This window comes from Denticeps clupeoides, chromosome 11 (assembly GCF_900700375.1).
Source record: "Denticeps clupeoides chromosome 11, fDenClu1.1, whole genome shotgun sequence".
Taxonomy (NCBI): Eukaryota; Metazoa; Chordata; class Actinopteri; order Clupeiformes; family Denticipitidae; genus Denticeps; species Denticeps clupeoides.
In genome coordinates, this window is record NC_041717.1 from 20975978 (window position 1) to 21084418 (window position 108441).

Consider the following 108441-nt stretch of genomic DNA (forward strand, 5'->3'; position numbering starts at 1 on the left):
CCATGACAGGCGCCCGGGGAGCAGCATGTACCTGCTAGGCCACCACCGCCCCTATGTAAACCGGGGTTTGCTATTAGGTGTGGAGTTGCATGCATCCATCAGCATTTTACTTTAATATTGGACAGGGAACATTGCCCCCGGGTTGATACTCCAGTTCTGACTGTGCCAATTGCAGATGCCATATATTTATTTAACTTGAGATTGGTGCTAAAGATGTATTTTAAAATGCATTCCATTTTGACCGTACATCTGTTAGTATTGTATCTCTGGTTTATAACTCTGTACCTTGCAACTAAATCTAATCTAATTTAATCTCATATGGGTGATGCTCAATTGGGGCATTTTCAATTATGCATGCTAAAGTGTTTTTTGCACAGTTTGGGGCTGAAACACTGAAGTGACTGGCCACAGGAACAACGCAGTGAGTGCAGCACTGATAAAACCTTTTATACTGCAGCTGTTAAAAGAAATAAATACTGACACAACATTAGCATGTGTGTAACCGGCACTGTTTTTAACACACGGCCTGAGCGGTGAATGTTATCTGGCTGATCGGTCTAATCCCGCATCGCACATTACAGGTCCAGCGAGTCAAGGTCTCCAGGAAACCGGGAGGAAAAGCTGGAGCAAAACAAACAGTGGCGTACCAGGATATTTTCATTATTGTAACTGGGCCATGAAGGAAATTTTCAAACTGAAAGTAGAGAGTCACTAGAGTTCCCTATTTTCTTCCAGAAAAAGATCATCCTAATGGTATTTGGGTGCACCAAACTCTACTTTTTAAAAATAATTACATATTATTTAGTCATATTTACACCAGTGAATAAACCTTTATTTATGGTGAGTAATTAAAAGTGATATGCATCAAAACATGAAATGCACACCTCAGACTTGGCTGCTCTGGTTGCTGTTGCTGAGACGTGAACACTATTTGGACCACAAAGTCACAGTTCCTCACTGCCACTGCAATACTCTCTGGCTCATTAATGCTGCCAGGAACATGCTCAACAAAACCAAGATTTCACCTTCACAGTTGACAGATTGGGCACAAACATGGCACAGAATAAGACTGGACAAACACCCCTCATCACATAAGCAGTCGTCTGCAGAACAGGCAAGATTTGTCCCCGGGCAGCATCGACATGCACACGAACCTGAAACCCAAGCATTTCTCCCATTTCTGTACATGTGTCCACTTACAAATGTCCACTTACAAAGGTTTGGCCTGGCAGGTAAGGAAGCAGACTCATAATCAAAGGGTTGCAGGTTCAAATCCTGAACTGCCAAGGTGCCACTGAGGTGCCAGTGAGCAAAGCACCGTCCCCACACACTGCTCCCCGGGCTCCTGTCATGGTGCCTACTGCTCACTGGGGGTGATGGTTAAAAGCAGAGGACACATTTCACTGTGGCAATCACTTCACTTTCACCTACACTGCCTGTATTTGACACATGAACTGTTTCTGCTGTCCCATCTTTAAAAGAGCACAAATTGCACATATCATACACATACATACATGTAAACACGCAGTCTAAGCATTTGTTTCCTAACCCATCAATGGAAGTACACTTCAGTACACTGTGCAGAGTGCAAATTCATTTACATTTAGAGCATTTACCAGTCTACTGGATGTAAAATGATGTTTGTAAAAAGTGTAATTCTACATTATGTTATGTTATAACCAGCTTATCGCTTCATACAGGATCCCACACATTTGATAACAAACAAGACTAGATTTGTTTGGAACTTTTATTAAAAGTACAGTAATGAAGTCCTTGACAGTGGAAAGAGTCTGCAGCAATTTTGCATAGAATAACAGTGAACTAAAAGTTCATTTAATAATATTTGCAAGTGATTCCATAAAACAGCCTTTCAAAGCAATCCATTGCAATCATTAAGGCAGCACACCTTTTCAGGCATTTTATTGGCTTTCTTGAAAATATTGTGATATAATAATATATATTATGTTGAATAATAGTTCAAAAGATCATTAGCCCTTATTAAAAATGAGCTGACAGATCACGGACAGATTCAATGCCAGGAGCAGCAGAACTGTGGAGAAAAAAAAGTTATGTTCAAACAGAACTATTGTTATTAGGATTATGAAAAATAATGATGTTGGTAAATTGTATATATATTGTACCATTCTATTGGGTTAATGGTGATGCAAATGTGTTATTACACTAGGTAGACACTAGGTAGAGTCTGCTGGAGACCTGGTTTCATTGTCATGGTGCATGTTTCCCAAATGCACCGTTCACATCATGTAAATGTTCCCCAAAACTGAGATATGATACTACAGTAAAGATGTACTGGCTGCTCGCTGTGTGGTTAATATATTATATTGCAATTGTTAGTTTCCAGGTTATGGGACCACTAATGCGCTGTGACCACTTAGACCATAAGAAATTAAAATGTTACGATTGTTTTGCGTAGAAGTGAAAAAAGGAGCACAGTCCTAACATATCTGTCATGCTCATCTCACCATACAACAATTAATATTTGGGAATATATAAGTACAAAGTCCCTTGAAGCGCTGTGGGATCAGCACTCCGTTCAGACGTAATGTCTTGAGAACCTGCCCCTGCCACCCACTTCCTCTCTCAGTGACTCGTCCTGCCCGTCACCCGTCTCACGGTCACATGGGCAGGCTCTCGGGGTCACAGCTTTCAAAGTTCAGCACCCGTGTCCTGGACAGCATCAACCACATGGCCAGGGGGCTCTGGAAGTTTGATGTGCCTGTTTCCACCCAAGATCAGTTCCCCTCAGCAGTCGTCAGGAAAAAACCCCGTTCCATACTGATTAAAAACGGGACACAACTATAATATTTAGCATTTAATATTAAACGTTTGAATATGGTTGAATATATATTATGCTTATTTTTATACCTTTGTATTTAATGCTATTGTTGTATTTAATGCTACTATTTGTATTTGAATGTTACTTGTATGCACCATGAGTCTTCAATTCTCTGTATGTCCTGTACATGTGGCAGAATTGACATTAAAGTTGACTTTGACTTTGACGGTTTCGAGTTTTTGATATTTTAAGGGACTTGTGGCAATCCTAGTTTTACAATGGGGCAAAAAATGTTTGGCAGCCACTGAATGTGCAAGTTGTCCCACTTAAAAAGATAAGAGAGGTCTGTAATAGTCAAAGGTACACTTTAACTGTGAGTGACAGAATGCAAAGAAATTCCAGAAAATCACACTGTATGCTTAGAATTTTTCTCTATATGGTATCCGCTCACTCCATAAGCTAATTCATTTCAAAAGGGAGAATCAAAACATAAATTCTGACCTGACATGTTAGTGCATCTGGTGCTGTTGGATGTGATGGTAAAATCTGCCAAATGATGTAGAAGAATTCAGTCAGTAGTCAACAGATTTTGAAGAATTAACAGTTTTGTTTATGACTTGTGTTGCAGGGCGACAGTTAAACTATTCAAACTTGATCAAAGCTACAAAAGTGGGGTCATCAGGTCTCATAGAGGCCCAAAATAAAGATGAATGTACTCTGGCATGCTGCTTAAAAAGTGGCTGTCTCTACAGAAAATACAATCACATAGAAGACTGACCTGTGGTGGTGGAAGTGAATAAAGAGCTGGATTCAGTGGTGCTGTTTATGGAACTGCTGCTGGTGGCTAGAGGACCTAGAGGAATGCAGCCAATTATTAAAAAAAAAAAAAGCACACAAAAAATATCTGTTTTATAACATCTGTTATATATATGACTGACTTGTAGTGGTGGACGTGGGCAAGGAGCCGGTGCTGGATACAGCGTCAAGGTTCGTGGAATTGCTGCTGGTGGCTGACCTTGACTGTGCATTTGTTAAAGGACCTGGAGGAAAAAAAACACTGATCAGTGACCTTGTAATGTGTTTTAATGTTTTAAAAAAATTTTTTTTAATGTCTTTTAAACGACAGCCAATCAGTCAGTTTTATGCAGAGCCAACACTGCTGTAGAGTTACTAGATGCTGCATTCGATATGTTGACCTAGTGCCACATCTACACATATTTACTTAACTAATACATGATATGTGTGGTTTGGGTTCAATGGATAAATGTTTTGTTCGTTTGTATACATAAATATGTTACAAAATAATTCAACTTGTAAATGTCTAATTATTAAATCAAAACACTAATTGATTGAATTTTAGTAACATGCTGAAATGAATAAAAATTGCAGTAATCACAGTAACCGTTATTTGTCATAAAATGATTGTAATATCAAGAATCAAGGTATTTCTTTTTCAGCATTCATATAAAAAGACTGGCATCTGGTTTGGAGCGCATACCCTCAATATGCACAAAAATTAGGCACCTTTGTCTCTTACTGTACTGACTGTAACTTGCCTTTCCTCATACAAGCCACACGCTTATGGTGGCAGCGTCAATGTACGCTGCTGGTGATGGGTTTATCTCTGTCCATCTGGTCCACATTCTACATAAAATTATTCATTTATTGGATGCAGGACATGAGGACTCACCTGAGGTGGTGGACGTGGGTGAAGATGTGGTAGTGGTGCTGCTACTGGTGGTTGCAGTGGTCTGAGGTGCTGGTGCTGATGTTAGTGCTCGTACAGCTGCAGGAGGAATGGAATGCAGGAGTAATAATTTGGAATTATAATTTATTTATGTGTGAAATATTATAGACATGCTACAGGATGAATTTACATCTCAACTGAAATTTTAAAAGAATACCTAAACCACCACAGGTGTCCACAAAATCAGGGCAGCAGTCGCCTCTGTATGAACACCCCTTGTCACATAAACAGTCGTCTGCAGAACAGGCAGCATTTGTTCCCGGGCAGCAGTTCCCATAACACGAACCTGAAACTCCAGCAAATAAATACATTAAATGTGTTGATATTCCAACAGAAGAAGTAAGTAAGACATTTAATAATTCTTGATTGTGTAGCTCTGTACCTCTAGTCCCTGGGGCGTGTTTATTACAAGATTAAATTAGCTGTTATTTAAAATCATCTCATAGAAAAACCACTCTCATTAAAATTCCTATTGCATCAAAATTCAAAGTGTAGTGCTAAAGTCGTCAATATATGTCTTATTTTGTAAGTATATTTATATTTCAGTATTGTGGTTGACCTATGTATAATAATAAGAAAAAAACATTTTATTATTATTATTATTATTTATTGCTGGAAATTAGGCATGTAAGTGTAATTACCTGTAAACTGTGCTTTTGCTGTATGTAAGAGAACCGTGGTGATGAGGACAGTCCAGAACATCATCGCCTTCATGGTTATGAGCCCGTGTCTGCAAGGAATTAAATTTTTCTGTGAACATTTATACATAGAACAACTTTCTTACAAAGACACACCTAAATAAGCCACGCCTCCTGTTTAGGCAATGATGCAGTACCTCATTTTTTTTTACTTTATTATTACATGTCTGAGGATTCTACATCTTCAGTGGTAGTAGCCTAGCGGGTAACACACTCGCCTATGAACCAGAAGACCCAGGTTCAAACCCCACTTACTACCATCGTGTCCCTGAACAAGACACTTAACACTGAGTGTCTCCAGGGGGGGGGACTGTCCCTGTAACTACTGATTGAAAGTTGCTCTGGATAAGGGCGTCTGGTAAATGCTGTAAATGTAAATATAAATGTATGTCTTACATTTACAGCAGTTGGTTCATATGTAAATTTACAAAGTAAATGGTTACTTAAAGGCTACTTAAAGAAAAATTCAATATACAAGTAACACCCCAAAGATCATAATAAATATTATACATGTTTTGAGTGAGATTACAGTCTTTATACTTTTTTTAACAAATTTTAAGATTGTGGTGAACTGCTTATGCACAATTTTGAGAACTGAGCTCATATTTTCAAAACTGTTCACTCACCACAACACTGCAGTCAAGTAGCAGAACATCTCAGAATTTTAGCAAAATTAAACACTATTGTAAAACCATTTTAAATATAAACACAGTATTGTTACCATATTGAACACTTATGAAATATTATCTGTTAAATCACATTTATCATTTTTAGATTCCTAATGAAAAAAGTACACAAAATATGTTAATAAAAAAAAAGACGGTTATTTACTGCACCCACGTAAAGAATGTAGTGAAACATTTGGCCACAGAGCTTCAACAGCAATACAGGCCATGTTGTCATATGAAATTCATCGTGGGAAAAATCGTCTAAAATATCAGATCCACCCTTGAATAGATTTTCAGCATCTGAGGAATGAAATCAGACTGATCAACATCAGCCTGGTTACGTATCTTCTCCACTGCTTGGATGAGAGCTTCATAAACATTTGGCTGTACGTATGCTGAGAAAAACTGTTATCTTGGGTCGGTGGAAAATAAAGTAAATTAAATTGTGGATCGTCTTGAAATCCATTTCAGAGGAGAGGAGATCAGCGGAATGATATGTTGTCCCGGACTATTTTGCAGCAATGACATCATGAACGTGGTGTAAAAATGCTGCACCTGTTAAAAAGTGTACAAACGGCTCTTTTTTTCCTCTGTTTCTGAGCAGTGAATGTTATATTCCAGGTCAATCTAATCCCACGTCACATATTGCAGGTCCTTCAAGTCAACATCTTCAGAAGGAAGAGAATCATCGGTTTAAATGTTTTGGTAATTGTTACTTCTTTCCAGACTGAAAGCAGAGCTTCAGTTCAAACAATACATAAATATTCCAAATAATATATATTTGTGCTTTTTTCTGATTACCATTTAACTAACTAGTTTTTAAACTGCTTAAATGTATTAAACATATGAGGTGACCTATGTGGAAAGACCCCTTCCACAAAGTGTGGCAGCAGGCAGGTGTGAGTGCATCATCACGCACAGTGAGGAGAAGACTTTTGGAGGATGCCACTTCTCTCCAAGAAAAACGTCAAGGACCGACTGATCTTCTGCAAAAAGGGGACTGGGGTAGTCATTTTCTTTCCGATTGTTTGGGGCATCTGGAAAAGTGGTCGTCTGGAGAACAATCATTTTCAGTTTCCTAATGAAAAAAGTAGATAAAATATGTACGTCACAAAAAATCTGTATTTACTGCACCCACATAAAAGAAGGTACCTGGTCACAGAGATTCATCTACATCACAGGCCATGTTGTCATAGGCAAGGCATCGTGGGAAAAATCATCTAAAATATCAGACCCATCCTTGAATAGATTTTCAGCATCTGAGGAATGTAATCAGCCTGGTTACATATCTTCTCCTCTGCTTGGATGAGAGCTTCATAAACATTTGACTGTGGGTCATGCTGAGAAAACCTGCTATCTTGGGTCGGTTGAAGATAAAGACGTGTAAATTGTGGATGATCATGAAACCAGTTTCATACCAGGGGATCCCAGATTATTTAGTAGAAATGACAACATGGACTTGGTGTAAAAATGCCAGACTGAGAGATGTACTGTAAGGATCTAAGGTGGACGACTCCATTCTGTCTGATCACTGCGTTGCTCTGTGACCAAATATATTTCTTGCACATCTTTATTGTGCCGAACCCTGACTGGTGTGTCTATAATTTGTTCACCTACTGGTTGTGTGTTAAGTCTTCAGCAGTTTTGAGTGCATTATGGTGAATTTTTGGACAATTTAGGCCTGAAAGTATCAGGTATCTGGCAACGCAGCTACAGGGGCAAATCTCTTTACTTTACTTTACTTTGCAGACGCTTTTATCCAAAGGAAGACACCAGCAATTCTCATTCGGTTTCTATAGATTTTGAGTTTATAAAACTAAGAGCCCTGATGAGGCTGAACTTGTCAGAAAAAGAACATGCTCGGAAACTGTTAAGTGCTAGACGAGGAAAACGTTTTAATTTTGTGCAGTGTGTGTATGAGGTAGCTCTGCGTCAGCCATTCATACTGCTCCTGTTAAAAAGCAGAAAACATACAAATATTACCAACGGGTCATCCTGGGCGACATCAGAGGCAAACACTCATGAAGAAATGAGGAACCCTGGTAACAGAAACCACTATGGCCTTCATGTGCAAAGATCAGGAACAGTGCACACATGCAGGCAGGCATGATGTGACGGTGGGAAGGTTTATTATTCAGGGTGGGAGAAAGATGCACAGAAGAATTCTTCCAGGCAATTCCATCAATGACAATAAATCGTCCCAGATTATTTGCTCAAAATACTGAGTTTTACATAAAAAAGAGTCAAACAATGAGAAAGTAAAAAGCAGAAATCACATCACTCCTCCATTTCAATTGATCATATATCATACAGTAACTAAGATGTTTGTCATCTTCTACATTGTGCCACTACAGTCATATGGAAGAGCAACATTTTCTTTATTCCTCCGATAATGCGGCAAAATTTCAAGACATTCCTAAGACATTCTGAAAAAGTAAACATTCATATGTCATAATATTACAGATCATGTCACCATACCACCAATCTGGCAAAAAAAAAATAGGCTCGAAGCAGCAGAAGATTTGACCTAAATATGTCAAATGCAAATGACATCTACATTTGTCAAATATAGTTGAGGAAATTAACAAAATTGAGCATGAATACAAATTTCATATGTCCATCGTATATTTCATTTAATCTTTTTGATCTTTTTAATCTTCAAGGAGATGAGGCCAGTCAAGTTGGGTATTATGCGATTCAGGAGGCCCTAGAGAGAGAAGAGATGACATGACAATTTTACTCCACATTTAGGTTCAACTGTTCAGTTAAACGAAAGGGAAAAATAGACAATCTTATGAAATATCACAGACTAATGCTTCATAATCAGAATCATAACCATACAACTTGGAGGAAATTACTCATGTAATATGTGCAGTCGTAGCCAAAAGTTTTGAGAATGACACAAGCTAAGATAAGATAAGATAAGATAAAATAAGATAAGATGAACCTTTATTAGTCCCACAAGTGGTAATTTGCATATACTCCAGATTGAGTGATCCAGAAGAGTGATCAGATGAATTGCAAAGTCCTTCTTTGCCATGAAAATGAAATGAAAAAAAAAACATTACTACTGCATTTCAGCCCTGCCCCCCTGCAAAAGGACCCTGCTGAGATCATTTCGGTGATCCTCTTGTTAGGTGGTAGTAGCCTAGTGGGTAAGACACTCGTCTGTGAACCAGAAGACCCGGGTTCAAATCCCACTTACTACCATTGTGTCCCTGAGCAAGACACTTAACCTTAAGTTGCTCCAGGGAGACTGTCCCTGTAAATACTGATTGTAAATCGCTCTGGATAAGGGCGTCTGATAAATGCTGTAAATGTAAATGTAAATTAACACAAGTGAGTGTGTTGAAGAGCACAAGGCTGGCGATCATTCTGGAGATCATTCTGTCATGCTGACTGAGTTAGAATAGCAGACTGGAATGGGTCGCCATCAGTCAGGATTTGGGCCAGAAGTTGATTGACAGCCTGTCAGGGCGAATTGCAGAGGTCTTGCATAAAATTGATGTAATTGTCAGTAAAAGCCTTTGTATCTTATAAAAGGCCTGTAGTTGTACTTCAATACACCACAGAAGCAACTGACAAAAACATCTGAAAACGTAAAGAAGCAAACTTTGTGAAAACCCTTTTTTTCATTCTCAAAACCTCTGGGCACGACTGTAATGAAATGCTTCACTCACCGTTTGTGCTGCTTCAATCGCAGCATCTGTTGCGTTTGGTGGCGCGATCAATTTCACTCTCAGTTGTGCAACTATTTTGATGACATCTATAGATAAAATGCAAGGAAGATTAATCATCCAACTCAGAATGTTTCTGCAGGTTTTTTATACTCTTGACATGTTCTCTAATCTTCTCTAAATGCCTTTCATATGTCCTGCCTTTGTTCATCAGCAACCACCTGCCTGAATGCACACAGGATTTTCCACAAAAAAAGTTTTAAAGTTTTGTTGCTGAAATAATTAATCTATGTGAGGCTTTTAACCAGATTAAAACAACTGTCCTTGGACTTCCGAAGACAGGAAGTGAAGTCATCTGTGCTACTGGGAGACACAGGATAGTTTTTACTTTGGTAAACTTTGTAAATATTTAGTTGTGTCTTTTTCCACCAATAATATACATGATATATTTCATTATAGTTATCGGACACAAGAAGACTGACCTGCCAGGAGGGATTCAGCCAATCGGAGGAATAGGAGGAAATGACAGCTTTGTTTATAATTCGTAATACTTTGTGAAGCTGCTTAGACCCTACAGGCAAATTTCAGTTGTGTGTTATTTATTTGAAGTAGGCAGTGGATTTACACCAATATATCATGTCTTCGAAATACAATGATCCAGGGTGCCTTGCGATCAGTAGTTACAGGGACTGTCCACCTGGAGACAAGCAGGGTTCAGTGTCTTGCTCAGGGATAGAATGGTTTGAACCTGGGTCTTCTGGTTCATAGTCAAGTGTCTTACTCACCATCCTTATTGGATGCAGGACTTCAAAAGGACTGACCTGAGGTTGTGGACCTGGGTGAAGACGTGGTAGTGGAGACACTGTCGCTGGTGGTGGACACACTCGAGCTGGTGGAGACGCTGTCACTGATGGTGGACACACTCGAGCTGGTGGTGGAGACACTGTCTTTGGTGGTGGACACACTTGAGCTGGTGGTGGAGACACTATAGCTGGTGGTGGAGACACTGTCCTTGGTGGTGGACACACTTGAGCTGGTGGTGGAGACACTGTACCTGGTGGGGGAACTACTGCTGGTGGCTGCAGTGGGCTGAGTTGCTGGTGCAGGAGTTAGAAATTTATGCTTATTTCTGAATTTCAATAGTTTAAAAATTACTTTCTGTAATTGTAGACATGTTGCCAGATGAATTTGCATTCAAATTTAACAGAATACCTGGAGCGGCACAGGTATCCGCAAAATCTGGACAGCAGTCGTGTCTGGACGAACACCCCTCATCACATGAGCAGTCGTCTGCAGAGCAGGCGAGATTTATTCCTGGGCAGCATCGACCAGAACACGAACCTGAATATGTAAAGAAATAAAAAAATCATCCTTCATTTACACCTGGCTCTGTGGGTCCTCTCATCAGACGACTTCCTCCAAACAAGCATAACAGGGAATTTTCTATCAGTCAGTGTAGCCGTAGAACTGAATGGTGAAGAATAATACACTTACAGCATTTAGCAGACGCCTTTATCCAGAGCGACTTACAACCAGTAGTTACAGGGACAGTCCCCCCTGGAGCAACTTAGGGTTAAGTGTCTTGCTCAGGGACACGATGGTAGTAAGTGGGATTTGAACCTGGGTCTTCTGGTTCATAGGCGAGTGTGTTACCCACTAGGCTACTACCACCCACATAATACACTGTGATGCACTGGGGGTGGGTTTCCTGGGGGTCTGTGGGGCTCTGCCGGCTCTTGGAGGGGGTGGGGGGGTTGCATGCAGCGCTCCTGGGGGTGTATGTTACTGGCCTGGCTGATGGGCTGATCTGGGATGGCTTTGGGGGCCTGGGGCTCTGGGGGTGCTCTGCTTCCGGACCAGGGTCCTGGCCAGGTCTGGGGAACAGTGTGTTGCGTGATGGTGTATACCTCCATCAGAGGTGGAGGATGGACTCAACCTGGGCGTCTACTGGCTTATGTAGTCTGGGAGATGACTGAAGGTTGGGGTGAGGTTTTTCCTCTGTGGTGGGGCCACACGTTGCCCCGCGGGGCATGGTGGTACTGCTTTCAGGGACCCCAGTCGGGATGGGCCTGATCTCCCTGCCCTCTCCCTCCTATCCCCTTTTTTCCTATCCACCGGTCATAATTGAAACAAGTTAATTAAGAAAAATAAAAATATCATAATTTTATTAAAGAAATAAAAAGGCATTGAATGATGACAGCACAGATACACATACACACTGTCATGTGTTACTGACAGGCAGGAAAAAAATGGCTGTAAAGTTTTCGGGGGGCGGGGGGGACAAGCTGCTTTAAAACATGCTTTTTTTACACTCATGCTGCATCAAAATGATCCGAATCCAAAGCATAGGAGTAAAAAATTGTTTGAAATGTATAGAAGCCTTTGTATGTACATGGAGAGACGAGAACATTTGCTACATAAACATTTTTACGGGAGGACAGAAACGAAAATTCTGGTTGTAGCTACAAATGCTCATAATATGAATTATTGCCTATTGCTGGAAATGATGTGAATTGTTGCCATGTAAGTGTAACTAGTTACCTGTAAACGGTGCTTTTGCTGCGTGTAAGAGAAGCGTGGTGATGAGGACAGTCCAGAACATCGTCTCCTTCATGGTTATGAGAGGAATCGAACCTTTTACTCGTACCACTACTTCCTCCTGATTCGGTAAATGATCCCGGGATTTGAATAAGAGTAGAACGGCCGGTGTCCACCGTCCAAAGCAAGTTGTTCCTACACGTGCAGCATTCCCGTCGCTTTAATACGAGGAAAGGCCCCAACCGTGCATTCAGTTGTGCCTGTGAATCGAGGAACTGAAGTAACGTAAAATTCCAGTCTTTACACACCCACAACAGTGCAGCTGCATGGCACAAACACAGACGACGAGTTGCCAAAACACACCGTCATCCTTCCTCTGCAAAATTCGACCCTAGTCAGTCTGCGCGCTCTCCCAGACACATAAAATCGTGAAGTCGTTTTTAATGCAGGTTAAAACAGGTTTTCTCCGTCTGCATGTGTCACTGAACTCACAACTAATTGAAGTAAAAGGCGATGCAAACTGGGTCCTGCCATTGGACAGAAGGGACCGTCCTGCCGTGAGAACTGGCTCACGACGCTGACCCATGGCAGTCCACAGTTTCGAGCGGATTGTGGTGACCCTCTGACCCACTGCCTGTGGTGCAGCACTGATAAAATCTTTTATCCTAAAATCATTACAGTTAAATGAAATAAATACCGACAGAGTGCGACTTTGTTTTTAACACCCGGCCTGAGCGGTGGACGTTATCTGGCTGATCGGTCTGGTCCCGCATCACACATTACAGGTCCAGCGAGTCAAGGTCTCCAGGGATCAAAACAAACAGTGGCGTACCAGGGCCCACTTGTTCAAACCATTTAATCTGGATGAAGAATAATCTGGATCTCGGAATCCCAGGATCTGGTAATTCAGTTTACTTCTATGATGGTTTTTCAAAGCAAACACTGGATTTGATCACTGCTGTCTATCAAATGCAGAAATAATACTATTTCAAAATCCGGTTTAGTAGTGTTTAAAACGGATCCCACAGTGTAGCCTACTGGCTATATAAAGGACAACAGGCAAAGTATCACAAAACAGCCGGATTCTCGCATTGAAACAGAATAAAATTTCACTGCCACTGTACAAAATCCGAAAACACGTGTAAATCATCAGCAATCATGCCTTTTCTCGTCAATTTTACTTTATTTGTGCTGAGATTGGGATTTTCCTGAGTTTTCTGGACCAAATGTGTCCAATTTCACACACAAACATTTGAACAACAAAGTGGAGGTTTGATCCAGAATAAAAGAGAGATTGGATTAGGTGATCTGATCTGTTTTCAGAATCCCTCTTTTTCCTTTGTACAACCCATTTTCAAGATTAAGAGTTAAACTGTATTCGTTCAGAAAATAAATACTCAAATTTTAGGACGTCCTTTTCATATTTCATTTAATCAATCAAGTAATTTTATTTCTAAACCACCAAAGTGCTGTACAGAGTTCAATTCAAGGCATAGTTAAAATGACCCAGGATATAATTACAGTTAATAAACTACGTAAAACAGGACATAAATATCTAAAGAAATTATAAAAATGTTAATAGTTAAAAAGCCAAGGAAAAAAAAGATGAGTTTTAAGAGAACTCTGCCTAACTTGCAATGGCAATGCATTCCATGATCTCGGGCCTGCGGTGGCTAAAGCGCGGCCACCCCTCAGCTTTCTCCTTGTTTCAGGAACAAGTAGGACTGAATGATCAGTAAAGTAAAGTGAAGTGATTGTCACATGTGATACAGCACACGGTGCACACAGTGAAATTTGTCCTCTGCATTTAACCCATCACCCTGAGTGAGCAGTGGGCAGCCATGACAGGTGCCCGGGGAGCAGTGTGTGGGGACGGTGCTTTGCTCAGTGGCACCTCAGTGGTACCTTGACGGATCGGGATTCGAACCGTCAACCTTCTGATTACGAGGCCGCTTCCTTAACCGCTAGGCCACCACTGCCCCAGATCAGATGACCTAAGGGCGCGTGAAGGAGTGTAGGGCTGGATCAAATCAGATAGATACTGATGATCAAGGCCATTCAGACATTTAAAAGTTAACAGAAGTGGATTGGGTCCCAGTGCAAGGAAGTTAAGACCGGGGTGATGTGCTCATATTTCTTGGTGCTGGTTAAATTTTCGACCAGTTGTAGTCGATCTAGAGATCTCTGATTTACCCCAGCATTGCAGTGGTCTAAATGAGATGGGATAAAAGCATGGATTCAAATTTCAAAGTGGAAATGGGAGCAGAGCTGTTTAACTTTGATAGCTGTCTCTATTGGAAGAAGCTAGCTTTTAGTACTGAGCTGATCTGTGCTTCGAATTTCAACTCGGAGTCGAATTTTACTCCCAAATGTTTGGCAGAGTCTGCTAAGTATGGGTTCAGGAAACAAGGTCAGCAGTTCGAACATCACTTCAGTTCGAACATCACTACCTCTGTCTTTTTTCATTGAAATGTAAACAATTCTAGGGCACGTCCCTGAATACCCAGCAACATAAGCGAGACAAAAGAAACTGATGGTCCACAGTGTCGAAGGCAGCCATTAGGCCCAACAGTTCCAATGTGACACAGTGGCCAGAGTCACATTTCACCGTGTCACCGGTGTATCACACCAGTCATGTGTATCACAATGACAATCACTTTTCATTTTAAAGCCTGATTGTAACTCCTCAAGAGTGTTATGATCATTCAAAAATGCTTTCACTTGATAATACGTCTCCGTAATTGAGAAGGACAAGACTGAACACTGTTACATGAAGAGATGAGATCAAATAAAGTAGGAGTGTTGTTGGTCGGAAAAACTATCCCCTTTTTCCATAGTGTGCATATAAGGTGCCTCATATAAATTTCTCATGAAATATATATTTCTCATATATATTTACATTTACATTTACATTTACAGCATTTATCAGACGCCCTTATCCAGAGCGACTTACAATCAGTAGTTACAGGGGACAGTCTCCCTGGAGCAATTTAGGGTTAAGTGTCTTGCTCAGGGACACAATGGTAGTAAGTGGGATTTGAACCCGGGTCTTCTGGTTCATAGGCGAGTGTGTTACCCACTAGGCTACCACCACCCTATTTCTCATATAAAATAGAGATGTCAACCATTTAAAACATAAAAAGACTCTAACATAATTTTTTTTTTAAATACAATATCTGTTTGTTTTAATAGTTAATAGTTAAAAATTAAATATCTATTCTGAATCATCCACACATCGTTACATCTGTAAATAAACATTTGGAGTGGAGTTATTAAAAGTGATATGCATCAAACCATGAAATCACTTCCATTCTCCTCTTTCACCCTGATCTGTTCACTGGCAGCTCTGGTGGCTCTAAACCATGAACCAAGTCACAGAGCTCATCCACATGCAACACATTTTTGGGCATTTTGGTGGGCTTTTATTAAAATTGTATTTCAGTGAGGCTAAGAACCTAAACTGTGAGTGGCACATGTTCAGTTCATCCCCAGTAGAGGGTGAACATCCCCTTATTTTGATCCAATGACACTCCCTGGCACCTTAAACATTATTTCACATTTTCAATTCAGCCACTTATTTTGGTTTAACTTATTCTATTTTTAAATGTATGGGAACATGGCCAAAGAGCCGCTGGATGGCGCCATTTCCCCCTCCTGTCCTGTTAATTGCAAGCCCAGTGTGTGTCATTTTGGCCACCCTGTCGTTTTGCAGTCTTGGTCGATCCAATGTCCTGTGATGAACTGTACTGTTGTGTGCGACCTGTCATTTCTACCTGCTACTTTCTGTTGGCCATCATGCAGTTTTGTTTCAGTTACTTCAACAATAAAAGAAAGTTGTCATGCACCTGCATCTCCAGTTTTTCATAGAGTGACAACTATATTAACATTAAATACATATAAATTGTTAAAATCGTTCTATTTATGTAAATGATTCTTTTAAATCACTTACAGAATTGACATTTTCCAATGTAAAGGGAAAAAAAACAAGCAAGAATTATGGCAGATCTTACAGTGCACATTATTTCTCATATTGAACACACAATAGTGAAATATTAAAGGAATTATTAAATCACACATATTATGAAATATTTAATTTTTAATTATCTGCTTACATACAGTTGTGGCCAAACATTTTGTGAATGACACAAATACTGGTTTTCACAAATTTTGCTGCTTCCGATGGCCTGCAGTGGTGGCCTAGTGGTTAAGGAAGCGGCCCTGTAATCAGAAGGTTGCTGGTTTGAATCCCGATCTGCCAAGGTACCACTGAGGTGCCACTGAGCAAAGCACCGTCCCCACACACTGCTCCCCGGGCGCCTGTCATGGAGTGCATCTGCACATACAGTGAGGTGAAGGATTTTGGTTTGGAGGATGTCCTGGTGTCAAGAAGGGCAGCAAAGAAAATATCCAGGACAGACTGATATTCTGCAAAAAGTGCAGGGATTGGACTGCTGAGGACTGGGATACATTTATACTAATAATCAAAGGTGCACACAATCAGGTAATCAGGAGCCAAAAATACAGAGAACACAAACTCCAGACCAGGAACAGGGAACACTTCTCAGGAAATGTCAGGAAACTGTGACAAAAGCACAAAAATAAGGCATCTTTCAATTCTCTGTACTTCAGACAAGCCACTCACAAAACGGTAGAGAGTAGAGTTGAGTGGAGTTTTTCATTCACAAATGCACAGGCAAAAGTAAATCATATTGTAAACCTACTCTAAGAAGTAAATGTAACCAAATAAAAGTATCTTGTTATTACCCACCTCTGCATAAATGATAATAAAAGAGAAATACTCGCCACTAATTTACGCACGAAGTAGCTCAACACTACGTAACATAAAAAAGAACACAGAACCAAAGGTGTGCCGTGACGGCAGCGACATTGGACCGCTTTGTTCTCAGAACACGCAAAAGCTTTGACAATTATTGTTGTGAAGAAGGTAAAGCAAACATACAGAAACCGGTTTTGTCAGAACTTATCTCATGCGAATTCTAAAAATGGAGCCGCGTGCATGCTGCATGTTACGTTCGTATACACAATGGTGGAATCACAGTTATGTAACTGGGCGACACCCAGGCACCGACTCGACTGCAACTGCATGAGAATAAAGAACCTTCACATCACACATAATGGATCCTGGACCTCATAAAAAAGGAGGAACTAATGTGTGGCATAACAGACCAGGGTCATGGTGACTGACGATGGAGAAGAACTGGAAACGTGATGCAGGCAACAACACCAGGCAGAGGGGAAAAGCTGGACACAGCACCAAAATCCGAGTTGCTGAAGCACCACCTGGTCTGGAATGTTTCATCTTTGTATCTTCCAACATACACCATGACCTCTCACCTTTCCCTCATTCCTCATGTGTCTAAGGGGGAAAATGTAGTATTTTTTTAAACAAATGCTACTATTTTATTTATAGAGTATAATCAGAGTAATTCTATGAAATGCAATTTTTGAATTATGTTAGAAGCTGAACTAGACATGCCCTAAAACGTCATGATTAATGATAATCTTGCAGTGATACCTAGTCTAGTCATAAAGACATTCACAATAACATCGTATAATATTTTATTTGAGTGGTGACTAACATTAGTAACAGTTAAATTCCTGTTCATATCTTATTGTAGTAAAAGATCTAAAAAGTGTTGCTTATAATCACCAACCTATATAATTGTGAAGCTATATGTAAATAATTAAGATTAAATGGCAAACTCATTTATAGAATTTGGACATTTTCCATGTGAATGTAACCAAAAAACCACCAGACAGAATTATAGCGGTTCTTACTGAGCACTTTATTTCTCATGTTGTACACACATTGTACAGTGAAATAAGGACATTATTTGTGCAAGTATTTATTTTTATTTATAATTATCTGCTTACATATATAGCGGAAATACAACTGTAGAGACGAGAGGGAGATCAGGCACCCCACCCAGGCTCCAACCCGGTAAAAGCAGGGACCCCAGGGCAGGGGGACCCCTGTGTGAAGGACCCTTGTGCCGGGTGCAGCAGTGGTTTCCAGGATGGGTGGGGTTACCGCTCTCTCCCTAATCTCACCAGGTACAGCTGGGTTGGGTAGAACAGTGAGGAGCGAGAGGCTAAAAACACCACAGCCTCAGTAAATCAGGCCCCAGAGAGGATTAAAGATACAACATCCAGGCAAATCCCTTCATTTTCTCGTTCGTATGAATACAGTATATCACGATTAACCATGGAAACGGGACCATTTGCCAGAAATCAGCGCATGCAGAGAAGCCGGTCAATGAGCAAAGATGAGCTGCTGCAGGACAGACAGGCTCAACGAGGCAACCAGCAGCATTGTGGAGAAAGCCATGGAGGGACCGGCCGCGAAGATGCTATCATATCTGCAACAAAACATTTCAGGACAGGAATAAATTATTGCATATTACATTTGTACTGAATAACAGAGGTGAAAAATATATCTTTTACCTAAAAATATATTTTTTACCTATTACCTTATTTTGTTCAAGCATAATATTCTATAATTGGTCGATAGACCTGATTGTTTGCAAGTGTACATCACTACATTTTACGTCTTCAGGATATGTACAAATTAACAATTTGAAACTGAATGTGGCTGCTTGCTGATTAAAGTGAAGTGAGCACAGCACATGATGCACAATTTGTCCTCTGCATTTAACCATCACCCTTTGTGAGCAGTGGGCAGCCATGACAGGCGCCCGGGGAGCAGTGTGTGGGGACGGTACTTTGCTCAGTGGCACCTCAGTGGCACTTTGGCAGATTGGGATTTAAATCGGCAACCTTCTGATTACGGGGCCGCTTCCTTAACCGCTAGGCCTCCACTGCCCCATGATCTAACTACCCATCCAGCCCTTTTTATATGGAACGCAATTAACCAGAATTTGTTTTATCAAAGTTTAAAAAGGGGAGGAGTCTGTAGGTATGATTAACACCTCACACTCGGCGTCCTCATTCTGGATTATTTAAACCCCCTCAGGTCAATACGTCTTGTTCTCTACACTAATAAATACCAAACCCACTCCCAACAACACCAACATGCAGGTTATTAGCATTTTAATACAAACGTTCTCATGAACATGACATTAACAAGTGAACTGATTGTCATTGTGATACACAGCACAGAACCCAGTGACACGATGCTTTTTACCATCATGCCACCACTGCCCCAGGTAACACATGAAAATATCTCCCTAGGTGTGATTTTTGTATTGCTTTTGGAAACATTACCTGTATTCATATGGCACATTCACTGAAAAAAAAAGAGTTATATAGTAAAGATTAAGACATTTGTAAATTGTGAAGTGTTAGTGTTTAGGCAGGCAATGCATTCTCAGCATCATGGGAAAATAAGTGAGACATGTACCATCAAAGAGGGGCTCATTCGTGGTGTTAAAAAGACCTGGAAGCTCGGACACATTTTGCAGGTATTCTTCTGGATTCATGCTACCTGTGAATTTTATATAATAATAATCATTTCATAAAAATAATCTTTAAAGAGAGTTTAAAATTATGCATTAGTGCTTGGTCAAGTTTTCCCACAGTAACATTTACACACTACCATTAAAGTAGGCGACATCCATGATGTTCAAAAATTCTGGAGGACTGACATTAAGTTCTGGGACAGGGGCAGTTTGCTGACTTTGTCCTAGATAAAAAAAAAAAAAAAAAAACAAACAGTAAACATTTTTTTATGCGAAAAATCAAGTAATCACACCAACAGTAAACAGTTCATAATGCCCAGAGACCCTGAATCCAGAGTCCAGAGACAATTTGTGCGAAGTAAAGCAAAACCCAAGTTCACCCAAGCGCCGGCAGCGTTGGCCACAGAATCCTCACCTGGGCCCGGAATTCCTTGTCCACTCGCCGCGTGGAGAAGAGCAGCCACAACGAGAGCAGCCCGGAGCGCCATCCTTCCGACTGAACGCAACCTGGAATTCCGATTCTTTATAACCTGTCTGTGTGGGTATTGTATGTGTGTACAAAGGTACAGACACACCCAGAGACTCCCACCAACACAGGTTCTCAGCACGGAGCCAGAAAAACCTCAAGGTCAAGGATGAGTGGCAGGGAAAGAAAATGCACGTCTCACAAACAGTGGGTTTAAATAAGATTAAACAGGGCACAGGTGACCCTCACACCAACACTACATATGAAACCAGGGAAAAATTACAGCATGAAGGTGGGACACAGCAAGGATACATTTATACTATGAAATGACAGATGCACACAATCCGGTAATCAGGAGCCAAAAAAAAAAACACAACTCCAGACCGGGAACATGGAGGCGGAGGACCTGGGATCTGGTTTGGACCACACCGCCTCAACAAACACAAAACTGAGGCATCTTTGTCTTCTCTAGTTAACCTCTGTACTTGACTCTTTCCTCAGAAAAGCTACTCAAAAGCTACGCTGTCACGACATACTTTAATAAGTATGGTGGACGCAAGGGTGATTAGATGTCCTGTCGGGCTCGAGCCCATTGCACCTGACTGCCTGAAATAAAGGGGGTGGGACTTGTCAACTGGATTCTTTCCAGTCCACCTTCATTCAAAAGCATAAGCGTAGCTTTCTCAGGTATTAGAAATGCATTCATCTGCACTTCTGTATGCTTCCTTTAAAAATATTGTTTCTGTTGTCAACGCAGCCTGCACCTATTCAGCTGTTCTGAATGGTGAAGAATAATATGATATAGAAAAAGAAATCTGCTTTGAAGGCAAACAATGTAAAGAGAAAAATGGGCATTGTGTTAAGATGTGAGTTGGATTCCTTTAAAATTTGCTATTTAAAATTAACTCTAAGTGGACGGGAGTATTTATAACTAAATATGAATTATTTATTTATTTATTTATTTTTCTTTAAAAACAAGCATTTAAATAGAAAAAAATTACATTTGGCGATTGGAGAAATATATTAAAGGTGAAATATAAATTGGAATGTAACTTGGAATGGAATTCTTTTTTATTTAAGATGATTTTTCAAATTTCTAAAGATCTCTTCACACCTATAACATTAAGATTTTTTGGGATAGAACAAACAAGTAATTTGTTTTAAAAAATTCAAATGTATCAAATTTGGGTCAAAAATGTTCATCACTGCTACTTATTCTATGTATTAAAATGTAGAAATGTATGCTGCCTGCCTTTATTGTCAGGTGTACTGATTGATGCCTTTGTGTATAACCTTGATCATTATAATTGCACAAAAATGAGCCATATGTCGCATAAAAAAAAAATCTAAATCAAAATAAATAGCAAATTTATGTAAACTACCCTTTGTACGTACATGGAGAAGAAGAAAAATGTAAAACTGGAACATCAGGAACTAAACGTGGACATGATTTCCACATAGAATTTCCACATGAATGTCACAGATTTTAATGTTGTTATTGATTTTTGTATAATTCCAAATCGTTAATTATGTCCTTGATTGACATTTTGGGGTGCTCCAGTCACGTGGTCCGGACCGGAGTTTAGTGTTGACGCCCTGAATTGTGTGTGCACCTGATGTAAATGTATGAAGGTAGTCCTATCTAGTCTATGCTGGGACATTGCATGGATGTCTATGCGTGTACCTTGCCTTGTATCATGTGTTTAAATCCCCTGTCTTGAGTAGAGTCGTTCGATGCGTCCTCTGTTCTTCCTGCTGTGTCTTGCCGCCATGACAAATTATCATTATTGCCCATTGCTGGAAATAATGCATGTAAGTGTAATCACTTGCTCGTGGTGATGAGGACAGTCCAGAACATCGTTTTCTTCATGGTTGAGAGCCAGTGTCTATTGGGAATTCTTAATTGAACATTTACACGTGGAAATACTTCCTCATGAAGACACCCCTAAACAATGGTGTCAAGAACAAAGAAAGACAAACTGTCAGTCATGTTTAGGAATGTGTTTCACTGTGCATCTAAAATCTGAAAATGTTTAACTTTATTGGGATGATATCTGCCCATAACCTCCTACATTCAGCACAATATGAAAGTAACAAGTTATCTTATGTTATGAATGTTCACTTGTTCGTTTTGGTGTTATCTGCTGACAGGTCGGTTTGAAACGAGGATTTCTGTAATAAAAGGGGAGGAGTGTTATGCATGTGCATTAGTTTAATGTGTTCTATCGACCCCTACTGGTGGAGGTGTGTACTCTGTAGGAAATTTTAATCAGGGGTCACAATGATGCTCTGTGCCTTATGCTGCCTTATGGACCTACATGCCGTCTTAGTATTTAGTACACTTGCATATTGAAGGCAAACGTACTAAATGCAGATAATTCATGGGGGCAGTGGTGGCCTAGTGAGTAAGGAAATGGACCAGTAACTGATTCTGGATTATCGACCTGCCCCCGACCCCCTGTCTCCCAAATCGCCGGATTGAACCTTGCCTGCATAACCATGCATCATTCATCTTGATCATTCGTACGGACTGCTTCTTCGAATCTGGTGAAATTACTCCTTCAAGACTGTTGGAGAAGCATTTCAGGTGACGACCTCTTGAAGCCAATCGAGAGAATTCCAAGAGTGTGCAAAGCAGTAATCAGAGCAAAGAAACTAGAATATAAAACATGTTTTCACTTATTTCACCTTTTTTTGTGAAGTACATATGTCAGGATTGCCTGCAGCTGGGCTCCACACCGGAACCCAATCCTGACGCCCCATAAATGCCGGAAGTTTCCGCCCATTCGGGGTCGCTGGCATTTTCGTGAACTCGCTGCACGAACTTGACCTAGTTTTGTTTCATGCGTTTTGAGTTCTGGCAATCGCCACACGCCTACGGGTTAGTTTCAGTTCGTTATTTAAGTTAAATCGTTTTCGGCCACCGCGCCGCTGTTTATTTGTATTTCTTTATTGTTTGTATTAATAAAACCCCGTTCCCAGCATGTCAAACCTCTGCGCTTCCTTCCCCCGTAAGTCCGTAGTCGTGACAGAATGCCAGCGACCCCCCCAAAAGCGCAGAGGTGGAAAACAGAGGAGAAGAAACGCCGCGAAGGACTCAGCGCGGCGCGGCGAACGCGGACGCCAGGGGAGAGACGCGCCGCCCGTTCTGGTGGAGCGTTTTCTCCCCGAGAAGCCGTGGTACGCGGCGCCGCGTGATGACGTCACCCCCGGGAAACTCCGCGAAACCCGGAAGCGACAACGTCGGCGGGTGAGTGGGCGGAGCGAGGACGTTGGCGTCGGCAGCAGCGAGGAAGTGACGTGGGCAGCGAGCGCAGTAGAGGCGACCCCCACGATCTTCGGCATGTCGAGCCAAGAACTCTGCGCTCTGCTGGCAAGGCTCCCCGTGGACTGGGACGACACGGACGACGACGAGAGCACGGGAGACGAGAGTTGGGCTCCGCCCATCGCGCCAGTCTGCGATCGTCGCAAGGTCCGTGGGGACCCACGTCACTTCCAGGGGGGTGAGAAGCGGCAACAGCAACGGCGGCGTTCCTCCAGCGAGGAGGTGGGCAGCCTCCAGCCCGAATGGCCAGAGTACTGCCCATGGGAGCTTATCGCGCCATGGGTCCAGGATGTCCGCAGGGTGGACGACCCTTGGAGTCAACAGTGGGAGGACACGGATGACGAAAGCGATGATGACGTGGATTTGCGGTGGGCGGTCGGTGCCGGGATGGCTCCGCCCAGCGTGCGCGTCCGAGATCATCGCGGCGTCCGTGATGACCCATGTGACTTCCGGGGGTACGAGGTTGACACGGACGACGACCAGGATGACGCCGTTTGGGCAGTCGGTGCCGGGATGGCTCCGCCCATCGCGCCCATCCAGGATCGTCACGAGGTCCGTGGAGACCCACGTCCCTCCCAGCAGTGTGAGGAAAGCTGGTGGAAGAGGGCGACGGGAGGTCGCCAGCCAGCAACTGCGCTGCCGGGACTGCCTCGCAGGGAATCCTCCATTCCTGCTCCAGTCGCCGACCCGCCTTCCCTCTGCCCAGACGTTCCCCAGCGAAATGGCAGCGCAGCACCAGCGCCCACACCTGCTGGAGAAGACGTCCACCCCCCTCCACACCACACACCTACCACCATCTCCAGCGACGTGCCCAGCCCCGTGTGGGACAGCCCAATTGTCCCGGGACCCTTCAGTGGGGCAGCAGACACTGATAAGACCACCACCATCCTATCGTGTCTGCTTGGGTCAGCATGGGGCTGGAGCGCAGCCCTCTGGCAGCAGGGAGAGACAGACAGCAGTTTTCGGGACTTCCAGCAGAGACTGAGGGCGGAGTTTGATCGGCCAGAGCCTGAGCCAGGGATCGAACTCTGCCCCTCCACCACATCCAGCGCCAGTCAGGATCCGGGGCAAGAAGACCAAGCACTGGCGGGCGACGAGAAGGTCGCGCCTCCCGAGATCCTGGCTGTGCCCCCTGAGGAGGTCCCGGAGTGCTCAGAGAGGGAACTAGACGACCCTCTCTTCTGTCTGTCTCTGTCTGTGTGTGTGTGCGTGGCATATGTGTCCGTATGTCGCCCCCACTTCCCCTCTTTGTGTCCACCAGATGGTGACCCAGCAGCAGAGCCGAACCCCAGGGAGGGAGTTCCCAACCTGACTGCACCGGTCCAAGGCGAGGTGGACGAGCCCCAAGGTACCCCTAAGTCCAGCCGGGGGGGGTGCTCCCCCAAAGAATTTTTTGGGGGGGTGCAGTTCGGGTTGGGGACTCCTCCTGAGGGGAGGGGAGGTGGGGAAGCGATGGAGCTGGGTCCTCCGGTAGCCAGTGAGGAGGGCGGGCCAGGCATGGGCCTGTGTCTGCCTCCAGAGGGGTGGAGCGCCATAGAGCCCCCGGGTAGGCATGAGGACCCAGCTGGGACAGACAGGAAGAGGGCCTGCTTGTCCCAACGGACGCAGAAGGGGCTAGCCGGATGGTCTGGCAATGCCCCCCCCTTGGCACCAGGGCCGTGCAGCGAGAGGGGCTGCATAGTCCCAGAAGGCACCAGCCTGGGGTGCCTGGAACAGTCGCCGGAGGCTCTGGGACAATCTCCCTGCGCGGTGCAGGGGGTGACACAAGACGTGTCAGAGGGGACATGTGGAGACAGGGCCCACACGTACCCAGATGGATCGGCCCTGATTATTGTGTGCAGGTACGGGAGTCCGGGGCCGCCAAGCGGGACCACGCCGGGGAGCCAGGCCGAGGGTCCGGGGCCGCCAAGCGGGACCACGCCGGGGAGCCAGCCCGAGGCACCGGGGCCGCCACGCCTGACCACGCCGGGGAGCCAGCCCGAGGGACCGGGGCCGCCACGCCTGACCACGCCGGGGAGCCAGCCCGAGGGACCGGGGCCGCCACGCCTGACCACGCCGGGGAGCCAGCCCGAGGGACCGGGGCCGCCACGCCTGACCACGCCGGGGAGCCAGCCCGAGGGACCGGGGCCGCCACGCCTGACCACGCCGGGGAGCCAGCCCGAGGGACCGGGTCCTCCAAGGGGAGGATACAGCAGGGCAGGAGCCCTGTGGTTGCCGCCGTCCGCCCCGCCGCCTCCACTGATGGTACTGTTGGGGCTCCGAGGACGTAGCCCTTGGAGGGGGGGCTCTGTCAGGATTGCCTGCAGCTGGGCTCCACACCGGAACCCAATCCTGACGCCCCATAAATGCCGGAAGTTTCCGCCCATTCGGGGTCGCTGGCATTTTCGTGAACTCGCTGCACGAACTTGACCTAGTTTTGTTTCATGCGTTTTGAGTTCTGGCAATCGCCACACGCCTACGGGTTAGTTTCAGTTCGTTATTTAAGTTAAATCGTTTTCGGCCACCGCGCCGCTGTTTATTTGTATTTCTTTATTGTTTGTATTAATAAAACCCCGTTCCCAGCATGTCAAACCTCTGCGCTTCCTTCCCCCGTAAGTCCGTAGTCGTGACAACATAACTCCACATGTGTTCATTCATAGTTTTGATGCCTTCAGTGAGAATCTACCAACGTAAATGGTCATGAAAATGAAGAAAACACGTTGAATGAGAAGGTGTCCAAACTTTTGGCCTGCACTGTATGTGTAGGTGAAGGGTGTGTTCGCACAGTGTGAGTGTTTGTGTGGTCCCCGAGTGAGTGTAACTTTTCCTTTGCCCGTCTCCATATCCATTTGCCCCAAGTGGGCAATATGTTTGTTTGTCCTTCATTTAAACAAACTGGTTTTTGTTTAAGCACCTGCGCCTGGGTCCTCCCCTTTCTTGTGGACATGTGACCTGTCCGTGACAGTAAGACACAGAACACTGAACTCTATGCATCATATACAAAAAAAACTAAATAACATCAAGTTTTAAGATAATCAAGTATTAGGTTTAGATGCCGCAGAGGGTATGGGAATCTCCAATATAACACTGATCAGTTAGATGATCCATGGATGAAATGGACACTTAAGATATGGAAATGGTCATAAAGGAAAATAAACTTGAGGATGATATTGCAGTTCTTAAATGGTGTGCTTATGATTTAGACTTCACACTAAATAAATCAGATTCAATGTTTAGGGACTGTACAGCAAAAGGAATAACAGCTCTGTGTAATATAATGAAAGAGGGAAAACTGCTGAGTTTGGAAAAGCTGGAACAACAGGATTTTTACAGAAACCTACAAATGCAACAATTTGTTAATGTGAAGAAGAAAAGCTCATTACTCAAAAAGGCATACAAATCAGATTATAGTGGAAATGTTATTTCAAACCTATATATGGGCTTGCTATCTCTTAAAGCAAATTCAACATGGTGCATGAGAAGAGAAAGAGGAATTGTTGTATCTGATGACGAGTGGACAACAATCTATGAATTTCATTGGAAATGTACCAGTTCATATAAGTGGAGAGTGAAAGTGAAGTGATCGTGATACAAAGCACACCTGGTCTGGAGTGTGACACCATGAGTTCATCTTCAAGTTGAAAAGCAGCTTTCATCGTGCACCATGATTTCTCACCTTTCCCTCGTTCCTCGAATTATGTCATCATCATGAATTGGACATGACACAAAACATTTTCTGAAGAAATTAAATGTAGTGATGCCTTGACATTATTCACAGTAACCACGTATAGTATTTTATTTGAGAAGTGTACGACTAAAGTTTATTAACATTTATATTCATGAGCATATCTCATTGTAGTCAAAGTGTTGCTTATGATTGCCACGACATGATGGTAGACATAGGGCAAAGACGAGGGTTCGGATCCAGGCTCAGAGGTTGCTCAGATTTTTATTTGGAATTATCTGCTTACATATATAGCGGAAATACAACTGTAGAGACGAGAGGGAGATCAGGCACCCCATCCAGGCTCCATCCCGGTAAAAGCAGGGACCCCAGGGCAGGGGGACCCCTGTGTGAAGGACCCTTGTGCCGGGGGGGCCTTCACACTTTCTCAAGCCTCCCTGCGTTCGTATGAATACAGTATATCACGATTAACCATGGAAACAGGACCATTTGCCAGAAATCAGCGCATGCAGAGAAGCCGGTCAATGAGCAAAGACGAGCTGCTGCAGGACAGACAGGCTCAACGAGGCGACCAGCAGCATTGTGGAGAAAGCCATGGAGGGACCGGCCGCGAAGATGCTTTCATATCTGCAACAAAACATTTCAGGAAAGGAATAAATTATACAGCATAGTACAGGGTGGGCCATTTATATGGATACACCTTAATAAAATGGGAATGGTTGGTGAGATGAACGTCCTGTTTGTGCCACATTAGTATATGTGAGGGGCAAACTTTTCAAGATGGGTGGTGACCATAGTGGCCATTTTGTAGTAGGCCATTGGATCCAACTTTTGTTTTTTCAATAGGAAGACGGTCATGTGACGCTTGGTTTTAATGTAACTTTATTCTTTCATGAGTTATTAAGTTTCTGACCACTTATAAAATGTGTTCAATGTCACCTACCATTACCCTTTCATTAAGGTGTATCCATATAAATGGCCCACCCTGTACATTTGCACTCCTTAACGTGGAAAATGTAAATGAAAAAATACGTCATTTTGTTCAAGCTATCCAGCGAACATCACTGCATTTTTTTCTTCAGGATCTGTAGTAATTAACCAATTGAAACAGGAAGTGGCTGCTTGCTGGCCATCTGTATGTAAGAGAGGAAATAACTACTCACTCAGTCCTTTTTAACCAGACTAAATTTTAATCGTCAAAGCTTAAAAGGGGGCGGAGTCTGTTTGCATGATTGACAGCACTCACACACCCTGCTTCCTCATTGTGGAGGATTTAAACCCCCTCCTGTCACACGCCCAGGTGTAGCCCAGAATTCCTCTCCTCCCTTTCCTGCCAATCTACACAGGCTGAAACGTGACCCCGCCCACTACCAACACCAACATGCAGATTATCTTTAAATCAAGCCTCTTGATGGGTCAACTGGTAAACGTGTGGGTTTTATAATGTTGCACATATGTGATGGCAGTACAGATAAATGGTTTGAGCCATTAAATTTGAACCATTGAAGAGATTTATAAGTAAAATTTCACATCTTACCCGGTGTACACAGTTTCAATTATGCTGGGGACAAGGAAAAATGAAAGAGTTTCAGAAGGACAGAAGCCACGGGAAGCATTGGACAAGATTATCTGGACAAACATTACCTGCTGTTGAATGGCAGATCCACTAAAAAACAAAATCGAGAAAATTAAGGCCGGTTATACCATGTGGAATAGAGCGTTAAAAGTGTCATGACCCTGAGTATCATGCGTTAGTGATTGATAAGTGACGCATTAACACATTTTCTCAGAAACAGTTTGAGATTTACACACGTACCATCAGTGATGAGGCGCTCTGTGAAATTGAAAAAATCTGGAACACAAATGAAAACAATTACTAACTATGACCCAGCGGGAAGGTGGACACATCTGAATTTGAGACTCCTCACTGATTTCAAGAGGAACTGTGACATGAAAGTAATACATCTCAAAGCCTGAGATCCAATAAAAGGGTTCATTTGCCGACATATAAATAATACCAATTTCTGCATCCACATCATTAGCCATCAGTTCATAACGCATGAATCCAGAGACATGATGTGCCAAGTAAAGCAATGCCCAGCATTGTCCACAGCCTCCTCACCTAGCAGCAGGATTCCTTGTCCACTCACGGCGTGGAAGAGGGCAGCCACCACGAGAGCAGCCCGGAGCGCCATCCTTCCGACAGAAAGTGACCTGGAATTCCTCCTCTTTATAGCCTGTCTGTGTGGAGGTTGTGAATGTGCACAAAGGTCCAGACACACCCAGAGAATCCCACCCACACACCTCTGCAGGTTCTCAGCAGGCCGCCAGGAATGCCCCAAGCATCCGGAGCTGCACCTGACTTGTGTGGGTTTTGGCACTAAAACCACTGACCATGTCTCCATTAGAGCACACGTTCACATATATTCATATTTTAATACTATTCTAAATATTACGATAAATATATGCATGTAAAATTACAAGTGACTGTGGTTCAGTTTTTATTAATTAAATGTGCATTTTCTGTTCAAATTAGAGACGTTTGTTCACTGACATGAAAATTTGACCACAAAACAAGTTAGACCAGACAGCCTGGTTCACAAACAGATGGATTTGACCAGATCTTTTAAACATAAATATAATATGAAATATATGTTAATATGTCATGTTAATATGTGACTTTGGATATGACACTTTGTATGCACAGTAATAATATGGAGTAAATAGTAATGAAGGACTAAGGAATTACTTATTTATTAGAAATATTTATTGAGTATTATGGAGCTAGGTTGTATTCTGTTGTTTTTAGGTTGCTGTGTAATGTCTGAATATTTAGTTATGCCTTTATTGTCATTGACATACTGACATAAAGTTATGGGGTATGGACAACAATGTCGCACAGTTTACAGGTCAGTTTTGAAACATTTTTGGGGTATATGAACAAATAAATAAATGTGTGTGTGTATGTATATTTGTATGTATATATACATAAATACTGAAAAAACACATATTTATTTTGTTTCCTTTCAAATAATTCAAATAAATGCATGTCTGAATTTTTTTTTTTTTTTTACTTTATTTCAAGTAAATCCATTAATCTTTTCAAACCTGCAAAGGTGTAAATCCAGACATAATCACTTAAACAGCAGGGTGTGGCACTGGTACTGGTCTGGCCTACCAGGTCCATTTTTGCTTGGACCTCCAAAGTGAATTTGTCCTGCTCTGGGCTCATTGGTTTCCTCCCACAGTACAACGAAAAATTCACACAGTTTAACCAAATGTAAAATCCCCAAAACCACCTCTCAGTTTAATGTAATATATCCTGCATCTCTTCATCTAAATTATTCATGTTGTATCTAGGGGATAAAAATATCACATAACAGCGGGACACCTGATGTGGCAATAAAATAAAAAAATAAAATAAAAAGGGCTTGAATTTCAGAGACTTGCAGAACCAGCACTGCTGCATGTCTACAGAAATTGTCACTATTCCGGGGTGACTGCCCGGGAACGCAGCTGAAGGGGTGACTATGTTTTCATAGAGCTCATTCAAACACATGGATGACTGAATATACCCTGAATATATTTTACTCAAAAACATTTTTCAACTTCAAACTTTTGGCAGCAACTGCTTTTTTTTTTTTACTTTATAATTATTACATATTTATTCAGATCATTTTGCCAGGAGAAAGAGACGATCAAGAGCTTTTATTTTGACAGGTATATCTCAATTTTGCCAAAAGTGTCACTTATATTTTATATGTTGTTCTCACCCCTCGATTTTAGCAGGCATTGGGTTTTATGTTAAAAAATTGTAATATTAAATATCTGAGTGATAGTGAAATGGCGAGAGAGTAAAACATTTGTCTATTTTAAAGATTGTGTTTGGTGTCTAGGTCATGTTGTGTGTGTGTGTGTGTGTGTGTGTGTGTGTGTGTGTGTGTGTGTGTGTGTTGTACAGGTTAATCAAGTTGACAATATTCAGCCGGAATGCTGTTGGAACGCCGGGGAATTTGGAATTCTTCACACATCACCAGACCACGTGTGGCTCGGAGGAGCTTCTCTGAAGATGCCTGAGATGCTCCACACCCAACTCAAACCGGAGTAAAGGCCACGCAAATACAAACCACACTCGTTCTGCACATGTCAGCATATATTTTACACCGTGACAGAACAATATCACTCATTCGATTTTTTTTTTTTTTTACAAAAGCAGCGATAAGGTCTTTTTTTTTTTTTTTTTTTTTTAATAATTCGACTCGTGTGGAAATTGAAATCCCCTCTTCACCACCTGATGTCAGTGTTTCGGGAACGTCGTGTCGGGAACCTTCGTTTGCAATGCAAATGACGCGACAGCGACGAAGGCGCCGAGGTCTTCCTCACTTATAAAAAAAAATACCGTGCAAGCATGATAAAACATTATCATCCTAAATAAATACCAGCTGGACCGAACGTGTTATAGCCAGAAGTGCCATGTTCGAAGCCCGCCGTCGCGTTGGGTTGAGGTGACTGGCCGGTCCCTCCGGGGACGCGGGGACAGATAACGGGGTGGCGAGGAGGGGCGCAGGCGGCCCGGGATTTGCATCTCTGCGGCGGCGGCGGCGACGGCGGCAGCAGCGCGATTTCCCGACGAGGAACAATGACCATGGTAAAACATTTATACACATTTTTACGCTTTTCCTTTTAAATCCACAAGAGGTTAAATTAAAGCCGGGAAGGCTCGTAAAGTGTTATTCGTTTTAAAGTCTCCTCGGTCCAGATCGAACGATCTTAGTTATCGAAGGCTGTCCTGCCAGAGACTATATTTCTACTTTCAGTATCGAACGTTTCCACTTCTGGTTTAAGAAACAGCCCTGATTTGTGGGTAATTCATTAAAACCTGATTAAAACCTGTAAAAAAAAATAAATGAAGTTAATAACCTTATGAATGAAGAGGTTGATTATATTTAATTTCAGCAGTTTCTATTCCAAAAGATCAGCATTTATTTCAAAATGTTTTTTTTTTTTTTTAGACTTCTTATCCATTTTGATTGTAATATTTCTCTGGATGTCATGTCATGGTTGAAGCCAGACGCTTTTCTGTTGTAAGATGGGGAAGGTGTTAAAACCGTGACGTCAGATAAGTCAGCACATGTTTCAGAGGGACACTGGAGTGCCAGCAAGTTCCCCCTTTTCCTGCGGTGTCTCCGGTTGCCCACGGCGACCTGCGTTTATGGGACGGGAATCTCGTTTTGGTGCGTGTGTTGCAGAGCGATGCTCACCCCAGATCTCACCGGGCTTAAAGGTCCCGCTACCGAAGGCCCAGAAAGTAGATCTCCGACGAGGCGCTTCCTCTTCAACGGGGTGACCAGATGTGGGGCAAATGTTGCCTTCCATATGATTCCACGGCGGGTGCGGCCTACAGCGGGTCCTGTATAAACGATATAGGCGGGACTTTTAGAGCATCTGGGCCACCTGAAATGTGCAGGAAGGTGTGAACATGGGACACGGGCTTGGTGGTCCTGGACAACTTGTAGCACAGTTTAGATGCAGGTCATTCTCCTTTTTGTTTTTTTAGAAAGGAGAAGGCCACCAGTTGTAAATAAACCGCCGGGTCGGTGGCGAGGGGAAATGGGAGGTCTGTATTTAGGTCCCGTGGGCCGCCACCCTCAGCATGTCAGCGACGGTCTAATGGACTGCGCTCCACGTGAGCTGCTAACAGCGTCTTTCCACTTTCTTCCCCACAGAGCTTTTTTAAGGTGAAGAGCCGGTAAGAGGATTTTCATTTCTTCACTTTTATATTCGGGCGCTATTGTCTCAGTCCTATCTATTTATTCAGAGGTATGTCTTGAAAATAAAACTCAGTAAGTTCAGAAAACACTGACAGTGCACCCCATTTCATAAAAAAAACTTGTATTGCAAGGATCACCTTAAAATCACCTCAAATCAGTGAAATAAGGCCCAGAGACTTGTATTTCCACCTCTCCCCATCCGGCACTTTTCTGTCTTGAAAAGGGGAGGAGCCTGAGGGCATGATTGACGGCTGGATGATTTAAAGGCCCCTCCTGTCAATATGTGACGCGCCCCGTTCGTGAAAAAGTATGGCCCAGAGCGTCACAAGACCAGGCCAAAACACATGAAATTTCTAAATTTCTTTATTTCTCCTTTTAGTTTGGGATGTTCTTATGTATTTCAAAGTGTTAGATGTTTAAAATTGATGTGAAAAGGTTTTATCAAAAGATACTTTTTCAAGGTCAAACGTGTTTTTGCACAAAACACATGAGACATGCTGAATTCTCCAACTTTCTGTGTTGGAAATGAAGTTTCTATGTTGTAAGAGAGAAAAAGTATTAAAAAGATTAGAATGCGCTGTCCGGAATCAGCTTTTTTACCTTACACGCGCTGAAAATCACTTTAAAGCACTCCGTTCAAGGTCAAACATAGTTTTACAGAAACAAAGCTAAAAACACATGAAAGTTCAAATTTTCTATAAGGATACTACATGTTAGACATGTACATTTTTGATGGGAAAGTATAGTTCCAGGAGAAAGTGTGTTTTTCAAGGTCAAACATAGTTTTACAGAAAAAATGTAATACGTTTTCAGGGCCACGTCTGTCTGTGTTGTCAGTAAACATGATTAAAAATCTGCTCATTTCTGCAGACATAACGCGCCCCCTGCTCCTCCCAAGAGATCAGGTGAGTTGTGAGAGAAGCGGTGCGGTTTTCTTAATAGGAGGAGAAGAAACGGTTCGGATTGGATTCAAACGCTTTTTCGCCGCTGACTCCTCAAACCATAAAGCCATTTGTTAGTCAAACCAGTCTGGAAAAGGCGCTCCTGTGTGTATAATGTGGAACATCATGATCCACACGGAAGTTGGCTTTTTATATATGAAGCCTCCAATTCACCCCAAAGGAAGTGAATATTTTCATATTTTGCTTTATGGTGGGGTTTGGTTGTTAAGCAGCTCATCATGCGGTATTTTATGCAGAATACGTAAAAGGAAGTTGCATGTCACTTTTATTTCTGCTCTATTTCAGACAACACTACTTATGGGTGGCCTGACAATGAATTTGTAAGTTCTTCCTCTATCTTTACTGAGAACACACTCATGCCGAGTCATGTGCTATTTCTACCTCGGTCTTAGTTCAGGAAAACACAAAATGTTGTGTTTTGACTGGCAAATGAATATTAGGAAGAAAATAAAGAAGTAGATGTTGATTCATCCAGTTAAACACACACACACACACACACACACACACTAGATCTGTGTGTTGCTATAATCCCCATCAGGCGAGTATTAGACTTCCTGTTGCCTGTGGAGATGGTTCTGCTGTCACTTCCTCTTTCCTTATTGGGAACAGATAATGATAATTTGTGTGTGTGTGTGTGTGTGTGTGAATGTTTCTCAGTTCCTTTCAGGTAAAAGGTAATGAAATAAATAATTTGGAATCTTTCATCACGCCGCTTTTACTTACAAAAGTAAATCGGTGATATTAAACTGCAGTCGAACGGCAGAAAGGACGACTTTCTGATTTGTGTGTGTGTGTGTTCAGGACGAGGAGGACAGTGACACATACGAGGCTCCGCCCTGTGAGATTCCCATAAGGCCAATGACTTCTAAACCAGTGGAAGAGAACGTCTACCTGGGTAAAAAAATTAAATTTTTGGGTTTCCTCTCTCAACCCTGAACTACGAATTGCCGTTTCTATTTTGGAGGGTTGGGTGTGTCCAGGCATTTTTCAACATCAGGCACATGATCAGATTTTAGGAAAACCAGCAAAATATTGGTCTGCTGTGATAATGGTACTTCTAACAAGTCTTTTAACTATATATAACAATTAAAAATACATATATCATTTATTATATAGTTATAAAATAGTGCAATTAAGTAACCAAATCCACTTTCTTATAATTGAATTGGACCCTGTAGGGGAAGCGATTCATCACGCCAGCAGCTAAAGAATCCTTCCCCCTGCACCAGGTACCTACTGTCTGTAAACGGTGCTATGAGTCCATCGTCCGAAGCTGATACTGTAACAGAAATCGTTACTGAAAGCGTTAATGCAGCATATTCAGTATTCTGCCGCGATTATTTTAAGAGCGACATAAAGACGACGTGTGAAAGCTCAGAGCAAACGAACGGCCCAAAGCAGGAAGAGGAATATCAGCCTATGATGCAGAACGTAAGACAAGGAAACGCTGCGTAAAAAGGCCTTTTATACCAGGGAGAACAAAGGGGAATTTATCCCGACCAGAACAGGAAGAGGAAGCCCGTGTAACTGTTATAGTTACAAAGTTATAATATTAAAATCAGGGCTGCCAAAATGAAGGCATGAAGGCAGGGAGCACAAGAGCAGCAACCAATGTGCCATGTCCCCAAAGAAAAAAAACATTTTATTTAAAGTGGACCAACAAACATATTGGGGTCTACTTGGGGCAACTCGTGCACACACACACACACACACACACTCCACCTACACTCACCATTATCAGTACAGTAGGGTGGTAGTAGCCTAGTGGGTAACATACTCGCCTATGAAACAGAAGACCCAGGTTCAAATCCTAAGTTGCTCCAGGGGGGAAACTGTCCCTGTAACTATTGAAGTCACTGTGGATAAGGGCGTCTGATAAGTGCTGTAAATGTAAATATACACACACCATAGTCACCATAGTCACCTAAGTTGAATAAATGTATTTCATTGCCTTAAAAATATAGAAAAAGTTGTGTCATTTTATGATGGCAGGTGTCATTATTCTGCTTTTCTGTTGCAACCTGGTAACATTTGACCCCTCCAAGCAACACAGATAAGATGATTTTTAGCATGAAAGCAGATATAGCAAATGGCACCTCGTAGCTGACGTCTTGCGCGTGTCTTTTTTTGACACCACAAGACCCTGTTGCTCTGCATTCAGTTGACCATGAAGTACTATTTATGCCACAACACCTTAGAGACAAATGTGCCCACTGGTCTGTGCCCACTGGTTTAGAGCTGTCTGTGTGCTAGTAGCCAAGCGGGTAACACACTCGCCTGCGAACCAGAAGACCCGGGTTCAAACATTTACATTTACATTTACAGCATTTACCAGACGCCCTTATCCAGAGCGACTTACAATCAGTAGTTACAGGGACAGTCCCCCTGGAGCAACATAGGGTTAAGTGTCTTGCTCAGGGACACAATGGTAGTAAGTGGGATTCGAACCCGGGTCTTCTGGTTCATAGGCGAGTGTGTTACCCACTGGGCTACTACCAAACCCCGCTTACTACCATCGTCTCCCCTGAGTGTCTCCAGGGGGGGGCTGTCCCTGTAACTACTGATTGTAAGTCGCTCTGGATAAGGGCATCTGGTAAATGCTGTAAATGTAAATGTCTCATTGTTTTTTGGTGCGCTGCCTGCGTCCCCTGTTTGCACCTCATGTACCCCAGTTTGTCGGTGTCGCACACGTGCACTTTATGTCAGTATGTAACTTTGTCTAATCGTTCAAATGTTACATGTAGCACCGTGTTCACTATGTAGCGTCTAACACGTATATAGCTGAAATGACAATAAGACTGTACAACAAGGCGCAGAGCCAATAAACAGAGCGAAATGAAGATGAAGGAGGACAGAAGGTAGATGAAGCAGGTTTCAGAGTCGTGCTTATTTTAGGACCCGCTGGAGGCCGGATGGGGGCCCGATAAATGAGACCATAGAGCCGTTTTTATACCATTGTAAAGACCCTGGTCATGGTGTCAGGTGAGCGCGGCGGACTGAACGCCGACACTTTTTTTTCGAAGTGTCGACATGCGCGTGTTCTGTTGGTGTCCAATAAACGCTGAATGCAATGTTCGAAATCCCGACTGATGTTAAACAGGGTCAGTTGAATGCAGCAAAAACGCGTATGCTGTTCGGATTGTGGTCATTTTGAACGACTGGAACTTTTTTTAACTCAAATTTTAGTACCGCCGCCAGAGAATCAACAAGTATTGTCAATGCGTAAATCGTCCACGTCTGCACCGCGATGCATCGATTATGAGATTCATTTCAACAGCCCTAGAGACTACAGCGTTTTCTCAGCATGTTCCACAGTCTTGTTTGTGTTTGTTAGTGGATGGAGTGGTTAAGGATTGATCCGTATTAATGTTTCGCAGACCGGAGTTCGAGCCCTGCTGTTAATAACAGGCAGGCCATGCCACCCCCCCCGGCCAGCCAAGAACACAGTAGGCCTTTCTCTCTCTCTACCTCTCTCTCTCTATGCCCACGTTTTTCCTCATTCTTCCTCCTCTGTGTCATCATTTCTTCTCAACGTCCCTCCTTCTGGCCCACAGAGAGCTGAGCTCCTTCCACACGTGGATCCCACCTGCAAGCGTAAGCGTTCACACAGGCCACCACCAGAGGGGGGACACATCTTCAGTTTCCCACAATGCTCTTCTCTCCCTTCAGCTCCTGAGGTGGATCGTAAGGAGAAGCCTGGAAAAAAGGCCTCCAAGCAGCCCCCTGCCATACCGCCCCCTCCAGCCAATCAGGAGGAAGGTAATGAGGCTGCACCTACTTCTGTACGGCATGCTGCATTAGAACTCACAGCAGCTATGAACATGATCAATAATCTGAATAATCTATATAATCAAGATTTATTCGAAAAAATATTTATATATTTATATACTTTTAATTGTCAGTTGATTACAAGAGGCAAATAAAAAATGTATATAAGGTTTTATATATACCCACATGTGTGTATATATAATATAAACCCGTACACATCGGCTGTTTTAACCTTCTATGCTTCCCTTCTTAAATCCCAGATGTGTATTTGGACCCAAACGAAGACCAGGTCGGTTTTTTAGCAGAGCCGCTGCTTGTGTCATAGACGCTGTGCAGTGACACCACGTTTATTCCCCTCTCTAGGACGAACGCGATGAGCTGTACCTGGAGCCAACGGCAGGTTCGATCACGCACGCCCTGACTGGGCTTTTTAAACATATGTTGTTCTGACGATGTATTATTTATTCAGTAAATTGTTATAAAAGTCAGAAGTTTCCGATCGCTCGGTTGCTGGATGACCTTCGATGACCTGGACGACCTTCAGTGTTCATGCTGCGTTCATGCCAAGCTTTACATGGCTCTTTGTTCTCCTCGTTCCTTGGACTTACTGGTTTCTACCGGGAATCTACCGATTTTCAGTTTATTGATATATTTCCACTCGTGAACATGAATGCCGGTTTTGTTCTCTGTTGTGTCTCAGCAAGCCTCCCCACGAACCGTGGGCCCATGCCACTGCCCCCATCTCCAAAAGCCATGATGCCTCTACCTACTCTGTACGTATTCTGTGTTGTATTCACTTTTGAACATTAGAAATTGTGTGAATTTTATGAATAATTGCGTTTCACTGCAGAATGAAGCCTCCAATACCAAGATCGGTGAGTTCTTTACAAAACTTGCTGTGTGTGTGTGTGTGTGTGTGTGTGTGTGTGTGTGTGCGTGTAATACCTTAACTGATCCAGACTGCTGTGGGGTTTTTTTCAGAGCACGCTGCCTGTAATGGAGGGGAGGACAGGTTTGCATTCCTTCTCACGCTTGCATCTTCAGCACTGATCCAGCCATCACAAGCACAGTCTTCATACACACGTGCACACATACGCTAAACCAGACGGGCTTTCACCCACGCTCGCTGTCAGCCTGAGGAACAGGCTTGTTTCATGCACTGAATATCCCCCGCGCTTAGTTGGAAAAACTATGACGGACTATTAATATTAAATTCATTGAGACGAGTAGACGTAAAGCTCCTGCACGAGAATATTTTAATTCTGTTCGTTTATTTAACATGCATCTCCAGTCGTCCCAGCCGAGTCTCGAAGATCCTCCTTTCCTACAAAACTGCCTCCGCCCACCCCCATGATGAAGCCCCCGCTGCCATGCACCGTAAAAGAGCCAAAGCCTGGGTAGGTCACGTTCTCTTTTCCTTCCCGAGGACGGTGACACGTCCCCACTAAGAGTAGAAGCTGTCCTGACCTTGTGACCCTTGTGTTCCAGTTTGCCTCTTCCGGTCTCTGTGGATGGTGGTTCAGGTGAGGGAGCCCTTTTCTGCGCCAGCGTCTCCGTGTCCTATACGGCGCAGTGCTGGGGTTTGGCCCATTTTCTGGTTCCCTCGCTTGACTTCTCTTGGTTTATGGACCTGATCTCGTAGATGAAGTGTGGACTTCCACCCCTCAGTCAGCGGCCTGGTGGATATTTCATACAGGTTCTGTACAAACTGTGCGCCTCGGACCTGTGATGTTGCCTGGGTTGTTCTGAGGGGTGGAAGTTTATTTCTCCTGTCCAACTCAGCAACTTCTCAGCTATTCCTGCTCCTGTAAATCACTCTCAAGAACTCAGTACTTCTCACTGCCTAATTTGTCATTTAAATTTATTTTACAGCAATAAAGAAAGCTTTTGTTATTCATTTTCTTTCATTTTTGTATAAGTCATGTAATGAATGTCTGGAGCGTCAATCATGTTTCTTTTTCTTTTTGTCTAGTGCCCCCTTGTGGTCCAAAGATGACTGGACAAAAAGGAAGTGAGGTACAACAAACTTTTTTGTGTGACTGTGTGTGTGTTATTGCTAGTGAATGAATGTTATTACTGAGCTGTGATTGGTCAGATGATGTGCTGATTTCCTCCATAGGAAGGAAATTGTGTGTGAGTGTGTGTGTGTGTGTGTTGTTGATACATAATTATTTGTTCCCTCTTTAGTGTTTAGTCAGAATTTAGTTTGAAAGAATAACTGCGGATGAATGTTATTGCTGAGCTGTGATTGGTCGGATGATGTGCTGATTTCCTCCATAGGAAGGAAATTGTGTGTGTGTGTGTGTGTGTGTGTGTGTGTGTGTGTTGTTGATACATAATTATTTGTTCCCTCTTTAGTATTTAGTCAGAATTTAGTTTGAAAGAATGACTGCGGATGAATGTTATTGCTGAGCTGTGATTGGTCGGATGATGTGCTGATTTCCTCCATAGGAAGGAAATTGTGTGTGTGTGTGAGTGTGTGTGTGTGTGTTGCTGATACAGAATAGTTTGTTCCCTCTTTATTATTTAGTCAGAATTTAGTTTGAAAGAATGACTGCGGATGAATGTTATTGCTGAGCTGTGATTGGTCGGATGATGTGCTGATTTCCTCCATAGGAAGGAAATTGTGTGTGAGTGTGTGTGTGTGTGTGAGTGTGTGTGTGTGTGTGTTGTTGATACATAATTATTTGTTCCCTCTTTATTATTTAGTCAGAATTTAGTTTGAAAGAATGACTGCGGATGAATGTTATTGCTGAGCTGTGATTGGTCGGATGATGTGCTGATTTCCTCCATAGGAAGGAAATTGTGTGTGAGTGTGTGTGTGTGTGTGTGTGTGTGAGTGTGTGTGTGTGTGTGTTGCTGATACAGAATAGTTTGTTCCCTCTTTATTATTTAGTCAGAATTTAGTTTGAAAGAATGACTGCGGATGAATGTTATTGCTGAGCTGTGATTGGTCGGCTGATGTGCTGATTGCCGTTTCCCAGGAGGTCGGACTGGAGGGAAGGGAGTGGTTCGCTGGAAAGTGTGACCGCAGAGCAGCAGAGGAGCTTCTACTGAGGATCAGCAAAGTCAGTGAGCGCCGTGGCCTTGTGTAAAAGAGAAGTAGTGCTGACTCCGGCTGAGTAACGTCACCAGCAGCGAGTGTGATGGCGAGAACGCGCCCCAGCTTTCAGCTTTCTTATCATTCATTTACATTTACAGCATTTACCAGACGCCCTTATCCAGAGCGTCTTACAATCAGTATGTACAGGGACAGTCCCCCCCTGGAGACACTCAGGGTTAAGTGTCCTGCTCAGGGACACGATGGTAGTAAGTGGGGTTTGAACCTGGGTCTTCTGGTTCACAGGCGAGTGTGTTACCCACTAGGCTACTATTCACTCATGTTAATGAGCATCATCAAGTGGCTTTTGATGATGCCGATGATTATAGTGAACAAAGCAAATACCTTCAAAAGGCATTCAATTTTGTATTTGGAAACTACGGCCTTGAGAAGTTATTGACCGGGTGTGACCGGGGTGTCACCCTGAAAATGCCTGTGAAATGTGAGGATGTTTGGTTAATGTTTACTGCACTAAAAAAAATTTATTCACGGACAAAAAATAGATTTTGTTCATATGCCAGGAAAGATGTGACGTTGGTCTTAAATTTCATTTAAAGGGGTCTTAAAAAGAAAAAATGGCTCCATCTTGGCCTCCGAAAAAAGGGGCGTCCAGGCGTTTTGTAGACGTTGCTGAAGTGGGTGTGGGCAGAGACGTACTAGAGCCGGACGTTTGATTGACCCGGCTGTGTGACACGAACCCGTCCGCAGGACGGCGCCTTTCTGGTGCGCCGCAGCTCGTCCAGCGACGCCCGACAGCCGTACACCCTGGTGGTCCTCTACAGGCAGAAGGTCTACAACATACCCGTGCGCTACATCGAGGCGACAAAGAGCTACGCGCTCGGGAAGGAGGGGAAGAAGAATGAAGAGGTGAGAGGGGGTTATGACAAGATAACAGGGTGACATACACAGCCAGTCAAACGTCTGGACACATGGACCTTTCTACGTCCTGCATTTTTTACATTGGAAACAACACACAAGCGCTTATGTAATACGCAAATTATGGGCCTTTTCGTGTCTCCAAAGCAGAGAGCTTTTACTACAGTGTAGCCAGACGTACAATAATCATCATATTTGTACCCTCTGTACAATATATGATCAATAATTTCCGAAAGTCCCACAATGTACGATAAGTTATTTCGTTAGAGTGTACCGGGCAGAGATCTCTATTTTCATACTTGGCTTGTTTATGTGCAGTCGTCTCACGTAAACTCTACAGCCAGTCAAAATCAATTATAATGGCCCGTCGATATGAAGCACGGATATGGCACACACTACAGATCCCATAATGTGGTGCTTCAGCTGCTTTGGTACAAGTTGCATTATACACTATAATGTGCACAGCTTATTATAATATATGTTATTAAAGCAGATTTTCTGAGCAAACGTCAGAATGGAAGTTGCGTGTGTGCAATCATGTTAATTTGCTGGCACCGTACTTCAACATGTAGGATCTGGCAACACTGTTCTGCTGCGATGGCAGCATTTCACGCTCTCGTCTTCTCTCCACCACCTTAAATTGGACAATCAGAATCGTGTTTATTGGCCAAGTATGTGGAAGCACATTCAAGGAATTTGATTCCGGTTGATGGTTTGTCTCGAGTACAGAGTAGAAGACAACAACATCAACAACAACAACCACAATGTGCAAGGATGTGTGTAAGTGTTATTGTACAAGTTGTAGAATATGTTTATACTGTTATAAATATATGTACGAATGTACATATGTCTATAAGTGTCTAGGTGAACACTGTGCAGTACAATAAATAGACAAAAAATCTAAATCTTATAAACAGAGTGTACATAAAGTGCAGTGCAATGTTAAGGCTAAGGTGAGGCGCCATCTTGGTTCCAACAGTTTTCCAACAGTCCTGAAGGTTTTATACTGAACACTTTCTCATCATCTACTCATGTTAATCAGCGTCTCATCAGGCGGCTTTTGATGATGACGACAGTTCTCCTCATACAACAAATACGAAATATGTTTCTTCAAAATGGCTCCATGACCACCGCAGAGTAGGGGGCGTCCAGACTTTTGACTGATAATGTAAGTCAATAAAAATATTATCTCAGATGGGACAGGCGGGTGTGTAGCGGGAATATATACCTGAAGATGCAGCCCTGCGTATGGACAGGTATGCGGTCATATATGAGTAATCAGTAGCAGCACCTTGGCAGCGAAAAACATCTGTGTGTGTGTGTGTGTGTGTGTGTGTGTATATATGACCGCCACAACTTCTCTCCATTCTCCTCCCAGCTGTTCTCCAGCCTCCAGGAGATCATCTCCCACCACGAGGACAACCCCATTCTGCTGATCGACAGCAAGACCCAAGCCAAGCACACGGCCCACCTCACCCAGGCGGCTCGGCCCTGACCGCCTGCCCCTGCATCACGCCCTGTACACACACACACACACACACACATATTCACTGTCAGGATCTGGAGGCGTGCTTCTTGTTTTCTGTAAACATTTGAAATAAAAAAATGATAAAAAAAATCCCCGCTGATGTCTGTGCGAGCAAGGATCTGCAGTGGGCCGGGTCACGTGATGCGGTGCCGGGGTGCAGGGGGACGGAGGGGTACGACAGTGAACCACATCCGGGTGATCGGGTAGTCGGGGTCTACTTCTCCGAGCGGAAGTGTGTGTGAAAGTGTGTGTGTGTGAAAGAGAGAGAGAGAGAGAGGGAGAAAAGGGGGAGGGGCCGAGCGATAGAGGAGTGGGCAGCGGCGCGCTCCCGGCCGCACTTATTAATTGCCGCTCCCGGGGAATAATTTTTTTTTTAATTACCGTCGTGACCGTCATTGTTCCCTTTAATCGACACCGCATCGCTGGAAGAAGCTCCTCCGCGTACCCCACCTCCCCTGCCCCGTCCCCGCAGCGGCGCACCGCGCTCCACGATGGCCCAGATCCTGCCGATACGCTTTCAGGAACATCTGCAGGTAATGACGGGCGTAATAAACAGTTATTAGTCCCCATTTCACATCCGGGTGCCGAACTTTGCAGACAGCTGCGCAGCCGGGCGACCAAAACGCGGCGAGCGAAGTTGCTCTAACGCCGGAGGGTCGCGACGCATGCTGCGGGGAGCGTCGCCAAAGTGCGCCGATTGCGACACCGGCCGCCGCGGGTGATTCATGGACCCCCCACGGATTCTTCTGGAGGCGGCTGCGGCGAGGGGCTCTCGGGGACGCTCGGCGAAACGTGCCGCTCGCTCCGCGACGAGGGGATGGCAGGTTCCGCCCAACCGACGACACGTCTGTTGCGCGACGGTCCCTTAACGTCCCCGAAAACCGCATGAAACTTGGGAGACGTCGATAAACTGTCTAGAACCGCCTAAAACGTCGATAAAACGGCCCGACCGCTCCGGAGTAGTTACGTGAACGGGACATGTCTCCGTTTTTTTCCATTTTAACACCTCTGACGCAGTGAACACGGCCAATATCAAATCGCTCCAGGCAGGACCAGGTTCAACTGGCACACAGTTTCCACACCAAAACATTCTGCCATTATCTACTGTGACTTTATTCATTTACTAGAACTGTGCCCAAGTCAGTAATGCAGTAAAGGTACCTGTATTTCTAACATGGCAATATTACAGTTTTATTCACGTGTGTTCGATGTATTTTCATTGCAAGCAGCAATGCACGTGGATTTTTATTATTAAGAGAGCTCTTCTTTTGATAATGTTTAGTTCCTGACGACGTCGTGACATCACACGGTCTCGAAAACAGCAGCCCTCGCAATTAATCGTGGTCTAATTAACGCTCAGAATGAAGAAGCGTGAACCCGCGTCGGTCACGTGACTTCAGTCCGATGACGTCATGCCCGTCGCGTCGGGACGTCAACGTTTAATGCTGAGGGCGGAAATCTACGTGAATGTGTAAATATGACTATGGTTTGGATGCATAACGAATTTGAATTGAAACAGCGATTCTAGCTGCTAATGTGGCCCTCTCGTAGCTGGAAGGTTGCGGGTTCAAGTCCTGAACCGTCCCCGCACACTTCATGGCTGCCCACTGCTCACCAAGGGTGATGGTTAAATGCAGAGGACACATTTCGTTGTGTCACCGTATGCTGTGCTGCAGTGTTTCACATGACAAAAACAAAAACGATCACTTTTGCGTAAAAGTAGAATCCTGAGATTTTTATAGCGTTCGTCGACTACTGTGGTGAGGTTTTCCGGGGGTTTAAGGCGGGGTCATATTTACAGTAGCGAGGCTGGCCTGAGGCCTGGTGCTGTTCCCACAACAGGCCTTCGTTGTTCCTCTGCGGCTTTGTTTTGGTAAAAGCAGTAAAATCCCCACGTCCTCCCTGTGCGTTGCAGTTTGTTAACCGGTGACGGCCCGATCGGTCAGAAAAGCCGCGCTGTCAGCGTGAAAAGAAATGAGAGTGTGTGTGTCTGTGTGTGCGTGTGCAGATGGGGTCCGCGTGAAGGCGTTAAGAGTGTTTTATGTAAACTCCACACGCCACGTCCTGCGCCCGGATCACATGCAGCGACGGTGTGCGAGGTGGCCCGTTGCCAAGACGACCATTCGCTTGCGCGACTGCCGCCGAAACCCCGAGAGACGGGGTACCGTCGCCCTGAGCATCCGGCGGAGTGCAAGGCCGCTGCGCTTCGGGTTTCAAATGACAGTCTGAATTTCGGCCAGAGTAACCCGTGAGGGGGGGTTTCTTCTGAAGGGTCACCCGTAAAAGTAAAAAGTAGGGGTGGTAGTAATCTAGGGGTACCAGAAGACACAGGTTCAAACCCCACTTACCTTTAACCCCGAGTTTCTCCAGGGGGGGGACTGTCCCTGTAACAACTGGTAATATGTCACTCTGGATGCAGACATCTGGTAAATGCAAATCATGAAAAATGCATTAAAAACGTCTTTATTTCCCGTTTCCTCCTCCTCTGACTTGGTCCCGTTACAGCTGGGAGGAATTTGACCTCTGACACCCCAGTCTGAGGATCGCGCCGGATTTCATCGGGCCTGGTTCTGGTCCCACAGCAGCAACAAACCGAGCTTTTACCTCCAATTGTTGGAGGTGAAGTCACAACTCGGCGCAGAGCGATCGAAAGCATGACGCGGGATTCGAACCCGCAACCCGATGAGCGCCTCTTTTTGGGCGTTCCAGCGTAACACTCGGTGCCCGTCTCAGTCTGGCAGGGATCAGGGCCGACTGCGGAGAAGGCAGGAATTCCTGGAATCTGCCAACGCGTGGACTCCCCCCCCTCACAACTATATCTGTGTGTGTGTGTGTGTGTGTGTGTGTGTGCAGGCACATTCCCCCTCGTACTCTTTAAAGGATTTACCGTGAGAAAATTGAAGAAATATTTCAAGACGAATGTAAGCCAGCTGAATGCAGGCCCCGCCCCTTGCGTCATTTAAAGGAGAAAGTGCTCCGGTGTTCCGTCTCTGGTTCTTCTGTCCGTCACCGTGTGTGAGTTTGTTACGGAGTCGGCGTGACTCCGGTGTTGATGGAGTGTGTGTGTGTGTGTGTGTGTGTGTGTGTGTGACCTTCGCCCCAGTTTAGAGCCCTATGTGTTTGCTCGTCCAGCACCTGCGCCTGGCTCCTCCCCTTCTTTGGTGTCATGACAGAAGGTTTCATCACAGCAGATTCACTCATTCATGTGTAGAAAAACACACATGTGATGTAATAAATAATGTGTTACTACAGACAGCACACGGTGCACACAGTGAAATGTGTCCTCTGCTTTTAACCATCACCCTTGGTGAGCACTGGGCGGCCATGACAGGCGCCCGGGGAGCAGCGTGTGGGGACGGTGTAATGTATGTGATGTAAATAAATGTAATAACATGTTAAAAGTGGACCAGGCCCCATTATGATGGTGTATTTTTACAGTGTGTGTGTGCGATCTGGCCAGCACGACCTCGCTCCGATCTCGTCTCCTCTTCCGAGTTACCGGAACTGACCACCAACGTCCCGCTGCCAGTCGCTGTTCAGCCATTACCGGCCAGACGCTGAACAGATGCACTTATTCGATATGAACATCATCATCATACGTAATGCTGCCGGGTTGGCATGTCAGACGGGAGATTTCGGATCTGCTCCCGGCCTCCTGACACGACCCTCCGGCCAGAACGACAGTGGCAAATCACATGACGAATTGCCCGCAAATTTTTTTTGTGCCTCCCGGCGGCGTCTGTATTGTCCCGCCCCTGATGCTGGTATCAGCGGGAAGGGGAAGCGCAGATAAATGCATTACGGCGCTGCGTTTGCCGGCATCGTCCAGGCGGACTGATTACTCAGCACGCTGCGGTACCGATCTAGCCCTCGCCCTGGAGACGGAGGCTCCTTCATTCATTTCTTGGCGTGGATGTTTACCGCAGCGCGGCGAGTAAGAGGTTAGACCTCCTGTATTACGCCATGGGCACGCCGACTGTAACTGGGTCTGTATTGGAATAAGATAAGATATTTGGAATAAATCAGAGAAGAGGTTAGGAAAGGTGCACACATAGACATTTTCTTCGGTGATCTTTGTGAGGACATAGTGTAATAACGGTGTAAGAACCTCCATATAACAAGACTAGACCAAATAGTGAGAGTAGTCAAGTTTTCTTTCCAGACGCCCTTATCTAGAGCAACTTACAATCAGTAGTGACAGGGACAGTCCCCCCCTGGAGACACTCAGGGTTAAGTGTCTTGTTCAGGGACACGATGGTAGTAAGTGGGATTTGAACCTGGGTCTTCTGGTTCATAGGTGTGTGTGTTACCCCACTAGGCTACTAACACCCATATTTATGGAGACATTTGGTCCCAACTATGAACAAACACGCGGTGTAGGTTAGACAGACTGTAACAAATGTTGTTTAGATCGTAAAGAAGAGTAGACATGATGCATCAGTAGACATTAATACATAACAGGTTACAAACAGAATACACTGCACAAATACACCACAGGTACATACAATGACTGGGGAAAAAGAATGTCCACTTGTCTTGGGCGGAACAAGTGAAAAGACTTGTTAATCAGGAAGACACATACAAATACTGCAAAACTCCGGTCCGAAACATGGAAACAGAGCACCTCCCACAGTCCGAATCCTAAACGACGCCCTCATGCCGACCGCCAATCAGAAGTGACAGGGACAGTCCCCCTGGAGTCTGAACCTGGGACTTTGTGGTCGTTTGGTTTATAGGTGGGTGTGGTACATGCTAGGCTGCTATCACCCGGCTATGAAGCCGCTGGTCCCTGATGAGGTCCCACAATGTCTGATTGGCCGATAAGAAATGTCAGCTTGCACCGACTCTCCGTCGCCATGACAACAGGATCTGGTCTGGAGGGATGATGGAAATTGGTTACTGGGGTATCGTTTGGGGCTAGAATGTCTAGAAAATCGGAAAGATACCCACTTATTTATAATCCATGCGTAACACGGTTATTACACTAGGTCCTCACAAAGATACACAATCCAGCGTGTGTGTGTGTGTGAGAGAGAGAGAATGAATGGGGGTTCTGTATTTGGTTAATAACAGCTACGCTCTGCTGCTCTTTGGGCACTTCTGGGTTCTTATGCTCTACTAAACACACACACACACACACACACATGCTGGAGCGGCAGCACTCCGATCCCAGTGCTCAGAGCGATCCTTTTTTAACAGACTTTTTCACACTTCACGCACTGCAAACAGGGCCGCCCGTCATCTGTCCCGCGTACGTCGGAATTATGTTTCCGCATTACACTCACGGAGCGCGATTCGACAAGAGGGATGACTTGGAAAACGACGTTGATCGTATCATCACAAGTTGTGATAGAGTTATATTGCATCGTTGTGCGGCGTGGTTCATTTACATTTACATTTACGGCATTTACCAGACGCCCTTATCCAGAGTGACTTACAATCAGTAGTTACAGGGACAGTCCCCCCCTGGAGACACTCAGGGTTAAGTGTCTTGCTCAGGGACACGATGGTAGTGAGTGGGATTTGAACCTGGGTCTTCTGGTTCATAGGCGAGTGTCTTACCCACTAGGCTACTACCAGGCTATTGAGCCACACTTCCCGGCGGGGCGTTACACAGCGTCGGAAAAGATTAACGAATTGCCTCTAAAAAACAATATTTAATTTTGAGAAAGGTCGTTAACCATTTTGTTCTAAGGTTTGTTCGCAATGTATTTTTATTCATTTGATATTTTGCACTCATACAGGATTAAATGCTACATTGGGGGTAAAAATATCCTTTTTTTATTGGATTCCCAGTATAACAGAGTGAAGATGTAATTGTAAGCGGTTTGAATTGTTTCGCAAGTTTTCGGTTCTATTTCTTTTTTTTTTTTTGTGGTTCTCAGCATTTTTCCTTCACTTCCTCAGTGTTTAGGAAATTGACTCATGAGGTGTGTTCACGTGTTGTAGTATTTGCGCCTAATGCTTGCTCAGATCCTTACACTCATGAGAACATTTCAGAAGCGTGACCAACAGTTGCATCACGTGTCCCTGGGTGGGGCACAAAATTACTGCACAAATTTAAATGTACATTTACAGCATTTACCAGACGCCCTTATCCAGAGCGACTTACAATCAGTAGTTACAGGGACAGCCCCCCCCTGGAGACACTCAGAGTTAAGTGTCTTGCTCAGGGACACAATGTTAGTAAGTGGGATTTGAACCCGGGTCATTTTTTTCAGGCTTTTATATAGAAAATAACTCCTTCGGGCCGGAAATGAACCAGCGACCTAACGATTACAGGCAGTACAACTACAGTACAATGTACATTTAAGAATATAGAAGTTATGATGCATATGAATAAAACAGAAATAACTTGCTGCAGCTGCAGAATGTGGGCGTCAATCCGGCCAACATTGGCTTCAGTTACCTGACCATGGAGTCGGACAAGTTCATCTGCATCCGGGAGAAGGTGGGCGAACAGAACCAGGTGGTCATCATCGACCTGAGCGACCCCACCAACCCCATCCGGCGCCCCATCACTGCAGACAGCGCCATCATGAACCCCGCCAGCAAGGTCATCGCCCTCAAAGGTCAGTTCCATGGCTGAAAAAATGAAATGAATCTGTCACACCTGACATATGGCTGTAATGTGAATAAACCAGTCAACCCTGCTGCAACCTGTTTATTTACATTAATAAATTATAAATATTTAATAAATAACATTAAATATATTTTTTAAGTTGAGCCAGTGTTCACTTTTATCAGTGTGTGAGCATGACTCCTGTCTGGCGTATAATTGGGCAACATGATCTGTAATTTGCCATGATGAATCTTAATCATATTCTTATTGATTCTGAACTGCCCATACAAGCACAACAGTTTACTTTTATGCTAGTATTGTACTAAAACTTTACTATCAACAAGTTTATTATCTATTTTATTATTTAACACAAATCTCAACTTCATCAAAATCATACACTGTAAAAAGAAAAAAAAACTTTCAAATTTTAAACTGGAAGGCAACCAGCTGCAAAGCATTTTTAGTTTAGTTTAGCAGTGTAGTTCTTACCCCTCAATAGAATCAGTAGTAAACTAGTTATAATTTGCAAGTAACCCTGTGCTGTATAATTGCTATGATTCGGTAATCGTGTTTTTTTATCTCCTAAAGAAGAATAACATAAGTAGAAATATCACCCGAAATATGTTTCTTGTACAGATAATGTCTCACACAAGAAGGAGTATTAGAAAGACACGGATTGTGGAGCGTTCTTCATACACAGCCGAGATCTAGGCATGGGATAGATGTGCACCAAAAAAGCAGTAACAAATATCTAGTAACAATCACTGGATTTTTGGATAAATAGACATGGTTTTAATCATCTTGCAGTGTCATATAGGCAGCAAATAGGCTGCTTGATGAAGGATTTTATCAGATTTGATCAGCTGTGAAACCATTGAAAACCATGAAACTGAAAGTCAAGTGATTGTCATTGTGATACACAGCAGCACAGCACACCGTGACACAACGAAACGTGTCTTCTGTATTTAACCATCACCCTTAGTGAGCAGTGGGCAGCCATGACAGGCGCTCGGGGAGCAGCGTGTGGGGATGGTGCTTCGCTCAGTCGCTAGGCCACCACTGCCCCTTCCAAAAAAATGAAAAGATTTGTATGTGATGAAGAGAAGTGAAAAAAATGTTATTTTATCATAAACATGATGATGTGTGGAGAACGTGAAGGTCAGGATCGTAGCGATTTCATCTCTGTGAGGTAAATACTGTTCATAAAACAAGCCAGCACTTTTACTAACATCCAGATGTTCATTTGATTCTTTCCAATCCCCCTCTTTTCTTCTACCTTCTGCTGTCTGCTCTTTACAAGACGGTGAGTTTATGAACTGTCTTGTTGTCTCTTCTTGTCTGTCCCTCTAATTTCTCCGTATTTCTTCTGTTTTGTTTGAGTCTCAGTGATAAGCATTAAATATGTGCCACAAATAAATCTGTGTGTGTGTGAGTGAGTGTGAAAAGATGGGTGCATATTGGCCTGTAGTGCACCCTACACCCACCCCAGCAGCGTCACCTTTAGTACAACAGCAAGACAGGAGGAAACAAAAGTATTAGATTCTCCTGTTCCTTCTGTTCCTTTTCTTCTGTAGCAAGAGCCAAAAAGGCGAGTAAAATTTTTTATTTGTCACATGCATATCGTTATTATAATAATACAATAGTCTTATAACAGTACAACACGCAGTGAAATGCAGCTTGAACTGCCCTGCTTTGACTGTGCATAGTTAAAGTAAGTTATAAAAATGAATAAAATAGAATAAAAGAAGAAGAATAAGTAGAGTAAAGCAGTTATGTTAACTCCTCCTAAACGCTCACCTTCCATAATCACATCGCTTTCGCACCCCACCATGCTCATGTAGTACCAGCAAGATGTCTCATTTTCAGTTCTTCCGCTCTGTCCCGGATTTTTAGTTTGGTCCGTTACCCAATCGCTTCCTGTAGCCCAACCTCTTCAAAATCCCGGAAGCGACGCATTGACTAATGTTGTGCTTCAATCTAGTTACTACGCAGTGTACCAATCATTTACTCACTTGAACTAGTTGACTAAGTGGGAGGTTTTAGTCCAATGTGACTTTTTAAAATATATATATTTTTTGTTGTTCACTTTATGGTTTTGTAGGGTGGTCGAGCCACACTCGTAGCCACACTCGCCCATGAACCAGACAATCACAAAATCAATTACATTTACAGCGTTTACCAGACGCCCTTATCCAGAGTGACAGGGACAGTCCCCCCTGAAGAGACTTAGGGTTAAGTGTCTTGCTCAGGGACACGATGGTAGTAAGTTGGGTTCGAACCTGGGTCTTCTGGTTCATAGGCGAGTGTGTTAACCCTTGGCTCCTACCACCCACAGGGTCAAACCCCACTGAATGCCTCCAGGGTGACTGTCCCTGTAACAACTGATTGTATGTCGCTTTGGATAAATGCCCCTGATAAGTGTGAATGTTTTATAGACATATTCACCACAGTAGAAAAATGGGCAGTTCTGCCAGATTTGGTCATTTTTGGTGCGTTTCGCTGTTTTTGTTTTGTTTTTCTGTTCATTGTCCAACCGCGTCTGGCAACGCTGGCTGCATGAGCTCTGCTATCTGAAGTTTCGCGCGAGACGTGTACGTGTCCGGGTTAAAGGTCCTGCGCTCTGTCCCGCGTTCCGCTGGCAGCCTCGCGGACCCTGCAGATCTTCAACATGGAGATGAAGAGCAAGATCAAGGCCCACGCCGTGACGGAGGACGTGATGTTCTGGAAGTGGATCTCCGTCAACACCATCGCCCTGGTGACGGACGCGGCGGTCTTCCACTGGAGCATGGAGGGCGACTCGCAGCCGGTGAAAGTGTTCGACCGGCATGCCAGCCTGGCCGGCTGTCAGATCATCAACTACAGAACCGATGAGCAACAGAAGTGGCTGCTGCTAATTGGCATCTCGGCTCAGGTAATGTGTGTGTGTGTGTGTGTGTGTGTGTGTGTGTGTTGTGACCGTATTCGAAGTAAATTCTATCCTCTCTTGGCAGCAAAACCGCGTGGTCGGCGCCATGCAGCTGTACTCCGTGGAGAGGAAGGTGTCGCAGCCCATAGAGGGTCACGCCGCCGCCTTCAGCCAGTTCACGATGGAGGGAAACACGCAGCCCTCCACCCTCTTCTGCTTCACCGTCAGAGGCCAGGCTGGGGGCAAGGTCTCTCTCTCTCTCTCTCTCTCTCTCTCTGTTTCTGGGGTCTCCGATCCCAGTCGGCTCTGTTCTCCTTCGTTGTCCCTGGCTGGCGGGACAACTTGTCCTGCTCCATTCGACTAGCCGAGACCACCACCACCTTTAAGAAGCAGTTGGGAACCCACTTGTTTAAAAAGTATTTCAGACGAGTCCAACACTATGTGCACATGCACACTCACAAAATAAAAAAATGGTCCAGCACTTAACAATTCCCCAGCATGTTCTATTCCTGACAAGTTGCGCCTTATCAGGGCTCTTAGTTTTGTTACTCATAATCTATAAAACCCGAATGAGAATTGCTGGTGTCGTCCTTTTTTAAAAGAAAAGTCGCTTTGGTAAAGAAAAGTAAAGATTTTACAAAAAAACATTTGTACAAAATCGTTTGCTCTGTACTGTGTGTGTGTGTGTGTGTGTGTGTGTATTGTAGAGCGGTGTGTTTGCCGTAATTAATTTTTTTTTTTTTTTTTTGGCCGTGTTGTAGCTGCACATTATAGAGGTGGGTCAGCCCGCGCCGGGTAACCAGCCGTTCGCTAAGAAGGCGGTGGACGTGTTCTTCCCTCCCGAGGCCCAGACGGACTTCCCTGTGGCCATGCAGGTAACGCTGCTGCTCCCAAGCATTGTGACAGTCATTTAAAATAAATAAATAAATAAATAAAGGCTACCGATCCAGACAGAACTCTTTTAACCATTTAGTGTGGTTTCTACCGTAACTATGGATACGTCAGCAACTCGTTAATACGCCATGGAGACCAGGGTCGGGTCAGGGTTTTTTTTTTAATGCCCCCTTTTTGTTAATCGTATCCTGGCCTGGCCGAGATGAATAACACTTGGCGCCTCGGCATGGTACAGAGGCGCCGCTTCTTCCGTCTGGCTTCATCCGGCCGTTTTGCATGTCATGTTCCCTGCAGATCGGCCCGAAATACGGCGTGATCTACCTCATCACCAAGTACGGCTACATCCACCTGTATGATGTGGAGACCGGGGTCTGCATCTACATGAACCGGATCAGCGCGGAGACCATCTTTGTGACGGCCGCTCACCAGAGCACCTCCGGCATTATAGGGGTGAACAAAAAAGGGCAGGTACAGCACCAAACTCTGATTCTTTACCCTAATTTAAATTAAAACACTTCTTCCACTGAAAAAAGTAAGCATATAACATTTTTTTATTAATGTTATATGCTTAATGTTTTAGCATTGCTTTAATGTGAAAAAACTAAACCAACCTGCTGTCAGTAGAATTATAGTTGACTAGTTTACTACTAATTAAAACACTCCTTCCTCTGAAAAAAGTGTGCATATAATTTTTTTTATGAATCTGTCATGCTTAATTTTTTAGAATTGCTGTAATGTGAAAAAACTAAACCAACCTGCTGTCAGTAGAATTATATTTATGTCACGTCTACGGACTTACGGGGGAAGGAAGCGCAGAGGTCTGACATGCTGGGAACGGGGTTTTATTAACAATAAACAAAGAAATACAAATAAAGACTGGCGCGGTGGCCGAAAACGAATTTAACTTAAATAAAGAACATAAACTAACCCGTAGGCGTGTGGCGATTGCCAGAACTCAAAAACACATAAAACTAAACAAGGTCAAGTTCGTGCATAGAGTTCACGAAAATGCCAGCGACCCCGAACGGGCGGAAACTTCCGGCATTTATGAGGCGTCAGGATTGAGTTCCGGTGTGGAGCCCAGCTGCAGGCAATCCTGACAATTTAATCCTTTTTAAAAAAAGGATTTACCAGTTTACTACTAATTAAAACACTTTTTACACTGAAAGAAGTGAGCAATGGCTAAACATAAATTAATTTAAAAACAATTATCTCACTTCAGCATTTCAGCATTGCTGTAATGTGAAAAAACCAAACCAACATGCTGTAGCATTATAGTAAGTAAAAAAAACTAAACAATTTTACTAATTTACTACTAATTAAAAAACCCTTTTTACACTGAAAAAAGTGAGCACTGGCAAAACATACATTTTTTTTTAATTAATCTATCACGCTTAATGTTTCAGCATTGTTGTAATGTGAAAAAAACCAAACCAACATGCTGTAGCATTATAGTAAGTAAAAAAACTAAACAATTTTACTAATTTACTACTAATTAAAAAACCCTTTTTACACTGAAAAAAGTGAGCACTGGCAAAACATACATTTTTTTAAATTAATCTATCACGCTTAATGTTTCAGCATTGCTGTAATGTGAATAAACCCAACCAACCTGCTGTAGCATTATAGTACAGTAAAAAAAAAAAACAATTTTTCTAGTTTACTACTACTCATAAGCATTAATTAGACAGTTTATCAAACAAATAGTTTTCAACTACTGTACGGTTTACATTTTTCACCTCATCCGTACACTGTAAAAAGCGAACACTTCTGACTTTTTTGCACTTTGACTAATACAGTTTAGTAAGAGTTTATTAGGACATTGAGGAGTGAGACCCGATGTATTTATATCTCAGTTTCGCCAAAAAAGTCTGGAGTGTGAAGACTAATTGTAAAACCAAGAAAGTTCTGTTAAAAGCAGGTGGTAGCGGCCCAGTGGGTAAATCAGAAGACCACAAAGACCGGGTTCAAACCCCAGGGGGACTGTCCCAATCACTTCTGGTTGTATGTCGTGCTGGATAAGGCCGTCTGGTAAAAGTGGCTCCCGACTTGCAGCTCAAACACGGCTGGATATTAATCAGAATGTGTGTGTGTGTGTGTGTGTGTGTGTGTGTTTGACAGGTCCTCTCTGTGTGTGTCGAGGAGGAGAACATCGTCAGCTACGCCACCAACGTGCTGCAGAACGCGGATCTGGGTTTGCGTCTGGCCGTGCGCAGTAATCTGCCGGGCGCCGAGGAGCTCTTCACCCACAAGTTCAACACCCTCTTCTCGCAGGGGAGCTACGCGGAGGCGGCCAAGGTGGCTGCGTCTGCTCCGAAGGTACACGTACTGAGACAGAGAGCAGCAGAGGCCATACTACGCCCTCGGTTACGCCAACGCAAAAACTATCAACGCAAGTGTCTCAGCGGAGCAAGAAATTAGCTCGCTGGGAACTCTTCGATGTAAAAGGAAGTTATTCCGTAATTTGTACTTTATATGCAATGTTGGTGTAGGTGTCACATTCCCGGGGTCGGGAAACATGACAACAAACGAGGGGAATGTGTGCGGTGGGAAGACACAGATACCAGGCCCAACCTACCAAACCTAAAGTGCGATATACAACAAATATATCACAACCATTCACAGGAGGACAACACACCATGAAAGGAGAGACAATGCAAATACCCAAAAAAGCCACAACTAACAACCCCATCCACTCTATCACACAACAAAGGCTCATCTCAAACTCTACAACAATCCAAAACTCTCCTCTCGCCTCCTCCTCCTCCGGCTCCACAACAATGAGCCCCGACTGGTGGTTGGAATGGTCCTTAAATGCTCCCTGGGCCTGTGCGTTGATTGGCTGGCAGTTGACCAGGGAATTGGTGGGTGGAACCCTAACTCGAAAATCCAGCTGATGTTTCAGGCCACCGTGGGTTCATATAAATAACTTTATATCGTCACCTTCCTAAAATATTGCCAAAAAAAAATAGCAAAATTTACTTTTTTTTTGCCTCAATCATCGTGTCATGATTCTGGCCACCAGTGATAAAATCAGATCGGTTGATGAATGAAATCACATGACTTACGTGTAAGTTTACATGGTAATTGCACCGAGGAATTATTCTGGGTGAGATTTTTACTTTTTATTGAAAGCTACCTCTGACATCGTGGCATTACAATACATGTTTATTGTAAAATAAAGAAATTCATGTTTTTTTTATTCAGATATATAAATTAGAATGTATAAATTGCTCTATTAGTCAATTAATGTGGAAAAAAATCGAAAATCGACTCGAACTGATTTGGCAAAACAAATTGTTAGATTTATCGATGCGTCGTAAAGATCAAGATTAATCTAAAAAATACTTTTTCTCCCTCTGCAGGGTGTGCTGCGCACAGCGGACACCATCCGGCGCTTCCAGGGCGTGGCCGCGCCCGCTGGCCAGGCCTCGCCCCTGCTGCAGTATTTCGGGGTGCTGCTGGACCAGGGCCAGCTGAACGCGCTGGAGGCGGTGGAGCTGTGCAGGCCCGTCCTGCAGCAGGGCCGCAAGCAGCTGCTGGAGAAGTGGCTCAAGTCCGACAAGGTACCACACACACACACACACACACACACAAATATGCACTGCCTTGAAAAAGTATTCACGTCCCTGGATATTTCTCACATTTCAACACCTTACAACCACAACCTTACATGTTTTTATTAAGATTTAATGTGATGGACCAACACAAAGAAGCACATAATTCATGGTTTTCTCATTTTTAAGTAAATAAAACCTGAAGTGATGTGTGCTGTGCATACCTCCAAGTAAAATCCAGTGCAATCATCCATGGCGTGCCATCACATAACATGTCAACATAAAACATTTAAGTTTGTGGTTGTGAGGTGCCAAAATGTGGAAAAAGTTCAAGGGGTGCGAATACTTTTTCAAGGCCCTGTACACACCAACACACGGAGCCGCAGTCGGACTGATCCTGATCTAATGATCTTTGCTCTCTGCTGCGACGCAGTTGGAGTGCTCCGAGGAGCTGGGGGACCTGGTGAAGCCCGTGGACGCGACGCTGGCGCTGAGCGTCTACCTGCGAGCCAACGTCCCCGCCAAGGTCATTCAGTGCTTCGCAGAGACCGGCCAGTTCCAGAAGATTGTGCTTTACGCGAAAAAGGTACTCGATGAACAACACAGCCTGCCATTTTATACGTTATGTAATAGTGGTTGAAGCATCTACCACACTTCTACCGGGAAGTGGTGCCAGCGTGGCTAGGGAGCAGTGGTGGGGCCTAGCGGTTAAGGAAGCGGCCACGTAATCAGGAGGTTGCCGGTTCGAATCCCGATCCGCCAAGGTGCCACTGAGCAAAGCACCGTCCCCACACACTGCTCCCCGGGCGCCTGTCATGGCTGCCCACTGCTCACTCAGGGTGATGGTTAAATACAGAGGACAAATTTTACTGTGTGCACCATGTGCTGTGCTGCTTCACTTTATCACTTTATTATAGAAACCTCCTTAATAAAGTGTCTCCCTGCAGATGGCCTACACCCCGGACTGGATCGCGCTGTTGCGGAGCGTGATGAGGGCTGGGCCAGATCAGGGCCTGCAGTTTGCTCAGATGCTCGTGCAGGAGGCGGAACCGGTGGCCAGCGTTGACCAGGCACGTGCACCAAGCCGTAGGAGTGGAGGGGTGGCCCGAGGGTTAGCCATCACGCAAAGTCGCAGATGCAGGAAGAGGAAATGGGATCCGGGTCAAAGGTCGTTCCGGGGCGCACGGACCAATAGAAAAAACACACAGTGTCAGTCGCAGTCGGAACCAGAAACTAAACCAGAGGGAGGATGTTAGAGAAAATTGGTCTGGGAAAACACTGCAGAGATGTGACAGATACACAGACACACATACATAATACACACAAATACACAAAATATTCATACAACACAGTTTATTCCCAAGTTTCTGTGAAGTGACGTTTGTGTGTGGCGCGGTGGCTCTTTTCAGATCGTGGATGTGTTCATGGAGGGCAGCCTGGTCCAGCAGTGCACTTCCTTCCTGCTGGACGCCCTGAAGAGCAACAAACCAGAGGAGGGGCACCTTCAGACGCGTCTTCTGGAGATGAACCTCATCCACGCTCCTCAGGTCAGGGCTGAATACCCTTTCTGTAATCCGTCAAGGGGCGGCTGAAAGATAGATCTCCAGATACGTGCTGTATAGTAATTTACTGTGCAGCAATATCCCAAAGTGCTCAGAATTTATTTCAAGATCTTGGAGATGAGGAGTTCATGCGTCGCCCAGGGCTGACACGACACCTTATTATGGATCAGTCCACGATCAATCCACGCTGAAACCAGTTAGGCAGGATTGATCAGGAATTCTTTCAAATGAATGGGAACACCATTGGTTGTTGGTTTTTTGGACCCTGTCCTCTGTTTTTGTTCTTTGCTTTTCCTTTTCGGCCCTCACGCCAGGTTTTGGTTCCTCGTGTTGTGTTCATAATAAATGCCTTTGTTCCCGATGTCCCTCTTGTAACGTCCCCATGTCTAGGGGTCATAGACAGTGACAAAGCAGCGACAGGCTGGTGTTGGACTTCACCAGGTTTCATACGTTTATTCCATGAAAAACTATTTACAGCGCCCAGTCAGTAAAGTAAAGAGTAATACAAGGTGGCACGAAACATGACGGTAACAGGAGCAACGCCGCCGGTCTCAGCATAGACACCGCCCCCTTCTGGCACGTCCGTAGGCGGGGCCACAACTCACACAGACACGACGGAAGGACGCGTTCTGTACGTGACTGTCCTGCAGGCAAACAGCTGACAGACAAACAAACCCTGCACCTCCGTCCCCCTACAACCCTGAGACGTGTTTGGTGTGTGTGTGTGTGTGTGTGATCCACAGGTTGCAGACGCTATTCTGGGGAACCAGATGTTCACGCACTACGACCGCACACACATCGCCCAGCTGTGTGAGAATGCAGGCCTGCTGCAGAGAGCCCTGGAGCATTTCTCCGACCTGTACGACATCAAACGAGCCATCGTGCACACACATCTGCTCAACCCTGAGGTGTGTGTGTGTGTGTGTGTGTGTGTGTGTGTGTCTGTACTATACATGATGCTAAACAGACTGGAATACCAGATTCATGAGGTTGTCCTAATAAACCAAACGAAACTAACTTCTGTGTCTGTGTGTGTGTGTGTGTGTGTGTGAGTGGGTGTGTTCTTAGATTTTATAGGTTAGAGGGGACCAAATGTCCTCATAAAGATATCAAAACCTTAGAATTTAATACAGTGGCTCTCAGATTTAGTCTTGGAAAAGTCCTTTTAATTTGAGATAGAGACACAGATTTTATATAGTTATAAAAATGTAGTCCACATAAACAAACAGACAAATAAATCAACTTTTCCTGTTGATCTTTTACGGCTGTCGTCTTGTCATGGTTAAAAATTCCTGTAAATTGTGTGTGTTCCAGTGGTTGGTGAACTTCTTCAGCTCCCTCTCGGTGGACGACTCTCTGGAGTGTCTGAGGGCGATGCTGTCCGCCAACCTGAGACAGAACCTGCAGCTCAGCGTCCAGGTGGCCTCCAAGTACCACGAGCAGCTGGGGACCCACGCGCTGCTGGACGTCTTCGAGTCCTTCCGGAGCTACGAGGGTCGGTGCCGCCGCCGAGGCCCCCCGGCCTGCTGACACGTCACCTGACTGCAGATTACCGCCGCCGCGCTTGTGCATTAATGTCCAAGGGGTGCTGAGGCACTTCTCCTCAAATGTTCAGCTCATTCACCCTCCACGGATCAGAGGCTGTGGGGCAACAAATATTTTAATCCGATTGTGTTAATAGCCCGAGGTGACTCAAGTTCAAGAATAATCTAGAATAAGTGACTTCAGAGACCACTAGGAGGCGATATAATACAATTCCAGATTCTGTTGTTTGCCTCACAGTGTGTTGCATGATCGTACATCTTCAATTCATTATAAAATTCATTAGTTTATACATGCACTTTCTCGTGTCATTAGAGTCATAAATGGACATGGCTGGTCTGACCGTCAAACACTCTCCCTTCTTCCTGTCTCAGGTCTGTTTTACTTCCTGGGATCTATAGTAAACTTCAGCCAGGACCCAGACGTCCACTTCAAGTACATCCAGGCCGCGTGCAAAACCGGGCAAATCAAAGAGGTGGAGCGCATCTGCCGAGAGAGCAGCTGCTACGACCCCGAACGGGTGAAGAACTTCCTGAAGGTGCGTGGCGCTCGCGGCCTCCTCCGTGTTGCACGTGTACTTTATTCTTAGACCATTTTTTTTATGTGATCTGTGTGCTTGTGTGTGTTTTCCTGGTCACAGGAAGCCAAGCTGACGGACCAGCTGCCTCTGATCATCGTGTGTGACCGCTTCGACTTCGTCCACGACCTCGTGCTCTACCTGTACCGCAACAGCCTGCAGAAGTACATCGAGATTTATGTGCAGAAGGTAGGCGGCGCGTTCGATAATGCCGCGTTCGGCTGTGTACGTCTAAATAAAGGCGAATATCAGGTTGCTGCGATTTGAATCACGGTTTTTGGTTCATTATATTGCCTGTTTCAATGTGCTGCTGATGGGATTCCAGTGAAAGAAGTACACAACATACTTATATATTTTTTTCTAATTAATTATATGATTATTATATAAATATGATTAAATCGTGCAGACGGCTGGCACTTCGTGGGTTGGTACAGGTGCTGTGGTGGTCGAGGAAACTGAACCGAGCCCCGAGTGGGGCACTGGCGGCAATGACAATAATTTACCTATTGGAGAATGCTGACGAAACCAAACTGCCTCATATGCACTCAGGATTATTGTGTGTGTGTGTGTGTGTGTGTGTGTGTGTGTGTGTGCGTACCTGAGCCCAGGTGAACCCCAGTCGGTTGCCGGTGGTTGTTGGTGGCCTGTTGGATGTGGACTGTTCGGAGGACGTGATAAAGAACCTCATCATGGTGGTCAAGGGCCAGTTCAGCACTGATGACCTGGTGGACGAAGTGGAGAAGAGAAACAGGTGACCATCTGTTCCATAAACTTCACTTTCAGTGGCAGCCTGCTGCACCCACAATGTGGGACGGAGAGGTTCAGAAGGTCTTTTCTTCCAACCGCTGTCAGACTCTATAACAAAGACCTCACAGTTGGCCACACACACACAGACAAAATAACACACACACTGGGACACAAACACACACATCAAATGCACCATGGTAGTTACCAATTGTACAGATGTACCCATTGTACATATGTAGATACCGATTGTACATTGTGTAGATAAATACATATTTATTTTTTGCTACTATTACCTTTGTTCTGTCCACTTTCTGCAAATGACAAATGCAATTTCCCACTTGTGGGACTAATAAAGTTTGATCTTATCTTATCTTATCATTACAGAAGTGCCTGTAGCGTAAATATGAGACTATGTTACACTACAACACATTTACACACATTTTTAAACATTTAAGTATTTGTTTTTATAATCTCCAATTTTTATTGTTATATTTTTTGAAAGAAAAATTCAAACATCTGTGCTATATTGTTTTTTCGTGCATAGTTACGATACTTTTTAATTGTTAAGAAATGAATGTAGCATTAAAGTAAAGATCATGACATAATTATTAAATACATTAAAAATCAATTAGATAAGGTTTAGAGAAGTTATATTCAATAAATGCAGACGTCATTCATCTTTTTTTTTTTTTTTTTTTAAACCCTGGCCCCTCCCTTAGACTGAAGCTCCTCCTCCCGTGGCTGGAGTCCCGAGTGAACGAGGGCTGCGAGGAAGCGGCTACCCACAATGCCGTGGCCAAGATCTACATCGACAGCAACAACAACCCGGAGCGCTTCCTGCGGGAGAACGGCCATTACGACAGCCCGGTGGTGGGCCGCTACTGCGAGAAGAGAGACCCCCACCTGGCCTTCGTGGCGTACGAGAGGGGCAAGTGTGACGGGGAACTCATCAAGGTGAGCCCAAAATTAGCCTTTCTTGGTGTGAGAGGTTAGGTATGCGCTATAGGAAGGACAGAAAACATGACTTTTTGTATTTGGTATAGACATAACAAAAATAATTAAAAAAAAAAATCAGATTAGATAAATACTAGGCCTTTATAAATATTTCTTCATCTTTAAAATATCGTTGTCATTTGTTCATGAGGCATAAATGGTTCTAGGTGTGCAACGAGAACTCGCTCTTCAAAAGCGAAGCTCGCTATCTGGTACGGCGGAAAGACGCGGAACTCTGGGCCTCCGTGTTGGACGAGGAGAACCCCTTCAGGCGGCCGCTGGTGGACCAGGTACGGGCGGAGCTGCTCCGCTTTCAGAGGGCTTTGGGGTGGACTGAGGACGTGTGAAGCAGAGAAGGGAGCTTGAAACTCTCACACAGGTGGTGCAGACGGCGCTCCCCGAGACGCAGGACCCGGAGGAGGTGTCCGTCACGGTCAAGGCCTTCATGACGGCCGACCTGCCCAACGAGCTGATCGAGCTGCTGGAGAAGATCGTGCTGGACAACTCTGTCTTCAGTGAGCACAGGTCAGAGGCGCGCGTCCGTACGCTTGCCCCCGGCAAACGTGCGCGGCATCGGTCTCATTGTTCCGCCTGCAAAAAAACACCCCAGGAACCTGCAGAACCTACTGATCCTGACGGCCATCAAAGCCGACCGCACGCGCGTGATGGAGTACATCGACCGCCTGGACAACTACGACGCGCCAGACATCGCCAACATCGCCATCAGCAACCAGCTGTACGAGGAGGCCTTCACCATCTTCAAGAAGTTTGACGTCAACACGTCGGCCATACAGGTCGGAAACTGCCCTTTAATTCAGCCGTTTGATCCACAAACGGCGTTTTTGACCCAGATTTTCAGTTCTGGTTCGCTTTCATTTCCTTTTGGTCAAATAACAAGTGGAATAAATGTTGTGGAACGTGTGTCGCGTCTCAGGTGCTGATTGAGCAGATCGGGAACCTGGACCGCGCGTACGAGTTCGCGGAGCAGTGCGGGGAGCCGGCGGTGTGGAGCCAGCTGGCCCGGGCGCAGCTGCAGAGGGACCTGGTCAAGGAGGCCATCGACTCCTACATCCGGGCTGATGACCCCACCGCGTACATGGAGGTGGTCGGCGCCGCGGGCAGGACCGGTAAAGGTCTTCAACGTCTGAAGAAAGCTCCACCTAGTGGCGCTTCCTCATGTGACACTTTCTACTTGTTCACTAAATGGGCAGTGGTGGGGCCTAGCGGTTACGGAAGCGGCCCCCTAATCAGAAGGTTGCCGGTTCGAATCCCGATCCGCCGAGGTGCCACTGAGCAAAGCACCGTCCCCACACGCTGCTCCCCGGGCGCCTGTCATGGCTGCCCACTGCTCACCAAGGGTGATGGGTTAAATGCAGAGGACAAATTTCACTGTGTGCACCGTGTGCTGTGCTGCAAGTGACTTCACTTCACTTTGTTTATTGCTTTGTTAAATACTCCAAAACACAGTGTGTAATTCATAATTAGTTTATGTGTTCGGTCGTTTCCTACAAACTACATTATATAGTGAAGAATAAGTTTTCATATAAGTTTTAAGCATATAAGTTTTCATAACCCTTGGCTGGCCAATGTACTTGTGCGTATTACACACACTCCATACCTTTTTTCATCATGTAGGAACCTAAACGGTCCTGATGGTGTGTGTTGGCAGATAACTGGGAGGAGCTGGTGAAGTTCTTGCAGATGGCACGCCGGAAGTCAAGGGATTCGTACGTCGACACGGAGTTCGTCTTCGCTCTAGCCAAAACCAACCGGCTGGCCGAGCTGGAGGACTTCCTGGGCGGCCCCAACAACGGCCACACACAGCAGGTCTTTCAAAGGCTCGCCCGCACCCACACGCAGCCCATATGCAGTACTGGTGTGAGATGGGAGGTCCCAGGTCCATGACGTTTCACGTGTTAATGAAGACCCCCACTTTATCTCCTCCCCCTCATAAACGAGGAGCGTCGCCAGGAGGCCCGAGATGGCAAGACAGGAAATAATGTTGTGTTGTACATCCCATGGTGTAGGATCCCTAGTGGCCGGTTGGGTGTATTGCAGTTTACCCAATATGTCATGATTAAGGGCGAGAAGGAAGGTTTAAGGCTGCTTATAACCTCGTTTTATGGACTTTTTTTTTTTGGTCTGTGCAGGTCGGGGACCGTTGTTTTGACGAGGCCATGTACGAGGCGGCGAAGCTGCTCTACAACAGCGTGTCCAACTTCGCCCGCCTGGCCTCCACGCTGGTGCGCCTGGGAGAGTTCCAGGCGGCCGTGGACAGCGGCCGCAAAGCCAACTCCACCCGCACCTGGAAGGAGGTGAGCTGTGACTGGCCAGTTGTCCTGTCCCGTGATTGGCCGCCGGGTACCATCCAGTGTGTTGTTGTTCAGGTGTGCTTCGCGTGCGTAGAGGGGGAGGAGTTTAGGCTGGCCCAAATCTGCGGCCTACACATCGTCACCCACGCGGACGAGTTGGAGGAGCTCATCAGCTACTATCAGGTACGCACGCGCGTGCCGCAGCTCTTCCCGGGGCGAGCTGGTCCTTGACGCCCCCGTCTTGTCCTCAGGACCGTGGCTACTTTGAAGAGCTGATCGCGCTGCTGGAGGCGGCCCTGGGTTTGGAGCGCGCTCACATGGGCATGTTCACCGAACTGGCCATCCTCTACTCCAAATACAAGCCGCAGAAGATGAGGGAGCACCTGGAGCTCTTCTGGTCCAGAGTCAACATCCCCAAGGTCCACAGGCATCTCATTTCATTTTTAGCTCATTAATTACACTTTTAGACATAACTGTGATGAGTTCTTAATGCTCAAGTTTGCTATAATGTTTACAACTATTACAGAGACAAGTGTGTGAATAAATTAATTGTAAAAATTAACAGTAAAAAAATGTTTATTGATTTTTCCCAAAAGTGGATGTGTTAGCCAAACAGTTGGGTTGATTGTACATTTGTACATTTACAGTATTTACCAGACGCGCTTATCCAGAGTGACTTACAATCAGTAGTTACAGGGACAGTCCCCCCCCCCCTTGAGAGACTCAGGGTTAAGCGTCTTGCTCAGGGACACGATGGTAGTAAGTGGGATTTGAACCTGGGTCTTCTGGTTCATAGGCGAGTGTGTTACCCACTAGGCTACTACCACCCATAGTTTGTGTTTGACAGGTGATTGATTGACGCTTGTGTGTGTTAACTGTCACGACGGCGAGCTGACAGGGGAAGGAGGCGCAGAGACAAGGATTTATTAGTAACAATAAAGGAACACAAATAAACAAGGCACAATGGCCGAAAAGGGAAATAAAGGGGATCAACATAAACTAGCCCCCAGGCATGTGGCGGTTGCCAGAACTCAAAAGGTTGCCAGATACAGAACTTCTTAACACAACTCAAACGGGTGCAGGGTCCACTAAGAGTTCACCAAACTGAGTTCACTAAGATGTCGCCACTGCAGAAGGGGCGGAGTCACAGACTTTTAACAGCTGTCCGAATTGGCTTAAGCTGTAGCGATCACCTGAAGCCAATCCCGGCATTAACAGTAATTACTGCATTAATTAATGCAGCAATTAACGCAGACATGTTACAGCCATATATTTTACGTGATTGACAGGTGTAGCTTTGCATAATGAAAAAAAAACATAAAAATTATATGACTTATATATGTGGGTACTATGCGGTGTGATATGCGCTGTAGACCTACTTTGACTCATGCATTTTATGGTGCTTTGAAATATGAAACTTGTCCTGACTGGCCTGTGATTGGTCAGGTGCTGCGTGCCGCAGAGGCAGCCCACTTGTGGGCGGAGCTCGTGTTCCTGTATGATAAGTATGAAGAGTACGACAACGCCGTCCTGACCATGATCATGCACCCCAGTGATGCATGGAGGGAGGGGCCTTTTAAAGAGATCATAGCCAAGGTAACACACACACACACACACACACACAACATGTTACACATCCACCCGTGTCATATGATTTATGTGTGTGTGTGTGTTTGACACAGGTGGCGAACTTGGAGCTCTACTACAAATCCCTGCAGTTTTATTTGGACTATAAACCTTTGTTGCTTAACGACCTCCTGAGTGTCCTAGCGCCACGCCTTGACCACACCCGAGCAGTCAGCTTCTTCACAAAGGTGCGGCAGACACACACATGCAACAGTTACCACGCCTACCCAGTGACAATTCCTCCTGCACTTCGCTCAGTGTGACCTTTGACTTTCCCCCGGTGACCTTTGACCCCAGACTCTGTGGGTGTTGCGCTCTTCTCTCAGGTGAAGGAGCTTCAGCTCGCGAGGCCGTACCTGCGCTCCGTACAGAACCACAACAACCGAGCCGTCAACGAGGCGTTAAACACGCTGCTGATGCAGGAGGAGGACTACCAGGTTCATTCACATGCAGAGTCACGTTATTTTTCTTCGAATTCTCGTCGACCCCTTCAGTATATATGTGTGTATAGTATATATAAATATGCAGTTTGTGTCACTGCTCAGGGGTTGCGGGCCTCCATAGATGCATACGACAACTTCGACAGCATGGTACTGGCGCAGATGCTGGAGAAGCACGAGCTGGTAGAGTTCCGGCGCATTGCTGCGTACTTATATAAAAGCAACGGACGCTGGGCACAAAGCGTGGAGCTCTGCAAGAAGGACAAACTCTACAAGGTACCAGCACTCAGTGATGAACATTACACATTCACATACTTTTCGAAAGACTATGTTTCAGCCAGTCACCTGGTTTTTATATATCCGGAGAAAGTAGACAAATCATAGATCTTCATTTGGTCACATTGACATTAAAGTTTTATATATACTGTACTGGGTTGGGGTCGAATGGTGGAATCTGGTGAAAAGTTTGTAAATGTGTTACTGATGTTTGTGTAGGACGAGATGCAGTACTGGGTTGGGGTTGAATGGTGGAATCTGGTGGAAAGTTTGTAAATGTGCTACTGATGTTTGTGAAGGACGCAATGCAGTTCTAGGTTGGGGTTGAATGGTGGAATCTGGTGGAAAGTTTGTAAATGTGCTACTGATGTTTGTGTAGGACGAGATGCAGTACTGGGTTGGGGTTGAATGGTGGAATCTGGTGGAATGTTGGTAAATGTGTTACTGATGTTTGCGTAGGACGTGATGCAGTTCAGGGTTGGGGTTGAATGGTGGAATGTGGTGGAAAGTTTGTAAATGTGTTACTGATGTTTGCGTAGGACGAGATGCAGTACTGGGTTGGGGTTGAATGGTGGAATCTGGTGGAAAGTTTGTAAATGTGCTACTGATGTTTGTGTAGGACGCGATGCAATACTGGGTTGGGGTTGAATGGTGGAATCTGGTGGAAAGTTTGTAAATGTGCTACTGATGTTTGTGTAGGACGAGATGCAGTACTGGGTTGGGGTTGAATGGTGGAATCTGGTGGAAAGTTTGTAAATGTGCTACTGATGTTTGTGTAGGATGCGATGCAATACTGGGTTGGGGTTGAATGGTGGAATCTGGTGGAAAGTTTGTAAATGTGCTACTGATGTTTGTGTAGGACGAGATGCAGTACTGGGTTGGGGTTGAATGGTGGAATCTGGTGGAAAGTTTGTAAATGTGTTACTGATGTTTGTGTAGGACGCGATGCATTTCTAGGTTGGGGTTGAATGGGGGAATCTGGTGGAACGTTTGTAAATGTGCTACTGATGTTTGTGTAGGACGAGATGCAGTACTGGGTTGGGGTTGAATGGTGGAATCTGGTGGAACGTTTGTAAATGTGTTACTGATGTTTGTGTAGGACGTGATGCAGTTCTGGGTTGGGGTTGAATGGTGGAATCTGGTGGAAAGTTTGTAAATGTGCTACTGATGTTTGTGTAGGACGCGATGCAGTTCTGGGTTGGGGTTGAGTGGTGGAATCTGGTGGAAAGTTTGTAAATGTGCTACTGATGTTTGTGTAGGACGCGATGCAGTTCTGGGTTGGGGTTGAGTGGTGGAATCTGGTGGAAAGTTTGTAAATGTGTTACTGATGTTTGTGTAGGACGAGATGCAGTACTGGGTTGGGGTTGAATGGTGGAATCTGGTGGAACGTTTGTAAATGTGCTACTGATGTTTGTGTAGGACGAGATGCAGTACTGGGTTGGGGTTGAATGGTGGAATCTGGTGGAAAGTTTGTAAATGTGTTACTGATGTTTGTGTAGGACGCGATGCATTTCTAGGTTGGGGTTGAATGGGGGAATCTGGTGGAACGTTTGTAAATGTGTTACTGATGTTTGTGTAGGACGAGATGCAGTTCTGGGTTGGGGTTGAATGGTGGAATCTGGTGGAAAGTTTGTAAATGTGTTACTGATGTTTGTGTAGGATGCGATGCAGTTCTGGGTTGGGGTTGAATGGTGTAATCTGGTGTAAAGTTTGTAAATGTGTTACTGATGTTTGTGTAGGACGAGATGCAGTTCTGGGTTGGGGTTGAATGGTGTAATCTGGTGGAAAGTTTTTAAATGTGCTACTGATGTTTGTGTAGGACGAGATGCAGTTCTGGGTTGGGGTTGAATGGTGTAATCTGGTGGAAAGTTTTTAAATGTGCTACTGATGTTTGTGTAGGACGAGATGCAGTTCTGGGTTGGGGTTGAATGGTGTAATCTGGTGGAAAGTTTTTAAATGTGCTACTGATGTTTGTGTAGGATGCGATGCAATACGCCGCCGAGTCACAGGACTCTGACCTGGCCGAGTCCCTGCTGCAGTGGTTTCTGGGAGAGGGCCATAAGGAATGCTTCGCCGCCTGCCTTTTCTCCTGCTACTCCCTGCTCCATCCAGACCTGGTGCTGGAGCTGGCATGGAGGCACAACATCACCGACTTCACCATGCCCTATTTCATCCAGGTCATGAGGGAGTATCTCACCAAGGTCAGTTCATTAGAGCCACAGATCACCAGTTCCCCATTCATCAGTGACAAAAGATCCAACGCAGGTCAGAGTCAGACCACACCTGTATGCAGGATACTGTGATACAGTTCTAACAGTCTATCAAAAAGGAAGAAATATATCATTCAAACTCTCTAAAATTTACACGAGATGTAAGTAAAGTTTTCTTCATTTATATGTGCGTATGATGCATATGATGAGCAGCCATCATCAGCCTTCTTCTGGTGAGAAACTGACCATTGATGATTGGCTAGAAGTGGATACATTGGATAGGTGTATATCTGTATTAAAATGGCTTGTTAATCAGTGTCTGGCTAGTATAATTACTAGAATCTACTGATTTTTACTAAGCGAATGTGCGTTGGGGTTTGATTGACCTGTGGATTCTCTTACAGGTGGATGGGTTAGCGCAGCAGGTGACGGTCTCTGGTCCTTTTCTTTCTCTCTTTTATGCCTGCGTTTGTTGCCATAGCGATGCAGTAGAGGGTGTAGCATGTGCAGCCGCCATAGCCACGCGTCCTTCCAGAGAGCCGACGATGCTCCGGGCCCGGGTCCGCCATGATGGGCGGGGTTTCAAGGTCTGGACTGCAAATGGCTCTCTTGAAGGAAAGCTGGCCGGTCCGGGGTTAGAGAAAAGCTTAACTGACACGCCCAGTTTCCTGAGATTTCCCACACACTCCTAACTGCTCCTTAACACAATGACAATGCACTAGTATTATTGTTATTATTGCGAATTTAGTTACACATTTATAAAAAATATATAATGCATTTTTGTGAAATCTGCAAACCAGTGATTACTATAACTATGACTAAATCCTGCCTGTGTGTGTAACTATATTAATGTGTGTCTTGTTGTTTCTTAGATTTTTTTTGTTTTTAGGATACGCTGTGATGTGTGCTCAGTGACCTTATAGATAATTAACTTGTGAAAACAGAAACTTCCAACTCCACCATCCCCGCATTCATTTAACTTTTTCCCAAGTGCATATTGATATATGACAAAAAAAATACAATTTCAAACATGCATTCAAACCAAAAAAGTTGCACCTTGGATTTTAAAACGAAACATACTTTTCAATGTCTCTCATAGGACTTATACTCATTTATACTACCAGTCAAATATTCTTGTCCATCTCATTTATGGAGACTATAATGGTTATATTGATTTAGATTGACTGAATATTTATAATGTTTTGTGTAAATTGTGGTAAACAGTGTAAGGAAACATTAATGGACTCTCAGTCACATGATTCCATCCATGTGACCGGGAGCTACACGAAGATGAGTTAACGTGACTCCTATAAATTGGCAAGATGGCCACTGCCAGCCGCTCAGTCATTGATTGGCTTGACTCGGCTCCTTCTCCACCTCAACCAAGTAAGATTGATCCTGTTCATCTCCTCACCTCTCAACTCTCCCCCTTCATCCTGTCCCCTCCCCAATTCAACCTAAAACGCGAACAACAACATCCGTGTGGTGTTGCGGCTCACGCCGGCTCTCGTTCGCATGTTAAACCGGAGGAAACTCACCTGCCTCCTCGTGTCCAATCTCACCGGGGTTCCTCGTTTCTTCCCACACGCGCTCACGTTCTGGTCCCGCACCGGTACCGTGACACACAAAATGAGTCATTTTGAGGCTGGGCGAGGTGACAGCAGGTCCTGTGTCAGTATCCTGGGGAGAAGGGCTGTCACGCTGGGACGTGATTGGCTGTCGGAGGAGGTTAGGGAGAAGCATCAGGCCACCACCAGTTGTGAAGTGCGGGTCGCTTGACTGCCGGGGCAGTGCTGTTGTGATGGAGGCGTCAGACTGACGGGCAGACCTGGCTTTTAACTCTGGCTTTGACCTCTGACCTCTGTCTTTCTCAACCTACGATAGGTGGATAAACTGGAGGAGTCTGAGAAACAAAGAGCCACTAAGGAGGAAGTGCCAGAAGACTCACCTTTAGTGTATGGTGAGCACACTCTCTTATTAATATGTTGTTGTTTTTTTGTGGTAGGACTGGGTTTAGGCTAAAATTCTTGTTACCTAGAGGTAACTAGACATTTACAATATAATATGTTAAATATTTTGTAACTTATGTCTTCATAAGGACGTGTGTATATTGATTTGTATGAATGCATCTTCCTGTTACTTCAATTTCTGAATTATGATTTAAGCTTTAAACATTTGTGTGTGTGTATGCTTGCGTGTGTGTGTGTGTGTGTGTGATTGCAGGTCAGCAACTGATGTTGACCTCGGGTCCCACCCATGTGCCCCCCCAGCCCGGTTACCCCGGCTACGGCTATGCTGCTCCTGGTTATGCCGCACCGGGCTACGGGTTCAACATTCAGCCTTAACCATCGACCCCCAAGCCCCTACCCCCCTCTGTGCTGTGAATTCTGGGAAACGTATGCCTGCGAGATACCTCTAGATCAGCAAACCCCGCACACTGCACAGCATGAGTATCGTTACAGACGCGCAAGAGGCCGTTGTAGTATTTATCTGACTTTATTTTCTGTATTTGGTCACTGTTACACTGGGGCACGGAGCCCCTCAGCAGCTTTTTAAGAAATACATTATATTTTTAGATGAATTAAATGAGTATGCTTAATCTAGCACTGAGCAGTAGGACGGCTGTATTGGCAGAGGGACGCATGCCTGAACCCGCGGAGAAGACGAAGAAGAAGAAGAACCCTGTACGCCGCGCTCTACCCGCCCGCCTGCTTCACTCCTCTGTCTGTGCAATAGAACTCTTTCCTGCTCTTGTCAGAATAACCGGGCCGCGAAGCGCTCAGAAGGTGAACCGCGGGCCGGGAAGGGGGTCACGCTTTGTTTACAGCGACGCCGAGGGACGTCCAGTGCAATCACAGTGTGCGTCTGCCAATGAGCGCCACTGAATCTCCTCTCCGAAGTCGGACTCCAGCAAGCAAGGGACCTGCGGTGCTGTAAAAGCGAAGAAGATATATTTGGGATTTCTACCTGCCTGTAATCACCTCTGTGTCAGGATTTCGAAAGTCAATCATACGTGATAGATTTAGCAGAATGCATAATTGAAGATATTTAGTCTAATTTCAGTGTCACAATAAGCCATATGTGCTGTCCGCAGTTTGCCATTGTAGTAAACGAAGCGTATTAATTTTATAGAAAAGAAAGTCGTTCAGAAGAAATCTATTTAAAAACGAGAACGCAGAGCTGGCAGCAGCCGTTTTGGGTTGTGAGACTCGGCGAGGAGGACAGACTCACACAGTCCCACACGTCCCTGGACCTCCTGCCTGCCGGAGGTCTGCGCTCAGACAGAAGAATAAAGTTTACACGTACATCACTGAACACAGGGTGTGTGTGCATCTGTTTTCACCCCTACTTTAATGTGGAAAAGGGAACTGGCCACACACACACACACACAAGAGCAGGGAGAGTTTTAACAGATCCAAGGCCAGCAGAGATGCTTTAGTTCATATCCAGACTCACTGAAACATTTTGGATCTGCAGTCAGGGCCACGGGTCGTTGAAAGTGGGACCCGTTCGACCACATTATAGCCCCAGGAAAAGTGCATATTCAGCTGAATGATGATCGTGTGTGATGCATGATGCCAGGCACCATTGAAAAAAGGTCACATTGCTGGAGTTCACATGCAGCACCTTACAAACCACTGATTATCCAGAGCGCTTTACAATCAGTACTTACAGGGACAGTCCCCCCAGGAGACACTCAGGGTTAAGTGTCTTGTTTAGGGACACAATGGTAGTAAGTGGGGCCACCCGGCAGATGGGGCCTTATTCATTATCAGTTCCTGGCAGCGTCTGTAAGAACACTTCTGATTAGCTCTTGCTTTATTATGGCTGTTCAATTCATAAATACTAGTAGATCAAACACACAAAAAACATAATCTCATGGCAAAGGTCATTTGTCAAATCTTCATATTTGCAATATTCATGCAATCCAAATTATTATGCACAAGCACTTAAGAAAAGAATGAAAGAAATCAACACATTAGTTGGTAAACACCTTAAATATGTTGTATGGATATTGTGCGGCCATAAATCATGGCTCAGCGCTGCAGGAACTGCATGTACTAATAAAACCACCAGAAGGAGCCTTCATTTTTCAACTCTTAGTTGTACCAGACGTTTGAGAAAGGGTCGTAGTTTCGCCGTGGTTTCACGGGAAAGAGAATAACTTCAAATTCGACTGATGGTTATAAATAAACGATTGAACCATTGAAATAAAATTAATCATCAGTCTGCTGCTTTAAAAAAGTAAAGACTGTCTAGATCGCCAGTGGAATCCAGATGTGCGCGTCCCTGTCGCCTTAAAACCGGCTATAAACTCGAGGTAGAGGGGGGGAGAGAGAGAGAGAGAGAGAGAGAGAGGGAGGGGCCCCGCCCTGTCTGTAAAAAGGGGCGTGGCCGGCGCCGATGCGCGTCTGGGCGTCGCCTGCGTCTGGCTCCGCGCTCTCAAACAACAGCGTGAAACCACGTCACCAACAGACGCGGTGATCCTAAAATATATATATACATATGTCTATTTATGTGTATATATATATATATATGTAGGTGTATATATAAGAACAGAGAGTCGCCGACGCCCCGCCCACCCGTCTCGGGAGCGCGCGCGCACAATCCGCCACTTTCCGTCCTCGTCACTTTCCGTCAACTTCACCATGTCCGAGCGGAGCGTCCAGCCGCCCCGAGTCCTGGCCGCCGCGGCCGCCGGAGGGAGAGCCGCGCAGACCCACCCGGGCAAGGGCATCCTAGCAGGTGAGCGCCGCCAACCTGCTGCTGCTGCTGCTGGACGCGTGTGGAGAGTTGTCCTCTCCATCCGTCCGTCCCCCTCTCCGCGGTCCAAAACTCCGGGGCCAGAACCAGGAGGCTGCGAAACAGCACAAATCTCTAATTTATGTGGAAAGTCTGGGGGGAAAAAGCAGGATGCTGTTCAAACGAGTAGAGCCACGTTGAAAACTGTTACTCATCAGAAAGGTACTCTTCTTCTACTGATTCTGCCAATTGTGGAGGCAATTGTCGTGCTTAGGGAACATTTTTCTGTCTCTGCAGCTGCTTGTTCGCCAACACGGACGTGAAATTGGACAGAAACTGGACATTTCCAACTTTGTGGAAATGTGCAGAGTAATAGTTCCATCTTTTGAGCCTGTAGCCGGTACGTGTTGGAGACACAATGTCTGCTGGACCCCTCCATCTTGGAGAAATATTGGGTCTCAGTCTAATTGGTCTAAATTCAGCCTAATACGGAGATAGCACGGGTGACGTGTCCCCGGAGCGTCCCTGTTCTCAGCAAGGCCTTCGTTAGTTAATTAAGTACATTTCGGTATTATTGTCCCTCTGTGTCGTGACGAGGGGACGCTGCAGTGGTCTCTCCAGGCCGGGCGGAGGATGCTTCAGGGAAATCCTGCCCAGGCAGCGGGGGTCATAAGAAAGGTCGTAACTGATCGTCTGATCACCAAACGCTCAGTCTTACGGTACATTCGTAATACCATATATATTATATTATGCCCATTATGCATGATGTACCCTACACTTAATGCCACGTGTCACTGTGAATTGGATATTTAAAAATTATTCACCACTTTTGTGAATAAACGGGATGAGACGATCAGTGCATAGTAATGTTTCATGTAAAGTCGTGCGTTATCATTGCGGAGGAATCCAGTGTAGATGTGAGAAGGTTTCTGTTGAGAAACGGCATGTAAGGAAGCAGAATTTTTTATTTTATTCCATTAGCTGTGCAGCACTTTATAAATAATGTTGTAGCTGTGAGTTTTTACAGCTATTTAACTCGGAACCCGCGTGTCCTCCACGCTGTGGGCAGATGGCCGGTCCCTTCAGACAAATCACAGGCAGAAGTCCCATCGCTTGCGCTTCTTGACTCGGCTCGGCTGAAAGCCACGCCCTTCTCAGGACGGAGGGGCGTAACCGGCTCAGACCGAGACCCTGAGCGTTAATGCAGGCTGACAGAATTTCAGGCTCAATATCTTAATTACCAGTCAGGTCACAGGGGTGGCACTTCTGTCCCTGCAGCCCACTGATCAGCTAAGTGCGTTTTACGTAACGACATTAGGGAGGCTGGAGTCTCGCACACACACACACACACACACACACACACACACACACACACACACAGCGGCTTCATCGTGGGTGATGTTCTCTAAAAACCTTCGCTGTTATCTACATCACAACGCATCTATAACACAGCAGTGTCAAAATTGTGACGATGATGATGACGATGATGACGATGCGAATGTACACGAACTGTTTTTTTCAGTTGATGGACCCCCCAATTTTTTTATTTTAAGAGACTGTAAAAAATGTTCTTCTGCTTCGTCCCACGATGCTGTTCATCGGGAAGCAGGAAGTCGCTCTGATGATGCCCGACCCTGACTGTGTCTGGCTCCACGTGCTTCGTCCTTTCAGCCCGAATCCCTCTTTCCTTCTTCCTCTCGCTCTGTAAGAAGCTCTGTCTCTTGCAGGCTTCTTTTTTAACTCCGGCCCCGTGAGAACAATCCCCCGATTCTTTAGCGTCTTTACAGACGCAGGAAGGTCTGACATTTTTCCTGGTCCCTATGGAAAAAAAAAAAGCTGAAATCACAGGAAACCATTTGAAATACTCGAAACGAACGTAACTGCGTGGTTGTGGATATTTTAGAGTTTGTAGTAAAGGCTGCTGGGGGGCATCAGCCACAAATTATTCCCAAAAAGCTGCTGAATCAGCCGTCCACTCAGATGTACAGTGTGTACGAAACGATCAACAACCAGTCCGAGTTGCGTCTGAATCAACGTTTTGAAAGATCAGCACGTTTTTCAGTATTTTTGTGTATGTGTGGAGTCATCACCACGCCGTCCTCACAACTACATAAATATGAAGGTGGTGTAAGGTAGGTGGTGTGTATTTTTATTGCTAGACAGGTGGGTTTCTTTTTACACACACACACACACACACACACACACACACAGAATGAGAAATATGCCTCATTAAACAAATTGGCCTGGTGTGTGAGACACACGTGCTGTCCAAACATAAACAACATCTGACGGGACGTCAGGAGACACAATTAAACCTCCTCAGATCCTCGGCCAGGAGACAGAGATGGAGGGATGGAGAGATGGAGGACGGAGAGGAAGAACCGCGGTTAATTAATTTGCGAGTAATAGACTACATCAATTTACTCTCTGCTGATTTTCTGGCCAAATCAACGTGAAGGAAGCGTAAAAAAAAAAAAAAAACGTGACAGATGAGAGCTGTGACGGAGTGGTAATTAACTCCAGTATAGTGTGTGTGTGTGAGTGTGTGTGTGTGTGTGTGTAATAGAAAGAGAGAGCGATCCCATTGCAGGTATCTTTGCAGGCTATTAGTTTCGAATATAAAACATCTCACAGCCGTGGGCGGCGAATCAGCTGCTTTTCTGCTTCTTGAGTGACGTTCTGAATCTAAATCAAAAGCAGCATGTACCGTATTCGCATTAAAAGAAAAGGTGTCATGTCGCAGCTTCATTACAAAATGGATTAAATGCAGAATTCCTCTTCTGAACTCTACGCCCGTCGCTGCAGTCATCTTCCCCTCTATCCTGACTAGTCTCCCAGTTCCTGCGGCTGAAGAACATCCCCACGGCATGATGCTGCCACCACCATGCTTCACTGTAGGGATGGTATTGGCCTGGTGGTGAGTGGTGCCTGGTTTCCTCATAACGTAGTCATACCAAAGACCAGAGAATTTTGATTCTCGTGGTCTGAGAGTCTTTCAGCTGCCTTTCGGCAAACTCCAGACAGGCTGCCATGTGCCTTTTAGTAAGGAGTGGCTTCCATCTGGCCTCTCTACCATATTGGACTGATTAGTGGATTGCTGTGGAGATGTTTGTCTTTCTAGAAGGTTCTCCACTGTCCACAGAGAACCTCTGACAGAGTGAACATTGTGTCCTTGGTCACCTTCCTGACTAAGGCCCTTCTTCCCCGATCACTCAGTTTAGGTGGCTGGCCCTGGTGGTTTTGAACTTCTTCCACTAATGGATGATGGAGGCAACTGTGATCATTCGGACCTTCAAAACAGCAGAAATGTTTCTGTGAATTCTCTGGATTTGCCCCTCAAGACGATCCTGTCTTGGAGGTCAACAGACAATTCTTTTGACATCATGCTTGGTTTGTGCTCAGACATGCCTTATATAGATGGTGTGTGCTTTCCCAATCAGGTCCAATCAACTGTTTTTTCCACAGGTGGACTCCAATTAAGCTGCAGAAACATCTCAAGGATGATCAGAGGAAACAGGAGCCACCTGAGCTTCATTCACTCTCTAGCTTCAAGTAAACTTATGAGTGAAAAAAATGTGGGAAAGTACACTACACTGTACGTAGGAGTAGATACACAAAAAAAAATACACAATATACACAAGCCACAAGCTGGTCTGCAACCACCAATAAATAGCAGTGACATCAGTTCAGTTGGCTACTTGGTTGGTGTCTGTTAGGACCTTAAGTTTCACGAATCAGCACCAGAGATGGTTATTAAAAATGTCAGGATCCGTGATGGCAGGACTGACGAACGTGGCGATGTAGTGATAAATAAACATGAACAGGAGTGACCAATAAAAAGAGAAAAAGACACAACAAGGAAACATTTATACACAGAATAAGAGGAGAACAGAATCAGGAAATCAGGAACATATCAGCCATGCCAGCACTGGAGACGATTATTTAAAAATGTGGGAATCTTCAATGTTGATGCTTATTATAATCTGTAGATGTGAAGAAGTTCAAGTCGACGAGGTGCAACAATGGACACAGTTACACCACTTTGAACAAACAAGGCGTTTAATCCAATTAACACGTGCACCAAGACACCAAAAAGGTCCCACAACCTGACAAGGACATGAGACAGTACATACATTTATGCAATATTACAATTAGTCACAAATCAGAACAGTCAGGAAAACAACAATGACAGTACAAAACTCCGGACCGAACCACGGAACCGGAGTCAGATCGTGACACAAGGATCGTTTGTTGTCTGGATAAAAGCTTTTCACTTTCGATTTTCCTGCTTCCTTCAGTATGAGAAGGGTGCAACACACACACACACACGCACACACACACACACAGAGTCAGCATAGTAGCTCTGATCTGTTGCCTGAGGCCTGAGCTTCACATCAAACCTACTATATTTTGAGTCCCCATTTCCCATCACTGTCCTCTTCCTGCGGCGCTTTTTTCTACTGGGGAGCGTGTGAGTGTGTGTGGATACCAGCGACGTTATAAAATACTCTCATGTATACGTTATCATATTAATCATTTTTGGACAGTGTTGATGCTGAATTTTCTCGCTCCCACATGTTCTGGGTCTCCAGTGGTCCTGGGGGCAAAAAGAATAATTAATTGAAATGAACGAAGTCCTTGCTCTTCCTCGTGTCTCAAAGGGATCCCCAGGTGGGTGACAGTGACGCTACGAGAAGAAGGCTGAGACGTTTACCGCCTCTCCTCTGCGTCTTGTCTTGATTGTCATTGTGTGTGTGTGTGTGTGTGTGTGTGTGTGTGTGTGTGAGAGAGAGACAAGGATATGTACGTTCATTTCATTTGACATTATGAATGCTGTCAGTAAATTAGTCTGCACTCTTCCCATCGGAATCTTTACTTTACTTTACTTTACTTTACTTTACTTTACTTGGCAGACGCTTTTATCCAAAGCGACTTACAAGAGGAGGACACCAGCAATTCTCATTCGGTTTCTATAGATTTTGAGTTACAAAAACTAAGAGCCCTGATAAGGCCTAACACAGTGGTAGACAAATTTTGTCTACCAAATTTTTGTCTACCAAATGCAGCAGCACGACTAATCCTCAACCTTCCCAAATTCTCCCACACCACCCTTCTGCTACGTTCCCTCCACTGGCTCCCAGTAGCTGCACGCATCAGGTTCAAAATACTGATGCTGGCCTACAAAGCCAAACATGGAGTAGCACCATCCTACCTCACAGCCCTTATTACACCTCACACTGCACCTCGTATACTCCGAGCCTCCAGTACTGCTCGCCTGGTCCCTCCATCTCTGAAGGTAAAAGGAAGACGCTCATCTAGACTCTTCTCCGTCTTGGCCCCTCGGTGGTGGAATGAACTTCCAGCTCAGTCACTGAGCACCTTCAAACGACAGCTCAAGACCTTCCTCTTTAGAGAATATTTAGATTAAATTGTAATTTTCTTGTTGTCGAACTTGTGTACAGAATCTACAACAGAGTGAATTAAATAGATGTATTCATAGTTGGGGTCCTAGTGAACCGGAATTGATCTCTTCATCGATGGTAACTTGAAAGCACGTTGTAAGTTGCTCTGGATAAGGGCGTCTGCCAAATGCCGTAAATGTAAATATAAATGTGAACTGCTTCTTAAAGGTGGTCGTAGTCTCGACTAGTCGAATGGAGCAGGACAAGTTGTCCCACCAGCCAGGGACAATGACGGAGAACAGAGTTGATTGGGATCGGAGACCCCGTGAAGAGGGAATTTTCAGCCTCCTCGTCTTGGTCACGTTTTAAGTAGTATAGACACAAAAACGATACACATTTATACTCGTTCATTATATATGAATCAGAAAAAGCAGACAAGAGTTCACTTACGGAAACACGGCAAAAAAAACAACAACAACAACTTGCTCGGTGGGCTTGTAAAGCTCTTCTGGGACGATTTATGGACGCGGCAGTTTGAGGGCCTGTAATCAGTTCGCAGCAAAACACCCCGTCTGCCAGCTGAGGTACGCGCTGTGTGTATGTGTGTGTGTGTGTGTTCGAAGATTGATTTATTCAATTGAGCCAGAAGAAGTGTGTGAGTGTGCGTAGAGGAGAGAGAGTGATGGAGGACGGGAAGATGGCCGAATTGGGGGTCTGTAGGACGTTTATTTCATTTAAAATATACAAGTGTGTGTGTGTGTTTGTGTGTGTTTGTGTGTGTGAGACATCCACATTCCAAGTCTCCATTCTATGAGAATTTCTTCTTCTCTCCCCATGTTTGTTGCGGTGCTCCTGGTTTGAATAGGCAGATACGGGCCTGAGACGCTGAGTGTGACTGGGGGGCAACCTGAGTGCAACGGAAGGAACAGATCTGCTAATGGAATTATAAAGAGAGAGAAGAGAGAGAGCGAGAGAGAGAGAGAGAGAGAGAGAGAGAGGAAAACATGATATTTCTGATTTGTACTAAATGGTTTTCTTCAAGCTTCTTACAGAAAAGAAATTACAAATAACGCAATTACGATTAGAACTAAATGTATGAGTCCAAATGTGTGTTCATCATTAATTAACTAGTGTGTGTGTGTGTGTGTGTGTGCCAGGTGGTATTGCTGGTGGCATTGAGATCTGCATCACCTTCCCTACGGAGTACGTGAAGACCCAACTACAGCTGGACGAGAAGGCAAATCCACCCCGATACCGAGGAATCAGTGAGTACACACACACACACACACACACACACCTCTGTGGATTTTATTATGGTTCAGTAACAGATTCTACCCATCTGTCCACACACTCGCTTTCATTTTACGTCCCCCGCTGCCGCTCTCTCCTGGACGACGATGTGGAGTCGCTCTGTTTACCTCGGTCTGTTCAAGTGGAGCATTATCTGCTGTTTTTCGTTTTCTCTAATTTTAGTAATTTATATTCCGCCTGTAAAAAATACAGCATTTTGTTTACTTCCAGTAAATATTGTGCTACAGTAAAAGAGGGAATATTGATGTCACGCCTACGGACTTATGGGGAAGGAAGCGCAGAAGCAGGACACGCTGGGAATGGGTTTTATTACAACGAACAATAAATAAATACAAATAAACAATGGCGCAGTGGCCGAAAAGGATTTAAACACAGGGGAGAAGTAAAACTAACCGGCAGGCGTGTGGCGATTGCCAGAACTCAAAAACACACATTCACATACGTGCACTAGGTCCACTAAAATGTCGTCCCTTCCAAAGGGGCGGAAATGTCTGGCTTTTAAGCGCTGTCAGGATTGGCCACCGGTGATGAGCCCCGCTGCAGTCAATCCTGACAATTGAAAACCTGTCGGTCACATTTTGATACAGCGGCACGTTGTGGCCTGCAGTTTGGGTTGCTGTTTGGTTGTGGTAACGTTGTGCCAATGTTGTGCAGAGGACTGTGTGAAGCAGACGGTGACGAGCCATGGCGTAAAGGGGCTGTACAGAGGACTCAGCTCCCTACTCTATGGATCCATCCCCAAATCAGCCGTCAGGTACACACACACACATGCAAATACACACTTCATTGCATTCACATTTACTCCCTCACAGACACAGACTGGTGACCTTTATTATGCAGCAGCTGATTGCTGCCGTTGTTGGGTTATTTCTGTGTGTGTTTATGTGTGTAGATTCTGACTGCTGTCTCGTACCTGCAGAGCGTAAATTACTCTCTACATGCATAGTAGTGCATGTGTGTTTGTGTAATAAATCGTAATGCTTGTGTGGATCTGTGTGTTTGTATCATAAATGGACAGTCCATTTAGCTGTGTGTGTGTTTGTTTGTATCATAAATGGACAGTCCATTTAGCTGTGTGTGTGTGTGTTTGTATCATAAATGGACAGTCCATTTAGCTGTGTGTGTGTATTTGTGTGTGTGTGTGTGTGTGTGTGTGTGTGTGTGTGAGACATATGTGACATAAATGGACGGGCGCAGTGGTGTGTATACTCGGAGCTGTCAGTCACCATATGCCCTGTGGAAGTCTGGGAAATGAACAGTGCAGTGAGGCCTTCATCAGCACTCAAAACCAGCAGCCCCGTCTGACAGCAGACAGGCTTGTGTGTGTGTTTGTGTGTGTGTGTTTGTGTGTGTGTCTGCTGTAATATAAATCTATAACATCAGATCAATTTCATGGGAATTATTAACCTGGTTCACACATCTAGCTTGGAATGGCATGACTGTGTTCATAATAACTCTTTACTGTTGTGCTAAATTATTAATATGACGTAATAGAGCCACTCCCAGCATTTCAGAACCACCTGCATTAGTTACCGCTGCTACGGCGTGTCACGCATTTGCCATGATATCAGTCTGAGGAAATATATAGTTCAGAAACGTCCAAGGCGGGTGACAAAATATTCCGCTGTGGAGAATCATATTTGGCCTTGGAGAATGTTGAATAATATTTTACTGTTTGGTAATTGTGTATTGATCAAATTAACCAGAAGTGTTGTGTATAGGACGACAAATTAAATGCATGCAACTTATAAGAACTTACAGTGGAATGAACAGAGTATTTCTGATGTGGTATATAGCCTCGATATTTAAAAAATAATCTTTTATCTGTCCTCAGCTAAACCCTAATCGGAAAAAGCAGCCCGCTCCACAGCAGAAATACCCCATTCTCCCGTTTTTAATCTCGTTTTACCCTCCTGGATGGGTCCACCAGCCTTCATAAATCAGTGCGGTCGTGTCCCTTCTCTTTGACTGGTGACTTTCCGTAGAGTCGCGTCCCTCCTGACTCCGCCCCTCCTCCTCCCATCCCCCTCGCTCCTCATTAGCTGATTGAACTCTGGGACGGATGACAGGAACCAGGGATGGAGAGGACGGGGCTTGTCCTTGTAAACGCCTTACTCTAATGGGGACTGCGCCATTAGGCTGTCGCCGTGACAACTGAAGTGGTCGTGACTCACTTAAGAGCCACGCCCACCTCCTGTTCCAGTAGCTTTCTGTCTGTCCAGCAACATCTAGAGTACGAAATCTAATTTGTGACCTTACTCAGGTGTGACAGAGAAACCTTTTTTTATGTGTGTGTGTAAATAGGATTCTAATAAATTTAAATTCCTCACTTTCCTCACACATCGCCTGAGATCTTCACGTATTTATGAAAGCTGGAGGCTTCTTCTTCAGATAAATCAGACCAGGCTGATTTATTGTGCTCTTTCTCGGCCGAGGTGAGGCGGGAAAATCGATATCAGCTCAGTTCATCCCTCAACCAGCCTACACAGGCCTGAGCAGGGATCTGCTGGACCTGAGAAGATGCCTCCACGGTGCGCTGGTCCCTTTGGTCCTCCTGATGTTCCTGCAGCAGTTATTATCTAGTTTTATTTATAATTATTCAATTGGAAGGATTATTTTGTAATAGTTCCTAATGAAGTGCGGGAAACGGAGACTGCAAACAAATACAACTGTGAACCAGAAGACCCAGGTTCAAACCCCACCTACTACCACAGTTTACCCTAGCAAGACACTTAACCCAGGGGGGGACTGTCCATGTAACTGTCCCTGCTCTGGATAAGGGCGTCCGATAAATGCCGTGAAAGTAAATATTTGTAGAATTGTTATTAACATAACAAAAACAATAATACTAATATTTACTATACTCTTATTGCTGGTACACATAATAAAGAAATTATTTACAGCAGCATTTACCAGACACCCTTATCCAGAGCGACTTACAATCAGTAGTTACAAGGAAAGTCCCCCCCTGGAGACACTCAGGGTTAAGTGTCTTGCTCAGGGACACGATGGTAGTAAGTGGGATTTGAACATGGTCTCCTGGGTCATATGTGAGTGTGTTACCCACTAGGCTACCCCCCCCCCCCCCCCCCCCCCCCCAACTCAGACTTTATTTATTAGCATTAATGGACATGTGTAATTATTGAACATATTTATTTTTAATTTGTGCATCGTGGCTCTTGGTTGCTATGGACGCATGTGTTTGTGTAGTGTTGTGTGTTTCCCAGCAGGTGGCGCTCTTGTGTCTTAGGTCCATTCTTAGGTTCAGCTTGACTTGTCTCTCTCGCTCGTTCATGTCCGCCTCTAGGCTTCCTCCCTTCTTCCTCCGGAGTGTGTGTGTGTGTGTGTGTGTGTGTGTGATTCCGGTCTATATATAGCACACACCTCTGAAAGGGCCTCCGCGGAACGTTAATAAATAAATAATATTCAAGTGACAGCGACGCGGGACCTGACGCTGCCATGACAGCAGTTGCTGTGGCGCCGCTGGGGTTCCGCAGCAGCAGCAGGAAGTTGTTTTTGAGGTGTGTGTGTGTGTGTGTGTGTGTTGCAGGGTGCCTGGTAGGTGGCCCCTGGCCTCGCTGATCGTAATGAGGATGTTTCTGCATAATTGAATATGAGCAGGTCTGCTTCCGTGTGAGAAGGTCTGCGCAGGGCTGTTCTTTTTTTTTTTTTTTACAACAAAGTGAAGTGATTGTCACATGTGATACACAGAAGCACAGCACACGATGCACACAGTGAAATTTGCCCTCTGCATTTAACCCATCACCCTGTGTGACCAGTGGGCTGCCATGACAGGCGCCCGGGGAGCAGTGTGTGGGGACGGTGCTTTGCTCAGTGGCACCTCAGTGGCACCTCGGCGGATCGGGATTCGAACCGGCAACCTTCTGATTACAGGGCCACTTCCTTAACTGCTAGGCCACCACTGCACCACTGTTCCTGCCCTGTTATATATTATGTATGCTTCTTCTCGTCAGCATGGGCTAAAATCTTGACTCGCAGCTACACTATCTGTACGAAGTTCAGTGGTGTGGCGTCTGTATATGTTAATATGCCGTTAATATGTAGGAGTGCGAGATCGCATATGTACCCCGGGATTTAGCAATTATGTGATTTTCTTGCTCTTTCAGTTTTCCTCTCCATAAACCACTTTTATGGAACCACTTCTCGTTGATGACAATGAAGGCGTTTAACTGATTCATGGGTCTTTTTCGGACTATTTTTACATTGTAGAGCAAAAACCAGAAAAGAATAGTCGGAACTACCAATAATTTCCCAGGACGCACCATTTCTGTGTCTAGCTTTATATGCTAATGAGGAGGAGAGAGGAGGGACGAGGAGGAGAGCGGCCTATAGAAGTTGAGGGGACATTCGTGGAGATTACGTCATCAACACCATTCACCAACCACAATGTTTGCCGCAGACAGGAAGTTGTGTCTGTGTTTTTTATTAAAATTAAAATTGACCCACTGATTCAGTCTCACATGACAAAAATACATTTGTGCTGATTTTTACATCCAATCACTGAGCAACTGCAATGCTTCACACATTTGATGGTCAGTGGAGATAATGTTTTAGGGGAGGGGTGGGAAATTCTCAGCATGGAAAAAGCATGAGAAACGGGAGGTAACCTTTCCCCTTATGATGTCATAAGGGGACAAATTCCAGATCTGACCGTCTGAGCTGCCGCTCTCTGAACGGTGAAGCAGAATGACCAAAGCACTCTTTATACATGTTGCCATTTCCAGCCACTGCAGGACCATAGACTGGCTGGGGGAACTCAGATTAATGATAGATGATCTCACAAAGTCACATTTTCATATCATGGGACATTTAAACTGCTTATAATGGTGACAGCAGGGCACAGACGTCCTATATCAGATTGTGAAAAACAACCTCGGGTGTCACGAGATGACTTGGGGCAGTAGTGGCCTAGCGGTTAAGGAAGCACCCCCATAATCAGAAGGTTGCCGGTCTGAATCCCTGAGCAAAGCACCGTCCCCACACACTGCTCCCCGGGCGCCTATCATGGCTGCCCACTGCTCACCAAGGGTGATGGTTAAAAGCAGAGGACACATTTTGTTATGTCACCTTGTGCTGTGCTGCAGTGTTTCACAATGACAATCACATCACTTTCACTTTCTTTCACTTTCATGTCTTAAATGCAAGGAAGAACGAGGGAATTATTTCCACCTGTTCTGGGAATGCAGACATATCTCACACTACTGGTCCTGCATAGCCATGGAGATTAGCAGGGTTCTCAAAGTTAAAAAAGATCCAGGGCTCTTCCTCCCATAAAATACAAGCTGCTGGACAATCTCCTACTTCTGGCACATAAAGGAGTGCCAAATGGAGGCCTCAAGGAGGCTCCTCCTACCGTAACCCAGTAGTACAAGATTTTTTCTGATGTCCCCATGAAAGCATATGCTCAGTCAACATGGAAGATGCTCTGGGCCCCACTTTTGGGTCATCTCCCAGGCCAACTCTGCAGAGTGCTTGCGAAAGGACAGCTTTCTTTTGAATGGTCACCTTCTCCAACCAAACCAAAATGGACCCAAGCTGACTGATGCTGATGGATTTATGACTGGAATGTACTGATGGTGCGGGGTGGAGGTCAGAAAATAGGGGCGATTTAATTTTTTTTTAATCACCCGTTTCTGTATTTTGTGGTTGTGTTGTTTGTTATTAAAAAAATTAAAATAAAATAAGTAAGAAAAGGAAAAAAAAAAAGCAGCCTCCATACAGTAGGCATGTCCAAACATTTGATATAAAATGTCTGCGCGGTGCGTGGTGTATTTCTGAACGAATGAATCCTCTGCGCTTGTGTATGTCATGCAGGTTTGGTGTGTTCGAGTTCCTCAGTAATCAGATGCGCGACGAGGCCGGCCGGCTGGACAGCGGCCGCGGGTTCCTCTGCGGGCTCGGAGCAGGGGTGATGGAGGCAGTGCTCGTGGTCTGTCCAATGGAGACCATCAAGGTGGGACAAAAAAAATTGAGATTTTGAGAACTTTTTTTTTTTTTTGGTCATTTTCTAAATACTTTTTCCATATCTCCAGGTGAAATTCATTCATGACCAGACTTCAGCGAACCCCAAGTACAGAGGATTCTTCCACGGTGTGCGAGAGATCATCAGAACTCAAGGTGAGAAGCTGCACTAGGGGTGGGTTTATAATGGTCCTTAATATAAATACACAAAATAGAAATTATGAATGATATGTAAATTATTACCACTGGTGATGAAAAATTATGCTAATGCATCTTTATTTTCATTAGTCATGAGACTCTGGCACCCAATTACAGTCCATAAAAGTGGAGTTGCTTTTTGGAAATGAAGGGAACATGAATTAACCCATTTTAGCCTCTAACATATCAACAAAATGTGTAATTACATAATAGCATAATGATAACACATTCAGCAGTACAAAGATAAAGCATATAAAGCCTGATTAAACATGACATAATTATCTCTTTCTCCATATGCTTTTTTAAACAAAGGATAACAAACTGGCAACAAATTTCCATAAATTAATGCAAAATTCAGTATTAGGCTGTATTGATGAATGTTAATGACAGCTTCTGTCCAGCAGGCGGCTCTGGTCTCCAGATTCCAGCATGAACCAGTCAGAATGAAGACAGATCCCGATGCCGCATATTTTATGTCGACACTCTCTGTTTACACTCTTGTATGCTCGGCCACGCTGGATTAATGGTTATTAATTACAAATTAATTAATTGGGGCAGTGGTGGCCTAGCGGTTAAGGAAGTGGCACCGTAATCAGAAGGTTGCCGGTTCGAATCCCGATCTGTCAAGGTGCCACTGAGGTGCCACTGAGCAAAGCACCGTCCCCACACACTGCTCCCCGGGCGCCTGTCATGGCACCACTGCTCACTCAGGGTGATGGGTTAAATGCAGAGGACAAATTTCACTGTATGCACCATGTGCTGTGCTGTTTTGTATCATGTGACAATCACTTCACTTTTTTTTTTTTTTTATTGTCTCCTTGTGTAGGTATCCGGGGGACATATCAGGGTCTAACAGCCACCATCCTGAAACAGGGGTCCAATCAGGCCATCCGTTTTTTTGTCATGACCTCTCTTAGGAACTGGTATAAAGGTGCATAGTAATATTTTCTTTATGTAATACATTTTGACATCCAGTGCAACATAACCTTGAATTATTATTAATAAAATAAAATGGATGGATTTTGCACTGTGATGTAGGTGACAACCCTAACAGGACCCTTAATCCTCTGGTCACCGGAACATTTGGCGCCATTGCTGGAGCTGCCAGCGTGTTTGGGAACACGCCTCTGGACGTGATTAAAACCAGGATGCAGGTACTTGGTGCTTGTTAATGCTTGTAACTGCTTGCAATGCGTGGTACCTGTGATATTTTTTGGTGATAAAAGAACGAGTGAATTGGTTCTTTGTAGCTTTATCCCAGTCTGCACGTAATCTTCTCTCGCAGGGTTTAGAAGCCCACAAATATAAGAGCACCGCTGACTGTGCTGCTAAAATCCTGAGACACGAGGGACCGGCTGCGTAAGTCTGTGTGCAACAGGAAAAAATATAACATTTAAAATATAATGTCACCCCTCAGTGTAAATTCTCTATGCACATATACGGTATTATCAACATTTAAGAGTAAAAATTTGATTTTTTTTATTTATTATTCACACTTTCTCTCTTTTTGTCTCTTTTAGTTTCTATAAAGGAACGATTCCTCGCCTGGGTCGCGTGTGCCTGGATGTGGCCATAGTCTTCATCATTTATGAGGAGGTGGTGAAGGTGCTCAACAAAGCCTGGAAGACCAAGTGAGAACAACACACCTTCAAAGACCTCAGGATGTGGAGTCTACACCATGCAAAAGCATTCTGGGATACTGTGCTTAAATGATTGGCCCTGATGTAACCGCCATATTATCCGTTTGTTATGAGTTGCCTTATGACGGCGGGACTCAGCCCAGCCAGTCCAGATGTTCTCTCTGTTTCTAAGACCAACACAGTTCAACCAGTCAGGTGGAAAGGGACCACGAGGACTGGACTGAGATCCGCTGCGTGTGACCTCAGAGACTGGCCCACTGTCTGGGAATTATTTACATATGTGTATGTCCATTGGTTAACGATTCTACAGAAATATGTAACAACGTTCTTTCCGTGCCTATTGGTCCACTGTGCGAGGTGTGGTTTACTGCCTGACTGTAGCTCTAATGACCTGGATGTGTAGCATTTTTATCCAGTCTCTTCTAACATGATAAATATTTAGAATTACCAAGTTTACCGACCAGTAGAGACATCAGAAAAAAGGTACAGTGCATTGAATATATAATAGAAGATACGTAAATAATTTAGAGTTTCAAAATAATAGCTTCTAATGTCACCCTTAAGGGTTCACGCATTATCATTTTACTGAAAAACATTGCTTTTCTGAACCTGCAGGTACATTGGATTCGTTTCACTTGTTGGCAATTGGTTTCAGACTGAATGTGTAATATTTTATTTCTCATTATTCCTGCTGTCACGATAGGAGGGACATTATTCATTTATTCAATTTATTCATTTTACTTACATTTTTAAAACCAAATATTGATGTATATTTTTTTGGAGGGAAATCAACTATAACTAGATTTTTAATTTTCTATATTTCCTAATATGTTGCACGTGCATCTGGTTTGACCATTTTTTATTCCTATGTATACATATTCATTCCATTCATATATATATACGAAAGTTGCATAAAGTGCTATAAAAACAGTCAACTTTTCCATTCATCTCCAGCTAGAAACTTGTGTCTCATGCTTTTTTGTGCATGCAGAAGATGTTATTTATCAGACAGGATGAAATATCTGTAATCGGCTGTGTTCACATTTTGAGAGCAGTGCATTGTGGGTGAAGCTGTACGTTGTGTGTTTAGCTGGACGCTTGCAGTGAGGGTGGAACCTTTGTCCTGTTTGTTGTTTGTCCATGCTGCTAGTCTGGTTGTGGATGTTGGTAGAATTGGTTCTTGACTCACCTCAGAGCGGATGTGCTGAACTCAGAGGTGGGGATTTAATTTATTCATTCATGAAATAAACCCATGAAGAGCTTGACGTTCTAGTTCTTTGCTGTAGATAGCTTTATAATATATAATTTACACAAATCAGGAATAAGGATAATGGTCCCAGAACTGAATCCTGGGGGTACCTCTCTATGTCCATACAGACACTGCAACAACAACAATTTAGTTTTTTTATAGTGGGCTTAATAATCACTACAGATGACACCCCTCATACATAGACCCTCTCTAGACACAAGGAACAACTCTTGAAAAAGAGAACTCACATGGAGAAAAGAATGGAAGAAGGGAATAATTCAGAGGGGATGCCCTTCCAGGGTAGCAGGAGCATGCAATGGGCACCACTGCAGTCTTACTTTTAACACTGGAGCCATAAGAATAGAAAGTCAATTATTTCTAAGATTGTCCATGCCAATGATGCCCAGAGTTATGAGTCCATCTTTGGACCGTGGGGATCTGGGTCGTGGTGGAGCCAGCAGTCCATGTCCACATCTGCACCTCTCTGGTGTTCTCATCACTGAACTCTGGAGGTGGTCTGGGCACTTGACTCAGTGCCTCGATGAGAACAAACAGAAACAGCGGCAGATGGTGGCATTGTTCAACTGGTACAGAATTACAATTTTATGGTGGTAAACTAGCGCAACAATGGCCTGGTACCCGAACTAGGACAGCCTAACTGAGGTGAGTCGAACACTGTCTAGGTTGGATTGGGTGGATTTAACAGTTGACACTGTGTCTGGGATTTTAACAGAACTCCAGGGTGTTTTCTGATTAGATTTTAACACTGAGACTGGTCCCGTAATTTACCCTTCTTTCCCGCGTTATTAAAAAAATAAATAAATAATCTGAGCTCTGTCACTAGCCTCGCGATAACTGCCACCTGCAGTAGTGTTGGTGCCAGTTCTCGCGAGATTCGCGCGTGAGGTCAGTTGATGAGAGACGACGCGGGAAAAAAGAAATAAAAACAGAAGTTTGAGGGAGTACAAATTCACAGACTTGAAGAGGAGATGTGCAGGCTGATAAAGAGGATCCTGGGCTATCTCATATGAAAAACAAATTTCCATAAATTACTGCGAAATTCAATATTTGTCCAAATTAGGCTGTATTGATGAATGTTAATGACAGCTGTTGTCCAGGAGGCGGCGCTGGTCTCCAGATTCCAGCATGAACCAGTCAGAATGAAGACAGATCCCGATGCTGCAGATTTTATGTCGACACCATCTGTTTACACTCCAGTCTGCTCGGCCACGCTGGATTAATGGTTATTAATTACGAATGAATTAATTGTCTCCTTGTGTAGGTATCCGGGGGACATATCAGGGTCTAACAGCCACCATCCTGAAACAGGGGTCCAATCAGGCCATCCGTATTTGTGTCATGACCTCTTTTGTGAACTGGTATAAAGGTGCATAGTAATATTTTGTTTATGTAATAATTTTTGGCATCCAGTGCAACATAACCTTGAATTATTATTAATGAAATAAAATGGATGAATTTTGCACTGTGATGTAGGTGACAACCCTAACAGGACCCTTAATACTCTGGTCACCGGAACATTTGGCGCCATTGCTGGTGATAAAAGAACGAGTGAATTGGTTCTTTGTAGCTTTATCCCAGTCTGCACGTAATCTTCTCTCGCAGGGTTTAGAAGCCCACAAATATAAGAGCACCGCTGACTGCTGTTAAAATCCTGAGACACGAGGGACCGGCTGCGTAAGTCTGTGTGTGTTGCAACAGGAAAAAACTACATTTAAAGTATAATGTCACCCCTCAGTGTAAATTCTCTATTCACATATACGGTATAATCACCATTTAAGAGTAAAAATTGGATTTTTAAATTTATTATTCACACTTTCTCTCTCTTTGTCTCTTTGTTTCTACAAAGGAACGATTCTTCGCCTGTGTTTCGTGTGCCTGAAGGTGGCGTTACACTTCATGATTTATGAGGAGGTGATGACTGTGTTAAATAAAGCCTGGAAGACTTTAAAAGACAAAGGCCAAGATATTTGATGACTGACAATATGAAAGACAAAGTCGCAAAACTCCCTTGATTTTTCCAAGAAATTGCTCAAGAGGTCAGATGATTCCAAGTGATCCAGACCTGTTAAGTTTTCTGGACTAGTTGGAAATGGAAAAAAGAAGAAGCTTTTCCAGGATGGAAAGTAATTTCCGATGCATTCTCGTAGAAGGTTGTATTGCGTTGTTATTTTGGAGGTACCTTAAAACAAGATTAAAACAAATGATGTCTGCCAGGACTACAGTCACTTAATAGAAGTTATGAACACTGTTCCAACACAGAACTACAGACGTATTTATGAAGTTTAAAAATCACCCGTTTTCAGCTGCAGAGCTAATTCTAAGTATTCATCCTCTGTTGTACACTTGTTGTCAAGCTTTAGCTCAAGAGTGAAATCTCTCACAGCCCAGATGAACGTGGGGAAGAACTTCACAAAATGTGCACCTTAATATGTTCTGATATTTCTGTTACATATCTGTAGTGAGTCGTCAAGAAAATTTCAGCAATATCAGATATTAAAATATATGCCCAGAAGGATACTGGAGCTCCTCTATGGCCTTGTTATTAATGGTCCCACGGCTGTTGTAGATGAGAGTGCTGTTCAGAGAAAAGATCTTGGTGTCATGCTTTGAGTCCCCCTGACAGAAGAAATATGATCAGAATCCACGTACCTCAAGAGTTTTGACATAATTAACATACATTTAATTGATTACAGGAATTGTTTGATCAAGAGTTTATTCCAGACGAGCAACTGTGTGTATTGTTTCATGCTAAAGACTGGGATTTGTTCAAGAATAACGGGTGGGAAAAGATTGAAGATGTAAATACGGAGCCATTCTACATATCGTGGGCCGGTGCTATGGATCAAAACCATTACTACATGTGTGGTGGACTTCAAGAGAGGGAATCAGAGTCTTACATTTACGTGTGTAGTCGTAAGAATGTTAGTCGTGTGGTGCCAGACTGTGAACACCGTGTGTATGGCTCGCCATAGGAAGTGAAAGCCATGTACCCGTGGAAAGATGTGACCATACTTCACAACTTCTTCAAGAAGATTGACAGATTGTTTAAATGGAGTGAAATTTTGCCGCGATTAAAGGAAAACAGGGTGTGGCTTTTTCATGTGGAGATTCACACCCTCAATCACCGCCCACTATGGCTAACCATTAAAAAAGCAGAACAAACCCTCAGAACCCAACACAAGCCGCTGACTGAGCACAGATCCTGTTGAGCCATGGCTGTAACACTGAATGGAGCATCCGGTGCTAATGAAGACGGCGGCTGGATCGACAAACTGGCTGACATTTGACATTTCATACCTGGACTGTCGGTAGACAATCCGCCTCTGCAAACCCCTGATGAGGAGGCCCCAGCGGCTGCAGCACATTCGTGCAGGGCCTAAAAGTGCGCGGCACTAAAGACTTTTAAACTCATAAAGGCTTGCGTGTGCAGAATCCCCCAAAACATCGTTGGTCGATTGCTACGGGAGACCTGTTACGGCTGCATGGTGGACCATCCGAGTCAGACCCAGCATCCATGGCCAACACGGACAAAATTAAACAGAGACTTTTCCAGCCGGAGACATATCACCTCATCACTGTCAGGTGAGCGAGTCAGGTGACTGCGAGGAAGAGCAAGGATTGGTTAGGACAGGAGATAAACAGGAAGTCCTGGCGCCTGCTCCTCGCTCAGACATCGTGTTTCATTCATGGTCCATGAGCGCCCACCTGTTTCCCGATCCCGTATCCAGTCCTCTCCATCTCCGGTACCGTGAGTTCCTCCTTCTCTTCTGCTCGCTAGATACTGTTATTGGCCGGTATATCGTAACGCCGTTTCCCCGGTGGGATTCCGCTTTTAGCGCTCGGGCGTTACAACAACAATCGCGTGTGTCTTCCAACCTCCCGCGGTTCTCTCCGCGTTTGGGTCAATCCCGCACGCCACAAGGGCGTATCCAATCTCTCACGATTGTCTGTGTGGTTACACGCCTGACAGGATGTCTGAGCCCGTAGTCGACCCAGCGGAGTTTGAGCGCGTGAAGGCGGAAGTCACCTATTTACATGGTATTATTGATGCACAAGCCACCACCATTAATACTGTCAAGGACTCCGTTTTGCAACTCTCCACCTCCATGACAGTGTTACACCCGCTGTGTTCCAGCATTTCATCAACGACGTCCTCCGGGACATGCTGGGCCGGTGGGTGTTTGCGTACCTGGACGACATTCTAGTGTACTCCCAGAATGAACAGGATCATGTCCTTCATGTGAGAGCCATTATGAAACGTCTGCTTGCCCACCAGCTGTAGTGTAAACTGGAAAAGTGCACCTTCCACCAGCGCTCCACTGCGTTTCTGGGTTATACCATCTCTACCCAGGGCATGGCCATGGATCCCCAGAAGGTCAACGCTGTGACCAAGTGGCCCCAACCCACTAGTCTTAAGCAGCTGCAAAGCTTCCTGGGGTTCGCCAATTTCTATTGCCATTTTATCCGGGGTATCAGTTCAGTTGTAGCACCCCTGATGACTCTCACTAAACCAGCTCATCAACCCCGGCCGTTTCTTCTTCCTCCAGAGGCACTTCGGGCCTTCCATCACCTCATCAGTCTCTTCACCTCTGCTCCTATTCTTCGCCACCCGGACCCGGCCGAGCAGTTCGTTGTCGAGGTGGACGCGTCCGATGTGGGCGCGGGTGCTGTTCTCTCGCAACGTGGTCCAGACAGGAAGCTCCATTCATGTTGCTTCTTCTCCCGTAAGTTCTCTCCCACTCAGCAGCGTTACGGGGTTGGGGACCGTGAGCTGCTGGCCATCAAGTGGGCTCTGGAGGAGTGGCGGCACTGGCTCCAGGGGGCTGTTGAGCCATTCCTGATCTGGACCGACCACCAGAACCTGATCCACATCCGCTCAGCCAAACAGCTCAACCCCCGCCAGGCTCGTTGGGCTTTGTTTTTTGAATCTTTCGATTTCCAGCTGGCCTACCGTCCTGGATCCAAGAACACTAAGGCAGACGCCCTCTCCTGGCAATTTTCTTCTTCTGTCCCGGATCCGGATCCGGACCCTATCATACCTGGTGAGCGGATCGTCGCGCCTCTTCGTTGGCCTCTGGAGGACTCCATCCGGCGTGCGCTGCCTGGGGAGCCGGCTCCTCCGGAGACGCCACCTGGTCGTCTTTATGTTCCCTCCTGCTGCCGCCAAGAGGCTCTGCTTTGGGCCCACTCCTCTCCGCTCTCGGGGCATCCAGGTCCGGCCCGTACCCTTCGCCTCCTCCAGCGCGCTTTGTGGTGGCCCTCCATGCGGCGAGACCTCCGAGAATTCACCTCCGCTTGTGAGACCTGCGCTCGGTCGAAGTCTTCTCCCTCTCCTCCGGTTGGTGATCTGCGTCCTCTCCTGGTTCCCTGGCGCCCGTGGTCACATGTGGGATTGGACTTTGTCACCAGTCTCCCTCCCGTGGACGGGAAGGACACCATCCTCACCATCGTGGACCGGTTCTCCAAAGCAGTGCACCTTGTGGCTTTGTCCAGACTCCCCTCCGCCAAAACCACTGCGGAGTTGCTTCTGGAGCACGTGGTCCGGGTTTCCGACGGATGTCGTCTCAGACAGGGGGCCCCAATTCATCGCCGGATTCTGGAAAGCCTTCTGCCGTCTGATCGGTGCCACCCGCAGTCTCTCTTCTGGATACCATCCCCAGTCCAATGGTCAGGCTGAGCGGGCCAATCAGCAACTCTGCCACTTCCTGCGCTGCTTTGTGTCCTCGTAGCCCCGTCTCTGGCCTCGGTTCCTGCTCTGGGCCGAGCTCTCCCACAACCTGCACTCTTCCTCTGCTACCAGCTTGTCTCCCTTTGAGGTCTGTTTCGGCTACTCACCGCCCCTCTTTGCTCACCAGGAAGCAGAGGTCGATATTCCGGCGGCGCAGGACCTGGTTCGGCGGTGCCGCTCGGCCTGGATCAAGGCCCGGACTGCCATCACTCGAGCCAACTCCGACTACATCCGCCGGCACCGTCCGGGACGCTCCTTCCAGCCCGGCGATCGAGTTTGGCTCTCCACTCGTCACCTTCGTCTGCACACCGATTCCAAAAAGCTGACGCCTCGCTTCGTCGGTCCCTACCCCGTGACCGCTCAAATCAACCCGGTCGCCTATCGGCTGCGCCTCCCCTTGTCTCTCAAGGTCCACCCCGTTTTCCACATCTCCCAGCTCAAGCCGTATGACTCCTCCCCACTCGTTCCCCCCTCAGCCCCTCCGCCTGCTCCTCGGATCATCGATGGTGGTCCCGTCTTCACCGTCCGCCGGATCCTGGACTCTCGTCCTCGTGGCCGGGGCTTCCAGTATCTTGTGGACTGGGAGGGCTATGGCCCCGGGGAACGTTCCTGGGTTCCCTCCCGGTTCATCTTGGACCCGGACCTCATCTCGGCCTTCCATCGCCGCCAGCCTTCTCATCCGGGAACGTCAGGAGCCGGTCGTCGAGGGGGGGGTCCTGTCAGGTGAGCGAGTCAGTTGACTGCGAGGAAGAGCAAGGATTGGTTAGGACAGGAGATAAACAGGAAGTCCTGGCGCCTGCTCCTCTCTCAGACATCGTGTTTCATTCATGGTCCATGAGCTCCCACCTGTTTCCCGATCCCGTATCCAGTCCTCTCCATCTCCGGTACCGTGAGTTCCTCCTTCTCTTCTGCTCGCGAGCTACTGTTATCGGCCGGTATATCGTAACGGCGTTTCCCCGGTGGGATTCCGCTTTTAGCGCTCGGGCGTTACAACAACAATCGCGTGTGTCTTCCAACCTCCCGCGGTTCTCTCCGCGTTTGGGTCAATCCCGCATGCTACAAGGGCGTATCCATTCTCTCACGATTGTCTGTGTGGTTACACGCCTGACAATCACAAAGGTTCTAGGATCATGTGGCTTCTATGTACATCCTCAGAAAATCAACAGAGCCATGGGGGCGTTCGCCTACGAGTTAGAAGACGACCCCAACATATTTGTGAAGTTGGAGGAGATGACAGAGAAGCTTGCTGACTCACAAAGTGCTGATGTAATTTACGAAGCGCTAAAGAGTTGGGGTGAGAAGTCTGTTCTGTAGACATTGGTTTTGTTCTGTAGACAAGATTTTGTTAAATCTGAACTAACATCATTGTTGAGTAACGTTATTGCTGATGAAGTGCATATTTTTTTACACTGTTTATGCGACATCTCGCATACATTTGAACAATCTTAAAAAACGCATGATGTTATCAAGGAGAATTTCTATAGTTTGGTCTTATCTTGTACATACGTGTGTAAATGCTGACAAGTGTTCTCATGCGTCTGTATGTAGGATCATAGAAAGCATGTTGTGTAATCATAGTTTTGGAATAGGTCATATCATAACGTTGTGTGCTTATGTAACTGATGTCTGTATTGTTAACCTGCGTGAAAATGTTATAATGAATGTCTATACCATTGGTTTCATGGCTTATTGAGAGAGATTAAGATATGTGTGTGAAAGTTTTATAATACCTTGATAATGTATAATTTTTGAAAATAAATGCTGTGTAACCAAAACAGACTGTGTCATTATTTCACGGAGCAGCCCATCATGACAGACCTTTTAAAAGCACACTACTATACACCAGCCAGTGATGGTTCCTTTGGTGGTAAAACAAGGTTAAAAGATGGCGTGTTTAAAAATACAGGAGTCCGTCTGTCTAATAGGATGGTTTCTGACTGGTTATCAGGGGAGGATGCATACACGTTACACAAACCAGCGCGTATAAAATACAAGAGGAATAGAGTCACTGTGTACGCTATAGACAAGCAATTCCAAGCAGACCTTGTTGAAATGTCTATGTATTCAAAAGAAAATGACGGTTATAAATACATGCTAACGTGTATAGACGTTTTTAGTAAACGCGCGTGGATTCGTATTGTAAAAAAGACTGGAACCGAGGGAACTATTCTAAAGGACGGTCAAGTACCTCAAAAATTACAGACTGAATGGGGAAAAGAGTTTTTCAACAAAGGATTTCAAAATGCAATGAGAAAACACGGTATTGGTCATTTTGCCACCGGTAGCGAGTTAATGGCTAGCGTTATTGAAAGTTTTAACAGGACTATTAAGGGTAGAATGTGGCGATATTTGACATCGGTCAATTCTAAAGGGAATATAGACATACTCCCAGCCTTAATAAATTCATACAATGCTAGTTACCACCGAAGCATTAGGATGAGACTTGTAGATGTGTCCTCTGAAAATGAAGAGCTAGTGTTTAAATCATTGTACGGCGTGAACGATGCGAAGCAGAACAATGTGGTGTTTTAAAGTGTTTAACGCAAGGTGCATTCACAAAAGGATATGAACAAAACTATACGGATCAATTCTTTACTATATCAGACTGTATCCCACGTATACCTCCGGTCTACAAATTGAAAGATTATGACGGTGATATAATAGATGGTACCTTTTATGAAGAAGAATTGCAAAAGATCAAACTAATCTAGAGAAACTAGAGAACATTTTGGGAAGGAAGAACGTGGGGAAAAGACTATTAACACTATTACTATAAAAAAAAGACTATAACACTATTTCCAAGTACAGGACCAAACTCACAAGACCTGCTGTATTAAAGGGTGATTAGGAAGTGGCGCTGATCGAATTCCAGTACCTGAGAACGTGGGTGTCTTTTGGAGAGGATGACAAAATCATCTTTTTGACCAAAAATATAACAGGTCAGAGAACGGGTATTATAATACGTGTGGGTTATTACACAAGTATCATGGGTATAGTCAAAGACATCAATGGCCATACAATGGCACACGGCATTACATTTGGTTATGACGACATTATTAATAAGGTTTATGTCGATTTGGTCAAACCTGTCACCATAGTGATATCCGGTAAATTTAGGATTATTTTAGGTTTCATGAACATATTGACACAACCATTAGGGTGGATCCATTGGGGCGGTCATATGCAACATACCCCGCAGACATAGACGCCCTTTTTGTCTAAACAGACATTATAGAACATCAGGTGGGGGGTGACTATTTTGTACCCCTTCTACGATGTGTACATATAACAAGTATGACAGAGCACACTATGTACGTGTTTCGAAATCACATATCAGCGATATAGCTGTAGAAGTGAAATCAGATCAGAATTGCATCATACCGTTTAAATATGGCAAGTGGTTACAAAACTACACTTCAGACCCACAAAACTGTTAGTTTTTCCAACACTTATAAACCAGAGAAGAATGACACGAAGTAGTTGAGTTCTTTTTACTTGTCAGAGACGCACATTACATCATGCCTCCAACAGCTCTGTGGTCTCAGTCGCATCTTCTCTTTTTATTTAGTACAGGGCGGTTCATTTACCATAGGATCACACCACATAAGCTTATAATTATCTTTTGCACATAGGCTTGTTTCTTGGTAGACGCTCCATCACAAGGTCATGCTCTCTGGCTTCTTGCTTCTCAGCAGCTGCAGGCCTCCTCTTATCAGGTCGCGGTCACTCTGTTCTGCAAATTGTCCTGCAAATTATCCTTTGGCCCACAGTTTCTCATCCAAGATACTAATGATTAATATATTTTGCATATTCCAAAGATGAATACAGTTTAATACATCTGAGAAATATATGTCAAAAAGGTAATTGCATGATAACTTATTTTTCATTTTCCAACATTTCCCCCCTGTTTATCATGTATTTTACTCTTTTTGTTATTTTCCCTAATAACCTCTTCCTTTAGGATTTTCGACTATTAGTTCATAAACTGACCAATACATTTACACTCAAAGGGTTTGTTGCTTCAATTCCCGTAGAGAGATTCTCGGAACAGTTGGCTCAACTGCAAGTCACTGGGCTCAATGGTCATCTCAAAGCCCTCATTATGGTCTTTATTTTCCAAAAGCGGGTATAACTGTGAGGGATCAACCTCCCTGGGTGATAAGGTCTTATTAATGGCTTAGGGCTTTGTATTTCCCAAATACATTCATCCAGGAATCCCACATCGTAGTTTCCACCCCCGAATGCTCCTTCATCTTCCAGTTGAGAGTGTGCAGGCCATCAATGGCCAGTGTCAGACTGCCTCCTGCAGCTGTGTTGTTTGCTATGAAACCGTCTTGTGTCCAATTTCCTAGTTTCTGAACATTGTAGTGGATGTAGTTGATCCTGTCTACGTTCTTATTAATCATACACCACCCACACAAGACTGATTAGAATCCTGCTACTATTTGATTTGCTATCTTTATATTCGTCAGGCACCCCCCTGGAAACCCCAATTGTGTCTATGTACGTTGGGTCCATTAACTTCTCCCAGGGCGGGGTTGACCGCTTCATCTGCAGGCACCAGGCTGTCTAATTTAAATAATAGATTACTTATTGTTGTTGGATATATGGATACGGGTAATAAAAGGGTTACTAAGGCACACAACCCAGTGTTATTTGTGGGCAATCGATCAAACAACCTCTTTCCTCCACACCACCACCAAATGTCACTTTGAGGCTGTGGGGTAAAGATAGTTCCCACAGCTATTATTGTACCACACCAATCTCCTGGTGCTCCTTCTCCTAGTAGTTTTTTCTTCCTGTCATATTGATACATGTGAAATTTCCTTGTGCTATTTTGCTAGAGAATATATGCTTCACTCTTTCTGGTCCCGTAAGGGGATATACTTGATCCCAACTTTGGCAATGACTGTCTGGTTGAGTTTTGTTAACTACTTCCACAACACATTCATCCATTATAACCGCTGGTATTACCTGTTGTAAAACAGACCATGTGGTGTGGGAGAAGAGAATAGAGTGTGTAGAAAAAACTCTTTCTCCCTCCACACTAAGCACTGTATTCAACCACTCCAATTTGATGTTACCTGGCAGAAAGAGGCATGGCACAGTAGAGGTAAAAAATGAACAGTTTCTAATTTATTAACACCGGTAAATAATTATTGTAGTTACATGTGAATATTGAATGTAAAAATGTACCAAGGTTACAGAGAAAATAAAAATGAGAAGAAAGAGTAAAGAGGGAGAAGAGAAAGAGAGGGGGAGAGAAAGGCTCAGAAGCCTTCCGGCTTCTCATGGAAAACCCCCTGAGCAAGAAAGCTCAGAGGTCCCTTTTTCCACATGTGAGCAGACCTTTATACCCCAGGAAGTTGTCACTGGCCTACAGGAAGTTGTCACTGACCAATCAGAACCTGTTGTTTCTGATGTCACGCTCCCGGTGCCTCCCATTTGGGGAAGACAAAGAGGGTGGGCGGTCCTGACGGCTGATACTTCACACATTGCGGTCAGACAAAAGGCATGTAAAACAGGTGCCGAATCTTCACCCACAACCGTCGACACAGGAATGTCACACCTCCCCCTGCAGACATCTGTTATGCAAGGCAAAAGCAGGCTCCCGTGATGTCCATTCTTACACTGTAATAATGGTCTTGGCCCCAACCAAACTACGCAGTCTTGTTGAGTTACATTAGCTGCTTGTTCCACTAAAAGATGCCAATTATTGTTTTTACCAGTTATTCCCTTAGTTACTTTGAACCACTCATCAGAGGGTTGGCTCTCATCCAACACCTTAACCTGTATACCTTTGTCATTTGCATTCTGATTCAATTCCGTTTTATTAATTTTAGTCTGTGGTAATTGACACACTTGGAACGGAAAATAAGGCGGATGGTTGGTATAAGGCCATACCCAACATCTTTCTCCTTTCCCTTGTTGGTTTGTATTGTATACTTTATGTACGGTTGGTGGCCATAAATCCAATTTGGTGAGATTGATATACACTTCAAATGCGGGACCCTGATTTGAGGGATTGGACGTCACAAAAGAGATTATTTTTCTATGATGTATCGCAAAGGGTCCGCTACTAAGGTGTCCCACTTCAGATTATTGGTTATATACCATGGATATTGTGCATAGTTGCTTGCTCTATACCCCTTATGGTTAAGGGCTGTTATTGGTACTATTACTAATGAGGTGATATTAGCTCTTACACACACTGTAGGTGTAGTAAGAATATAGTGTATCTGTACCGCCAAATGTGCCATTGCATAGGACAGAGGTGAATGAGTGTTTGTAGTTCCTTTTCAGTGCGGCCCTCGCCATTCTGGGCCTGGTCCCATACTTAATAATAAAGGTGTATGTTCCACTGTCTGGCTACTTGTATGAAGTGCTCGGCACACACATCGGCAAAATGTCTCTCCTCTATCTTCATAACGGTCAAAGCATGCAACCTGAGTTCCCATTGTGAATCTAAATAATGTGCTTTGACCCTAAGATAACTGTGATTACTGACCGATGTCCAGTAATCTCCGGTGAGCGCAACCAAGCTGGTTTGTCTCACCGTCTCTCCACTTTACCCTTCTCGTGTTGAAACAAGTTGTGTATTTTCGTTACAGTAGTAGTTCTCGAAGGCAATTCATACGTGCAGTCATTGGATGCAACACAAATGATTTCAAACAGACCCTCATCCTCTACTATGTTAATCGGCCTGCAAGCTGTAGCTACCCATTTAGCTATGGCTTCTGATGTTGGTTGTAGAGTTTTCCATGAATCTCTGGAAAACTAGCCAGTGTGGTCTGCCTTTGGCGAGGTTGAGGAGCACTGTTAGCATCAGCTGTGTGCTTAGCTAGCAAGTGGTATTTTAGACTCGGAGTACTCCGGTCAATGCTTAGTTCACATTGACATTACGTTCAAATCAATTTAGTTTTGTCGACTGAACCGTCTGGTAGTGCTTTGAATCAGAACTTCCCATTCAAAAAACTGTGATTTATCCATTTCTGCTAATCGAAAAGCTTACTGATGTATAAGAATGTGCTTCCAGCATAGTTTTCTGACATCCCAACCTAGAAAAACTAAGGGCCACAGTGGTGCGTGCAATGCGCATGCGTTAATTGTGTGTCAAAAAAATTAACGCTGTTAAAGGAATTTTGTGTTAACACGTTATTAACTTTGACAGCCCTACTTATTAACTAAAAATTATTAACAAAAACAAACAGCGTGTATTCAAATAAATCAGATACAAATTCACAGAAAATAATTTTAATTATACAACACAATAAAAATTCATATAGTTCAACATGCACCAAAAATTATTATAATAAATTTAAACAAAATAACATTCAATATTATATAATATAACTCTAAACATTAAAACAACCAGTCAAAAAAGGGACAAACTATTTACAATTCAACACGATTAAACTGAATACTTTGAACTGTCTGTCCACATCAGACAATCCTAAATTGCAAGGGCAGCAATGAAATTAGATCATCTACATCCTGCCCTTGCAGACAAGACAAAGCAGCTCTTGTCTGTTAGCAGAGTTACTGTCTCCTCTTACAGTCCCACCATTTCCACTGTTTCCATGATGGTGCCGAGGCTTGAACTCTGTATTGCACAAAGACCATATTCAGACTGGTGATGAGAAAGGTACATTTTAATACATTTACATTTGAAGATTTTATCCATTTGTGTATAATGGTGAGTATAATCAAAACCATTTGAAATTGTCAGTTCAGAAGTGGCCACTGATGCAAAATCCTACCTTCAGAAGTCTTCCTGTTATGGTAAAAAATGTCGCCCCAGCACCAACCATCTCTTCGAGGCTCTACAGCTCTTTTGATGGGGGCGAAAGGGCATGGCAGCAAGCTTGTCTTACCTCTGGAGGATATGCTAAGTCTACACAGCCAAAGACTATTGTTTGGGGCGTAAAAAATAACTTATCTGCCCCGTAGCGGGAAGTAAGGTTGAAGTTTTTTATGTAATAACTTCGACCTTCCTGAAGCTGGGAACAGTCGTTGCCTTTCAAATGGGCAAGTATACACCTGGTACCATCGCTCAGCCCACAAGTCGACTTGCTTGCCACCATGCCGTCCTGCGTTTCATATTCTGCGGTACGGGTTGCCGAGTGGTACTCATGCTTTTCCACACAAATCACCCGGAATGCGTGTTTGCCTTTGGTACGGCATTGTCTTGGAAACATGTCTAAGAGGGAAATACAGAAACTCAATTCCTAATACAAGGGCAGGGGTTCTCTAAAACTCATACTCAAATGAGCTGGGGCCACTGCTGCCACTGTCATTGCTTTCGAAGACTAAATCACGGTTCAGACAATATAAAAAAGAACAGATAAACAGACAAAGCAAATAAATCAGATACAAATTCACAGAAAATTCACAGATTGCAGAAAATAATAATTATACAACACAACAATAAAAATTAATATAGTTCAACATGCATCAAAAATTATTATAATAAATTTAAACAAAATAACATACAATATTCAAAACTAAACATTAAAACAACCAGTCAAAAAAGGGACAAACTATTTACAATTCGACCCGATATCTTTAATTCAACTGAATACTTTGAACTGTCTGTCCACATCGGACAATCCTAACTTGCAAGGGCAGCAATGAAATTAGTTCATCAACATCCTGCCCTTGCAGACAAGACAAAGCAGCTGTGAATGTTGCCATCTTGTCTGTTAGCAGAGTTACTGTCTCCTCTTGCTGGGACAGTCCCACCAATTCCACTGTTTCCATGATGGTACCGAGGCTTGAACTCTGTATTGCACAAAGACCATATTCAGACTGGTGATGAGAAAGGTACATTTTAATACATTTACATTTGAAGATTTTATCCATTTGTGTATAATGGTGAGTATAATCAAAGCCATTTGAAATTGTCAGTTCAGAAGTGGCCACTGATGCAAAATCCTACCTTCAGAAGTCTTCCTGTTATGGTAAAAAATGTCGCCCCAGCACCAACCATCTCTTCGAGGTGCAAGTATGCACCTAGTACCATCACTCAGCCCACAAGTCGACTTGCTTGCCACCATGCCATCCCGCGTTTCATATTCTGCGGTAAGGGGTTTCCGAGTGGTACTCATGCTTTTCCACACAAATCACTTGGATAGGTGTTTGCCTTTAGTACAGCATTGTCTTGGAAACATGTCTAAGAGGGAAATACAGAATATAGTATTATTAACGGGTGGTGACAGGTGGTAGTAGCCTAGTGGGTAACACACTCGCCTATGAACCAGAAGACCCAGGTTCAAACCCCACTAACTACCATCGTGTCCCTGAGCAAGACACTGGGCACTGAGTGTCTCTTGGGGGCTGTGCCTGTAACTACTGATTGTAAGTCGCTCTGGATAAGGACGTCTGTACAGTTGTGATACACAGCAAGCAGAGGACAGGTTTATGAATTTTAGTTTTGGCCTAGTTTTGTGATAGTAGAGGGCTGGGTTAGAAGGGTTGCTAGGCATGTTTCATATCTTGCCCATCTTTTATTCAAGATGTTGGTGAGATGTAGTTTAGCCTTCAGGGAAGAGCTATGGTCCTTTGAATGTTTCAGTAAAAATGCGTGATAATGCGTTGTGATACTCTGAAAACATTAGCACTTACATTAACTTTACATAAACACTTATTTCTAACCAGGTTAAAAAAATATTTTACACAATATTTTTGAACGCCATTACATCACGTTTTATTCATTGTTCATAGAAACTTTACTGACTGTGAACTGACTGGAGCATTTAACTGCCTTTAAAATGTCAACGGATTATTACAAACTGTGCTTCTTACATTATTGGATACAATAATTCATGACAGTTTAATTAGCACAAGCTAACAATGACAGTAAACCCTTTTCCATTAAGTGCCCATTGAATGACGGAACGGACGGACAAAATTACCTTTCATGAAAATAATAATAGGCTCTGGTTCAGAAAAGCTATATTTTTAATACATACCTACATTTAAATTTACAGCATTTACCAGACGTCAGGGTTAAGTGTCAGGGACACGATGGTAGTGGGGTTTGAACCTGGGTCTTCTGGTTCATAGACGAGTGTGTTACCCGCTAGGCTACTACCACCCTACCAAACTACTACTACCTACTGCCTGGCAGAGTTTTATATAACTTTCTTTGAATTTAGTGAAGTAATTTACCTCGGTGTACCTCGTTTTGTCTGGTTTCTCGTCTCTATTACTTCTCGAATCTGGCTCGTGCTGCAGTCACCAAATTAGGTGTTCCCTTGCGTTTTGACGTCATGCGCTTCTATGCGGAGCCAGCCAATCAAAGGCGTTTATGCAAATTTAACGCGGTAAACAAGGTGACATGAAACCTATGGCCGAAAAGGAAAAAAATATATATTTCTTTTTTATATAAATAGTTTTTTTGAGTGATGTATTAATGGAAAGCCGCATATCTAGACAAACGTGTAAATGTAGCGCGTGATCAGTCGAACGCCGATGCAGGCGGAGCCGCATTGTTACGCATTTTAAAACAGGCCGTTTTACCTTTTGTTTCTTGCAACGCATCGTTCAGAGTGTGTGTTGTAGTTGTGAGCGATCCAGCTTACGCTTGTACTACTTGAGCTGGTCTGTTTCTTGTTTTTGCAGTTAGAACGTGCACCGCGCTGCTGCGGGTGACTGCAATTCCCATAAGCCATTGCGTGCTAAAGCTGCTCTATAGAGAAGAACACAGCAGCGGTGTGTGCAAACGATGCATTGCGATAGACAATTGACATCTTGAGAAATGTTTTACGCCAGATGTACTTTCCTGATGTAACCCACCCCACTTACCCAGACTTGGGATTAGCACCAAGAAATGTGCGACCCCAGTGGTTGGGATAAGTTAAGAGTTGTAATTTGCTGTGTGTCTGGTCTCTTATAATGTATGTGTAACGTATAATAGTCTTATTAGCATGAAATATTTTTTAGTTCATTATTTGGTGTTACTTTTGTTATCACCTGATATTTTTTCCAGTTTTAAACTCTCAATGCATGACCAGCATGAGCAATCCTGTCACGTCTACGGACTTACGAGGGAAGGAAGCACAGAGGTCTGACATACTGGGAAGGGGGTTTTATTATAACAAACAATAAAGAAATACAAATAAACAATGGCGCGGTGGCCGAAAACGATTTAACTTAAATAAAGAACTGAAACTAACCCGTAGGCGTGTGGCGATTGCCAGAACTCAAAACACATAAAACTAAACCAGGTCAAGTTCGTGCAGAGAGTTCACGAAAATGCCAGAGACCCAGAACGGGCGGAAACTTCTGGCATTTATGGGGCGTCAGGATTGGATTCAGGTGTGGAGCCCAGCTGCAGGCAATCCTGACAAATCCTTGCAGCAATAATACCAATTTACCTTGTAACATGCTGCCTCTGTATTTATATGTGTGCAAAGAAATGTGATTGCAAAACCAATAATCCTAAAAAAACTTTTTAGTTTAGATTATAATAAAATAATGTTGTTCCACAAACAAATTACAATAATATAATACTATATTACTATATTATTGTATCAATAATAACCACAATAATATAAAAATAGGTGAAAATACATATAACACAAAGAATGTTTTTCGTTCCTCATTCCGCAAATCTATTTTTTTGACAGAAGTTACACCCTACAAAGCACCTGTTTTGCGAGCATGACCAGTGTTAATGGCTGTCGGTGGGTTTTACAAAATGTGATCAAATAAAACAGAATTCTTATTCAGGATGTTTCAGAGGCATTGGGACTGTTGAAGTAGGAAGATATGGGTTTATTTATAACCCCTTTCCCAATGGTTGCACTTTCACCATTCTAATTACCACAAATTGCACCAATTCAACCTATTCAATCACATTTAATCTCTTTCCTCTCATCTCCCTCTTTTCCACTCCTCTTTTCACCTTTCCAACTTCCCATACATTTTACAGAGCAACAATGGTCACACTTTCAGCCTGTGGTCCAACACCACAGAATTGACCTATTCAACAAATTTAGAAATTAAAAAATTTAAAAACACATTTAACGTCTATCCACTCATCCCCTATTACTTACTCAAACCATCTTTTTTCCATCCTCCAATTCACAGGCATTATTTTTTACAGAGTAACAGTTGCCATACTTTCAGTCTTCCAACCCCCACAAATTGAATCTATTCAACGAATTTAATAAAGTTGACAAAATTTCACTCTTTCCCTTTCATCCTTCAACATTTTTTGCAGCATTTCTAGCCAAAATCGAAGATTGTCCACAAACTTCACTTTCTAGTTTTCATTTGAAAACTGACACCAGCAGCTCTTCAGATATGTCAGATAAACACAGATCACTTTGACCAATTTCTTATCCCTGATCAGTTTTCAGAATTAAGGCTGATATCATCACAACATCTCAGTAGGGTTATCAGCAGAATTTATTTCATACTTTTTTATGCCAGTTTCTGCATCAAAGCAACAAGATTAATCTTCTTTTTTGGCATAAATTAATTACAACACCTACTGAATTAAATTTTTTTTTTTTTAACTTTGCCCCAGATAAGAAATAATAGTTTCTACCGAGCAGAAACAGATAACCTTCTGTCCTGGGCCAGTGGTGGCCTAGCAGTTAAGGAAGCGGCCCTGTAATCAGAAGGTTGCCGGTTCGAATCACTGAGCAAAGCACCATCCCCACACACTGCTCCTGTCATGCTCACCAAGGGTGATGGGTTAAATACAGAGGACAAATTTCACTGTTTGCACCGTGTGCTCTGTTGCTGTGTATCACATGTGACAATCACTTTACTATCTTTAAAAGAAATGCATTAAATGCATACAAATAGTTAAACAATGCGAACTAAAGCCTTCAGTAATGACAAGCAAGTCCCTCTTTCTTGTGTACTTGAGGCATGTCTTTCCTTGCCGGCTCCCGTTAGGGGTCGCAACCCACCCTGTGTCCCCAGT

The 108441-nt window shown here is 44.5% G+C and overlaps 4 protein-coding genes across 8 annotated transcripts; 3 read left to right on the forward strand and 1 right to left on the reverse strand.

Annotated features, from left to right (window-relative positions):
• Positions 1 to 8113: 8113 nt before the first annotated feature.
• Positions 8114 to 12382, reverse strand: LOC114799977 (cell wall integrity and stress response component 3-like). Its single transcript, XM_028997006.1, has 5 exons — positions 12129 to 12382; positions 10800 to 10928; positions 10409 to 10684; positions 9591 to 9676; positions 8114 to 8617 (listed from the first exon to the last, which is right to left on the reverse strand). The coding sequence occupies exons 1-5, from the start codon at positions 12199 to 12201 to the stop codon at positions 8540 to 8542; spliced, it is 642 nt and encodes a 213-aa protein (XP_028852839.1). The 5' UTR covers positions 12202 to 12382; the 3' UTR covers positions 8114 to 8539.
• Positions 12383 to 31371: 18989 nt separating this feature from the next.
• On the forward strand, positions 31372 to 43114 carry LOC114799689 (B-cell linker protein). The gene is made up of 19 exons (XM_028996489.1): positions 31372 to 31667; positions 32746 to 32768; positions 33661 to 33695; positions 34038 to 34072; positions 34554 to 34647; positions 37130 to 37198; positions 37311 to 37346; positions 37422 to 37511; positions 37781 to 37809; positions 37884 to 37920; positions 38221 to 38293; positions 38371 to 38395; positions 38502 to 38532; positions 38812 to 38917; positions 39009 to 39043; positions 39493 to 39536; positions 40505 to 40588; positions 41329 to 41487; positions 42875 to 43114. Exons 1-19 carry the CDS (start codon positions 31659 to 31661, stop codon positions 42989 to 42991), a joined length of 1131 nt encoding a protein of 376 aa, XP_028852322.1. The 5' UTR covers positions 31372 to 31658; the 3' UTR covers positions 42992 to 43114.
• A 117-nt stretch (positions 43115 to 43231) lies between these two features.
• On the forward strand, positions 43232 to 72542 carry cltcl1 (clathrin, heavy chain-like 1). Of its 5 annotated transcripts, XM_028997133.1 has the most exons (34): positions 43233 to 43557; positions 49389 to 49596; positions 50887 to 50889; positions 52229 to 52497; positions 52577 to 52738; positions 53253 to 53366; positions 53680 to 53853; positions 55507 to 55704; positions 56751 to 56951; positions 57376 to 57528; positions 57890 to 58012; positions 58352 to 58489; positions 59248 to 59412; positions 59819 to 59999; positions 60421 to 60584; positions 60687 to 60812; positions 61232 to 61374; positions 62090 to 62324; positions 62531 to 62653; positions 62743 to 62888; positions 62974 to 63157; positions 63298 to 63490; positions 64033 to 64190; positions 64514 to 64678; positions 64751 to 64858; positions 64927 to 65094; positions 66122 to 66271; positions 66358 to 66489; positions 66628 to 66738; positions 66847 to 67017; positions 68997 to 69218; positions 69632 to 69658; positions 71112 to 71187; positions 71451 to 72542. In XM_028997133.1, exons 1-34 carry the CDS (start codon positions 43516 to 43518, stop codon positions 71570 to 71572), a joined length of 5055 nt encoding a protein of 1684 aa, XP_028852966.1. In that variant the 5' UTR covers positions 43233 to 43515; the 3' UTR covers positions 71573 to 72542. The 5 variants fall into 5 exon arrangements, with proteins under 5 accessions (XP_028852970.1, XP_028852966.1, XP_028852968.1 ...); XM_028997135.1 differs by lacking the exon at positions 69632 to 69658; XM_028997134.1 differs by lacking the exon at positions 50887 to 50889.
• Positions 72543 to 73626: 1084 nt separating this feature from the next.
• On the forward strand, positions 73627 to 91806 carry LOC114799495 (tricarboxylate transport protein, mitochondrial-like). Its single transcript, XM_028996193.1, has 10 exons — positions 73627 to 73973; positions 80530 to 80637; positions 81338 to 81437; positions 86519 to 86657; positions 86737 to 86821; positions 87690 to 87794; positions 87902 to 88017; positions 88149 to 88222; positions 88384 to 88494; positions 91620 to 91806. Exons 1-10 carry the CDS (start codon positions 73877 to 73879, stop codon positions 91678 to 91680), a joined length of 996 nt encoding a protein of 331 aa, XP_028852026.1. The 5' UTR covers positions 73627 to 73876; the 3' UTR covers positions 91681 to 91806.
• The last annotated feature ends 16635 nt before the right edge of the window (positions 91807 to 108441 follow it).

Bases quoted from the DNA above. Each gene is read 5' to 3' on its own strand.
- LOC114799977 (XM_028997006.1), bottom strand. From the start codon at position 12,201: ATGAAGGAGACGATGTTCTGGACTGTCCTCATCACCACGCTTCTCTTA. The intron at 10,685-10,799 runs GTATTCTGTTAA...CTCCTGCACCAG, and splicing joins GGATACCTGTGCCGCTCCAG to CAACTCAGCCCACTGCAGCC. The intron at 8,618-9,590 runs GTGAGTGAAGCA...TTCTCTCTCTAG, and splicing joins CGATTGAAGCAGCACAAACG to GGCCTCCTGAATCGCATAAT.
- LOC114799689 (XM_028996489.1), top strand. The intron at 32,769-33,660 runs GTAAGAGGATTT...TCATTTCTGCAG, and splicing joins TTTTTTAAGGTGAAGAGCCG to ACATAACGCGCCCCCTGCTC. The intron at 37,199-37,310 runs GTAGGCCTTTCT...GCCCACAGAGAG, and splicing joins CCCGGCCAGCCAAGAACACA to CTGAGCTCCTTCCACACGTG.
- cltcl1 (XM_028997133.1), top strand. From the start codon at position 43,516: ATGGCCCAGATCCTGCCGATACGCTTTCAGGAACATCTGCAG. The intron at 57,529-57,889 runs GTACTCGATGAA...GTCTCCCTGCAG, and splicing joins TTGTGCTTTACGCGAAAAAG to ATGGCCTACACCCCGGACTG. The intron at 65,095-66,121 runs GTCCACAGGCAT...GTGATTGGTCAG, and splicing joins CCAGAGTCAACATCCCCAAG to GTGCTGCGTGCCGCAGAGGC.
- LOC114799495 (XM_028996193.1), top strand. From the start codon at position 73,877: ATGTCCGAGCGGAGCGTCCAGCCGCCCCGAGTCCTGGCCGCCGCGGCC. The intron at 73,974-80,529 runs GTGAGCGCCGCC...TGTGTGTGCCAG, and splicing joins GGGCAAGGGCATCCTAGCAG to GTGGTATTGCTGGTGGCATT. The intron at 88,223-88,383 runs GTAAGTCTGTGT...TGTCTCTTTTAG, and splicing joins AGACACGAGGGACCGGCTGC to TTTCTATAAAGGAACGATTC.